General features: G+C 47.3%; 1 protein-coding gene and 1 long non-coding RNA gene across 4 annotated transcripts; one reads left to right on the forward strand and one right to left on the reverse strand.

Annotated features, from left to right (window-relative positions):
- Positions 1–442: 442 nt before the first annotated feature.
- Positions 443–46,462, reverse strand: RAI2 (retinoic acid induced 2). Of its 3 annotated transcripts, none has more exons than XM_054805373.1 (2): positions 46,164–46,418; positions 443–2,628 (listed from the first exon to the last, which is right to left on the reverse strand). In XM_054805373.1, the coding sequence occupies exon 2, from the start codon at positions 2,521–2,523 to the stop codon at positions 847–849; it is 1,677 nt and encodes a 558-aa protein (XP_054661348.1). In that variant the 5' UTR covers positions 2,524–2,628; positions 46,164–46,418; the 3' UTR covers positions 443–846. The 3 variants fall into 3 exon arrangements, 2 of the variants coding, with proteins under 2 accessions (XP_054661348.1, XP_054661339.1); XM_054805364.1 differs by having other exon boundaries at positions 46,221–46,417; XR_008574283.1 differs by lacking the exon at positions 443–2,628 and adding an exon at positions 19,340–20,313 and having other exon boundaries at positions 46,221–46,462.
- A 4,189-nt stretch (positions 46,463–50,651) lies between these two features.
- Positions 50,652–54,566, forward strand: LOC129201786 (uncharacterized). The gene is made up of 3 exons (XR_008575490.1): positions 50,652–50,853; positions 51,102–52,085; positions 54,317–54,566. It is a non-coding gene; the product is annotated as an uncharacterized LOC129201786 (long non-coding RNA).
- Positions 54,567–141,653: the final 87,087 nt, after the last annotated feature.

Below are 141,653 nucleotides of genomic sequence, written 5' to 3' on the forward strand. Positions count from 1 at the left end.
AGAAAACTAACAGTAAACAACTTTTCCATATATCTGTAGTCAGGCTGGGAAAAATTATGTGACTTTTCTTTCCCCTCCCGCCCCGGCAACCAAATTCCCCTGACTTTTAGGCTTTTCTCTTTTAAATGACTGCTAACATTACTTAAAATATTTAAGATGGTTTTCTATGGGTCTCTCGCAGTGAAGCTGATGTTAGGTGTGCACTGGGCTGTACCTCCCACTTCTCCGGAAGCTCGTTTGGGTGCTTTGTTAGCGGCTGTTGCGACGTGCTCTGCGACAGCACTGTGGCACAATATAATTTTTCTTAGCCTGTTATTTTTTCCTTAACATTTTAGGCTCATCGCAAGTCAGTTGTGGCGCTTTACAGTTTACAGACTTTTTGGCAAACCTTCTCCGTACGCTGAAATCAATTCAGAAATGACAAAAAAAATGCCGCAACCAATTAGCACGTACAAACATTTATTTTGAAATTTCCATTCCGACCGTTATGAAGAATTACATCATCAAAGCACTTTATGGCAGTGAAAATAGCTCTTACCCCTCTGGCTCATCCATTACTCCATTAAAGCTGCAAAATGTGCAATCTGCTTGAAAAATAGGTTGCTTTTTATTCAGTTTTCCATGAAAAGTCAAAATTCGATAACAAAAACCCAAAAGGAAAAAAACAAAAAACCAACCAACCCAGCTTATAGGGACTCTACATCCGATCCTCTCCCCCTTCCCCCAAAAATAACTTACAAAGATAGTTTAAAGTTTTAAATGAGTTTAAAACCAAGTGCATCTTTTTAATTATTATTTTTTTCTTTTTCTTCTCATAATAATCTTAAAATTCTAAAAACCCATAATTTACTTTCTTGGAAAAAAGGCAGCGAGCCGTTGCTTCTTGATTGGAAGAATATGTATTTCCGGCGAGTTCATTTTCTTTAGCTTTACGCTCCTGTTTTTGACGGGTTTCCTGAGGGCCTCGGCGCTGTCCCGGGACTCGGGCGGGCTCTTCACATCATAGCACTGCAGCACCGAGTCCTGGGGCAGGTCCCTTTTGAAGGAAAAGTTTTTGGTGGAGACCCCTGACAGGCCCTTGATCTTGCCACAGAAGATGGTGGGCACGGCATCCTTGACGGAGACGATGACTTTGGCTGTCTGCGAGGTGCTGACGATCTCGATGTTGTTGCCGGCCTTGGGCTCGCAGCCCGCCCTGCCCGCCGGCTCCACCAGCCACTTCTGCGGCTGCCGCAGCAGCTCAGCCGGCCCACCGCTCGCCCCCCTGCCCTCTGCCTTGCCCGACGCCTCCTGGGGCTTGCAGGGGGCGAAGGGGGCGGCCGGGCCGGGGAGTTTGTCCGGCGCGGGGTGAACGCCGGCCTCGGTGGCGGCGACGGGGCCGGTGCTGGCCGCCTCCCCGTGGGACCCCCCCGGCTTGCGGCAGGAGGCGAGGGACAGGTCCAGGGCCCCGTCCTCGGGTGGTGGCGGCGGCGGCGGCGGCAGGGCGGCCTCACTGGCCCGGGGCGCGGGCGGCCCTTTCATGGAGAGGTCCAGTGCCTCATTCTCGCCGCCCATCTTGATGACGGTGTGGCGGCTCAGCTGGGGAAACTCCCGCGGGTGGAGGAGGTCAAAGGGCTTTGTCTCCTCCTTCTCCAGGGGGGTCTGGGTGCCCTTGCAGGAGTAGGGGGTGAAGAGCGGTGGCTTGGGTGGGTCGGGGGCCGCCTTGGCCTCGGCGCCGTGGGGCACGGGGATGGGGACGGGGATGGGGATGGGGACGGGGACGGGCAGGGGCACGATGACGGGGTAGGGCACCAGCAGCGTGGCAGGGGGCACCAGCGGGGAGAGGGGTGAGCTGAAGGCCTGGGGCGGGAGAGCGGCATAGTCAGGGGGCGGCTGGCAGGGGGCAGAGCCCAGGCCGCCCTGCGAGGGGAACAGGTCCTGAAGGACGGCGGCGAACCCCGGCGTCTGAAAGACGGGGGGCAGGACGGGCTCCTGGGCTTGGCCGGAGGGCTTGGGGTCCAGGAGCTGGGGCTGCCCGACGGGGGCGGCAGTGCCGGGGAAGAGGCCAGCGTGCAGGGGGCTGGCGGGGCAGGCGGCCCCTGGGGGCAGCACCAGGGGCGAGTTCAGGTGCTGAAAGACGTGCTGCTCCAGGAGGACGGGCAGCGGGATGGGGCCCTGGGTGGTCATGACGTAGGGGGTGGCAGCGTTGGTGGCCGGCATCTGTGGGGCAGCACTGCCAGCGACCTGCAGGTGGATGGGCAGGACAACAGGGCTGTCCCCCAGGCAGATGGGCTGCAGCACGGTGGCCGCCACCTTCAGGGCCACCCCGCTCTGCGACTCGGCCGGCGGTGTCAGGATGGAGGGCGCGGGGACGGTCACTAGCGGGGATAGGGCCTTCTTCATCAGGTCGGCCGAGTTGATGTTCCAGGCCTCCGCTGTGATCAGCTGGGCCACCCCGTTCTCTAGCTTGTTGTTGGCCATCGCCGAGGGCGAGTTGGTGACGTCCATGGGCAGGTTTGGGGCGTCCTTGTACAGCTCCTCCATGCTGCAGGGCTTCTCGGGCTCTGCCGGCGCCGCCTCTACATTGCCGTCAGCGGGACCCGCAGCGGCTCCGGGCTGCCAGGAGCATCGGCACCGACATAATTTGGCCTGCAAACCAGAAACATATTTTAGGCACCGCATAAATCTCCTCCTTAAAATAATATTTGCAATTGACTTTAAAGACCCCATCGCCAAAGAAAAGCCATTAAACATTTCCACGCTCCAGGCTAACGGCTCCGTAATACAGTGTAGTATATATACAGAGACGCTGGATATACATACATCCGTGAGTGTTGTACGAAGAGTTTTGAGGAACTTATATTTAGCCGTAAACACAGATAATTTAAAAGGCCTTCAGGGCTGCCTGCAGCCAAACCCCCCCGCCCCAGTCCGCAGCCTGAAACAAGGACTCGGGCCATCCTGTTCACATTTTTAAACAAAGCTTCACATAATGACAGTGCATGGCAGAGCCGAGCGACAGCGTGCTGCTTTAACTCAACAAAAGCCCCCAAAACAAACATTTCTAAAAATATCGTGGCTAAGAAATGTTCCGCCATGGGTGAAGGGTGCTCGCTTCCCCTAAAATACTCTTCCCTTTTTCATCCCGGTGGGATTTACTAAAGGCAAGCAGGCGAGCACTGCACGCTGTGTACAGCACCTCCGAAACTGCTGTGTGCGGGGTGAGAAAGGAGCAAACCCAAACCAAACCCCACCATTTGCCCTGCTGCAGAGATAGACAGACACAGTTATGTGAATCGGGCACCTGAGTCATAAAAGACATGAAGAATAAAAAAAAAAAAAAATCAAAGCAACTTCAAATTTATTTTGACAGTACAACCCTTTATATTAACCAAGCAAATGGCAATTAGAAAAGGGCAGAGATGGTTTCCATTCATGATCGCGGTGAAATTTGCAGCCTACTTCCTAAAAAGATTAACACCCCCTTCCCCTGAAAAAGAAAAAAAAAGCAGCAAACTAATGGCGCTGCGCATGCATTTATTTAGAAGGAAGAATAATTTCCACCCCGCGAGCTGCTGCCTGCAGACTTTGGCTGGGGGCTGGCCGCTCTGCCTGGCACCGCCCGTGCCTCTCCCAAAGTGAGTGCATCCTGCCGTAGTAATAATCACCATGGAAACTTGTCCGGTTCCAACTCCGTTACCATGGGAAAGCACCAGCGCACCCCAAATTTACATTTTTCACCTGCACGCGGCTGAATCCTGCTCCCTACGAGCAAAGTGTGTGCCATCGCTGCCAGCCGGGCCGGTGGGAGCGAGATGCTTCCCCGCATCCTCAGGCAGGCTGGGGTTGGGATGATAGGGAGGGCAGCACCTCTCCGAAATGGGATGGGTGAGGACTCCCAGTGTGGGGATGAGTCTGCGGCTGAGAGCACTTGGAGAGCTCCGCCGGCTCTGGCGCTTACAGAAATGATTTGCTCGCATAGATGTTTATAGGACCGACACCATAACCTGCAAACTAAAAGGAGACAGGGAAAAGGGGAAAAAAAAAAACCCCCAAACAAACCCCATGAACAAAGGGTAAAAAATAGCCAAGGCAGGGAAGCGGAAAATCTCCCAAGTCTCTCCTGAGACTTGTAAATCCTTGGATTTGGCAGTGAGATGCCACGGCGAGCGCAAGACTACAGAAATGCCAGGAGTTAATAGCGGAGGCTGGTTGGGTAAAATGCTAATAATTTATCGGGCGCATTTGAGTTCTTAAAAAGGATTTTTTAAAAGTAAACAGATGAGTCATTTCTTTTCCCCTCCTGCTGCTGGCTTAAGGAGAGTAATAATTCCGGATTTTTCTCATCTCATGAAATGCTCTGCAGAAAACATTCACAAATGCAGGGTTAAGGGGTTTTTTTTGTTTGTTTGTTTCCTTTTCGAGCCTTGGCTGAGACAGATTACAGGCAGGCAGAGATGCCCAAGCACCAAAAAACAGGAGCAAAAATCAAACCCCTTATTCAAAAAGTGACAAGTATCGGCATCCAAAAAATTGGGTCAGTCTTGTTTTTGGAAAAAAAAAAAAAAAGAAGAAGATCAATCATTTCTAAAAATAAAGACAATGAGGAGAATGCTCGGCAGATTCAGGCTGAAAAAAACCAGACGTCGTTGTTTCTGTTAAGGAATTAAAACCCGATTTTCTACTGCTCTTATATAATCTCTCCCTCCCTCTTTTTAAAATGAGCATTTCAAAGCCCTGCGGTCTCTGCAGCGTACACCAGCATCTTTGCTCCTCCAGTTGCTGCAGCACAACCGAGTATTTTGCACATGACACTGGCTCTTCCCGATGTTTCAGTTTGCTTGAGAAGCGTGAGATCGCCGTGTTTTCACAGGGAATTAATGATCTGGCGGGGACAGGAAATGACCCCCTGTTCCCCTGGCAAACCCATTTAACATTGAGAAATAGAAAAATTAAGATGAAAATTATGCTGCGTAAGAGACTTGAGGGATTAGCATGCTGTACGGACCCATGGGGGGAGAGAGAGAGAGAGAGAGACACAGATCACCGCTGAAGATGAAAGTATAAATATAATAAAATCCCCCCATTGCTGCTTTAAAAAGCAGGGCTGGAGGCAAAGGAAATATCTAGATGAGGGGAAGAAGTGCTCATCTATCACCGTCAGACACCTTGAAGAAATGCCTGGGGGGCTGGCTGGGTTGTTTGGGTTTTTTTAAAACATAGTCAAATATTGTTTTCCACACTGAATCCTGTATATTTCTGGGATCTACAAATATATATTGTTGAGCTCGCGGTCCTACGCTGCCTCTGGGAGGGCCCCACCACGTGAGGGGAAGGAGAAGGAGAGAAAGGTGAGGTGCAGCTCTCAACCCAGGTTTACGGGTTTGGGGTGAGGTTTTTCCCCCGCCTCACCTTTCCTAGGTGGACGCGTGCCTTTCTGTACTTCCAGTGCACCTGCTTCTTGAGCACGCGATCGCTACAGAAAATCAAAGAAATTAAAAAAAAATACATATACACACTTAAAAATATTTCACAGGCGTGCCCGCAGTCTGCAGCTTGGCAGTAGCTGGCTGCTGGGTACAGCGGAGTCCCAGCGCACCTGCCTGCTGCACCCTGTAAAGCAATTTTCGGTTTCACCGCGGGGGCCGGTGGGGGGGAATCCCAGGGCTGCTGAACGCGTATTACGCTAAACACCTATTATCAAGGGCAGTAGGCAGACACAGTGAAAAGGATCCAAGTGCCCAAGTCTCAAAAGAGGAAACATTTGAAGATCTGGGATCAAGAGATAGTTTGAAGTTGTCCAAAGAGGTGTTTTATAGTTCCTGGACTCCTTTTTCATACTATGTACACCGAGTACATGGTACAAAACTGTAAGTCAACGTGGAGATGACTTAAACTAAAGTAACTTTTCAATGTTGGTGTTAGCAGCTATACTATATTTCTCCTTTAATATAAATCACCCTGATGTATGTGCTGGGTTTGGGGGTTGTTTTTTTGTTTCTTTAAGATTGCTGCTTCACTGCACATAAATTATTCAGAGTTACCCTGTTTCTAAAACAAGTTTCATGTACCTAATACACACAAATGAAGGTAATATAATTCAGTGAAATTGCCTTAAGTTTCCTCTGTCTACCACACCTCAGTGCTGGAAAATCAATTAATTTCACTTTCCCTACTTATCTATTTAATATTTAATTTGCTGTTTGTTTTAATTGAAAAGAAGCTTGCAACACTGAAAAGAGCCCTATTGTAAATAACCCAGGCTTTCCCACCGGGGTGCTGATAAGACTTAAGTTCACGGCACTCTGCAATGATGTGTGTTAACTGTACAGGAAATGGTGTGTTAGCTATACAGAAATGCCATGAAAGGGGTTGGTGATAACTCCAGCTTATTTTCTTTATCTCCTGCTGATGGCCGTGCAACAGACTTTTCTCAGGGCTTCCTCTGGGATGGAAGCACTGCGCCGCGCACAGCTATCCCCACGCTCCGCTTGCTCGTCCATACCACGGCTTGTACCTTGCTATCGACACAGAACTCAAGTTACACCCGGAAGGGTTTCAGATGCTCCCTTCATGGGATGCCCTGCTTAGTAACTCCTGGAAAAAACTGGCTTCCTTTCAGTATAAACACAGTTTTGAACACAAAATAAAATTAGAAATCTTAACTTAATGGAACAGCTTGAGGACAAAAATATGGACGGATTTGGACTTCGGTGTTTTGCCAAAACTCTCTGCTTGCTGTCACTGATCCTCCTGCCAGAAGCAACACGTTTGATTTCTGCTCTGCAGAAGCCCATTAACAAGGGCTGTGGTGAGAGCATCCCCGACGGGGACACCCCACCGCCCTTTGGGAGAGCAGCAGACCTGCTGAGCCGAGCACCCCCGGCGGCACGCACCCAACCAGATCGCCACACCAGGTCCTGCACGCCCCGGTCCCCGTGGGGCTGGTCCTGCCACCATGTGGCAGCACGCCCCATCACCCTCGACGCACCACGAAACTACGCACCCAACCTGCGCCCTACTGAGACGTGGGTTTCTGAAGGAGCTCAGGGATGGGCAAGCCTGTCCTCAGCAGTCTCGGCAGCTGAAGCCCAACCTTCTGTCTGCATCCTTCTGCAGGAAATACGCAGGTGGGCAACAAGGACACATACTGACATAGACCAACAAACTATACATCTAAACAAACATCTTCCATCCTGCAGTTTTTGTTTTGGATAGTTCCAGCCATACACAGACAAAGGCTCTACTGTATTGTTAGTGGTGTCTTGTTGCTAGAATAGAAAAAATATATTTGAATATGGCGCTATTAATTCTATGATTCTACGAATACACAAATAATGTCCAGGCTGGCTCTCCCATACATAAGAACTACAGATGATTTCAGCAGTGTTTGCCTCCCACATTTCCCACTGATTCACGTATTCAGGCATATGGGATTGACAATTCTGGCCATCCCGCATACCCTTTCAGTAGTGTAACCCTCAAGCACCAAAGGGCAGAGGAGTAACCGACTCACAGCTAATGGTGCACTAGCCTTCTCCCCTGTGTTTCACCATTCGTGGTGCTGCGTTTGATACCCATCACACACCTCAGCTGGGTGCACCAGGAGGGCTGGTGGGACCTGTCCCCTCTCTGCTTGCAGGAGGGCTGACGGTGACCACCTCCGAGGTATGGGGCAGTCGGAGCAGAGGAGACCCACAGGACATCTGTTCAGGCAACCAGCCCTTCACTCTCCTGCCGGCTCACAGACAGATTCCAAACGCAGTCCCATCACCTCCTGAAAGGGGGCTTGATGTCCCCTTGGTGATCACCAAAGGGGAACTGCTGGGGATGCACGTCTCTGTCCCCTCCGAGGGCACTGAGGAAACATCCCAGTTTAGCCCTGCCCTCTCCCCGCTCAGTCTCTTGACTCAAATACCCAGCAAATCCCTGTTAAGATTTAGGAGGCACCATTCAAAAGTGACTGAGGGCAAGGCGAGAAAGACATTGGAAAGACGGGCAGGATTCACTCTGGTACCAGCCAGAGAGAGGAGGGAGGGCTACCCCGGAGTACCCCCGTCGGTATGAAAGCTACACCCGCAGCCTTTGCTCCCCATCCCTCTGTACAACATCCCCTGCTCACCACGCACCTACCCGCTGCCCCGTGCCACTTCTCACTCTACGGGAGCTAAGTCGTAAGCTGGACGCGGCTGAGGAGCAGTTAAAATAAGAACATCTTGTCAGACAACTTCAGAAGACGCCGGAGGAATAATAAGGCTCCGACGCAGCTCGTGCAACAGGTACTCTTATTTTCTACCGCTGCATTATGGATCCTTCCGGGAGGCGAAGCTATTTGTGTCAAGGCTCCCATCCAGGCTGCTAAGCCCTGGGGGGAACGAGAGGGAAAGGAAATCATTACGGCAGCGCAAAATGGCACGTTATAGATGGGACATTGACAATATGTATACACTGCTTCAGCACACACAGCACGATCGTTCTCAAATGCAGCGGCTTGACTGGCTGATCAGACTTTGGTCTTTTAAATAGTTCATCTGAGAAATACCACCGCGGTCTGCCTACTGCACAGGCTAATCGCCTGCAAAGAGCCACGTTAGGGTCATATATTTGCTAACTATATTGCTGTTGTCAACGGCCTGTAGTTAGCAATCCATTCTGGGGAGGAGAGAACTCACTTTCTTCTCATTTAAAAACAAATCAGGCCAATTGAAAAAAAAATTCTGTCACAGACCTGAAACCAGTGTCTTTAGTCCCAAGGGCAATATATACAAGACAGACAATAAATGCTGTGGAAGGAATAGAGCATTTGCCTGACAAATTTCAACGCGTAGTGAATTTTTATACCCAATTTGAAAGCTTCGCAAAACAACCCCTACATTTGCAGCAGAAACTGTGGCATACCCCACGCGTAAGGGAGACAGCACACGCCGCTGTACTGCCAGATGCCTTTTCCCTTCCTCTGCTCCACTCACAAACTATTCTGCTAACTGGATATACCACTTAACTGAAGGTCTCCTACTTTCAAAAGGACCGCTGCTCGTGCAGTATATAGTATTACATATAAGCAGGCACTATAAAAACAGGACTACTTTGAAATTATTTGAGATTGATCTTGCTATTCCCAAATGCTCATGTTTCTCATCTCCACAGCACATCCCAATTCCTGGGGTCTCTAACAGTCACACTTGGAGGAATCTTGCAGCAAGTTTCCAAAAATAAAACCTTTCAAACAGTGGTTTATTTTTTTTTTTCCCTTGGCACAGTACAGAAACGCCTAAACGGTGGCAGCTTGCTTAGCCGGCAGTAAGCTGAACGCGCACTCTGAGGCAGAGACAGTGCATGGAAATGTGATGTATTAAACCTGACATGTGAAGGACAAATATAAATTTGCCGTCCATAATTACTGCTGAGTCACGTGCCACCCAGTTTGGTGCCACCCCTTCGACCCAGCAGGCTCTTCTGACTTGTTGCAGCTTTTGTGCTCCAAATTTCTGTTCAAACAGGGAAAACAAAGTACTGCTTTTGTGACTGCAGAAGCAGCTGTTTAAATCAGCTTTCCCTCAATGCTGCCGGCAGCGTGCAGGTGTCTCCTCCTGGAGCATGATGCAATCCCTTGGGATGGGGATGTTGGCAGCTGCAAAGGTGTGTTGGGATGGGCGTGTTGCAGACTCATTAATCGCACCCCTGCCCTGAGTGCCTGTGGTGGAGAGGTGCTGCCCGCGTGGCCCTGGGGAAGCATCCTCTCACTGGCAGCTCTCCAACAGCAAAACTCAAGGGATGCTCACTTCTGGGAAAGTCCTGCTGCACTACCATCCCCGTCTATCAGCCCCACCATGCACCTCTGGTGGCTCTGAATCACTGAATCACAGACAGGTTGAAGTTAGAAGAGATCTCTGGAGGTCATCTGGTCCAAGCCCACTGCTCAAGCAGGGCCACCTAGAGCAGGTTGTCCAGGACCATGGCCAGATGGCTTTTGAAGATCTGCACAAACTCTGGGCAGATTGTGCCAGTGCTCAGTCACTCTCAGAGTGGAAGAGCATTTCTTGATGTTCAGAGGGAACGTCCTGTGTCTCAGTTTGTGCCCATTGCCTGTGGTCCTGGCACCGGGCACCACTGAAAAGAGTTTGGCTCCATCCTCCAGGTACTTATATACATCAATGAGATTGCCCCTCTTCTCCAGGCTGAACAGTCCCAGCTCTCTCAGCCTTTCCTCATAGAAGAGATGCTCCAATCCCTTCATTATCTTTGTGGCCCTTCATTGGACTCTCTTCAGTATGTCCATGTCTCTCTTGTACTGGGGAGCCCAGAGATGGACCCAGCACTCCAGGTGTGGCCTCACCAGTGCCAAGGAGAAGGGAAGGATCACCTCCCTCCACCTGTGGCAACATTCCTCCTCATGCAGCCCAGGGCACCATTAGCCACCTTTGCAGCGAAGGCATGTTGCTGGCTCATGGTCAACTTGGTGTCCACCAGGAGATCCCAGGTCCTTTCCTGCCAAGCTGCTTTCCAGCTAAGTGGTCCACAGCACGTACTGGTGCCTGGGGTTGTTCCTCTGCAGGACTTTGCACTTCCCCTTGTTGAACTTCAGGAAGTTTCTGTCCACCCATTTCTCCAGCCTGTGGAGGTTCCTCTGGATGGCAGCATGACCCTCTGGTGTATCAGCCACTCCTGCTGGCCTGACATCATCTGCAAGCTTGCTGATGGTATGTTCTGCACCTTCATCCAGATCATTAATGAAGATGTTAAACAGGATCAGACCCAGTAGTGACCCCTGCGGTACACCATTAGTCACTGGCTTCCAACTAGACTTTGTGCCACTGATCACCATCTTCTGGGACTGGCTGTTCAGCCAGTTTCCAATCCACCTCGCCATCTGCTCATCCAGCCCGTACATCAACAGCTTGTCTGTGAGGATCTTATGGAAGACAGTGTTAAAAGCCTTCCTCAAGTCCAGGTAGACAATATCCACTGCTCTCCTCATCTACCAGGCTTGCTCCTCATACAGTAGGTCAGCTTACCACAGGGAAGGTAAACCAGCAGCAGAGTGAGAGTCTAAGAAGGTCTAAATTAAAATGGTAAGTCCAGGGAAAAACTGGACTTAGTCTAGGGTTCTCTCTTGCATCGGAACTCCTGAGATTTACTGTATCTTGACCTCCTCACACACGCGGTGCACCCACATGTTTACTTTTGGAGTGAGATCGTAGGAAGAATGCAGACTCACGCTAGCAATAAAAGACATCTTAGGCTTGAAAAGTAAAGTGCATGATTTTCCTATGGGAAAAAATATTTTAAACAATTTTTCTTGTCATTAAATATCCCATTTAACTGATTATTTAGTATCATTTTCAATCAAAACATTATATTCGCCAGCAAAGCAAAGAAAAATGAGCTGTTTTGAGAACAGAGCTAAACAAAACAAACAAGAGAGCCTTTACTTTACAGTAAATTTTAAAACCCATGCATTTTGTTTTCCCAGCAAGTGATACACCAATGATAACAAGAGGAAAAGGATACCAATTAAACATAATTGCCAGCTTCCCCCAAAAGCCCGAAACAAAAAGCACTCAGTGTCAGCCTGATAAAATATTTGCTCCTTTCCCAGTCAAGTGCTTTATTAAACAGTTCTTAAAGCATCTCAGTTCTTACAAAGGATTTCCAAGTTTGATGTCAGTGAAACGACTTCAAAGCCTCATTAGTTCCCCAGCAGAGGTTTGTTCTCTGCTCAGAGACACTCGGCTCGCTATTTTGTCCTGACCCTCTCCACCGATCCCAGGCTCGGATATTTTTAGTACATTCATTTGATCTTTTCTGATATCCAGATGAGAACTGGTATTGGTGTGGCAAAGGCCGCCATCCGTTGCCCGTCTCTTCTTGCTTAAGTGAATCTGTCTCACTCCTGGCTACAAAGGATGGGGTCTCCTCATGGACCAGTTATCAAGTCTCTGCCAACAGGTTAGCGAAGTAAAGTTCAAATCTGTTTTTAAGCTGCTATGGCACTTTTGCAGGTGAAACATCTGACTTTGCCCAATTACACCAACACGGTTTTGACCACTTTGGTTGTCTCCCAACTAGCCACACAAGCGAAGTGTGCCGAAGTACTCCTCAAGGGGTAAACTAGCTTCACCAGCTGAAAACCCATGAACAAAGTGAGGTGCCACCAGCACTACACATGCCGTGAAAGCCTCAGCCCCTCAGCCGTGCTGCACTTTCCCATCTGCTCCTTACGGCATGCCAGCTCCAGATAAAAACTGCTTTTTCTTGGTGCAGACAAGGCCAGAATAGGGCTAACCACAGCACTGTAGAGGGGACTCCCCTTAAGCGTGTCTTGCTTCTAGACCTTCTTGAGACAGAAAGGAAGAAGAAGCAGAAATCAATCTGAATGTCTTTTAAAGCCATGGAGGTCAGAACAGCAAATCCCGACACTGCTGTAACTCATCAACTGAAAGCCAAACTTTCACATAACCTCTCAACATCCTAATACACAGTATGGCTTAATTAAATAAATAATCGGAAGAAAAGCAAAACCAAGTAAAAAAATGAACCTTCTATCTTGCAGATCCTTTTTGGTGAGGTACACATGCTCCTATCTAAGACCATAGGTAAGGGCATGTAGGTGATCAACTACACAGACTTGTACCACCCAGTTTGCCACAGTGGGCCAAAAGGGCAAACCTCATCTCTCGCCTGTAACTCTGATGGCTCTCAGTGGCACCAATATTGTCCCAAATGACAAGATTTAGGGATGGGCAAAGACCTGGAGACCTAAAATGGAGTCATCAGCTTCTCTTCTCTTGTGGGACTCACGTGAAAGCACGAGCAGATATGAAGGCGCAGGAGTATTGGGGTGCTGCTTGAGGAGCAAAAGGGTAGAGGAGTCTTCCCAGTGCAGAATGAGGATATTTAATACTTCATCCTTCCCCACCGGCATGAGTAACCAAATGCTCCTTCAGCTTGTCACTTCAAGATCAAGTTTTATATTCATAGCTTCAGATTTATTAGACTGACTCTCCCTCTCCTCCACCCCATCACTTTGATAAACCAAGCCCAACATTTCATCAGCTACATGACAGTGCTAATCCTCAGATTTCAAACCTGCCCTATTCTTGCACCACCCTATCTAAAAATGTGTGGATGGAAAAACTTTCAAGCAAAAATAGCCCCTTATTTTCATCCCTGCAAAATTTGTAAGCAGCTGCAAGGATTTTAAGAGACAGAAGAATGTCTCTTAATCACTCCTGTGATGTGAGGAAAACTGCGGCATTTTTTTCTTTGAATTTCACACCCTTTTACACACTTGCTTTCACCCCAGTGTCTGTGCCATTTCCTGACCTGACTTTGAAAGGCAGAGAAATCACCTCTTCTCTCCATCATCCCATGATGCACAAGATGTCAGCCTTCTGACTGAATTCAAGATAACACCAGTGTGAGATGCAGCATTACAGTGCTGATGAATATAACAAAAAGACCTCACAACTTTTCAACGTGTTTTCACCCGCAAAGACCAATTTAGCACTCCTAGAAGCCTCTGTGCTGAACTATAAAATATAGATGCCTCTGACCACAAATAATACGTAAATAACAAGAAAATACTAAAAAGATCTGTCTTGCTGCGTCTCAGCGCCACTGAGGTTACTGCTATTAACGGTCCAGGTTACCTGTAACACCTACAAATGCCCTGCATGCACATGCATCCATGCAAATACTTCTTCTTTTCCCTCATCCATTTGATCTCGAGGAGTCACATCTTCTGGGCAGAGATCGTTTTTAGCACAAATTATCATTCTCTACAACTACCTCAAAGGAGGTTGCAGTGAGGTGGATGTTGGTCTCTTCTCCCAAGTAACTAGCGAAAGGACAAGAGGAAATGGTCTCAAGTTGCATCAGGGGAGGTTTAGATTGGATATTAGGAAAAATTTCTTCACCAAAAGAGTGGTCAGGCACTGGAACAGGCTGCCCAGAGAGGCGGTGAAGTCACCATCCCTGGAGGTGTTCAAAAAATGTATAGACGTGGCACTTCGGGACATGATTTAGTAGGCATGGTGGTGTTGGGTTGATGGTTGGACTTGATGATCTTCGAGGTCTTTTCCAACCTTAAAGAGTCTATGATTCTATGATTCTATAACACACAGACCTCAGCTTGGATTCCAGTCACCACTGCAATTCAGATTATCCATCACCCATGGGGATGGGTGGGCACAAACACACACACAAACACAGACAGACAGACAGACACACACACACACACTCACTGAGGTGGCACGGGGCTGCCTTCCCTCTCAGTGTAGCTGCTGGCCACTACTTGCGGTTGTGTTGCTCCAACATGCCTTTTCCTCCCATTTCATAATGGTCCACCATGTTTCTCTGCTGCCAGAGCACTTACAGTCTGCCTAAGTGTGAATGCTAATGTCCAAATTTTACTAAGTTGATGCTATATAAACAGAGACTTTCCAGCCAGTTCAAAGGAGTCTTCTCCAACTGGGTATTCCAGCTCCAACTAACACACTGCTTGTACTGCATGGAGGAGAGACTACTCCAAACTGTGCCCAGACTACACAAAAAAGTAATAATGCTCTTTGTCATCAGGGATCCAGACTCCGACCACTCAGAAAAAAAGGGCTGTATTTCAGGAAACGCAGGCAGGGCAACCAGCGCTGTAAAAATAGCACTGCTATTGCAGGTAAAAGTAAATATTATTTTCCCAATACTATGAACCAGTCAACATGAAGATATTTCACAGACACATATTGCGAGAGGAAACAAGGTTGGTCCGGCCCATACTTTTCCATCAAACCGTTGGAGAGCACATACATCATGATGAATGCAGTATACCAAATTTTGTCATTATCACCTCCCCTACCTTAATGATGGCTGCATGGTTCCAGAAGAGGAGTGCACTGCCATAGGATATAGAGCCCCTGACATATTTACTGCAGCATTTTTCACCAGCAATTTCCGCTGCGATGTGTGCTATTACGTGTTCAGAAAAACTTAGGGAAACTGCAGGATGCAGAACGACAATTACATCTTTCCCAGATGAGACTACTACATTAATGGATCGGCGTCATCCATCACCATAGATTGTAAGTCCTCTGGGGAATGTCACCAAGCCACTCCAATAAATCCGACCAGGAGATTTCATATTTGGATGTTCAGCTCAGCCCTAGGAAGCAGTTTAGCAACATGTTCCGCAGCGTGAATACGGCTCAGCTCTCCCGGTGAGGTGACGTTGCTGTACGGCCGTGAAGCTCTGGATGCAGGAGGTCCTGCACGCCGGTGTGGAAGGGCACATAGGGCTGCAGCCGGGCATTAATTCCTCCCATGGTCAGTTCTTCAAAAAAACTGAATTTTGGTATGCAGATTGTAGACTGTGAAGGAAGAAAGCTGACTGCACAGCTTCATTCCTTTACCAACAAGAGCAAAGAAAAGGAAATAAAAAATAAAGAAAGAACAACAGAACTAACAGACAAAAAAAACCCCCACAAAACTGCCAGCAGGCTGGTGCAGCTCTGAAGTAAATTTTTTTGCTGTCAATCTTCTTGATTCTTCAGGCTACCTCAGCAGGTGGAGCAGACTGTCTGCCGTGAAAATGTAAGGTGATGCTCTATTAGGGAAGAACATGCTTCTCACAGGCTCTTCCTTTGGGAAAGCCAAACAAATAACCCACAAATAAAACCTCCATGGCTCTACCATGTCCTGGCTTATCCTTGTAATAACAGGAGAACAGGACCTGAGGCTGTCTCCCCTCGTCTCCCGTGCTAATGCAAATACAGGAGCAGTGTAAGAGCAGGCTGAGGGGAAGGTCAGCCCCATCGAAGCCCTTTTGGGAGGCAGCTCCAAGTGAGGGGGGGGGTCCGAGGGCATTTTTGTCTCTCCCACTTTGTGTATATTCTGTTTCAGGCAACGATATATTTTCCTGACACGCTTCTCGGGGGGGTGGGGATCTGCCATGGCATTGCTGCTCCCAGGCTTAACCGTTTCAAGTCCTCTCTTCTCTTAGGCACCAGCTTTCACCACCCACCCCTGCCCCAATGCCACGGGCGATGCACGAGGTTCTTCCTTCTCACCCCCAGGTACCCAATGCAAGGGCTCTGTTCCCACCAATGCCTGTTCCCACCAGGATAGGGCCACCACCAGGCATGCTCTCCAAAATGAGGACAGGCTCAGGGTGCCACCCATGCCTGTCCAACCCACCCCATGCTCATGCTCCTTAAACTCCTCACCACTGGGGTAGCCAACCCCCTCCCGCTGGCTCCATATGGGTGCACTGGGTTTGGCCAGAGGAGCAGGGATGGAGACTGACAGCTTGAACTACTGCAGCCCCTGTAGCAGCAAGTACCTGACTGTAACCAGAAGGGAGCACAACAGAGCTTGGGAGGCTAGCAAAACAAGGAGGAAGTAGTTTTAACTACGTAAGAACTTCAGGGAATAATAACTGCCTATAGCCTGTATAAGTCGTGAGAAACAGCACATGCTTGTCTTGCCTTAGGCAAATCCATATGTTGGTAGACAAACTCAGCTACAAAAATGATACCCTTTCTTGCAGATAGAAACAGCAAGAGCACCCAAGAAGTACAACATATTCAGTATTTTCTTGGCAGGGTGTAAGAGAAAACAACCATGCTCATTTAAGAGCTTGCGGTTGGCAAAGAGGGAGGGTGGATGCCCCCAGCCCTTGCCTCCTGCAAAAGCTCTCCACCACCCACCCTTCTGGTGGGGCCATCAACATCAGGGCTTCATGCTTGCCCCCTGCTCAGGGGGCTAAGCCGCTGCTGGCTGGAGGGGCTGCTGTACCTTTTGGCTCCTCCTGTGTGCAAGGTGGGTGTCTGCCCCACACCACCCCAAAAAACCCCACAGCGCCAGCTGGGCTGTCCTGGCCAGGCACCCCATGTGCAGGGACGGGTAGTCCGCAAGGTGCCGAAGCAGGATGTGCCGGGCCGCTGGGCTACTGGGGGCCACTGCTGGTCAGTCTTTGCCTGGGATGGCTGGTGGCTGAGGGAAATCCGTGGAGCCTGTAATGCAAGAGGCACAGCAGGAACAAGCCGCACTGCAACAGGGGTTGCAAAACAAGCCCAGAAGAGCTAAGCTGGCAACCAAGAAAACCTCTGGTTTTACCACACGTTGGTGGACACACTCATGTGCCAAACTGTTGGCTGAGCAGGGTAAACATCTGAACAGCACAAATCAAACCAGAGGAGACAGCTGTCCCCTGGGGAGCACAAACCCTTTGCAATCCCAACTGAATCTTCCCCAAAAAAGGTGTTGTGACCCGCAGTTTGAGAAACTGAGTAGACAGCTGCTGGCCACAGCTGCACTAGGAAGGGCAGCCACCAGGGCAGCCGTGAGTGACCACAAACCAGGAGCTGAGCTCTCTGCCAAGATGTGCTTCACACCAAGAGAGTGCTGGAACCACCCAAAACTCAACATCCACAATTTTTGCAATGAGGAGGATGGGCCAGGTTGCAACGACCAACCTGTGTTTCCTTGGCTGCCTCACAGAACTATACGGCCACCTCCACATGGTGCATTTCCCAGAAGACACTTCATGCAGGTTAACTCCAGTAATCTCAAGGGATGGCTCTGTTTGGGCAAAAGCCCTTGGCTGGACCCCACTGGCAAAGTCAGTGCTGGTGCCCTTGGCTTCATAGGGCATGAGGCTGCGGGAAGTGGGGCCCTGGTGCGCACCCATCTTGCTAGCCCCCAGGTGTCCTCCATGTCCACTGGATATACTTCTGCAGCACACCACAAAAGCATGAAAAAATCAATAGACTCCATTGACTTTTTGTCTGAAATTAGCAATTTTATAGCTTAATGCTAACCAGGGTAAGTAGGAGAGCGCACTGCTACCAAAAATTAAAGGCGGGGTGTGGATCACCAAAGATCCCAAAGTCACCCAGTATGATGAACATCTGGTAAACCCTGCCCTGTCCTTACAGTGATTAGGGACAATTTGGCCCCCGCTCTTGGACGAAGCTTTCGCCAGGACCCAGCTTCCAGTGTGGGCTGGCAGAGGCCGAGGGGCGGGGAGGGGAGCAGCCCGGGGCCCACCACCCCCATGGCAGGTGGCACCAAAGCCACCGGCCCAGCAGCAGCAGCAGCGGGCCCAGTGCTGCGGGGCGCCGGCAACAGGGTGCTGGAGGCCGGCTGTTTGGGTTTAGCTGTCTAAACAGGCACTGAGGGATTAGGTCCCTTTGCGTCCTCAGCGCTAATTAAGGGTTGTTTATTATCCGATTGTTCCCAACAGCCTATATGTCTTCTTCGTGTAAACACAGCCGATGCTGATGTCCAAAAAAAATCCGCAAAACCAAAAGGAGTGGAAAGGTCTGCGTTTGAGCGAGGTATGGGGTGTGAGGGATGCCCCGCAGTCCACCCCTCCCTAGCCGGTGGCCACAGGCACGGGCGCTCCTGGCTGCTCGGTGCCAGGCCAAACCATGACTCCGGCTGTTTCTTCCGTGCTGGTCGTGACTTGGGCAGTAGTCACCAGGATGAGAAGTTTTGGCCAAAGCATTCGCTCTCAGAGCAGCAATAGTTAGGTGTAATCAGAGGTTAACGAGGCAGCCGGAGTGAGCACCTTCCGATGGCAGAGTCAAGTCGTTACCTGAGCATCCCGGGCACTGCTTGTACACACAAAGACACACAAAATGTGCACCTGGAGTAATGGGCAGCATCCCCTTAACCACAATTTTTGAGGCCCTAGAAAGGCTTTACCTAGATACAGTTAAACAAGGCTCTTTGGTCTTCATCCTTGATACAGCCAGTGGAGATGGACGGGTGTCTGCTCCAGGCCTTGGCTTTAGGTGGGCCGTGGGCACCAAGTGGGTTTACACCCACAGCCTTTACATTAAAAAGTTGCAAACTCAGGCACTGAGGTGAACAGAAATGCAACCTTCTCCTGGTTGCCTATATGCTCCTGACTGCGTGGCTGTGTTACCATGTGTTCTTAAATGCACCATTATCCCCTGTTCTTCAAAAGGCCTTGTTATGCTGCAAAAGGACATATGCAAAAGTAATTTTTTTCATAGGTTTCTCTGTAACTTTCAAGCATCTAACTCTGAAATAAGTAACACTTTTTTGACACAAATTTGTACATGTAATCTACAAAAATTAAATTGGTCTATGAATCTGCTTTTAATGATGCAATGCTATGTGCTACCCTTGTAAATGTATAGAATTATTTTAGTCTTTCTCTTGCTGCGTCTTACAAAGGCAACATACTGTAGTTTCAGTAGTTGCATTTTTAAACGTGTTTATCTGGGTCACTGCTACTTACAGCATAAGAAGATTTAGTGAAGCCAGTTTAACATCAGTCTACTGCAAAGGAAAAAATTCTTTAATTAAAACCAAAAGAATTACATTGTTTGGTGGGTAAAAATCTCAACCTTATCAAATTAAAGTCTTCAGACTGATTCAAGAAGAAACTAGACCTGTGGGCAATTTTATTCAAAAGGCACTTGGAGTTTTGGGGTGTTTTTTTTTTTGCTTGTCACAAATAATTTCATGTAATTTCAGGTATGGAAAAGATTTTTGGATGGTATTTTCTTAAGTGATGTGATGCTAATCACAAATGACAGAAGAACGTGTTTCCCGATGATCCCGGCGGTCCATCTGACGCACATGGAGCAGCGCTGGTTTGTGTGCCAGCTTGCCCAGAGAGGCCACACCTTGTTGCCATGTAGTGGCCATCACAGAAGATGAGGGAGAAGGCAACTTGTTTTGATGGCACCGCTTCCAGATCCTTCCATTAAGATACAAATACTCTGCAGACCAAAGAAAGCAGAGTGGACACTCAGAAGCCAGGAGAGGCACCTGACTTAGTCTGTGTACATTTCCAATGGTCCTGGTTTGCCTTTCCACTGTCTTGGAAAATGCTAGAAGAAAGGAAGATGTTCAGGAAAGGCGAAGCTGCCACTCACGTGGGAAATGATGTAGGAGGCTGAACAGCCACCGCGAGATGAAAGTCTGAGTGCATCCGTATGATGTGAGAATGACATCCCTCGGCATCACGCTGCCCGTCGGGTGACAGGGAAGTGACTCAGAAGATAAGCACACTTCAAAGGTTCGTGGAATACTGGTTTATTTTAGCTGAAGCCCGTCCACAGCAGAGCAGGGAGGATCGCAAGCAGAAAGCATCCGCTCTGCATCCTGCAGCCGCTGCTGGAGTGGTTCATCCCCCAGGCACAAAAGCCTTCCTCCTCTTCCCTTTCTTCTGGTCGATGATGGAGGAGGACAGGCGGGCAAATAGCTGTCATTGCCGCTGCTGAACTGCCGCCCGTGGAGGCCTGATGCCGCAGAGGAGTGGGATGACATGGTTGGCACCCGCCCTGATGAGCCCCACGGTCTCTACAACAGAAAGCTCAACAATTGTACGTCCATCTGTAGGGTATCAGTGTGACAGAAACATTAGGTTACAGAAGCTGCATCACCACGATCCACACCTAATTGGAGCAACAAGGGGAGGAAAGGGATGAGTCTGTAGTCAGTAGTTTGATCCTGTTATTGATTGGATGCTAACAGATGGGAAAAAATAACTATAAAATACTTCCTGTGTCAGAAACAGGGAGGAAGGTTGATGGATTTTCTTCAGATTATTGGGGGCAAGAAAAGCAAAGTCATAAATTCTCAAAGCCCCAAAGTTTTTACTTAGTTTTTTCAAATATGGCAGATTTTTTCTATTTTTGGGGGGTTTGCTTTTTGGTTTTTTTTTCAGTTCCCTCAATCTATTCCTTGCTGGCACAGCACAACAGCTATCCACTGGGTATGGTGATTCTACAGCTTCAGTCCTTGGGGTTCCCATTTGATTGCAAGAGGGCAGCTCCTGGCGTTCCCAGCCCTGCTGCAGCAGAAGTTGTCTCACAGAGGGGTCAGCTACAGATCATGACACTGAAGGAGGAAAAGGCTCAGTGTCTGGCCCCTTAGTTAGAGAGGACTTATTTTATCATACTGGTTTTAGAGATTTATCACTTCCTTTACCTTCCTCCATACGCACAGTGAAGAAAATCTGTTTTAAACATGTGACAGGCATGGTTTCCATCAAAGAGTAAATTTTGGGGATAAATAAAGAAAAAAGGAGCTATTTTTAAGCCAGAGACGATCACCATGCTGATGAGTGAGCACAAGTGTCTGAACACAAGTGTTGTTCAGCATATTTACAAGATCAGGTTGCCGCATCGTTCTTCAGATGCTCTGAGATCACTGGAACCGCTTTCCTTAGAAATATGGCTATAAGAAGTAATTAAATGTTGGCTTGGGATTTGTGCACATAGGCATGAATGCTTTCTCCTCAAGCGCCTTGGAAGTCTGCTGCTGGTCCTTATGGAAAAATGCATTTAGCCCTAATATTAGGTCCCGCAGGTTGTGAAGCCCTCCATTCAACTTGGGATTTTGGTGCAACAGCTTCAGAGAGCTGCGTTGGATCAATGCCAGCATTGCAGATACCTTTGCAAGCAGCTCGGACACCAATCCTGTGGAGACCAGGAGCATGCCCAAAACAACTGAAGCAAGGGGCAAAAAGAGAGGGAAGAATGGTAGGATGCAGAGCTCTTGACATCTGTATTGCAGGATTTGCAAGGTCCTCTGGATTGTCTCCAGATCAAAGGATCACTTAATAGCAGTCACCAAACGCCTTCTAGCAGAATACCACCATTCATCTCATCCTTCACACATCCTCCCAAGAGAGGCCACTATGTTGACACGCTTCATGATTTATTCCCAGGAGTAGCTGCTTTTTGGAAGGAAGTGGTAGCACATTGAGGCCGGACGCTGGCAGAGAGATTGGGGGATTCAGTTCTGGGGACATACATGGTGCTGGTGCAAAAAGTGGAGATGGTGCAGGGTACAACATAGAGAGCTCTGGGCATTTAAAAAAAAAATCAGAAAAAAAATGTACAACTACTGTAGGGAAGATAAAGAGGGGAATGAAGGAGAAAAACCTAGAGTTGCTGACACAAGGGATAAGATAAATAAAGCTGCAGAGAACACCTGAAGTAGTGGTGGTGGAAAACTGAGTTTGTTAGGGGAGATGCAGAAAACAGTGACAATAAAGAGCTGCTGTGCAGTGCCCTTAGCTTGCAAAAATAAGACTCGTTGAGGGATGTCTACTGTCTTTCTAAAATAGTTGCCAAAGATGGATGAAAAATTCCTCTGACCACAACTGAGGAAGTGATTGATTTCTGTAACTTTGAAAGCTGGAGAAGAATTGGGGTGTCTTGATCACACCACAGAAAGCCAGGTCATGCAAACTGGTTTCCTTTGGCAAACCCATGCTCTCTTTTGCAGACCTCCATGGGCTCCCCACTGTCTGGGTGGGAAGGGCTGATTTAAGATTTGGATTTAAGGCCCAAAGGAAGCAGCCTGCCCAGCAGTGGAGTCCCAGGGCACCTCCACGATATGAGCTCCAAAACTGTTGTCAGCTAAAATTGCAGGAGCTGAGTTTGGGCTGAGTGAAAAATATATTGAGGACAACGTTTAAGGTTCTTGAACCTTAAGGTTCGAGGTTCTAGAAAAGGTTCCATGTTAAGGTTCTAGAAAAATATTCTACTTTCGGTCTGCAGTCACTCCCATGTACAAATCCCCTTGCGCTTTGTCTTCTGTAAGGAAAGAATATCACGCTGAAGCCATTCTTAAGCAATAACATATCTTGAGATGACTGAAAACTAACTTTAAATGCACGTTGTCATTTACTAAGCCATTAAGAAATTTCTTATCATTGCCTTGAACCCACAAATTCCTGTGACCTGCTTAGACCCACTTTGCGCTTCAAATTCTCAAATCAGCACAAGAGCAAAGATGATTAGAAAACGTGTGCTATGCTGCAGCCGGTAAACAACAAGGAGAACATCCCAAGCTTTACAACAAAAGGTTACTGCAATTTAATAGATGGCCTCCAATCCAAGAAATAAAGTAACTAAACTAAATAAAATGGAGTCGGAAAAACAAACAAAATATATTCTCAGGCCAAAACATAAAAGAACCTGAAAGAGCCAAAGAAGAGTCAATACAGATTTTCAATTTTATTACTTTGATTTAATAAAATTCTTTGGATAGTGTTGCTTGCTCAGTACAACCATAGAAATTGGAATGGCAAATACTGTACTGTGATTTATGGATTGAAAGGTTGTCTGATTTCATTATGTTGGTAAATATAACAGCGCAGACACCTTCTCCTGGAAAGCTATTTCTAAATTGCTACATCAATATTCAGATAATCAAAATTGATATTTACCTTCTACAGGAACAGCACGTGTGTGTATGTCCACGTGTGTGCACACACACAAACTTATATTCTTAATATTTCTCCATCGTTCAGATCGCAGGAATACATGCTACAGGAGCTGCTGCTTTATCCCAAACCAAGACCTACGCAGTTGCAAAGTGCCTAGCCCTCACGTAGGACATTTCTGCTAATGGTACCCTCCTCTCTCGCTAAAATAAATCCAAGCAGAAGTACCAACAGAAACTCAGTTCAACCACTTGTTATTCCAGATCTACGAAGGTGTAACTTCACCTTCAGTTTAATAATGACATAATTGATGGATAAATCACTGATGCCCCAAAACGTGCAGTCCAACACTTATGTCCACTCTGTTTACACTTTTCAGTTGGAGTAGAGAATGGTAAATCATTTTTTTAACTAAACCTTGCTTTTCACTCACAGTTTTGCAACAGAAGCACAACGCAGGGCATTCAGGCAGACCTCAGGAACCAGAGCCCACGCGCCGCTACCTACGGCATCCACGGGGCAGGAGGCTGGCAGGGAAGTGAAGGATGCGAGCCGGCACCAGCCAAGGAGAGAGAGGCAGAAGCGAGGAGGCAACGTGGCCAGAGAGGGGCGAGCATGTCCCTCTGCAAGGTGGAGCGTGGCATCCCTGTCGACCGCCCCTTGCATACCTTGCACCATGCATCCCCCAAGTCCTGCCCTTGTCATTTTTCCCTTCTTCCCCACAGCACTGAGGTTAGACTTCAGGATGGCCACCTTAGGGGGCCGAAAGAGCCAAGGTCCCACAGCAGGTGTTTCGCAGGCTCTGCAGCACCAGGGCAGCGGCGAGCAATGGGGACAGCCCTCTGGCATAGGGACCCACAGAGCCGGCGGGCGCTGCAGCCCGGGTGGCCAACAGCACTCCTCCACGGCGCAGGCTTGGCGTCGGGCTGGCCTGCGAGCCATGCCTCTGCACGTCCTCCACAGCCGGCTCACACAGCCTGAGTCCCCTGGCCTTTGCGGCAGCAAGCCTCTGGGGGTTGTCTGAAAAGGGTCGGGAGAGGATTATGGAGACAGCAACAGAAGCTCCAAGGACACGCACCCATCCTCTGCGGCAGGCAGAAGAGTGAGGGCACGTCTAGCCGTGATAAATAAACTGGGCCACATCCCCACTTCTGCTCGCCGCCGCAGGAGCCCACAGGGTGATCCTTTCCCTTGTCCCCCTCGATCACTGTCACCAGGAACAACAACTGGCTCTTATCAGCAGAGACGTCTCTGGGAAGGAGTGACTTCAGGACACAGTGTCCTTCCCCGGTCCCTTGAACCCCCGAGACAATTTACAATGCTGTCACTCGTACATACTCCCTCCTCATCTGCACAGTTCTTGCCTCTAAATTTAATATTTTGATTTCTAAATAAATGTCCTTTAGAGTTCTTTGGAGACCTTGATGATAAGCCCTTTTATCGATATACCAGTTTGCTTTTTCAAAATATTTGCAGATTATAGGATAAATAGTGTTTGCTTTTATCCCTTCTTCGGGAGATAACAGTTCAGTAACTTACATTACCCAGATGAAAATTTATTAGTTAGCATTGGGAAAAGCAGATCCTTTCCAAAATTAGCCTTTGACCCAGTTAGTCTTCCATAAACAAGCAATGATTTAAAAAATCCTCAGCAGATAAGAGATGTTTGCAGTCCCAGCATTGACTTGCACGAATGTTAAAAGGTGTAAGGATAACAAAGCTACATCATCCAGATTTCACAGCACCAAGACCGTGGACGAAAAATTAACAGAAAACTTCCCTAATGAAATGTCAAAGCCAACTAGCTTCACTACAGCTAATCCGCAAATCTTGATGACAGTGCAGATTACCCAGCCTGCTAAACTGGCAAGCGCCCAAGGAAGCTCATCTCCCAGGGATTACGCCCCACTTAGGTTTGCCTTCCTCTAAATTATTTGGAAGAACCCCGGAGGAAACAAGTTTCAGCTCATCTATTTCCTTCTCAGGGCTTTCAGTACACCACCCAGTCTTAAAGCGTCAAGCAACGACAGCACAGATACACACACGGAGAGACAGAGTCCCAAACGTTGGCATTACTGCGCAATAGGCCAGTCACCTGCAGATAACGGGCAGAAAGCTGCTGACAGATGCTGCAGTATAAACCTCCTAAGGACCTTCAGGTCTGGTGAAGAAATCCCCTGTTCTCCATCTATGCTGCCCTGACGCTTGGATCTGAAACACACTCGAAATGAGATTATTTTTTTTTCTCACACTGGCTATCTATAGAAGATCCTTTTTATAAGTCTCTGTTGTGCAGCTCCTGAATGTCAGGCCCAGCAAATCAAAACATTTTATTGTAATTTCATATTGTTTACTTTTGCGAGGCAGGATCTTGGCAGAGATGAGCGTTTCCTCCAGGGACGAGGAGGATGGGGCTGGGAGGGGGGAGGACAGAGGGATGGAAGGAAGCATTTTAATGCAGACTTCCTCATTGTCTGCCTTAATAGGGACCCTGGCTGAAATACAAAGGAAGAGGTAGCCAAGAAGACCTTTGCTACAAATTTAGAGATGCCAGAGAATGGGTGTGAGGAGGCACTTGGGCCAGCCGAGGCAGGCAGTGACAACAGATTTGGGATGCGGCAGGGCAGCAGGAAAAAACCAGCAGCCCTTGCCACCACCCCCAGCCCACCCACCACTGCCTCCTCGGCAGGGCCGGGGAGGATCCCCGGGTCCTCTCTGGGCAGGCATAGACCAAAGGGCCACGGCCAAGGTGCAGGGAAGGACAGCCTCCCTCCCTACTGCTCCCACCACGCTCCCCCGCAGAGCCAGCGTGTCCCCCCATCTGGGGACACTCCTGGCCCCTTCGCCAGACCCTCCTCTCCCTCGCCAGCCTCACACCATGGGCAGGCTGCTCTTTGAGGAAGATGGCACAGCCAGAGCACTTCTTTCCCCTCTGCTTCCCCTGCTCTCCTGGGAAGGAGAAGAGGAGGAGGCTCCTCGCACCCTGCCGGCCAGGGACATGGGAAAGCACCAGTGATCCCATCACAGGTGTCTATTTTTCACTGCATGTTTCCAGGGAGATTTGACTCACGACATTCAAATGTTTGGGTGAGCAATATTTAAGCTGATGAGAGCATTTCAGAGATCTAGGTCGGGGGAATAAGGCATTTGTAACATGTCACATTCACACCCCTCATATGTACGTGGTTTCACTTTGCCTGCTGCTGAAGCCACAGTTCTCCGAGGAGCCTGCGGGAGACAGACGATGCCAGGACAGCAGTATGGCCAAAAGAGATGTTATTGACTTCATTTTGTCCCCAACTGTCTGTATGAGAGACCCAGACCTTCTCACCTTCTTTAATCCTCACTTCCTTGGGCTGCTTCGCACGACACAAAGTCCCAGGGCCAGACACGCGGAAGGGGCATGATGCCTTGAAGTCACGGCTTGCCCCATCTCCGGGACTGCCCGCGGCCACGGGCAGAGGGGCAGAGGCAGGCGACCCCCCCCCCCGCCACGTGCTGCCTGGCAAACCTGGGCAGAGCCCAGCTGCCAGCTCTCTGCCAGGCATAACAAATCTCCCTGTCCTTCGGCATCGTCTCTCTCTCCTTCTCAAGCTTTGTTTGGGTAGAGAAAGTGGTTCACAAAGACCTTTGCACAAACTCACCCCAACGACAACCGCCTTACTACGTAAAATGATTCACTGGTGTTTAAAAATCCCACAAACAGGAGCCCTTGCCGACTTTATGACCGACTTCCCACAAAGGCACCGAGGCCAGCAATCGCTAATGCTCCGTCTGGCATCGACTCCCCACGAATATTTCTCAGCAATAACAACTGATAGCAGAGCTTGGAGCCTACACATCATCCTCCTGTTTGTACATAAATTCCCTTTAAAAGGATTTCGGCATCCTCACGCTGCTTCTTCCCAAGCATTCAGGCTCTTAAAACCAAGTCAGCCAGACAGAATGGTGCCACGCAACTACAAACAACACAGGACAATTTTTTATTACAATACACGGCACAATTATTTCCAAAAGCACTGACAGTAATATGCAGCGTGTAAAAATACACATTCATCATAAAGAGGTTAGATACTAATTCTTGCAGCTTAATTTTTTCTTAAGGGCACCAGCCCATTTTTCAATTAAGGCAGGATAATATTATTAATCATAAAAAACTGCTGATGTGTAAAATTGTTTCCTTTCTAGCTAGCGCTGGCTGAGAAACATCGGACACGCTGCCTCTGAATTAGTCTAACTTAGTGGCAGTATGGAAGCTGTATCATCCTTTATGGTGAGGATTCACGCTGTTCCCTGCCTCGGACGTGGGGAAAGGCGCATCCCTCTCAGGAGCGCACTGACCCACGTCTCCGCTGCGCCAGGTGCAGGCTGGCAGCAAGGAGCCTATGGATATAGGTAGCCCCATGCCAGGAGCGTGTTTTAATGGTCTCTGTTGCCTGAGTGTTTCCAGGGCACCATGTTTCAGCAGCCCCTGAAGAGAGACATGGGGTTTCTGTTCCCTCCCTCAATTTTTATTGCTAAATTTGGCACTATGGGACCCTCTGGTGAGGTCGTCAGTGCTTTCTCTTTAATGCTTTTTTCCCCCTTTCTCTGCTGCTGAATGGGTTTGCCCAGTTCCTGCCAAAATAACTGGGCAACTTGCCTTCAGACTGGGCCACCAAAAGTGGAAGGAAAGAGGAGAATTAAAAAATCAACGCAAACCCTATAAAATAGTACGTTAGGAATAACAAAACCTCTCCTTGCCCTGTAGTAAGCAAGCAATACAGCTGGACCATGACTTGGCAGGACCCAAGAAGATGCTGCAGAGGTGTGGGCACGCGAGCATCCCCCAGAAGGAACAGCAGCTCCCTGCCACGGTACACCCTGCTACCTGGCTCCTCACCCTGCCCAAACTGGGGACCTCTTGGATCACTCCTGGTGCGAGTGCCCAGCTCTACCTCAGGCTAGACGCGTGAAGGCTTCAGGTGAACAGGAGGGGACCGGCGCGTGCCTTGGTGTTGCTCCTGTAGGCAGCTGGCCGTGCCCTCCAGCAGCCCTCCACGGGACACGGGCAGAAGCAGCCAAGCGAGGAGCAGGGCTGCCCCAGGCCCCTCTGCGCTGGGGCCGGGAGTTGACCCTCTGGCAGGTTTGCTGGGGATGACGGAGCTGGAGGGAGGCAACCTGGCTCCTGGCTCCGCAAGTGCCTGACGTGTACTTCAGTGGCACGGATCCAGACAAAATGCCTTGTCTCCAGCCATGTGTCCAACCCTCTTCCCATCTATGGGCGCCTTCCCTCCCACACATCGCTCAGTCATACATCCCCTGACTTCTGTTGAGATTTTGCACTCCCCCGCTTACAGGACCTCCCACGAGCAGCTCACAGCAGTTATCTCCTTTGCAGTTCAACCTTCGCCCATCGCCTGGAAGACTTTCGGCATCGCTCCCAATTTGCGTGCCCCCACCATTCATCTCCTCCCTCTCTGGTCTTGTTTCTCCCCTGTTCTGGAAACCGCATCCTCCGTATTTTTTTCCCCATAGTGACCGACCTCCTCCCAGCTGCAGAATTTCCCTCCTGATTTTCCCCCACACGACCAACTCCTTAACGCTATTCCCGGTTATCTGTAGCCTTGTGCCATTAGTTTTCTGACATCACCAAATACTTTCTTATCTAAAGCTGCCATTATTTATATATACATATATATAAAAAAAAGCAGTCTTCCACCATCTTATTAACTGTTGACCAAGAATAAACCGTGTACAGAGAAAAGGCAGACGTTGGGACCACCTCGGGGGATGCCCCACCCCACGGTTGTTGCCTCTTGGCAAATACTACGAAGAGAAGCACTTCCACTCTGAAGTCTGCAGAGGCAAATCAAATAAATAGAAATTGTGAGGTTCGGCCAAAAAATCCTTTCTGACAAGAGCCGCTCCTATTCATATGGCTAGTCTCCTTAAGATCAGGGAGAACTGGAAAAAGCTGCAGGACGGAGTTTGCGTGTGCCTCCTGGCTGAGATGTTCAGCTGTATTTTTCCTAGCGAAAAGGAAAACTAACCCTGTGCCACCAAAGCAATAAACGTAGCGGGAACACTTGTCGGCAACACGCCGGATACCACTTCCAACGGTGCTATAGATAGTAACTAGTCATTGACAGTAATTGTTACAAACAACTGCTTTACCAGAGCAAGATTTTCATATCATGTATACACATATCTATATAAAAATACCACTTTGTACAAATCCAAAGTATGTGAGGTTAAAGCTAATGGGCTAGCTTTGTTGAGCATCTCAAAAATCAAATTAACTGCAATCAAATTCATGGCACAACTCAGGGTTCATTTCATTACTATCAGAAAATTCAATCTCTGAAATCTTACAATATTAAGCTAAAGCAATGATCTTTCTGTTAAAGTTCTTTCTTTTTTCATTCTAAGGTGAGAAAAAGCTGGCGGGCCCGGGGAAGGTGGGGGTGGGGATTCCCAATGGATACTACTGAAAGCTTGGCAAACATTCAATCAATTACTCTTATATAAGGGAAAGGAAAAAAAAAGCATCCTTTCAAACACATTCTAAAATACATTTCACAGTATAAATTCTACCTCTTGCACCTATTTCTGCATCACGCCTTTTCTTGCAAAGAATAAGTACATGCACACATGCACATATATATGTATATCCATATTTAAATTCAAAATACAAATCCATTAGGGAGCTACTTAAATCTGCACATTGCTGCAATAACTAATCATCTTATCTCTGCGCCGTACTGTACGTGGGAGAGTCAGAAGTTCATTGCAGTAAATGCAGGCATTTTCCTTGTCTTAATGAAGCTGCCTTTTTAGTTTATTTTACAATAAGCACTCTTTAACCTTACTGCGAGACCTAGCTGTAGAATACTCACTGCAATTTCAGCCTCCTTTTTTATCCCTCCTCTTCAAGGTTCCCAGCCAGGTTTCTCTGCGGGAGTCAAGTGTGGTTTTAATAAGGCAGATGAGGCAGGGCTTCTCAACTGCTTTTGATAGAGGTGAGGTGGTCAGCTCTTTATTGACTTTCTGCAGTACTGCAGCTACGGACCGTTCAGACTATCTCGCTTTATGAGCATGCACCAGGCAGGAAATGGGCCTGGAAATTTCCAGCCGGCGGTGTTTGATGCACTGTTTGAAAAGCTGCACGATGTGCATATAAAGGAAATGAAGGAGAGCCTTTTTGTTGTTCTTGTTGCTAACCCATCGGGCTGCAGTCACTACACATACCTAGGAATGTCTGCTCAGGAGCCATTTTAAGAATTAACATGTCTCAGCAAAAGGGAGAAAAATAACGTCGGTTATTTTGCGCACGCGAGAGTGCACTGCGTATCAAAGATCCCTTTATAAACGCTTGGAAAAATCACATGGGAGGTAACTAGCCGCTAAACGATTTTACCGTCCCTTTCTTATGTAAGCTGCCACAGCACATACACGCTGTGTACAGTGCACGGCTGAACCGATATACACACATCCTCACAAGGGGATGTGGCAAAAAGGAAGCAATCACAGGCTGGTATCATGTACTGTTAAGGTTTTATTGATACCAGCATGGAGCAACTGCATCACTAATTAATGGATGCTCACAAGCTACACACATCCTTCCAATCAAGTGCCCATAAAACCAGGTAGCCTTCTTCACCCTCACACATACATTACTTCAGCTATTTACTCTCTTTTTTTTTCTTTGGTCTTCTGCACACACTCCCTCCCTTCCCCACCCCACACTCTCACGTCCCCGCTCACGAGCTTCCCCGTAAGGCAGAGCGAGCCACTCCGAGCCAGGTTTGTAACAGCAGACAGGGTCCAAACTACGCAGACAGGAGGTTTTGAACCCCCCCCCCCCAGATGCCTCCGTATATGCAGACATGAAAATAACTTTTAAAATCAGACCTGACATCTCTCCCTGCCCAAGGGGGACAATATCCTCCCACCCCAGGGGAGCACAGCAACAGTGAGCGGATCAAAGATGGCAGGAAGGTTCAGACACCTCGGTGACGGCAGCCCTACAACAGCTAGAACAGACTTTTAGTTACTACAAAAACGCCACACACGTGTACCCACGGCCGGGTGGTGCTGCCTGCGCTGTGAATGCGAACTCCAGCTCGCACCCGGCTGCAGCAGCAGCATCAGCTGCAGAACCCCTCTTGTCAAGGACCAGCTGAGGAATCCAGGTCCCACCTCCTGCTGAAGCACCGCACCTGAGTAGCCAGAGCTGCATGGTATTTATCACGATTTCACTTCTTTTGGCTAATTGCAAAGCTCTCAGGGACTCTGAAAATAAAGCTATATGCACACACACAGGGGGGTTCAAAAATCTTACAGCTATAGTGTTACTATCTGAGCATATGCCCTTACTGCATGTAAGATTTAATTATATGCTTAAATTCTACCGACTTCAGTGGGACATAAGGATTTGCTTAACTTTCATTACGTGCTTATGCCTTTTCTCAATAGATATGCTTTCCTGCACAAGAACTTTAATGTATACTAGCCATTTGTTTTATAGTTACTTGGATAATATGTCTTGCCTTTCCAAGTCCAGCACTGGGCTGCTTCCACTGTAGGGTACAAATGGAAGAGCAGGTAGAAATTGGGGCAGGATGGATTTTTAGCTAGCCACCTGAAAAACATGGACAACGATGGGCAGATGATATTGCTGCACACCACAATGTCATCTGAGTGCTCCCAAATTTTTGCCCACTAGATAAGCGTCAGTGGATGGCTATAACACAGTCCTTAAAGGAAGGTGAGGAAAGGACAATAACCCATAGCACACAACATTTCCATGCTGTGTTCTGCGTTTAAATTTAAAATGCAGCTACATAGAACAGACATCCTGTGAAATACCAGATGTTAGACTCTCACCGCACATACACTGCTTTTATTCAGATGACCGTGCTGAATTAGGAAGCTAAATACAAGATAAATGTCCACCTCCTCTCCTGAACGCCCGCCTTAGGCAGACCTGGGTTTTGCGGTTGTTTGGCTGATCTTTATTTCCTCCCAGTTCCCCGTCTGCAGTTTCCCAAAGTGTGTTCTTACAGCAGTTTGGCTTGTTTTTCCAAATCAGATGCTGCTTATATCACGGATCTCATGAATTTTCCTTGCTGACAGGAATTAGCGACTGCTTCACTTTAACCCTCTGACTTGGCAGAAGCTGCAGACTGGCTCAGACCCGCTGCCAGTTTGTGCTCTCAGTCTACTCCCAGTAGGCAAATGATGCTCAGGGCTTCTGGAGAGTCATGTGCAATGCATTGATTTCATCAAAAGTACACGCAAGTTTCACTCTTTAAAGCCGGACTTAAACAGTCCAATGATTAATGATTTCTTTAATTCTTAAGGTCTTTTTTCCCCCTGTGTTTAAAATACTCTTAAGAGAAGAAACAGACTGGCACTGCCTTTCGGTCTTTTGCTGGTGGCAAAGCAGATTATTTCTATCATATTCTGCAGGGGTGCTGTCAAATGCTGTTCCAGGCTATGGGCCAAAACCTACCCCCAGTCCATGTGCTCAGCTCCCACTGGCATCAATGATATCTCCACCACGGACTGACAGTAGTAAATGGGCAGAGATGTGCTGGCTGCTCGAATAGCACGATCTATGTGCTGAATAATTCATTTTAAACTGTTGCACAGATGTCAAAATGTTATTGCTGATTTCTAGCCAGCAGAATGGGCATTTCTTCTCCCGATACGAGTGTGTCACTGCCTGTAACACCAGAGAAGATCTGGGGGATGTCTCAGCAAGACAGCAAAGCCCATACATGGCATGCCTGAGAATGTACAATTAAAATGCTCGTTATAGCCCACCTTTCGCTCTCCTTATTAGGATTCTCCTGTGGGTGCACTCACCCATTTCCTCCAAAAAACTTCAGAAAAGCAGGTTAAAACATGCCGCAGTTACATAGGTTTGAGTGTATGGTCTCCAACAATCACTTCAGCCCTTTGGATTTTCTGTAAAGTCCCACAGAAAACCTCTAAGTGCAAACAACTTAAGAGTCACAGCCAAGCTTGGATAACAAAATAAACCCAAAAAACAAACAAAAAACCCCCCCTCTGGTTCTGTAAACAAGAACAAGTAGATCTATCCTAGAGAGTTCGTCAGCCTGGCCATGGCAAGAGCCCTACGGTAGAAGTCAAAGATCTCCCTCCCCTCCAAAAGAAAGGAAGAGAAAAGGAGGTTTCGTGTGTTTCCCCTTTCGCTGAACCTGGAACAGCCAATCCTTTCACCTAGGCTCAGCACCCAGATGATCCAGGACCTGGGTCACCCCCCCAGCCAGGTGGGCTCCAGCTGCTGATGGCCAGCAGCCACCTCCAGGAGCGAGGTGGGACTCCTGCCTGCACGTGGGCTGGTGTGGCATCACCGGGGCTGGCCGAGCGCGACAGGAGAGATGGAAAAAGAATGGGAAAGATGCAGGAAAGCCACAGGTTTTGAATTGAGTCCAGAGACCAGTGATCTCTGACAGAAACCAAAAGAGCGAATGCACCCCGTGCCAGCCCAGGCGCTTCTCTACTAGGGTTGTGTCAGTGAAAAAGTGCGATTTTCCATGCTCATAGATGAGCTTTTTCATGTCAGCTGGTCTGTGTGGAAACAGACTCGGGCTTAATGAGGTCTAATTTGTTTTAAATCCATAGGTTTCTTTTTAATAATTAACAGTCCCCATCGCTCAGCAAAGCCATTCCTTACCCCTGACTACTTGTTATTAGGAATGAATTTACTGTGAAATACTGCTAAAAGGTGGAAAGCAAGTGACATAATTCAAGTTTTAATTAAAAAAAAAATATATCACACAAAGCAAGAGCCATAGAAGGAATCATAACCGAATAAGCAAAAAAAAACCCCATCCCAATCCAGTGCCTACTCTCCTCAATTACCCACTTTATTCTTCTTATGCTATTTGAATTCTTGTAATTGGTTTCTCTTACTCGATGCCCTGTGCCCAGATCATATGTAAGGTTTTCTCTCTGTGATTCCAGGAACTAGAGAACGTGTCGGCATCATTACCGTGAACATTACACACGCTCACACGCGAGGGTCCAGGAACTACAATTAACACATTAAGAAATAATAACTGCCAAGGGAGCAACGAAAGATAAACAGCATGGAGCTGAGGAAGCAAGAATTCTGCTTGGAAAAGGGCTGTCTCTTGGGTAACGGGCAAGGAAGAGAAATCGAAGTGCCGTGCAGCGCTGCCCATTTAGCAAAGAAATCTCCAAAACCGGTTGAACAACTGTTTATACATTAATTTCTTGAAATTTCATTTCACTAAAAGTATTGCTGGCTTTAAACTAGGTTTCAAAGGAATCTGAAGGCTTGTGTTTACAAAGAAATAATGATCATGTCCCGTTGGAAAGTTTAAACTTGAGATGATTTTTGCTGTTTGAAAAATTGTCCTCAAGTGCTGTGGGTTTGTTGCTTTCTTGTTTTGTTTTTTTAATAGAAGCCAGAAATATTTATTTCTTTTATATATATTTTTATATATACATAAAATATTAAAAATACCGAAAGAAAAAGGTTTTTTTGTCCTGCTTGTTGATATCCATTTTGATGATTGCCTTTTTTTTGTTTTCCCTTTTTTTTTTAAATGAAATTGAAAGAATTAAATTATATTCAAAATTTTCCCAAGGATTTTTAATGAAAAAAAATTTCTTTAGATTCCAGAGTCTTTTATTTAAAGCTTCCAGTCTGAAAATACTTTATGTGAGTAGTCCTACAGAAGCTGCCTAACAAAAGCCTGCAAGAGCATGCCCACCATATATTTTCACCTCTGTATTGATCAGAAATCACGGATCACACTGGTCCTTTCGGATACCAGTCTTGACTTTTGCTGTTCCTTTCAGCTGGACCAGCCAAAGGCCTTAATACTTTATTTTTCACTGAGATTAGAAGCCGAAGGAACACGATGGCGCAGGCGAGGCTTATGAAATGCTTTATCTCGCGTCTCTCCCACCTTGGGGCCGCCCAGCCACAGAAAACCCAAGAAAAATATTGCCATTATAACCCCTTTCCTACATTCACTCCAGTCCCTGCGAGTGAGAAGGGAGGCAGAAGAGGCACAGACAGGAAGGCAGGACTAGCAGCCCTGCTCAAACCCACCTTTTTGGGATAGAAGGGCAAGTCCCTCTCAAGCCGGGGCGATGCCTGTTACCCATTTTGGGGGCGGGGGCACGGGGTCCGTGTGACAGGCATGATTCCCCACGCTGCCCCCGAGCATCGCTCATCAGTCAGCTAAGACATTTCAGCAAATCACATGGCACTTTGTAAAAACATAATTGTTTTTATTTTCCAATTTTCCGTGTTTTGTGTAGAGTGCTGCTGTGTTCAAGCGAAGTGAATAAAAGCATAAACAGTAAGCACCATCTGGAGAACATTCTTCCAGCACGCTGAGAAATAGCAGCCGCCTGTGTGCTACCTGCTATAAATAAATGTCATTAAAAAATGTCCAAAAAAATTGTTTGTTCCCATTTGATGGAACTGCAGCCAGAAAAAAATTTTCCTTAACCCTGTCTTCGGGTACCTGCCATCTTCACAACAAAAAAAAAAAAATGTAGATGTTTATTTTTCAGTCCTTTATGTTACTATTGGTATCTCTAACAGAATATCAACCCTACGCATGATTCCAATAACAGCATCAGAGGTTGCAACTTAAGACTATCACATGAATAAGACATTGAAAATGCAAATGCTTTTTAAACTGTACCAAGTTCACAATTTGGTGATATTTCTCAGCCTGCTAGCAAGAGAACGGGTAAAATTATTCTTGCTCTAAACTGACAGTGTATCAGTTTGGAGGAGGGAAAAAAAAAAAAAAAGTAGATAATTTCTATTCAGTCTAGCACAAAGCTGCTCCGATCTCCCTCTCTGCTGACAAAATACAGACCAAGTTGGCTGTGGGGTGGCGATGAGGCTCTGTGAAGGGTCGGCGTTTGCTGTGTTTGTTTAATCACTGCAATTAGAGCTATGCAAATAATGAAATTGTTTGCTATGGTGGCCAAGCTGGGGAAAAAAAAAAATTAAAAAGAAATGTTTGGATTGAGCAATTTAAGAACTATTTTTTCTTTTTTGGTAAAATGAAAAAATGAAACTGTTTTGTTTGTTCCACTCAGAGGGCAGCAAAGCCTTGAAAGAATCTATTCAGTTTGAAAGAAAAAAATACATTTTCACACTGGAACAAAGCATTTGAGCATTTTTCATTTTTCTCTTTTTTTTTTTTTTGTCTTAGATTTTCAGCACTGAGAAAGAGATGCTCAGGAGAGCTTACTGCTTGCTGGGGGGAGGGAAGAAAGGATTTGACCCTCCCCTACCCCAACCTCGGACACATGGCGGGCCTTTGGGTGGGCAGGGGTTGAGCACTGCAGCTTTCTCCCTCGAGGAAGCCACTGCCGGCCCTTGGCTTCCTCGCCGTCATGCTCCACTCTGGGCAGCCCCCCGGCTCGGGGAGCCCAAGGGGGATCTCCCCGCTCTCCCTGCCAGGTAGGGATGGCTACGGGAACAGCAGCATTGCTTTTTCTTGGACACCGACGGCCCAGCCACAGCTTAGACATCTAAATAACCTCACTGACGCTGAGCCAAAGTTGCACCCCACTTACACCCACGCCGTTTTGAACCGGCAGCTAATGAGGGTTGGTATTTGGCCCCTGGTTTTGGGAAGAGACAGTTCTGATCTCAGGAAAGTTACTGAAAAAATTAAAAAGCCAACAAGGATAAAAGGACTAAATCCACAGCAATTAGGCTAGCGAAGCCTCAGGGGAAACGGGACCCCGGGCACCACAAGATGCACGCTCCTCTCTCCGAGGCAGCGCTGCCTCTGTGCCAGGGTTCAGCTGTCTGCACCCAAACGTCTTCCTTTCCCAGTGCTTCAGGGGACACTTCAGCGGAGTTTCACGTGGGATGGAGGCAGGTGCACGGACACCTCAAGGAGGAGGCTGAAACTGCCCGCGGGCCTGGGGAACCAGGTACCCCCACACCAAGCACCCAGGTCTGGATGAAGCGACCGCCTTGAATCTTCCACAGCTGTAACAATTTACAGTTATTTACCAAAAAACCACCAACAACCTAGAGTCACAAGTGACCCTGGCACGGTGCGACTCCTCCCAGGACGGCACAGCCCCTGCGGTCCGCACGAGGTCGGGATGTCCCTCATGGTACAGCACGGCGCTGAGGCAGCTGGAGGCTGATGCAGGAGGCAGCCCGAATCCTCACTGATGAACCCCCAGCCACCAGTGGGAAGAAAAATTTGAAGACATTTTAGGGTTTTTTTTTCTTTTTTATTAAACCTTGGATTAGTAAGTGTCATGAAGCAATGGGAGCGAATCTGCCTGATGAAACAACATCCACAAAACCAGGCTGGGCCCCCTGAAGGAGAGAGAGACTGCGATTCCCGAGGCACGGGGCGCTTCGCTGGCCCAGCTCGTCATCATCATTTCAGGGCAAGAGTGGAAATGATGGACATAAATCAGATTCAGTCCTTCCCTCGAGCTATGCTGCTTTCTCCAAAACCAAAGTCGTTGTACGCCGAGTGGGTCGTCTAAAGCCTTGCTTTCAGCTGGGACCGGCCACCCTTCTCACTGGAAGCAAAGGCATCGTTCCCACTGTATTTTATTTTCTGTTTTCAGAAGGACTCGGTGTGCCAGGAACCACATGAATAGGGATGAGGGTACAGTGCCTTCCCTGATGAAATCATCATCTCAAGCCCAGCAAGGGCAGGAAATGATAACGTGGTTATGGTTCCCATTAGCCATGTTTTCCTAATATAAACATTTTAGCGACTTTTATTTATGGAGTCCACTCACATCAGTTAAATGAGATACTTTGCAAGGGATACTTGAGCTGTCTGAAAATGAAGGCATTGGACTACTGATTTTCTTAGGATGATGATTTACCTAGATGAATAAGGTTTTCCTGGACCAGGTGTGCAGGGAAGGCAGGTGGTGGGAGCGTGTCTGTCTGGCCACGCATGCACATATGCGTGCGTGTCTGTCTGGGGGGGGGGAGGGTTGTTCTTTGTTTTGTTTTTGCCTTTGGTCAAATTCAAACAATGTGCAGTAACAAGAAGTAAATGTCATTTTCCTCCCATCCATCTTAATTTGGCATCCATTCTAAAGCTTACCTTTGACCTTTAAAAATGTTAATACACTTAAGCACATATAAAAACCACAAAGCTCCTGGAAAAATTAATCATAGCCATATCACGATGCTAGTCTAAAAATGTAACATCAGTTGTTTTCCTCTTTAAGAAATGTTTGTCCAATGCAGCAGCAGTAACTATGCTCTACATTAGGCTATTATTTCCTTTTCAAACAAATATCCACGTTAAATTCTATAGCAAAACCCTATCAATCAGCATAGCCAGCACGACCTACTATGAATTTCTTTTGCTGGGTAGCTGCCTAGAACCACAGAAAAGGTCCTGAAAAGGACCTTGAGAAGTTGCCTAACCCATCCCTCTGCCCCAGGCAGAACCAGCTATATCTAAACCATTCCTGACAGGAAACCTTATTTAGTCTTCCTTAAAGTAGCAGCCTTAGATAAAACTGGAAAAAATTGCACAAAGCAAAATATATAATATAAATATGAAAATAATTCAGATATAGATGTGCGCTATGTATACAAACATGAAAACACAAAGAGACAACCCTGACCTAAATGATAACTCTCCCACCTCTGACCACTTCATACCCTTTAACCAGAGTTCAAAACAGGAAACTCTAATAAAAACACCTCCTTCCTTTTCAAAAATAAAAAGCTGCTAGCTTGAGAACCTCAGCTCCTTGGAAATGCAGTGGCACCCCTTCTCAAGAAAAGCAGTTTCAGAAGCACCAGGTTCCAAAATATTTGGGCCTTTATGCTTCAAAGGAAAGAGCTCTTCAGTTCCACTAGAAAGCAAATATGAAGCGAGAGTATTGACCAGCCTCTCCAGTAACCATAGCAAACCTAAGATGTCTGGAGCCTGTTTGTGATCAATGGCATCCATCTCTTCCTTTGACTTAACCGTTTCAGGTGGGAGGCTGTACTAGGTCCCTCCAGGACGGTCACTGCACAGCTCTGTGGTTGCATGCTGTGAAGGTGGGAATCCATGGCACACAGCTATACGCTGCTTCCACTTTCTTCTCTGTGGCACCTGATAGCATTCAGGGCTAGCACCATCGATTTAATAACCCCCTTTAGAAGACAGAAAGCTATGGTGACAGCCAGAATGTATCCTAAAAGACAAGCGAGGGTTTCATGGCTGAACACTTACGGGGAGGACCTACGGCAGGTACCTGAGCATCCCCCCCAAAAAAAACCCCCAAAAATCACCCAAGGACCTAAATGGCAAACCCAAACCAAAGGCAGATGCATTCCCCTGATGAGCGGGAAAAGATAACTCCTTACAACTGCTTTCTTCCACCTACCAACATTACTTCAGTTCCAGCACAACTGGAGCTTGGCCAAGCAGCCTTCTGCACACTGTACAAGGCAAAAGGGTGGGGGGAGACATGAGATACCAAGTTCAGCACCGCCAGTCCCATGAGAGAACAACAACAACGTCCTTTCACGTATCCTGCACACACAAGACACAGGAGAGCTGTAACGCAGAGCCCAGTTTCTTCCATCACGGAAGCCTTGTGAATCCACCCTAACCATACACAGGTCCTCCTGTAGCAAAACGGCAAGAGGTAACACCATCCAGCCCCCAGCTGAACGAACAGCACATCACGGCTACAACAGCAAGGCTCTTCTGTGTGTTCCTTCTTCTGGGATGTGCTTGTGCAAGTACGTGTGCGTTTGCCTGCGCGCGTATATATCTATTTATATCTACACACTACATGCTGTCTCTGGCAGAGGGTATCCTGTGCCAAAGGGACTCTTTGTGGTCACACCAGGAGACCCTCCAGGGCTGCAGACCCAGGCTTCCACCGATCTTCTGGGCGAAGCCCTCTGACCCAACTGCTCTCCCATGGTGTTTGTTAAAAACTCTCCCCCAAGGCCAAACATCTTATACAGCAGGTCCAATGGGCTTGGCACCTGCAATAACTGTCTCTAAGGACCCCAAAGACAGCTGCCCAAGACAGTAACACAGTCAAAATTCTTCCAAACAAGGAATGATCCTTCTCATTTACTTCTCTGGGAAGTACACAATGCTTTGGGGGGGAAAAAAAGTACAGTAACATATATCTGTACATACATTCCCACTTCCTTCTGGCATCCTCTCAGCATCCCATAGCCTGGAGAGCAAGGCTCAGCCAGGTGAGCAGTCCTCTTCCCCCACCTTGCCGTGGGGCGGACCTCCTGGCCAAGAGCTGCCTCCTGATCTCCAGCCCCGTCACGAAGGCCAGAGATGGAGGCACCTATAATTCAAACAGTGATATCTGACTGCTCGGTTAGGAAAATCCTCATTAAAAAACAATGCGTTGCCCTTCCTGTTTGCTTTGCAGTGGCCTTGTGTAGATCCAGCTCTACGGCAAGCGATCCATCACCAACAGCCAGAAAGATGCGTATCATACACACACAAAAATATGTCACATTTTACTTAGTTTTCCATGCCTTTCATTCTTACTGCCCTTCTGCATCATCTTGTTCAATGCTCCTCAGTATCTTTTCTTTACCCAAAAGACCATCTTACTATTTTTTTAAACCAAGGAGCATTTTGTGCAGTATTGTCACAAAAGCTTTTAAAGACAGCCAAATTAAAAAACCCAAAAAACCACAATGAATACACATTTCTCACTTTGCCTGACCCTATATTTTGGGGTTTTTGCTTGCATGCAACAGAACGCATATGTGCCATTGTTATACTGCTTGCGACTGGTTTATTCACCGTCTTCTGATATTCATGGACTATAAGTTAAGTAACACTCCTCTAGCTAATTAGTTGATTCACTAAGCACAGATGAATAACTGATGAGCTACAAAAAGTTGCTATTGTCTGACTCAGCCACCAAGTAACTAACTTGGCCATTCAACCAGGGAGAAGTTTTCTTCTCTGAAAGGTGACAAGTCGCTATGTAATGACTTCTATTATTTTCTCAATAAACTCAGAGAAAATAGGACATCGCAGCTAGAAAAACACAGAAAGAGAAATTAGTTGCTACTGTCATTAAGGATTCAGAAGCTGAAAAAGAACAGTTGGTGCAATGCAGCTGGAGAGGCTTTTCGGAGTAAAGTGATTATTCTCTGGCCATTAATGAATTATTTTTTGCTGGAATGCAAGACCTGCACTCCTCCAAATAACCTGGCTTTGCCATGAGGAGCATGCTGTCTGCTGGGGCAGGCGAGACCCATTGTCCTCTTGGCCCTCCTGGTGGCCATCTCACTTCTCCCACCTCTTTGTTTCCATGCCACAATAGCAGAGAAATAATTACATGGTAGAAGCACATATAGATGTTGGAGGAGAGACTGGTCTTCAGGACTAGCCTGACCAACTGAATTTGGAGCTACAGCCTAGGATGTTCAGGGGGGCACCTGCCGTCAGTGGCCCCACCAAAGCTCAGTGAGGTATCATGACAAACTTCCTTCACCTCTCTTGCCCGTCAGAGCTCACCCCCAATCACTGGCTCAAAGACAACAAGGTAATAAGACATTTATGGATGTGGTCAGGCCTGGGGCTTGTTCTGAGATCTTTGTGCCTGCCATGGAGGAGGTGGGGGGAACCAAAACCCAAGCCCAGCTTGCCCTTCAAGCCAACAGCAGCCGCCTTCCTTCTGCTATAGTGGCTGCTCTCTAGCCACTCTAAGGGTGGTGCCAGCAATACAGGGACCTGGAAACCACTAAGCTGAAGGACACTTTTTTCTGAGGAGGGTGAAGGGAACAGGAGATCTGTCCCAGGCTCTTTGGTTAATTCTTGAGAACATTTAGCCTCACATCCGATGCCTCAAAGAAGCATTTCCAAACAAGTACATACCCTATTAGCTTGCAAAACTAAAAGGGTACTGCAAACAGGTCCAGCTCAGAGGGCTCCAGTCACTCGCACCCAGCACTTGGCGTGGAGCAGCAGCTGCTGCAGGGGTCCCCCAGGACACCCAGCCACCCATGGGACTGCCAAAATCCCACAGACGCAACCCTGTAACCGTCGTCACACCATTGTCGTCCCCCGTTACAGCGCTGCTCTGCACGTTAAAGGATAGCATGGATAGACCTGTTCGGGGGGGGGAAAAAAGGGGAAAGCCAGAACTAACAAGCAATATTAAGTTGCCTGGCAGAGCAGCTCCTCCACAGAGTGGCCTATTTGCAGAGCTGCTCAGTGCCCTGGGAAGGACAGGCAATATTGCAAACCCAGGAATGGAAATTCCCAAGGAGAACCGAGACAGGTTAATGGGGATTCTCTGCAGCCTAGGACCTCTCATACAGCCACCACCTTTTTGAAATCTACCGTCCGCTGGGAGAATTTAGGCCTAGGGCTTTGAACAAAAAATAAGGAAAACTTTTTCTTCCCGAAGACAGTTTATGAAACCCAAGCAATGCTGAAAAGTGTTTTACTGTATTGTTATTCTGTAGATGCCATTTCTGGAGGCGTGACCCAGCAGAGCCTGATCTCAAAACAAAGCCATTCATGGCTAGCACCACACATCGCCAACCAACTCCTTCCGCTCAAAATAAAATAAAAAAGAAAAAAAGGCAAGTACCCCCATAAATCATTCATCCATCCATCCCAGTTTCATAACGAGAATATTTGTCAGCTCCCATTTTGCTTCCCTTTCTCCGGCTGCCTGCTCTACAAAGCCACCATTTCAGCTGCCTGCGCACACAGACCGTCGGGCACACTGCACCGCAACAGCTCCCGCATCCCCATCCTCCTGCCTGCGGAGAGGATGGCCACCCCTCTCCCCCCAGACCCTCACCTGTACTGCCAGAGATTTTTCAGGGGATTTTTTTTTTTTTAAATATATATATATATTTTATCAGTAGCTCTGGGACACCCATCAGATGTACTCAGCTCCTGTAACAATCACGTGATTTATGTAGAAGTAATTGGGGTTAAACTATCTGCCACATCAAACTCTTCACATTTGGCCCCATCTCTAGGACCTAGAAACATCTGAAATAAATAAAGCCATGTGTCATTTAACAGGGTCTGGGCTTAATTAGGATCATTCTGGGTTTTATGGGAGAAATCTTGTACTGCCAGCTTTATGTGGCTAGTCCATCACTTGCAAGGTTATCTGCTTTTTTTTTTTTTTTTACCCCTTTAGTATCTACATAAAAATATTTCTATTTCCACACAGCTCTTCTTTTTTTTTTTTTATTCTCCAACCAGCCGGATGACAACCACTCCTTATCTTTGGCTGTCTTCCATGCTAAAATAAGAATGCTGTTGTTATGCCGAGGGAGCTGCACCCTTCCACCTCCGTTCCCTCCTGACATGCACACAGCTGGCTGCGCAGGAACGCCCGAGGTGCCATTTTCTGGCCATTTTTCTGTGATGTTGTTGCAATTTACCCTCTAGCTATGATTTGGATTTCTGAATCACACCGGGCCTCTCTCGTGCCACGGATTTTACAAACCTCAAGTGACAGACGGTCTCTGTCCTGAAGAGCTGGTGATACTCAGCCCGTCTTCGCTGCCACCGCTTCCCTGCCTTGACGTAGGCTGGCCGACACGACGGCAAGCACGCAGCCAAACACCGCTCGAGCGATGCCGGGCGATTTGATTAGCAGCAGAGAATGACTGGATTAGAAGAGGCATAGGATTAGAGATTGATGAATCGTTGTGAGGCTGCTACGTCTGTATTACTGGCTCCAGCAGCAGCATTTGAATGTCAAGCTGTATCCCCTCGGAGCAGCTAGGTACCACCTATCGCGGGCTTCAGACTGCTGTGTGCAAGGCAGCTGGGGAAGGTAAAGGGTTTGAGTCAGGGTCTGAACCGACAGCCCGCTATAGGCAAGCCCTTGGCGGGTCATGGGCAAAGATGAGGAGAGGGGAGGCAGGGAAACGTTAACTGATTTGTCCAAAGCTACACTGGCAATTTGTGGCAGAGGCAGAAACGGGAGCCAGATTTTCTAAAAAATGAGTTCCTCACGCCGGAGATGAGCCAGCCGCCTTTGTTACATGCAAATGCATTTTTTCCCTGTAATTCACACCGCTGCAGGCTCTGCACAGCAAACGCCAGCTTCCCGAAGTTGTAGCGTGTTCGGCGAGACCTGCTCATCGCACACGTCATGCCCGCTACATGACTGGCTCCGTCCTCGAGCCCGCGCTTGCAATGCGATCCACATGCGTCGCAAAAGCTTATCACTTGCATTTTTGGTAGGAAGCAATGAGGACCCTGCAAAACCCATCACTGGGGTGATTCCCGGTCTGACCCGGATAGCTCTGGCTACTGGAGCGCCTCCAGAATTTAACGTACGCATGGAAACTCAGCATCACTCTCCAGTTAATTTGAGTGGTTATCCCCTCTTCAAATTTGGCTTCAGTCATCTCTCAAGGTAAAAGAGATTTCAGCGTTCCCACGAGAGTCCCACTGGAGCTTCTCACAGAAACGCTACAAAATTCATCAGAGACGCCAAGGACAAAATACTGAGGGTGCATTAATTGAACAGGCTGCACTAGCAGAGCTGGGCAGGAAAACAGCTCTGGAGTAAGTCCTCGCTGTAGGTACATCTCATTAATCAGGGCCACTCTCAGAGTCATGAAAAGGAGGGAAAGGCTTTTTCAAATTTACATATTTAAAAAAAAAAAAAGGAAGTGTGCCAATTTTTCATCCTATATTACTACTATGCCTGAAATATTCCTATCAGTAGCATATTTGTGAGGAAATTTTTACTTTAAATGTTAAGCCAATTTGCTAGTGATAAACGACATGAGAGATTACTTGGAAAAAATAGAATATTTCCCCATCAAGTTTAAACGGAAAATACCTGAAGAATTACTGGGCAATCGGACACTCTTTCCTCTTTAACAATACATCCCCATTAGAAAATATATGTATTTTGAAACCTGCATGTTAAGCATTATTTTGAAAAAAGACTTCTGCTGGAGAACGGCATGCGAGCAAACTAACAACAACAACGCGGACTAAATCACAGCCAAACCAATCTCTTAAAAAAGAGGGGGGGGGGGGGGGGAGAAAAGAGGCAAGGCGAATAACTGCACTGCAAGTGCTGCACAGGGCGCTTGCACCCTGCAGCATCTCCCCTGAGGGATGCAGAACTTCTGGAGCACGACGCGACACTTCACGGAGGCACCCACCGCCACGCACGCCCGAAGCGCGGCGACGCCGGCGCAGATGACCCACGCCCGGCGACAGCCTCATCCAGAAAAAGCCATTAAAGGGGGATGCAGGTGACAGTTCACCCTCCTGACAGCCTTTACCGAGAAGCCGAGCGACGGCGGGAGGAATTTCTGCCCCAACTTCGGGAGGGTAAATCTTCCTCCTCCTCCTCCTCCTCCTCGCTTGTGCCCGGCTACGAGAGGGACCCCAAATCATCCCATTACCGCCCATCTTGAAACACACCCTACATTTTTAATCTCCTTCTTCCAGAGAGCGGACCCGGGCGCTTAAAACCGCTGTCACCCGCCGCGTTTTGTTTCCCGTGGGGCAGGACCCACGAGCCGTGGGGCGCGGGGTGGGGTGGGGGTGGGGGGCGATGCCTCGCCGCCGCACGCGCCGCTCCTCCCCGCGCACCCACGGGCGTGATTTTGGAGAAGTTGCGCAGGCAGGAGGAGGAGGAGAAGGAAGGAGGGTGGTGGGGGGGTGGCTCTGCCCGTGCGGTCACGGTCTCTCCCCGTCCCTCTCCCCGCCTCGGTCCTTCGCGCCACCCCCCCCCCCCCCCCGCCGCAGCCCCACTGCCGGGACAACCCGCACAAAGCCGCCGCCACCGCCGGGGTCTCGCTGCGCCCGCTCGGCGCCACCAGAAACAATAGTCACGGGCCGAAGCGGGGACCGCGGAACCGCCGCCGCCCTCCCTACGGTACCGCAGAGCCCGGCCGCGGGTGGGAAGGGGGGTGGTGGTGAGGGAAGGATTCCCGCAAAACGCCGCCGCCCCGGCCAACCTGTCACCGCTCCGCCCGGTCGGGGTTGTCGGCGCGCAGCCGCCCCGCGGCACCTACCTCCGGTGGAGGGTGCGGCAGCCCCTAACTGGGCTCCATGGAGGAGGCGGGGGGGGCCGCAGCAGCAAAAGCCGCCGCCCGACTCTGTCAACCCCGGCCGCCGCCGCCGGGGACGCGCCGCCCTGCCCTGCCCGGTACCGCGTCCCGCTCCCCCCCGCGCCGGGCGGGGCGGGGCGGGGCGAGAGGCGGGGGCGGGGCTGTCCCAGCATGGGCCACGCCCATCACCGCTGGCCCCGCCCTCCCGCCGGCACGGCCCCCCCCCGCCCCCCCCACGCCTTTCCTCCGCGCCCCCACGGAGCCGGAGGCTCCGTGGGGGCGCGGAGGAAAGGCGTGGGGGGGAAGAGATGCGTGGGGTAGGGACCACTGAGGGTCTCAAATAGCCACCCCGGTCTTATGGGGAACAACCCGGGAGGATGCTGCAGCAGTCAGCGTCATCCTTTTTAATAAATCTCACGGATGTTTTGCTCCCTGCTCGCTTGAAGTTTTGACCTTGTCTCCTCTGCCGCTATCTCAAGTTGACCGCGTTTCTAATTTCCTTTTTTTTCTTTATCCCTCCCCCTTTCATCTCTTTTTAATTTTTTTTTTTTTCCCCTTTTCCACCCATTTTTCTCCCTTGTCCCCATTTTCCCGTAAGGCTCTGGATATCCCAAGCCCCTTGACCGTGGACTCTGGGCTTTAAAATGGTTTTGTGGAGGGCAAAAGAGTTTTTCGTAGGTTTCGAATTGCTATTAGTGTCGCCAGCAGCTTATTGGAAGGTGCGGTGCATTAAACTAAATCCATGGCTAGTATTACATAATATGCCCTCGAATGTACATAAAAGATGATTGTAATTCCATCTGGATTTCTGTTGATATTAGCAAACCGCTCGAGATTTCCTCTTGCGGTTTAATGGGCGTTTCAAAACCTTTGACTGGTGCCGGATCAAACAGATTATGATTTAAGAAAGGGTAAAGCACACGCACTCATGACATCGTAGGAATTAGTGAAAGAAGAAAAAAAAAATACTTAGTAGGTCATCTGCCTAATCCGTCTTCCGAAAGAGAGTAGGAATGTCCCCCATAGCATAATTTATAGGCATTTGTCTAGTTTTCTTTCAAATGCTCCAAATATGTGGCTTCCTCATCCCCCATAGGAATTTAGGTCAAGCTGCCTGCGAGTGAATTTTGTAGCATCTCGGGATTTAACATCCACTACTATTATTCCAATGTGGTTGGGGGTTTTTTTTCCCCCAAACAGCACAACTGTGCAGTTGCAGTTGGTCATTTCTTTCTTGCCCATCAGCATGGAAAGATTTTGGCCGTGACTTTCCCCAGGTTGAAAGCCCAGAGACAGGCACAGCTGGGAAAATGTCAGCTCTGTGCTCGGTGTGGCCAAAAGAGTGAGTTGAATTCAGGACTTGTTAGGAGAGCAATGGAGAGGAAAACAGATTTTACACCGGTCTGTAAATCCGTGGTGCACCTGCATCCTGAATACTGCTGGAGCTCTGGTCTCACCATCTCAAAAAGGGCATGGTAGAGCTGGAAAAGGTTCGGAGGAGGCGAGCAGTGATGATCCATGGTTTGAAATGGCTTTCCAATTAGGTACATGCAGGCTGGCAAGAGGCACCTGAGAGGAGATGTGACAGAGGTTCCTCAGCTCCTGAGTGGCACGGACAGAGGGAGCAGGGACTGCCGGCTGTCATGTCCAGCAGAAGCAGCAGAGGTCATTAAATGAAGGTAGCAGGCGTTTGGTTTGCCTGACCATAAGGAGGTGATTCTTCGCACAAACGCAACTGCGGAGCCCCTTGCCATTTCAATATCTGACAGCGGGCAGTTGATGTTTTTTTGAGGAGAGAATGGATAAACTTACAGAAGAGAAATCCGTGTAGGGCAGTCAACTCACAGCTGGTGCAGAAAAGCCCCTTCACCACAAATGGTTCCCGAGTGGGCTTGCTCTGTGCTTACCCTCTCCCCTCGGTGTCCATTGATAGCCACCATTTACCTGCCAGCAGTGAACACACCTCTCAGGTTTAATGTCACATCTGGGTTAATTTTGTGCTGCCCACAGCTTTCCTAATGCCCATATTGCGTAGAATTGAGTACTAAAAGGGATGAGTGGCTTTCTGGAAGGTATCAGGACAGTAGGGTGGAGGAGTCTTGTGAGCAGACAGAGAGGCAGCTGGGAACACTGGCAACCAAGTGGTCAGGACCGTGAGGAGGATGTGGTCGCTCAAACGTGCAATGGCAAAACTGTCTTTAAAGAGTTGTATTATTTAAGAGTGGGAAAAGGTTCGGAAGAATGGAGCAGCTAGTGTTTCAGGACTGTCAGCTGTCACACAAGTGCTTGGATTACATTACCACCTTTCAGTCAAGAACTGGAGAGGATGTTGTCAAACGTATTCACTGAGGCCTGTGCGGACTATGTGACATCACGTGTGGAATGGAATATGCACAGGTATGAAATCATGAGCCTGTCGTTTTATGCTCTTGGGAAGGAGTGGAGCGGATGACATAAGCTCTTAAGAGTCTAAACCTGTTATTCAAAATTCAGTTCTTGAAGAAGATGTCTGCTCATTTCAGTGGGAGAGTGGCGATGCTGTACCAATGCTTGGCACATCGTGGAGGTTGGAAGCGTCAAAGCCCACTGTAAAAACCATCATTTTGCATTGAGTCACTGAAGAGAGAGAGTCACTGGTTGCAAACAAGTTTCTCTCACCCTTCTAAAATGTGACAGAAATAATCAAATCTAGCTGTGGCCTGGGGACAGTGACCTTAATTTAAAATCAATCAAAAATCCCTCTGTCAATGGCAGCTGATCGCCCCGTTCACATCTCAGACCGATGCTCTCCCAGGCCTGCCATCGTCAGTGCTGTTACACAAGTGGGTAAGCACTATGTGGTCATCTTGTCTCCCCCTCTTCCTCCGTGTCTTTGAAGTTGAGAAAGCACAGCCTTAAACAATTCTCTGTGTTTTTGACAGAGGAATGGTTTCTATGCATTAGTTTATAAAGCCATGCAGGTGTGCCTCAGCACGGCCGCTTTATCCGTGCGGTTTCTCCTGAATTTGCATGCTCAGTAGTTTTTATCTTGATACAATGCCAGGAGAAAAACTTGCTCTGGTGAAGTGGGCTGATACGCAGGAGGCAAACTACAGCAAGAACGCAAACAAAGGAGTCCAAGCTATGTACGTAAGTGACCTCAGTGACTCGTGGACATAATTCTTCATGGGACTGATCCCATTTATTGTTTTCACAGTGTTCGTGCAGGAAAACGTATTCAGGTAGATCAGGATAGTCACTATTTTCCTGTCCACCTCCACATGAATCTCAATGCAAATTCAGGCATGTGGCACTTCTGAACTCCCGTATAAGCTTTGTTCTAAAGTTGGGGGGCTAAGGAAAGGATAGAAATATAGATATATAGAAAGGAATTGCATTATCTTCGTGTATTGCCTGTGCTGATAAGCATACCAATGGGCTATTACTCTTCCCTTTTGCGAAGCATGCGAAACAGTTGGCAGTATCATTCCTCTTGCCCTATTACTTGATCTCGTAGAAACACTTTGATCCTCTGACAACACTATACAGTAGCAAAATTAATGCTGCCAGGTGTGAATATTAGTATAACAATCTATGATGCATTGCAAGCTTTGAATCTGAATCACAAATTCTATATAAGCACCCACACTACGAATGCTGAGTGGGGAGAACTGACAGACGGCTGCATACACACTATCTGTTGCGCACTTTCGTAGCATGGCACGTAAAATGGGGGTTCTGAGCAGATGCAAGATTCATAGTGACAGAAGTAATTTTCCATTTTTCCTCTAATAATACATAGGCAGTAGGAAGCCCGTGGCAAGTCTGAATTGAGTACTAAGCAGCTTTAAAATTGTTTAAGGCATTATCTGTTATAAGGAAGTTTATAAAGCTCCATCTCCATTATTTCAGTTTTCATGAGGTCATAATCCACTTGACCCTCGTGGTTTATTTCATCACTATTGTCCCTCAGAGGAATTATAACCTTTACCATTACCACTTGCTAAATATATCAAGAGGTTTTAGTGACATTATCATAAATCACCAAGCTCAGCTTTGTTGCTTGTAGTGTGACCATAGTAGCTACTGATTTTTGATGTGGTGATTGTCAGCCTGATCTCTTCTCCCAAGTAACAAGCGATAGGACAAGAGGAAATGGCCTCAAGTTGCACCAGGGGAGGTTTAGATTGGATATTAGGAAAAAATTCTTCACCGAAAGGGTTGTCAAGCATTGGACCAGGCTGCCCAGGGAAGTGGTTGAGTCCCCATCCCTGGAGGTATTTAAAAGACGTGTAGATGTGGTGGTGCTTAGGGACATGGTTTAGTGGTGGAGTTGGCAGTGCTAGGTTAACCGTTGGACTTGATGATCTTAAAGGTCTTTTCCAACATAAACAATTCTATGATTCTATTATTCTATCTAGTCATATTTTTTAAATTACTTTATAATAAAAACATATGCTAACGGATATGAACATATTTTGGCTTTTCTTTTACATTTAGAATTACCTTTTTCTGAGGTCATCTGAACTTGAAGTGTTGGCTTTTCAGGCAGTGTTTCTGGGATCAAACATGAAAAATATAAACGCAAGGATGTTGAAATCAAGCACAGTGACTTCAGGTGATGCCATTCTCACAACTGCTTCTCTTTTCAATTAAATGTATGAACGTTCATTAGAAATCATATCGTAATCTGATTATCCCGAAAGCAGTTATTGAGAAGAGCAAAGGTATCACAGGTAAGCCAGGTACATTACTATGTGGGTTTTTAAAGGGATAAGCCATAGGTAAGCTAATGAGAAGTGAGAATTTTGGATAAAAGTAATATGTATAATTCTGTTGCTGTTTACATTTCAATCTGTTTTCCAGCAGGGAAAAAGTGGGTCCCATCTCAGTCCCCCAAGGGATCTTAAAGAGAATTTGCCACATAAAAGATGTGCTGCTGAAGCCAATTTGCAGTCACACTTAAAGATGGGCTAGGATCAGAAGTTGGCCTCAAAACCATTTGACAAGACACACCCTGTACAACAGTAACTGGGATCCAGTCAAGCTGCTTCTGGCTCCAAGAAGGCTTCACCAGTGCCGTAAATCAGCCTTGCTTGCTGAAACTGCTGTGATCCAAAACTACGTGAGATCTTCTTTGTAGCAGCACCTGCAAAATAATTTTATCTGTCTGACATAAAACATAATCCAGGAGTGCAGCACAGGCAGAGATCTACCCAGCTGGGGAGCAGCCCTGTGGAAAGGGGCCTGGGGGTCCTGGTGCACAAGCAGCTCAGTGTGAGCGAGCCGTGTGCTGCTGCAGCAAAGCAAGCCAACAGGATGCTGGGTTGCATCAACAAGGGCATCACCAGCAGAGCTGATGAAGTCATTATCCCCCTCTACTCACCGCTTGTCAGGCCACACCTGGAACAGTGTGTTCAGTTTTGGTCCCCACTATGCAAAAAGATGTGGACAGGGTGGAGAGGGTCCAGAGAAGGGCCACAAAGATGACCAAAGGACAGGGAAGCCTGCCATATGAGGCAAGGCTGAGAGAACTGGCTTTGTTCAGCCTTGAGAAAAGAAGGCTTAGAGGAGACCTTATCACCATGTTCCAGTATTTAAAGGGTGGCTACAAAGAAGAAGGAGACTCCCTTTTTATAAGGCGTCAGATGGAAAAGACGAGGTGTAACGGGTGCAAGTCACTCCTGGGGAGATTCCGACTGGACACAAGGGAAAAATTTTTCACAATGAGAACAATCAGCCATTGGAATAATCTCCCCAGGGAAGTGGTGGATTCCCCAACATTGGACACGTTTAAGATTCAGCTGGACGGGGTGCTGGGCCATCTTGTCTAGACTGTGCTTTTGCCAAGTAAGGTTGGACTACATGGTCACTTCCATCCTGGTATTCTATGATTCTAGGGTTCTAGGATTCTATGATATGATGTTGTGGGGCAGGTCTGAGCATACAATACCATTTCAGCTGATGTACAGCAAAACACCTTGAACCAAAAATATTTAATCTGATGAAAACCTGGAAATCTGTCTCTGGGGAAGAGGAGGAGGAGTTATCTGTTGTTATTCTGCAGACCTTTCCACTGAGGTATAGGGGTGTACTTCAGCATCCCCCACCTCCCCACCAACCCACAGGCTTGCACATCTACGGTGTATTAATTTACATCTCAGCTACTCACTCTTCAACCTTTATGGTCAGCAGAGAGAAACAGGCACTTTTAGGATGCAATTCATTTGACCTTTCATAGACATCTACTTTAGGAAGAGATAAATCACTCCCCCAAGCACCTATGTTTCTCTGTTGACCACAAAAGGACCAGAGGGTGATTAGTTCAGAGGCAGGTATCTATATTGCTGGCTGTCTACATGCAATTAGGACAATCCCAGTTTGGTTTTCTACAATGCTGCTCTCATAATGGCTGTTGAAGTGCATTACAAAGATTTTTTTATTTTATTGTGAGTATATAAAATAACATATTTTTCTCCTTCTTTAACAGTCTTTAGTTTTGAGAAACATTACGTTAGCAAGGTCTGCATGTTGTGTCGGAGTTGATCATGTTGGTGCTCTGTTTAGAATTGTTTTCAGCTACCGACGGAGAAATTGGCAATTTCTGCACTTTTGCACTCTGTGACTTTCGCCAAATACTTGTTTGATTTAATTTAAAGGTGGAGGAAGGATGTATTTTACACCAAGGAAATGAATGTAGCATTAGAAACATCTCTCCATCACTGTATATGACTAGAAAGCAAAGTTGAATGCACACACATTTTTGTTTTTATTTGATCACAGGGCAAGATTTTAAATACTATTAGTAATAAAAAATCTATGGCAGTGAGAGTCACTGTACTGCCAGAAGCCCACTGAGCCTGTGTCAGTACATCTCAGAAAGGGCCCAAGGCTCAGATGTCTATTTCTATGTTCTTGTATTCCCAACAAGCAGTGAATAATGCATTAGTTTTGCTTCAAGCATCCTATTTTGAATATACTTTAGCCAAAATTATTAGCTTTCATTTAGTGTATATTGTTAACGGAGGTCATGCTCTGTGCCCATCTAGTGCTGTCTCCAGAAGTGCCCTGGTACAGCACGCAGAAAGGTTTCACTAGAAATTCTCCTTGTTTGTTCTCATCATGGGGTCCCCCGAGATTTCCATATTACAGGGCCAGATCCAGCTGGAGTCGGTGGAACTGTCCCTGCAAACACCGTGGGTCTTTGGCTCAGCCCAAAATATTTAACAAAGCAGGAGGAGGGAACCTTTTGCAATACACTGATCTGGGAGGACTCCTACTTTTTTTCCTCGTACTGCTTGGTGGAGACCAGCCCTAAGACCATCCGTTCCTTTGCCCAGGCACCCCGACACATGTGTGTTGAGCTGCGTTGAGAACATCTGAGACCGTGTAATAGCAAGTAACTCCCTGGGGCTGTCCTGCAGTCGGCCAAGGTGAGGACAGCCTGAAGAGAGCCTTTCTTAAACCCTTAGGTCTTGACGAGGGCCACCAGGGCCCCAGTATTGATGATGACCCAGTCATCTGCTGGGCGGTCACTGGTTTGAGAAGAGAGCTGCACAGCTGAGTCCCGGAGTGTGACCATGCTCTCGGTGGCTGTAAAGCTGTACAGCTCTCTCCTTTGGCAGCTGTGCTGGCCTAAAAAGAGAATTAGCTTGCAAGGAGTTATTAGGAGAGTATTATTTAAGATAAAAGGTATCATTTGCAAAAGAGTAGGCGTTTACACACACACGTGTACACACACGCGCACGCACACATCCCTTGTTTAAGTTTCCACAGCTACCCTTGGTGCAACGCAGCCAGCTGTTAAATCCAAAATAGCAACGAGTGCACATCATACGCCCTCTGTATTACCATTTGAAAGGGACAGTTCCTTGGGAGGATGGGAATTTGACAGGATATGAATATGTCTGAGACTCTATTAGGCACTAATTCAGACGGACTGGCTGAATGAGATGAAGAAGCAATGAGGAGGGGAGAATCTCTTCAAATTTGAGCTGATTGGTAATTTTGATGAAAGCCCTTTAGTCTCATTCAGTGACTGTTAATTACCTCTGAAAATTAACATTTATTTTTCTCTTCAGGAAATGTTGTTCGCCTGCCAATATGGAAAGATTAATTAAATTCTTCCATAGATGAAGGTGAAAGTAGGGTCCTTGTGGTCAGTGCACATTTTGGATGTGGAGGCAGGGGTAAGTTGATAAATCCCCTTTTGAAAAGGGCAGCCCGGCTCTTTCCTCTCGTGTTTTCAAATGATAAGTGTGTCCTTGTCCTTCTGAGGTGAGGTTGGCCTGTCAGGTTCTTTCAGTGGGGAAGTCTGGGTGTAGGGGAGCTGTGAAAGAGGGGAGGGAAAGGGCAGTGACGACTAGAGTTAAACAGCTTGGAAGTAAATTAGGGGAAGCCTCTTGCTCCAACCAAGGAGAAATAATTAACAATTTGGGACAAAGGTATCTCTGCTTAAATCAAAGGGAAAAACCTTCAGCTTAGACCCGTCTATCCGGAGTATCACAAAAGTTAATTGATTCAAAACCAGTGATAACTTGAACCTTACATTCATAAGCTGTTCATAAACACGACAGCTTCTCCTACCAGTTCTCATTTATTTGATCTTGGCTCAGCCTCAAAAGCTGCTTTTGTCAGCACTAATGATGGCCCTTCCACTGCTCAAGAGTTTATTTCCAATATACACTATTATGCCATTCACTCCTGCTGTGCAGAAGGAAAAAAAGGAAAGAAAGAGAGAGCAATGTCCCAGGGAAACTCCCGTACGTGGTTGGTATGGGCATTTGATTGAGTTCCCGATTTATAGCTGTCAAGTATCTGGGCGTAGTTGCTAAAAATCAGGCAACATCATAAAAGGACCGGAATGCTCTGTTCCTAGGTTGTATTGGTTTTTTTTCTGAAAGGAAGTCCTTGCATTAAGTTTTAATGTTAGATTAAATAGATGGAAAATCACGTGGAAGCCCAACGAGCAGAGAGATTTCAAGCTGCCTCTGTTACGCTCTCAGGGAGGAAATGAGGCAGCTGAGGAGAAGCTCGGTGTCAGGAAGGAGGCAGACAGGTCAAACAGACAGGCTTTCCAGAAGCAACCTACTAGAGAGCAAACAAGCAGAAGAGAAGCCAGCTGCAGTCAATCAAAACCAGCAGTGCAGCCAGCTCCAGAGCTTGCTCCCGGTTTGCGGCGCAAGCCAAACCTCCCCATGGGGAGCCGCTCTCGTGCTCCCATCTTCCATGCGGCACCGGAGCAGCAAGCTGGCATTGCCCGCAGATCTTGCCAGGAGTGTGACAGCTGGATTGGGAGAAGGATGCTGGTCTGCACGCCAAGCCTTCCCTCCTGCAAAAGCTACACACACACACACACACACACGCACACACAGAGAGCCCCCTGCAAGGCTCATCTGGGTGCTGGACTGGGCACCTCAGAAAGGGGCTGTCCAGGAAAACCAAGAACTTGGGGTCTGAACCTGGTCTCAGGCTGGAATATTCTTCCCACATCTGCCAGGATCAGTGACAGGCTGACACAGCAATGACAAATGCAACCCTCGCTGACTTGACTGGCTTTGTTCAGAGGGAATTCTGCCTGACAGAGGCATGGGATACCATCCTGTAGGCTTGGCCGGCAGCAACATTGAAGGGTTGAAGGGTTACACTTTGAAGGCTCTGTTATGGGTGAGAGGCTAGTCCATTTTGGCTCTTCGCTGTTCCCTGTACATAGTGAAGAAGAAATAACACCTTGGCCCATTGGCAAATCTCACACAGGTTACAGATATTACCTCTGGTCTGCTTTACAGTGTGTTTAGAGATCAATATGGGAAAGCACGGCAAGCCACCAGTGTTTGCTATATTTTGCATAAGCTATAATGTAAGATGTTGCTGCCAGGCAATGGCGGCATCTTTTGCTTGCAATAAATTTAGAGATTAGTAACTTAGAATCTGTTCAGCTGAATTCATGCTGGGGAGGAGCGTTGGAAATTATGAAGACAGGCAGCAAGAAGCAGGCAAAAGTGATACAAACAGAGAAGATGGGATGGCAAACAGTAAAAAATTCACATAGGACAAATCTGTTTGGTGGCCAGTCCGGAAAACCAAAGAAAAAGAAGAGATTTTTCTGCAGGGTCTAACCAGCCTAGACCCCCCTTCTGTAGCTTTTAAACAATGTCACACGTGGAACAAATACATCATTTCCACAGAAAAACATGGAAAGTATCAGTGATGTTCTTATGAATGTTTTCTATTTCTTTCCCAGCTAAATCTGTTTACCAAGTTGGACTTGATTCTGCAAGTTGCTTCTTCAAAACTGCATTTTTTGACAAAATCATTATTTGCCAGAAACATTCTCCCAGCTTTAATTAAAAAAAAGAAAAAAGAAAAAAAAACCCCAAACCAAAATTCAATGGACTGGAAAGAGTCCAGTAGGCTTTGGTTCAGGCCTTATAAAGGAGCAAATAAACATTTTCTGCATGCTTTAGGAGAGCATATGACTCCTCAGTCCTCCACAGTCTCTGCATAGAAGAAGGGAGCTAAACACATGGAGAAATACCTAGTTAGATTTATTTCATCTTCAATTAAGAAGGCAAGCTAGATCTCCTTCAGCCTCTGGCACTGACGTCAGGCTGCCACGATTATAGTCACAAAACCTTTTTTCTCTTATATGGCACACAACTCCAACTGTGCCAAAGTACATTAAAAGGTAACTAAATAACTCCATGAACAAAAGAAATGAATGCACATAAGTGAAATAGAGAATACCGAGGCTACCCGAAATAATTCTGTCTTATTTGAACTTGCTTTTAGCTTGTCTGCCTTCAACTAATCATATTACAGCAAATAGGAGCATAGAGGTACTATGATAACAGCTCTCATGGCGAATGTGGTTTTCAGGCTGATGAAACTAAAATGCAGTGTTTGAAGTCTAATGGCGAGCAAGAGAGAAGACACCTTTTAGACATGTTAGATGAGCAGTGCATCCAGTTCCTAAAAAATATTAGCTTGAATGTTGTCTTCTGAGACAGAAAGAAAGATATAGAGATATACACATATGTATATATGTATGTCAATGCTGGCACTGACGAAATGGTTCAGAACTGAGTCAGAGATGCGCATGCACGTGTTTTTATATGTGCTTCTTGCTGCAACTTTCTTTTCACTGTCCAGAAGAGTTCACCATATTATTTGCCCACTACATTTGCAATATTACCTGCTCTTCTTAAAACAGCTGCCATACTGTCTTCCTACAAAGCTCAGAGCGCGTTGGCCCTCTCCAGCTGTTGGGATTTTGTGACAGCTCCTACAAGAGCAGCCAGAGCATGAGTAATACTCAGAGCCTGGCACCTCATGTCATTGTGATTCCACAAGACGTTATTTTATAATGCAAACGCACTCTGACCTCCATAGCATGCAATATATCAAATGTGTAATGTATGCAAAACTGATCCCGATAAAGGAGGAGGTAAATAAATTTGTTATGATTTTAATGATATGCATTTTAAATGTCACTTTTGCTGAGCAATTAGGGTATGAAGAGAGTGACCTTTGCACAGTGCCCAAATCGTCCTGAGGCATGGTACTTCTCCATGCATTTATTACTGCCTTACGTGATAAAGTGTAGCCGGTACGATGTAAGTCTGTCAGTTGTGGTAGGGACCTTTCTGGCCGAGAGACACAATAAAAGCAAGGCTGTGCAAACATTTTGCCCCAGGAACGCTGCGTGAGAAGCAAGGGATATTATTTATTGAAACGCACTGGCCCAATCGAGCAGAGACAAATACGTTGCCACCCAAAAACCGCTCGCAGTTGAAACGCTTTGCTTGTAAGCACGGTGCAGACGTGGGCTGGGGGTCTCTGCCTGGACAGCAGAGGACAAAGGGGAGCAAACCCCCAGGCCGTAGCGTGGCATACTGCCCTTCCCCTTGCTTCCCAGGTGAGCAGCGTGGTATCTAGCCAAGCCAGGGGACATGGGCCATGTCGTCCATCTGGGCATGGGAACACCGTCTTCTCCTTACACCTCCCTGCTGCTGGATTCTACTACAACCCCAACAGCTTCCAGAGCACCACCTATTCTCAGGTGTGCCCACCCTCTGAATCAGGTTTAACATATTTTGTCTACTTAGAGGTTTGAACTGGTGAAATGTGGCCCCACTAGTCTCTCGTTACTGACAACTGTTCCAAAGGCAGTCTGTTGGGCAGAGAAGTGACCCACACGGTAAGGCAGCCCCCCTGCCTGCTGTAGCTGCACCGGCAAAGGGGAAAGCAACGCCACAGGCAGCTGCCTTCCACCTCCTCTGCAGCCGCTGGTGGTGCTGACAGGTCGAGTATGGGAGCTACCTACACCTCGGGTCTGAGGCTATAAAGTATTATCTTTACAGCTGAGCCATTTTAGTATGTGGTAAAATGCAATTGCAAGTAGGAAATATTAAAATACGGGACTCTGTTTTGGCACAGAAGCACATTGCAATAATGTAGTAACGGGCAAGGTCTACCTTCCAACTGCGCCTTTGTAAGTGCTGCCATAAATATTGGACAGTGCGTGGCATCTGTTAGTTCATAAACAATGCAGTGCATCACCAGAAAGAGCAATGGCTTACACAGAGCCATTTTTTCCCCCCTCTTCAATATTTTTCCTTCAATATTTGTAACGAGTTGGTGTTCATAAAAGCTGAGTCTCTGGTGGAGACTGCCGGAGTTGCCTGCAGGTCCGACAGCAGGTGGTAAGGGTGGCTCCGCTTCGACGAGGAAGCCCCTCTCCATACGGGAAGGCCAAGGGAGACTCAGACAACCTCCGTATCTAATCCACTCTTGGTTTGATTGCTAGTAAGGCTATCAAGCATGGGGCAGATGGCTAATATTTTCTTTCACTATCAGTCTCTGTTGGATTCAGACCAATGATGTAAATATAAACAGCTCTGGCTCTCGGTCACCAAAGCCTCCTGCCATCAGCCCTCCCAGAGAGGTTTATTTAAATGAACTAGGGAAGTGGGCATCAGTGAGTAAAACAAATCAATTTGCCACACAAACTGGAGAACTGATCTCTTGAACTGAGTACTCGATTTTGCCGTCGCTAGATCACATCCGAGGGGATTCAGATCCGTCTTTACTATGTGCCTGGTGCTTGGTGGCTTTGCAGGGCGGGAGAGGTGTTGGAGTATTTAGGACAGTGTGTGTTTTAGGCCATCTGGCATGTTTGAGCCACAGATGGAGCTCCTGCAACATTGAAATGTTGAACGATTGAAGCCCAAACCTGGTGGTTAGCCCAAGTCTAGCTGTATTTCCATGGTGTGAGTCCATCTCTGGGGCTGATTCCAGTGAATCCGGGGAAAATTCAAACAATCGATTAACAGCTTAATAGTGCTTTGTGCCACTTCTTTCCAGTGTGCCCATATGTGTGATTTACTGCCACCAGTTCTGCATTGTCCTTGCATTCCCAGGCTCTGATGTATTCAGCACGCTACCGTGGGGGTTAAAGCCTGGCACAGCCCAGGTAAGGGTAAATGTTTAAAGGTGCCTCACGCTGCTTCCTCATGAGGAAGACTCACTCGTGAGACACTGTCATTCATGTCCTGCTTACCTGACCTGCCCGCGCGGTGTTAGGAGGAGAGGGACCGGTCTTACCACTGGTGCAAACTCATCATGGAGCAGCACTCATGACTCCACACCAGCTGAGGAACTGATCCTAGAAGGACCTCAGCTCCTGCCGTGGTCCCGCCCTGGGCACAGCGTATTTTCAGTGCAGTATCCCCCCCTCCTCCTGGTGCCTCGCCTCCCTCATCGCATGCTCCTCCACATCCTCGCGACTGATCTTTCCTGAACAGCAGCATCACCAGTAGCAAGCTTGACCCTTTTTGGTCTGCTCTTGCCGTGGCAATGCATCTACCACTGGGGCCCACAAGACATTGAGAGTATATGTCAGGAATCCCGCTGGTTTTTTTTTTTTCCACTCACAAAGTAGAAAAGGGGAATATAACAGAGTAGATGAGGAATGTTTTAAGTCCAAAAATGGTACTTTCCAGGCTTAACTGTTTAAAACCTCAGCTTCTGGAAAATCTCCCATTCCAGAGTGGAGAGACCCCATGACATCTTCATTCCCAGCTGGGAGGGAGACCTTAAATCAGAGAATTATGTAGCATTAAGAGTAGAAATAGGTCCTCTAATCTCCAGCAGCATGTTCCATCTTAGGAACATTTGCAGGTAATCAGCAGTCGTATATATCCTTGGAGAGGTATTTAGTTTTCATGCCTTTGAAAAGCATTTTTTTCTTGTTTGTTTACAATGTCACATGTCTCAGGCCTCTCCTTTTGGGATGGTTGGTTTGCTATACCAAATGGTAGTGCATAGAGATGGAACGGTGCTGGCATTATTCTAGCTCTTACTACATCTGAAGCCAGTATGTACCTGTTGTAGAGCAAGGGATTCAAACAAGGCAGGGGAAAAAAAAAAAAAAAGAAAGCTTCTACAGATTTTGGGATCGTGCATTAAAATTATTCTGAAATATTATCATGGATTAATTTAATGCTGCCATAGACAGACTGTGTTTCAATGATCACTTTAAAAAAGAAAGGAATAGTTCATAGGGTGTAAACGAACAGGGAGACTGCTAAAAAAGAGAGCATGCAAATTATAGGGTGAGATATTCAATACTCTCATTTAAAATATTGAGTCTAGAAAGGGAGTCTAGTCTGGATGGGGGGGTATATTCTCCTGCAATTCTGCAAGGATACCCATGTTTTACATTTACAGTGTTACGGGGAATATCTGGAATTCAGCCTATGCTGCCTTTCAGAGGTAAAATAAATAGAGGCAAAATAAATAGAGTGAAAACAATTAAACAAGGTTAACTTGTGTCTAGACTTCTGAGAGCCTGGTATTTGCTTCATTTTTTAATCAGAAATTTCTAAAAGCATAGGCTTTTTTAAAAAAAAAAGCCAGACAGAGAATCCTTCTTCCCCCCTCTGGTGATTTTTCTCAACCACTTACGCTTTCGCTGTGCTGCTGGAGTAGCTGGGAGACAATTGGAGGTTATTTTTAGACTGACTTACTCTGTAAAGCTGACATTTGTAGGTTAGGCGTACCAGTTGCTGACTGCTTCTTCTTCTTCATCTTCCTTAAATATTCCCCTTCTAAACAGTCGGACATCCCCCTCCTCCTTCCCCAGTTTTTCCCTATAAGTATCAAAGTAGTAAATCCATGTTGTGTCTGTCAACATTTTCAGTCGAGTTGAGCTAAAAGCATCGTTTAAGAGGCGCAGTCAGCTCAGGTCCTTTCCGGCAGCTGGAAAAACCCAACGCGATGTGGGTTCTTCTGCACCTCAGATCTGCTCCTAATGGAGCACAATGCGCTCAGCATCCCTTTAAAGCACAGAGGAGAACCAGCCCGTGGTGGGATTCACATACCGAGGGTCCCTTTGAGGTCCACACCAGCAGATCTCCTTTTCTGCTTGCTGTCCTCGCTGAGAAAACAGGCAGCGAGAGGAATTTGCCTGACTGCAGCCCGTGCCCTCCTGGAGAAGGGGATGACCAGAAGCGCCGTGCAATGTAGCCCACATTTCTAGGGCTTGCTTTTTGATGTCTTTGTCCACCGAAGGTGGAGAAAATGAGCTACGTTTAAAAGCAAAATTGCTGGTGTGTCCTGCCTCTGGGGAGTTATCTGAGCGCGGGCGTGCAGGCGCTCCTGGTGAGCACCTCTGCAAAAGAGGCAGGAACGTATTGGTACCCCATGGGGGTACTCCTGCGGGGGCTGGGGAGTAAATCGCTGGGATGGATTTGGTCGCTGGCTCAGGGAGCTGGAGAAGTCCTGGTGTATAACAGAGTCCGCACTGCAGTTATTCACTGCTCTTAAGCCTTAGCACTTAGCAGCATGGCAAATTTAAATCACTGAGCTTTCAACTCTGAACTCTGAATCTGCTGGAGTTTATGGAAACACAAAGACCTTCTAAGCCCGAGGAGGAAAGATGGTTGCTAAAATCTGAATTCAACAGCAGATTAGATTACGAAACTGCCATTAACCTACTCTATGCTATAATCTCAAATCCTTCTAATATATTTGGCATGCAGCAATATAAACATTGTTTTCCACTTTAAATTAAGGCTGAGCAGAAATCCTTTTTCCAGTCAGCCTCTTTCTTTTCCTGGTGCTTTTGGGGGACTAATTTTAAAATGAATATCTTCATGCAAATTGCAGCATAAATAAATCCAGGCACATAATCTTTTAGGGCAAAATCCATTTTTTCCAGTAGAGACCACATGTGGGCCCCGTGCCAGGTAAAATCTAGTGTGCAGTCTAGTGAAATCCGTCCTCGGCCACCCCATGAAGACAGAGCTCTGCTGTCCTGCTCAGTGCAATGCTCCCACCAGTGTTTATGAACACAGGGGTGACCGACCACGGACCTCCTCAATGCTCGTGCCGAGTTACCAGGACCATATCACACTTTTCTGCCCTGATAACATGTATTCCCACCACAGTCCATTTAGGACAACACCAAAATCTCCTTCCAAAGAGCTGAGTGGGGGAAGACAAAACATGTTGCTGTTGGTCCCACACCTCCTTCCATGTAGCCCAACTGTATGGGGTGGCTGGGAGACACTTGGCTGATCCCTTACATCGGGATCACCCGTAGGTAACACAGAACGGGATTGCTTTATCAGAAACAAGCGCTATTCTCATCCCACCAAAGAGGGAAGCTGGAGCATGACCCAGGCCAGGGCAGATGGAGGTAGGGCTGCTGGGAGACCAGAACAGCTCAGGCAAGGACACAGCTGAGGTTTAAGTAGTCTTTGGAAGGAGGCATTGCTGAGTGGAGTGACCAAATAGAGGAACACAAAACAACCTAGAGCAAACCAAAAAAACCCCACCAAATTCTTCTTTTCTTAGCTCTGTACCTTCTGCTGGTACAAATGAGGTCAAATGAAAATTTTATTAGACTCCTTCTGTTTTAATGAGATTTCAATTGTCCCAGCAATGTAGTGCTGCTGGTCGACGTAGGAGCACACTGTGCATCACCCAGGTCCGTCGGTGTCTCTTGGTTCATGCTTGTAGAAGCCGAAAGTTGTTGTATCTCTGCCATTTTGGACATATTCCGGCTCAGGAAGCAGCGCTGTGCTGAAGTCCGGGAGCATCTCCTGCTCTTGTGTGCACCTGAGGGGAAACCTGAGCCCAGCGGTGGGAGGTGTGCTGTCTCTGTTCATTTCTCCAGCAGTAAGCAGGATTGTGTCTGTGTTTAATAAATGTACACCTGTTATTTTATTTCCCAGAAGTGTTCGCCGCAGTGCTAGAGACCCCACGAGGGCACAAAAGCATCCTCTCTCTGCAACAGAAAAATAATATCACAAAGGTCATGTTGGTAGGGCCCCTCTCACCCATCTCTAGCTCTGGTTGCCCAGAAACAAACCTCCTGAAAATTCAGATCCTAAAAGCAGCTAAATGAAAATCAGAAGCAGAAATTAAGAAGGAAGAAAATGTGTTAACCAGTTAATTAACTGATTGATGTTACTTTGTTGGTTCTCACCCCATAGTCAGCATCAGTTCAGCAAAATGTGCTTTCAAGAGAAATGATGCTAATTAAATACACGACAGAGCAGCCCAGTTAATAATTAGCAAGGGATAAAGTGACCATTCATTAGGAATTTTTTTTTGTCAGGCCTGCAGCTGATTTGTATTTTTGTTTGCCTGCCTGAACCTTGGGCTACCTAAAAAGATCTTCACTAAATGTAACGTCCAGATCCCCCCAGTTTAAAAAGCAGCAGAAATCCGAGATACAACCAGCATTCATTTTCTATTATGCAAATATAACTTCACAGTATGACACATCTGTAAGGCTTCATTTGGTTCCCCCCTGGCACAGTAAGCATCTGCAGCTTTAATGCCTTTGATATACTGGTTTTGATTAGATTAAAGATGATATTTATAGTAATTTCGGTAATGTCATTAGCTGTCACTGGAGTATCCTCCAATATTTTGTTTCCTCCATATGTTTTGCAGAAGGGATAATGAAATTTGACTGTCCTGCAGCTTGGGTATAATAGCCTTGTTTGGGAGCAGGGTTACATGGGATCAGTCGCTACTCGTCAAGTGAAAATGGTGACGATCTGGCGGGCTCTGTAAGCTGTGCACGACAGACCTGCCCTCTGTGCCGCCGCCGTGCCCTTCCTTCTCCATCCCTCCAGAGACAAGCTTGTCTTCCCTGCAGGTCGGCTGAAAATGCGTTACGTGTCGGTGGGGGCAGGTCAGGAGGGACGGATGGAAGGACGGACAGACGGGAAGGTAAGACTTACGAAGAGCGACTACAGATCACCAGTATCTTTGGCAGAGAGAGGAAAATCCTGGGGAATATGATGACAAGCAATAAATACCTTCAGTTTAACAGTTTAAACAAAGGTGGGGAATTATTTATGGTAGGACAGCGAGTGTTGGCCAAAGGTCAAGGAAAGGAAAACTCCGTTTATACTTTTGGGGGGCAGAGAGTACCTGGTACGTAGCACAGCTGCCAAGACCAGAGCCTGAGGCACATCTCTGCGGCCATGCAAGACGAGAAAGACCCTGGGTTGGGGTTGCATGGTGACAGCCCTGCGAGTGGGAGGGGGAAGCTGGGCACGCTACCAAGAGATTTTTCTCTTCTCTTTCTGATCCCGAGCCTCATCCTGCAGAGCACAGACACTTGCAACTCTCCGAAGGTGCTCCCGCCTGGCTCTGTGTAGTTACTTGTGGGATTAAACACTCCAATTTTGGGATTGTTCTAGCTTCGCTCGCTTAAAGTCCCAAATAGACCATGATACTTGAAAGAGTAAGCGTAGTGCTGGCATTTCTGGCGGGCAGTGGGCACACTGGAGTTAAATTATTATTGCAGAAGTCAATGTGTAAATATTCGCTCCCCAAGAGGTGGGGAGTAAAAGTATATGTGCGAGTGACTTTGTTTAAGTAAAAGAAGATTGCTTGACTTTGCATTAATCTTTCAGATTAATTTTGCAGAAAAAAAAAATTAATTAAAAAACTCCACATATATCCCCCAAGGGCATTTAGAGGGACAAAAAAAAGAGAACATGAAAAATGTATAGATAATTTGCAGTATTGCTCTTAACAGTGCATTCCCAAGTGTGCCTGCTGAAGATCTGACCCACTGATGTCCGTAAGCAGAGTGGGGATCCAGTCCCAGTGGGAGAAGGGCTGGGGGGAAGCAAGGGAGAGAGGTCCCGCCAGCCTCCGGAGCATCCCTGCGCCAGGCGCTGGGAGCAGCAGGGCCATGCACGGCCCGGTCGCCTTCCCCGGCGCGGGGGCTCGAGGTGATGGACACAGACTGACGGCGGGTGCAGGGGATCTGGGCATGGCCCCCTCAGCCTTCCCAGGGCAGTGCTGCCTTGATCAGTTTAGCACCCCAAAAAAAGAGTCATTATCGTTAGGAACTTGCTGTCCCACATGGTTTAAGGCAAGTTTTGCCTGATGAAACCGCTGCTGGTTTAAATGGGCATGGCATGAGCACATCACAAGGCGCTATCAACCACATTTGCGGATCCATCCCTTGAATTCAGCTGCTCTGAGCTAAGAGCAATACCCTGATCATAACAACTTTGGTCTGGTCCTTTTTACCCAAGGAACAGAAGCTTGCCAGGTAACCGTAACACAGGTCCTTCAAGCCAATTGACTTTCTCTGGCTTTATACTAGCTTAAGCTGTGAGCAAATGATCATCTGATCAGTCTAATCACGGCTAGTGAGTCCTTTCAAGCAGCTGTTCCCTTGGGAACGGCATATATTTTGCAATCAAACCGTATTCCACCACTAGATCTTTATACAAAGGTAAAGAGGGCACCCAGCCCCTTTTGGTTTCCAAATGCATTTTGCATTTATGAAAATGAAAAAGTCATTTGAAAATGGAAAATTGAAATCTTGCTTAGACACTGTCAAATACAGTTGTCTACTTTTCTGAAAATTACTCCTTTCTTCCAAATCCTGGTTCAAAAGATATGCAAAATATACTTATATATTTTCATATATAGTCATATACATCTGAAGTATATTCGTATCAGTCTATTTGAAGATATACTCATATTTTGCATGTAGCTATTACATTAACTTTGCGAATACTTTCTTTTATCACCAGAGTTGATTTGTAGGAACTATAGTAATCCCTCTATTTATTTAAGCTGTGTGTGTACACCCGCAGCTCTGTCTCCTTTGCTGCTGCCTTCCCCTTTGCACTTATTCTTTTAACCCCCCCAGCTACTTTCCACCCCTCCTTTTATTCATTTTTACCACTGAAACACCTGTCCCAGGCTCATGCAGGTCTGGTTCGCCCTAGCTCAGAAGTTCATTTCTCTGGCTCCCACAGCGCTGCCCCAAGCAAGGCCCTTCCTTCAGCGGGCTCAGCCGGGGTGGCGCGGGGCGCTCAGCTCGGAAGAGGTGCCCACCTCCGATCAGCCCAGGGCTACCCTGGATCCTCCTGCTTTCCCACCGCACGGCGGTCCCACGAACTCCTCACGCTGAACATTAGGGGTTTGAAAGGGGAAATGTTGATTGTTTTCAGATCCTTCAGTTCTCCGTCCTGATTAACGTCTCATATGGAAGAAGTTTATGTAAAGCTGATGTTCACAGGCTCTGCAATATGCAATATCATTCTCCACCAAACAATTCTTGTCAACACCTATAGTCTGTTTCTTTGTTGGACTCTTGGTGAAAATTGTTGGAGCTCATGTTTTAATGTTCCCTCTTCCATTATTTATAATATACTGAGTTACAAGTGACAACTAACCAAAACATAGCTACGGTTCTCGGTAGACCTTTTAATTTTCTGTATACTTTGAGCATGAAGTTTGCTCTTTTTAAAGCACAGGATGCTTAGCCTAACAATCTCAAAATGTAATTAAAACATAAGAAAGGAAAATTTTATAGCTGTTCTCCAGATGTCCTGAAGATTTCCTCAAAGGAAAAAAGATGTAATCTGTTTCCGATGTCCTCATGGCTTTCTGCAAAGTTCAGTCTTTCGAGCTGCCAGAATTTACTGTCTGCTGAAGGTACATTTTTTGGGGGAGAATATGGAGATGATCCTTTTAACCTTGCTTGTTACGGCCGACAGAGGCTACAAGCCGCTTTCCCGGCCGTACGAGACGTTCCCAGCAGCATCAGCTTTGTCCGCTATCAGCCACCCTCAGCTTCTCACCCCTCATCATGTTCCTCATTAGCTCATGTCACGGGCTTGATTTATGACCGTCCACTTCAGCAAGGATACCCCGCGTCTCTCCGCCCCGTTGGGCAGCCCGCAGCGCGTGAGGAATACCCAGGCTGATCCCTCTGGGAGAGCCCTGTCACCTGCCATCAACTCATCGCCTCTCCCTCAGAGACGTCGCCGTGCCTCCTTCCCGCCCTTTCGAGCGGTGGGGCGTCGCTGGCCGCCCGCCCCCGGCCTTCTCAGCAGACTCGGCGGAAGGCCACGGTTTCAGGGTTACCTTTTACTCCCCCACGACAGGGTGAAACCGAGACTTTTAGGCAGAATCGGTTGCTCAACGCAGCGCGGGGTCTGACGCTCCCACCCCAGCCTGCTCGCTGCAGAAGAAGCTGAAGGCTGCGGCTCCGCTCCCACGGCGCAGCAGAGGACTTTTACAGCCCTTGAGTCGTAACGAGAAAACTAGCCACGACCAACCTCAACCCCCAGCTCGTGCACGCTCCCATCATCTCGCACGTTATCTCCACCAGAGCTGCTCAGGAAACAGGATTTTGTCGTTCGGGAATTTGCAGCGCAGCGGGAGGGAGCAGGACTGAGCCCTCGCAGGGAGCGCCGCGTCCTGCAGTGCCCCAGAAAATCCAGCTCTCCTCCAAAATAAATTGCAGAGCTGCCAAGACGTCATGTTTTGGTGGGTTTAACTTCCTTTTTGTTTTCACTTGCACACCAAAGTGTATTTGCGTATGAAACCGGCAACACTAAAAACATCAAAATGACCTGAGCTGGAATTGAGTTGAGATGGAAGGCTAAAATATTTTTGCATCTGCCAACACTGATATCAACATTGCTCCACAAAATATTTAGCTGAAATTGCATTTTGCCAGAGAATCATTTGATCTAAAGGGTATGTTTTTTCCCCCCAGTCCTTAGCTTAGTATTGTTTTTTTCTCCAAGTCCCAAAGACCATGTATGTGTTTGGGATTATAATAATTTTGGGACGAGCTTCTCACCTGCACGCCACACTGGGCAACAGCTGGCAGATGAGCGACGCAGTTTGCACCTCGTGGTCTACACGTGATGCCGCTGTGACAGGACCAGCGGGATGCTCCACGTGCCTCTGCCACCTCCAAATCCCCCACGCCACAAAAGCTCGGGGGACCTACGGGCTTCCCTGGTAATCTCCCAATCGTTCAAAATCACACTGTGGGGAGGGGGGGTGGGGGGGTGCTTGCAGCAAGCCACTTGTGCCTGCGTGGGCTTTGGCTAATTCTGGAGTTAACCTCTTTGCTCGGGCATCCTCATCTGCAAATTGAGGAATAACAACACACTTCAGAGGGGCGGTAGGGTAAGGATTAACTGCCATGCCGCTTTGAAGCACTATATACATGCCAGATATAATCATCCTAAATGTGAGGCCAGGCTAATCCATGTATTTTTGCAGCCCCAGAATCCTATTTGATTTCATCTGTTTTAATTAACAAATTTAATTTTGCATTATTAGGGAAAACAAGGATAGAAAAAAAATGGAGCCTGCGTATGCTTTATTACAAATTATTGTTATCAGCTGCCCCGCAGGACTCCGGTCGGCACTAAATATGAACAATGGTTAAATTACAGGGGTCAGGGAATGAGCACAATCAAAATGCAAACACTTTTCTTCTACGTGAGATGGGTAGGGGGAAAAAAAAGAGGAAGAATCCTTGGAACCTCCTTGGAGCCAGTAGGACTGCGGAGAAGCGTACCAAGTAAACTGTAAAACTGATTACAGGGCTCAAAAAGGCTAACATGCAATTTGTGTTCTTTTTATGTAGATTAAATGCATTCACTGCAGCTCATAGAGCTTAGATACTCAGCAGGGATTCAGAGGACTGGGTATCAGTCAACCACAGCCAGCCACTAAACCACAGGGCAAAATCTGCTATTGTACATTAGAATAGTCACTTAATCTATCTTAATGGGTGAAAAACCCATGGGACAAATAAATATTAAAATCAGAAAGTTAGTTGTAACATTTAAGGAAAGCTGTAAATATTTTTTTGAGATAACACTGTAAAACATTATTAATGAGTCCGAAATCCTCTTGTACATCTTTACATGTAGCTCTTGAAAATGCAGCTGCCCGGCAGCCCAGGTTTGTTGATCAGGAGGAAACCCAAAGGCATGAGATGCTCACCATAAGGCTGCACCCAGAATAAACCGGGGAGGCATCAAGCAGGATTTCCTTTGGCCGGCCGAAGGAAATGCTGCTGTCTGATGGGCTTCTGTCGAGCACATGAAACGTGCCGAACTTGAAAAGCTGTGGACACAGCTACGAGGATATGGGTGCTGGCAACAACAGTAGAGCTGCTTTTTTGAAAGTTACCCTTATAAAGGTAATTTTTAAAATTTTTTTTTTGTTGTTGTTGTTTTTTGGCAGGGGCTACTGTGAGGCCATTCCCCGTCTGTGGCAGAGCAGGGAAAGCCCAACCTTCTGCCTGCCTTCTTTCCAGGACGCAGGGTTATTGGAAACTGAGAAGCAATAACATGACCTAATCCTCTGCTTGAAAAGACTCTTATTTATTTTGCTTGCATCTGGGCTCTCCTTGGCCTCTTCTAGCTCAGATTCTCCTGACAGAAGGTTTTCTCCCCCCACTACTTATATCCAATTTAGAGCTAATTGGGACTGCCTGCCATCGTGGCTCAGAAATAATTACTTTGCCATAATTAGTCTTAAATCAGGATTTTTACACCTGTGCTGAGGGCAGCTGACCGAAACACCGGCATTCCCACACGTGCACCCCAAAATGGCGCCATAGGCAAGGACCCCAACCTCCGTGCACAGCACATGCGGGTACAGATGGAGGGGGGAGATGCTCTGTCAGCCGTCCATCGACAATATTTTGGAAAAGACTTGGTGAAAAAACAACCCTCCTGAAGCTTATAACATCCATTGCACCTTGACTGGACATAGGCTGGCGTTTTTGTCAGCTGTCCTCGCCGCCTGCTCGCCAGCTCCACATTGGCACTGCTGCAGGAGAGCCCTTTTGGGGCAGAAAACTGCCTTCTGGGTACACCCGGGCTCCAGAAGTGCAATCTGAGTTGGTTGCTCTATGGGCTAGAAGTGACGCTGTGGGGTTGGGGAGGCACATTGGGAACTGGTGTCGTTTCCTGATGCAAGCTGTTAATCAAACATTCACAGTCGTCTCCAAAAAGTGTATTCCCATTGGCAGGAATGCCGATGGCAGTTGCTTGACCACGCAGGAAAAAACTGGGTGATGTTGAAAGCCAGAGTAATAGAAAGCAAATGAAATTCAATAGTACTGAATGCCAGGTCTTGCTCTCAGGGACTGAACAAGCACTGATGACATAAGCTGGAGGCTCCTGTGTCAGAAATTACACATAGTTCTGGTTACACCTACTCAAGAGGAAAGTTCTTTTATCTCTTGGATAACTTCTGCATGATTTCTCCTATGAAATCCACACGCTTTAGATAAGAGCTTGCAGCACAAAAATCTATTCTCTTCACTTACACGCTGTGCATACACGCGAGTGCGCACACACACGCTCTTCAAGGCATGTCTAGGAACTAGGGACCGAAACACCCCAGGCTGCTTGCGCTGTATGGACGAGGGGCATCTTCACGTGGAATTTCAGATGTGTCCCCCGTGGTTCAGGTACCTGACACCGATAAGGCGATGGCCAGGTCAGTCTGCTGGGGCAGGCAGGGCTGACCAGGATGAGTCAAGAGCAGAGCAGATGCCAGCACGGGTCCGGTCAGGACATACATAGCCCTACTGCAAGCAGGGAGGTTGGCTTCTGGTAGCAAAGACAAGTGCTGCCTGCAGCGCTGGCACCTAACCAGATGGGATGGTGGGAAGGAAACGGGGTCTGGCCCGCTGTGTCGGGAGGCGTGCAGGACTGAGTCCCCTTCACGCTCTGCAGCCAAGCAAACACTGTACTTCTGCCGCGTCACCGTGGTTTGCATGGCAGATCGGAGGGACAAATTTCTCCCAGGATGATTTATGCGCTCACACATTATGAAGTGTATTTCATAAGGTAAAGGATTTTTTGGTGCCTCAGCAGTTTTCCTTGTGAGTCTTCCCAAACACAGGATGCCCAGGGAACCTCCTGGCTCCTGCTGGCTGGCCTTATCTTCATCCCCTGGTCATCCTCCAGGACACACAGATGTGACTGAGATCATCAGTCCCTGGGACAATTTTTCTTGTCTCTAAGAGAGGACTAATTTGCCATGCACTTTTCTGCTAAGGCTGGCTTAATTCTGGGTTTTCTTTAGATGAAACACAAATGCAGAGCTGCCATGCTCCTTGTTTTCTGTGATGGTCCGTTGCCTACACACCGTGTGAAAAGCAGGTTTCTGTTTCGATAATTACATATTACCTATATATTGCATGGCAGGGACTACATGTTTCTTTCATTCAGACTACTTCATTTTCAATATAGCCTCCCAATCTTTTTCACCTGTTGGTCTTAACCTTCCACAAACAACGAACAGACCATGAACAGTTGTGAAGTCTGATTTCCTCCCTGCTTCCATAAGGTCACCAAATTGCATACATTGCATATCGACTGCATCTGCTCTGCCATTTAATTTTGTTCAATAGCTATATCACACATGGAGGTAAAGTATGAACATCTGCTTCAGTACAAGAGCTTGAAGACCAGTCAAAATCATTGTTATAATTTAACCTCAGAAACTTGTAAAGTCTGCATCTTCCATTCTACTGGGAAATAGGCATTATTGTAGTTTATGTTTAATAACCCGCTGCTTAACCCATTGCTGCACTCCGATGTGTCATGAAAAATATACTGGGATTCTCAGACTACAATAACTTTTGTCCCTATGATGTTGAAGACAGAAAGATCTGAATCTCATAAAAGCTTAGGTGGTTTTCAAAACCTCAGTCATTTTGCAGGAGGTACTGAGTTTTTAAGTCCATTTTTGGAAATAATAAAACTAGTCTTTCTATTACACCATTCAAGTATTAAATATATTTTAAGTGAGGGATTGTCTTCCACATGTGAAATTTATCTTCCAGACATCCCTTCTTTTGGTACCGTAGCTGGAAGATGAAATGATAAAAGACCCTAAATTACACAGTCTGAGATACTCTGGCTAACGTCTCTATTTTAAAAGCCAATATACACAGCGGTATTTACAACTCTTGCCTGGAGAATGGCTTATCATCATTTTCTTTTATTAAAGATGTTTGAAGCAAATCTCACCCCTTCTCCAAGGACACAGAAGTCCCCGGCGCTAAGGAAATCACATGGCTCCAGTTCTCGTCGGTCTGTACCAGGGAGGACAACTCCAAATACCCATCCTGGTGCCAGCCCAACCTCTGTGACTTCAGGTTGTGGCCATTGTCACGCTGCCACAGGCCTCCCAGCGTCCCAGGCTCCTGCTCGGCGGACTCTGAGCAGCTCGTCGACCTCTCTGCCGAATTACGCTGTATCCCTTGGCTGTGACGGTCAAACGCCTTTTCGGACTATGTTTGTGTGCAATGTGGATAGAACTAATTGACATCAGCTTATGTGCACAGTCACTCGTAAGGGATGATGTCAGCTGCAACAGGTTCGTGCAACACATGATTTGCATTATAGCTCACTGCTGGTGCTTGGGATATTTATTTAAGCGGTGCACACTTAAATTCTATTATGTTTATATATATAGCTACAAATTCACTGCTACTTAATTCTTCATGGTCATTGCTAAATGGTACATTATGGCCTCTGAGACTTTCCGATCCTGAGAGCAGTGGGGTCTAACGCGGGAGGTAAAGGAGAATTAGCTCTTAGCAAGAGAATCAGAAGTACAAAATTGAATCAATTTGACTTCATCCAAGTTGTGCTACGTTAACGTAAATAAAATGTGTATACACCAGATGACGGTGATGTTGCATAGATCAAACATATTAAGGAAAAATGAGCAATGTGGGCTTTGAAACTTAAAAATACTGTGACAGCTTCTGTATCCCTTTGCTGGTAAGGGATACAAAAGGACTTGTCACGAATCCAGTTATCCATGGCCACAGAAAACCATAAAACCCCTCTGAAATGAGCCAAAATTGTGTTTTCAAAAACAAAGGTCTCTCATACTTAAAGTCCTTTCTGGGAGCCCTTCCAGATCTAAATGGAGTGTCACTAGGAAACAGGAAAGCTCTCTTTCTCAGTGCCACGGCCCTTTCATTTCTTTCCCTGAAAGATTAAATTTGAACATTGCACGGTCTGATTCTCCACTTTCCCATCTTGTGCCACGCTTGTGGTGAAAGGCTGCCACGTCCAAACGGCAGGACTTCGCTCCCCATTTGCATTTCTCTGTATGGCTGCAGGATAAAAGCCTTAGGGTCACGGCGATGTTATGTATAAAGAAGCTGCTAACCGGTCCAGGACTACATCTTGCTCATCTCATCCCCTGGCCAGGTTGTGTTCTGTGGAAATTCTTGTGTGGTAGAAGGAAAAAAGCCCTGTAGCAGGTGGCTGGGTTGTGTTTTTTGGTTTTGGGGTTTTTTTTTTTGGTGATGGTGGGTTTTCTGGATTAGTTTTCTGTTTTTAAATGGTGGCTGTTCAGAGGAATGTTGGAGTAAATCCTGAGAGATGGGATAAAAGTCAGAGGGCAGGGGAAGCTGTTGGGGGTGCAATACAAATTCATTTAGCACATTGCTCTGCAATTTATCATGTAGGTCTCACCTCCACATATGTGGTGTGTGCTGCGTATTTAGGGACAGCGATGAGACACAGTGGGAAAATGCCTTCACTCTTCCTCATACCAAATGAGCCAGTTTTATAAACTAGTACACGGTATTTCTGTAAGAGACACCTAAAAGTGTTTTGACCTGTAGAACCTCACTGAAATAGGGGTAGGCAGCAGGAGCTGTGCCTACCTCAGGACGAGATCTGAAAGGGCCAGCCTGAGAAACCGCTTGGGCTTGCTTTAGTGCTCAAATTTTTTGGCTTGTCCATGAAGCACCTAGTGTTGTCCAAACAGCAATCAAAGCACAAAGCGGTGTTTGTGAGCAGCATCAGAGCAACTGGACTTTGCAAAAAGCTGGCAATTTAACTGTTTGGTTGCTGAGAGCTTGCCTGCAGAAGGCAAGGGTGTTATCGCTCAACATGCTTGCACTGGCAAGGACTTGCACTGGCAAGGTCCAGTTCCATAACCGGAGCGACAGAGGAATATGCTGTGCAAATTCCCAGCCGGATCCCTCTTGGTAACTCCAGCCAGAGGAGCTGATAGCTAAGGCTCTCTGCTGAGCATCTTGCAGGTGGGTTGCGGAAAGGAGAGCCCCCTTGCCATGAGATCTGCACGCTAGCAGGGTGCAAGGGGTGGGCAAAATCAGCTTAGAGCCGGGCTGGGAAAGTGGAGGAGCAATAAAAGGAAGAGGGTTTGCAGAAAACCAGAAGTCGCAGCTCGTATTTGCCTAACTAACCCCAGATGGGAGAGATTTGTAGGTATTGTGGCTGAGGAAAATTTTCAAGAGAAATTTAAAGAAAAGGGAAAGACGGGTGCTTTGTGAAAACTGAAGGATTTTCCCATGCATGGGGGGATGTGTGGAAATGGCTGAGGGGGAAACAGGCATGCCAGGAGAAAAAGGCAGACCAAAGAGAGAAAGAAGAAGCTTCAAAAGCTAGAAGACACTGAAGACAAAGGTCCATGCTTTCATATGGGGAATGGCCACAGTCTGCTACGGGCCGCACCTGGCTGCAGCATCGAGGAGGAGCGATGGCTGGCTCGCAGGTGGTCATTGGGGCAGTACCACCACCTTCTTCCCTCCTTCTTCCTTAAATCCCTGCTTTTAATAGAAAACAAACAAACAAACAAACAAAAGCCTGCCCTTCTCTCATCTGTAAAGCTTTGTTAAGATGCTGGCTCAGAATCAGAGGCTTTTATGGAGCAAAACTTTGTCCCGCTGAACTCCATTTCATTTTCATTTCAATGGGAAACATTATCAATTCCTTCACTGAAAATTCAGAATGAACTGCCTTTAGAATATAGCCCATTTTCTGGATTACTGAATGTCCTTTGGTTTGTGGTATTGTGCTTAAATCCATCTGTGGCAATATTTAATACAATTCTTTTTTTTTCAGCTTGCTTGAACTCTGGAAGGGGGAAGGTCAACTGATGCAACCTCATAAAATCCCAGTGCAAATGTAGGGACTGTCAGGAAATTTCATATGTTTAGGATTTCTGGCATTTCAAAAAGAAATATTGATTGTCCTTTTCCCATTTGCCTGGAGCAGGTGAATGAAGAAACTTCTGAAGCAATAATTTATTGTGTCTTTACCGATTCACTGAAGCATTTATGAATATAGCCCAAAGTCTCTTGACATTAGCCGCTTGATATGTTATCACACTATTTCATACAGAAACTCGAAGAGCAGGCTTGGCTTTCTGTTCAAAGTCATAAACACTAGACAGCCCTGTGCACGGTGAAACGGGCTACCAGGCAGTGCATCCAGGGAGGCTTTAAGCTCTTCTTTAACCCTTCTCCGACCCACGCTGCTCCGGTCTGCTGCATCTGTGGGACACGCGTTGGCACCTGCCCTTCCCGAGGGATGCTCCGCTCCATCCTGCAGCAATGGCTGCACGTAAGCGAGCGAGGGGACGGGGACGGGCTGGGCAGAGCATTCTGCATGATGTGAGATGGATGGAGGTGGCAGCGTTCGCAGGGGGCTGGAGGCACACCCCCAGTTTCGCTCTGAAGACGTGTTATGTCATCGGTCAAACCCAGGTTGCAAATTGGGACCTGCAGCCGCCAAGGCCAAGGAGGAAATTCCTTTAGTTACGCTGAGAAAAGCACGATTAAAGGAGGTGAGAGGGGTAGGGGTGCCGGGTGAGGGACAGAGGGAGACTCATTTCTGTCACATCTGAGAGCAATCCTACTGTGACATGGCAGTGGCATGCCTGTAGAACAGCTTGGCTTCTGTGTGGCTTTAATTAAATGAGACAGTTAAGTAATTACAGTATTTAAGTTTTCAAATTTTGGGGAAGGTGATTCTGGGACCTTGAGGCTATAAAGTGCCGAGTATCTCCCGCAACAAAAATCAATGACACTCAAGTCCGTTGGGCGCAGAAGTCGGACGTATGTTGGACGTGACTCTGCTTCTTCCTCCTTGCAGTGACATTCACCTTTGACTACGATGTGGAGATGGAAGTGAAAATACACACAGCCGTTTCTCATTAATGGAACATTTTCATTTATTCATGCTACGGAGGAGCCTAGGAAATTCGGCACTTAGCGGCAGCAGTAAACTTCAGAACTTGCATCCTAAAATCCAGAGCCCACTTGCAATGCTAATGATGCCCATTTCAAAACTAAATTACTTCAATCAGAGCACAGTCAGGTTCGAGACGGCAGCACTGAAAGTGCAGTGATAAATGTCAGGCTGATGATTGGGTAATGTGTTTATGCCCACGTTGAACTGGTGCAAATCACCAGGAAAAGTATGAAGCAAAGGCTGAGCTGGCCCACTGGGTTGTAAATGTTTTGTGCTCCTTCACGCCAAAAAAGTGTTGGAAGAGCCCAGAATGAAACCTAGATCCGTGTCTGATCTTCGGCAGGGAGACCATGCTTTCCCTCAACATAGCATATATGGGTCTGAAATCCTAGCTTGTGGTTACTCGTAATCTGTAACTATTTAAAATCTATAGGCCTAAGTAGCTTGTACCCAAGAGTAACATAAGAACCAGCGGAGAAGTCCCCTGAACTAAACCTTTAAGCCCTGGGAAAATCCCCCAAAGATGGGAGTGGGAGAGGGGAATAAAAAGCAAATGAGAAGAAGACCAGGAGGGCCCTAAAAGCAAGCGCTGGGCCAATGTTTTAGAAAGCCAAGGGAATGATGCAGGAGACACTAAACCAGTTATCTTGGCATTGATCCCAGGCATAGTCGAGGGAAAGGCTGATAGGGGATGCAGTCCATAAAAAATGGAAAGAAGAGAGCATAAGTAATGCCAATCAACATCTCTTTATGGAAAACAGGTGTTGTCAAACATACTTGATAGCATGTTTTTCATGAAATCACAACTACATAGGATACAAAAGACAGCATTGCCATAAAGTACCTACATTTTCATGTTTTGGGAGAAAAGAACACTAAATAAAACCAATGCAGCTCCCATTCAAAGGATGATAAACTACTGAACTGAGAGACTGATAAAAAATTGGAAGTAGGGAAGAGTAATCCCATACAAAGTGGTTGTAGTGGAGTCCGATGGGAGCCTATTCTTGATCTAATGCTATTTAATATAGGTTTTACAACCTGGACAGAAAGACCTGCACCTCTGGTGACGATGGCTGATGTAAACCACATGCATTTTCATGTAGGTGTAGGGGCAGTTACGAATTTGGAAATAAATTGAGCAGATCAGAAGTGTAAGATAGGGAGTTGTATTCTGGAAATCGGTGACCCTAAACCGGGCCTGGGAGTCATTTGAGATAAATTACTGAACATATTGCTTCCAGTATAATGATTTAGCCAGAAGAACAAGCAGCTTTCAAGAGCATCTGAGCAAGTAGAAATAGAGAAATGGTATCATCCCTGCATACAATGAAATTGTCTTTCTGTGAGAGTGTTGCCGTAACACTGTCCACGTCTGGTGCCCCTCAGCGAGGATCAGGAGGAGTTGGAAAGGTCCAGGAACGAGCCGTGAGCTTTCCCAGTGCAGGCTACAGTAGCGTGAGCTGGTTAGTGTACACATGAGAAGTTTAAGATAAGGCTGGGTGACAGCCTTTATGTCCTGTTTAAGAAGAGCTTTCTGATGGCACTGAGCTCCTTAAGATGATAGACAAGCACAAGGAGCTCCAGTGCTTCATCTGTATTAGAGAATTGGATAGACCTGAAAACAGCGGGAAGAAAGTAAGGTGGATAAATGTTTTTTTCTCCGCAGCCATCTTAGGATGAATATGCAAGCGGTTGTGTAAACTCCAGGTAACTCTGAAATGGGCATTTCCCATGATGGAGCCGAAAGACTTGGAAACAGTAAAAAGAGGTGAGTTCTGCCCCTCCATCCTCCCACCCACACATATACATTCAAAGAAGTTAAACAGTGTTTGAGACTGATGGCCACATCTCCATGACTCTCGCTAGATAAGCCATGCTGCCTTGGAAGAAATTCACCATAAAGTGTACTTGTGCTACACAAAATATTTTTATTCGATTTCTAATATGCTGATGTAATACCAGTACACCTGGGGATGTACAAAACCTGCTCTGGACCTGAAGAAACGTGCTCCAAAATTTCTCATGGCACAGCCCAGCAAAACATTGCTAGTGTGGCCTTAATCGGATCCATACCAGAACGGCTCATTCATACCATCAGTGGTTTGCAGAGCTGCTTCTCGAATGACTAGTTAGTTGCTTTTTACAAAATAAAAATTCTTGGTTCTACAAGTTATTGTCTTACACAATGCAATAGAAGAATGGGCAAGAAATATGCTGCAGAAAGTAACAGCAAACAGACGTGGTCCCATGTGAGACACGCAGCTCATTTTAAACATCCTAGTCTTAAAGTGTATCACTTATTTTTAACAATTATTTTGGTGCGCAAAGGATGAAGTCACAAAACTTTGTTTTCTCTGGAAAGAAAAAAATCCTCTGAAAACTCTTGCCGCGAGCCCGGGCCCCTTGCTGAGCAGCCGTGGCCGTGGGGAGGGACACACTGGGCTCGCTGTAGTGAAACAACCAAGGTACCGACCCCAGCAAAGACAGCGGCAGCCCTGCCAGGGGCTGCTGTCCCAAGCACACGTGAACTGATGGGTTACGCTAAGCAGCCAGGATTTTCCCTCCACTGCTAATAAAATAGGGAAATGGTGATTCCTTGGGGTTGAATTCTGTGATTTGAAAGCTGTAGAAACACGTAACACTGGAGTGGACAAAGAGGAGAACAGATATGGTTGCAACCAAAGAGCATCTCCACGCAACCAGTCCCCATCAAACTGGAGCTAACAGCTTCTGTATTTTAAAAACAAACTGGGGTTTTTTTCTGCATATATATTGTGTCAGATGATAATAAAATATAGGTGTAAACAAGCCTGCATTGTCTTATTGTCCATAAATAAATACACATTAAGTTCAAAGTAGGGCTGGATTCATAAAGCAACATTCTGCTAATCTGTATTCGGGTCTCAAGCGTATTATCTGTAATTTACAACCAATTTAAATGGCATTAACAGTCTTCCCCTTATGGGAATTTAAATTTGCATCCTACCATTGAATTAAACACTGATTGCATATTTTCTATAGGGGACGTAATGCTCTTTGAAGCTTGTTTTGAATAATAAAGCATCTATTCATGCACATGGTGCAATGTGTTTCTTTGTCCTGAATGTAATTGAAGTAAAATGTGAGTTAAAGGGATTTTTCCTCTAGCCACAGGTTTGTTGATTACCATCTATTTTCATCTATTCAAGGTTTTAAAAAGGAAAAGAAAAATACAGTAATCTCTTCCTGCATTTGGAACCTCATTTACCACTCAGAGCTTTCCTGAGAGCGTCTGGGATGAACAATCAGGAGGTCAAGTTTCAGCCCATCTTTGGAGGAGGAGAAGAGGAGAAAGGAACAAAACAGTTCCCCACCCTTCTGAAAAGGAAAAAAAAACCCCGAAAACCCCAGACCACCCCCCCCCCCCAAAAAAAAACTCCAAACCCAACATAAACAAAAAGCAGAGGGAAGCAGACAACACCACATCTAACCTCCAGGAGAAAGATCTTGGCTACCTGTCAGGTAGCCGTTCTGCACGCTGCCAGTCATTGCGGGCCAGGGATGCGGCGGCGAGCACGACTTCAACGTTAACGAAGCAAATAGGGTAGAATAACATTGTTAACCTTTTTTGTTTCATTTGTAAAGGCGGAATAACTGAAATTAATAATAGACACCACTTACTCCTTCCTGGATGGGAAAAACAAGCACGACGGCAGCTTGGAGAAAAGGATGCTTGTTCGCGGCCGCGGGGCTTGCAGGCAGCACGGCTGGCTCCTCCGGCCACAGCAACCCTGCTGGGGAAAGGGGTGGCCCGGGAGGACTGTGCCGGAGGTGGGTGACCTGGTGCCAGGGGTAGGTGACCAGCTGCAGCTGGAGCGCTGGAAATGTTCCCCAGCGCGGCCATCCCCGCCACCTTCTCCTGTCCCAGCCCATGCCGTGCCCACGCACCCGGCCCCGGGGCAGCCGGGCGGGATGCAATTCTCTGCTCGCTGATGGTGCTCAGCAAAGCGTGTACAGAAATCAAGTTCTCCGCTAATTCTCCGGTACTAGGGCGCAGCTGCAACCAAGATAGAGAAAAACCTCACCGGCAGATTTTAAGAGATTTTTTTTTTTTCCTTTTCCCCTAAAGGTGACGTTCATTTTCAGATGCAGGCAGGCCTGCGTCTAACAAAGCTGTAGCGACGTTAATAGCTCTGATATTCATGATCCTGGCATTTATCCAGAAATGACAGAGAAGACAAAACATAGTTGATATATTTGGCATTGTGCAGTGATATAAGTAATGGTTTAGAGTGATGTTTTTTATTTTTCAGCATTGTCTGGTTTCTACATTCTTGACAAAGAAGGGGCCACTTCTGCTGGAACCTTCGTTTCCTAAAAAATGAAATTTTTTAGGAAAAAAACTAGTTTTCCTGTGACTTTTAGTATTTTTGGAAGGCTTTAAAAATACAGAAACTACTGGAAAATAGAAGTAAATGATGATTTGTGTCTTTCCCCTTCTTAAAAGGTGATTTTATGGGTCCTTGAGGAGAAAACACTGCTTAAAAACTGCCAACTACATTTTAGGAAGAGGCAGGGAGGATTGCGGACCATGGCCTTGATCCCATTAGGACGAAATGTCAGACAACAACAGTAACCGTATCTCTAGACTTAAACAGTTGCACAAGATTTCTTTACAGGCTATCTTAAATTACTGCAGTTAATATTGTATTGGTGCTATAAAAGCAAGCACTGCCAATGCTGCTGTTGCATGCGTGGCAAACATCAAAGATCTCCGTAGCCACGCTGCCTGGATATAACGAGGAGGCCTAGAGATAGCAAGGGATGTAAATACTCTCTTTTTTTTTTTTTTCTTTCCAAAACAGTTACATATGTCATGTGCACATGAGAGACAGCGGACGGTCCCTGGACGCCTCGCAGGTAATTGCCATGTTGTTCAATTTGCCTCAAACGAAAGGCTCGGGAATGATAAACGCTCTTTCATAATCAGCTGGGTACCGCTGGTAGGTGGTACGGATGGGTGGCATACCCCGGATCGTGACCCTCTGCCAAAAAGCCATCCACAGGGGTGGGGAATCGCGGCGGGGGAAGGAGGTCTATTAGAGGCAGGCACATACGCATCTGCAGGCTGCAGCCCCGAGGGCACCTTGTGTTAGCGCCGTGCCCTCGCCGTTACCTGCTCCGACGGTGCGACACGGAGAGCCACAGCAAGGAAAGATGCTGACGGGAAGGTCTCACGGTTGGGAAGTCTACGCGGTTCAGAAGAAAACCTTGGCAATTCCTAGCACAAAACAAAGCTTGAAGTGAATTAGGATTTCATGACTTCTAAGCCCAGCTCGAGGAGACCATGGGCGACACCGATTGCTCCCATTGGGCTTCACCCTCCTGCTGCTGGAGGCAAACTGCGGCCGGCAGCCACCCCCGAGACGCGTGGCTGCAGCCTGGCTCAGCTGCCCAGCCCAAAACGCGCTGCCGAAAGCCCCTTTCCTCCTGCCTGTAAGGGGAACCGGGGTCCATCCTTCCCTCGAAACGGGACTGGTTTACCATTTTTCAGAGCGCAGGCTCACGCGGTTTTTGGAAGGCCTGGGGTGGGTACGCCATATTCCTTCACTAAAGGTCAAGCTCTGGTTTGCTCCCCTCATCGCACGTGGTGCCCCGGCCCCTGAGGAGGGAGGTGCGTGTGTGCCAGGCACTCGGCACGGCTGAGCAGTTCAGCTGACATTCACCATTTCCCCTTGTTTTCCTCTAGAAATCAAACAAGAGGTCAGGCCTGATTTACTTCACACGTATGGTAAGTCCAAGTCCAAGCTAGGAATGATGGATTAAGTATTGTCCATCCACCAGCGGTCAAGGACAGTGTGCAGAAACTCCACTAGAGATTCACATTTTAAAATAGCTTAAATTCAGCAACCCTAAAAGAGCTGGCTGAGGAGCCTGTGCCTTGTTTCATGTTTGATAGTCTTTGCCATACTGGTGCATACAAGGTGGAAAAAACAAGACGTATCCTCAGGTGCAGGAGTTGCTGCTGGAGCATCTTAGAGATCCACGCACAGACCCTCCCCAGCATCTTCGTTAGTGATGTGGAAATAAATATGAAATCACTGCTGATAAAATACCCAAAGAAAGGCGGGAGGGTAAATAAAGCTGAAAGGCTGAATGAATCACACGGCCAGCTGCACACAGACAAGCAAAACGTGCTTTACTGTGGGGAAGGAAAAGCACGTTCTGGAGGGCAATACCTGGGGACAAGGGAGGGCAGCAGGAGACGTGGTGACCTTGAAACAGTACTGGAGGTTGTGGTGGAGCTGATAAAAATCTCGTAGACTTTTTCTCTTTCTAAACCATGGAGAATTTCTAAAACCTTGGATGAAACTGTGCAGGACGACGATGGACAGATAGTTACGGGTATCTTCTAACTAAGACGGGATGCCTTGCGGTATTTCCCAACCGGGATGTCCGGACTGCTGTACAGGGATAACTCAGTGATATTTGTATGGGAGGCTGGCTTCAGCAGATCTGATGAGCGCTGCTGGCTTTAAACTTTATTCATCGATGAAATTGCCACACTGCTTTATAAACTGTTAGAAATAAACAAACAAGAGACGGGTCTGAGCTCCTGTAGCAAACCCTCTGCCTGCTTTTCAGGCCTCTGCAGCATGAATTTGTGTTTAAAAAAAAAATAGCAGGACAAAGGTGACAAAGCAGACTCAAACATCGCCATTACCATAGCAACAGTGGCATTAGCCTGACACAGCAGCAGAAACCAAAATACACCCTTGCACAGAATATCGTGCAAGTTAGGAAATTGCTAGTCCTATATGGCACACCACGTAAACAACCAAAATATAAATGGCCATGGATTGCTCAATAAAATGACTAACTGCTATTTAAAGATAGGTTTTCTGCAAATAAAGAGTATCTTAATAATCTGTAAAATCAATTTCCCTTGACACTAACAGCAGAAGAAAAAACAATCGCAAGTTGTGTATATACCAAGAGTATGGAATAGCATCTTTGCCTGGAATCTGAAACTATTAAGGCAGCAATATTGTAGGGTTCTCTGACTGCCCTTTCACCACGGCTCCTGCCAGCAGTGCATTCGGTGACGTGACTAACATCTGTCACATGTGGTTTGCTCTTTCTCTCATCTGCTCTCCGGGGAAGAACTACGTGTGCAGGAGAGTATTTTGTATTGAGCTTTTTTTTTTTTTTCCCCTTTTAATGTACATGCCAGGCTGTGTTCAAATGAGGAAAGTTCAGGCCAAGGAAATACACTGTGCGCATGAGAAAAAAAAGATTTCTTAGTCCCCTGTGGGATTTGGTACTGCAGCCTCAGACACAAAAGGAAGGAGGCAAGTCTCTCTCTTGCCCAGATGAGTTCAGAAGAGACAGCTCGCTCGGCTCTGCGGAGTGCATCGTGTTTGACAGCTGTCCTTATCTCGGTGCTTTATGGGTGGGTTGAAACGACGGGTGACAGGAGTGTCCCCCAGCAGCACGGCCGGTGTGGCACTCGGGGCGCAGAGGCGGGTGGCCGAGCCCTGGTGTCTGCACCGTGCTGCAGTGGCTCATCTGCTCGGGCACACCAGGGGACCGACATCGCTGCGTGCAATTCCCACACAGCCGCAGTCATGTTTTGGGTACGCTGGGCCAAGGCACGAGAGATTAGCATGGAGACCTTGAGGCTGAGTGTTTTGTCCCCGGGACGCCGGGACAGGGGGCAGAGGAGAGACTCCGATGGGCTTGCAGCAGGCTGGTCTCTGAGGCGACGCTGAGCTGCAGCCCCCTCTGTCTGGAGATCTTCCTGCATCGCCTCGCCACGTCCAGCTGGAAGCCGGGCCCTCGGAGAGAAAAAAGAATAAAAAACCCCCAACCCAGTGTAAACCAGTGTGAAATAAAATGACTTTCCATCACCTCTTCCGGAGGCTGGAGGCAGACACTGGGGGTTGCTGTAGGACAGTGCACGCCGGTGCGACCCAGCGGCTCCCCGCGCGGAGGCCGAGCACGCGCCAGCAGCGCGGCAGGGTGCTCCCAGGAGGATGTGGTGGGTGTGCTGGGCAGAGAGATGGGTCCCATCTCCCTGTACCATCGAGTGAGCCCAGAGCTGGAGCAGCTAGCCAGTCAAAAAGCAGCATTCCCACCAATAAAACAAAAGGAAAAGTGGCAGTAAAGGTGGATTATTTTTTTTTTTCCCATTTCAAATTATAAATTTGTCAGCCACCTCTAGGTGCTATTAATCACACAGTGCACACCTGAGACGCTTTCAGCTGTGGTGGAATAGCAGTGGCTTGGTCTGCAGCGCAGCCAACCACCCCGCCGGAGCTCCCTGGGGGAAGAGGGCTCTCCTCGTTACTTTAAGGGGATGAATAACGGTTGTGCTGGTCCCGAACTGCTGAAAGCCAGACCCCCCCCCCAGTAAGGCACAGGGTGGGCAACCCCATCACCTTCACTAGGATTATATCCCAGATATTACTGGGATAAATCCAGATGGAAAGAGGAGATATTATCCAGCTGTATCTGCCTGTTATACGTCCTCCTTCACAGGATCCTTTTTTCCCATGTTATGCACGTGCGTATTTAAGTTGGTTACAAACCAACAAATGTTCTTTCATTTTATTTAAGTTCTGCTTCATAACCAGAGATCATTCCGCTTCATGTGCCTGACGGAGGCGGATCAAACGGGATTCAGCCCGCACAGACAGGGATTTATGCTGCCAGAAAGCGACGCTGAGAACAAGCCTGGCAGTGTTTGATGGAGGTAGTGCACACAACTTCTGCAAAAGGACAATAAATTCATAACATATAAATACCAAAGACATTTTCCTGAGATAGCTATAGCTTCCATATACAGATAGGATTATTTTTTTTTTTAAAGCGTTGCCTTGACATGTATTTTTATTGTAATGTGATTGCAACATATCACTTTCATTTGCAGTGGTCAGACGTTCTCAGAAGCCAGCTGTAAAATGGAGAAAAGCAGGTTGAGAAAGTTGACTTGTAATATTCGCAGTAAGCTCCCATCGGTCACCAAAACAGTATCTTCAATACTTTAAAAAATTTCCATAATCGATTAATTCTGTGAAATGACTTTTTTTTTTTTAAAAAAAAGTAGATGAACCAGAGGCATCGTCTTTCAGGGGACAGAAATTCTTTCAAAGACTCAGCCCTGCTCAGGGGCTTACTGCAGAGTGCTGCCTGCCCAGGGAGACAAATACCATGTCCTCTTCAAAGTTACATGAAAATAATTTCGGCTCTCGGTCAGGGAATTAGGAATCAGCCGATCATAGATGTTTAAGCTGCTTCCATCTCCTTTAAGAAACACCTGTTTCTCAAGCAGATTACCACAGCTGGTAGAAATGCTGTTTTATTTTAATCATCTAGAATAAAAAAGGAACATGAGCTGCCGGGGAAGGGAAGACGGTTGCTCTTCCCCTCCTCTGCGTGGAGCACAGAAACGCCTGGAAGGGCCGGTCGGGAGAAGGCAGCCAGCCTTTCCTGGAGGAGAGAGATCTGCTCCACAGGGATGCGGCTGCAGCACAAGCTGCCCTGTCAGCCAGGGATGTTCCCAGGAAAGACTTCCAAATGGAGATTTATTTAAATCCCTTACAATTGACTATTTCTTCCTTTTTTCTCCTCTGTCACGTCAGACCTTATGCTCATCTGAATTGCCCTTTAATAGCCGCAGAGAGCACCAGGGCTGGTGCTGCAGGCAGGCAGACGGGGAAGGAGCCAGCGTAATGCCTGCCTGGAGAAGCAGACAATTTCCACCAGCAGCTGGTTAATGCCGAGAACCTCCTTGGGTCCCACAAGCCGAGGTCGCTTTTGTTCCACTTGGCAATACAGCCACGGATGTAGGACCTTTTGCATCACCTTTCCAATTTTCCAGGCCAGAAAAGTGACCAGAAAACCAAGGTTTAATTGACTGCCCTTTTTGCGGATCGGCGGGTTGGCCGGTCTAACAGACCCGATGCTACCATGGGAGTTTTGGGGCCGTGGGTTTGAGTGCTCCAGGCTGTGAGGATGGAGCTGTGTGCAAGGAGGGAGTGGATGAGAAATGTCACATTTTCGTATTGCTGTGGCTGTTTCCAATGGAGCCTGTGAAAACCAGAGCCCACATTGAGGTCCTTCGGTCAGGGCAGCGAAGGGGAGCGGTGGCGGGAGCACCTCCCAGCCCTGCTGCCCTGGGATGCCTTTGGGGGCCCTGAGCATCACTGGGGTGGAGGAAAAATGCTCATTTCCCATACAAGCCTTGGGAAACACTTTCCCCAGACATCTCAAATCTAAAGCAAACCAGTACCTCGCTTGAAAACTGGGAGCACAAGGCAAGCCAGGCTCTTCACCTTCGTACTTCTGATACAGGAGTACAAAATCACCTCTGATGTGAGAGTTTAGATTAGGATGCAGAAATCCACATAAAAGGCTTTCTTCAGGTGTTTACATTGTGCTCCCTACCCTAGGAATAGTTTATTCAGTAGTAAAATCAGCTTTCTTTACTGATAAGGGGAACGAAAGGTATTTCTTGAGCTCCAGACAGCCAAACGCGGGGATTTGACACACTAGATATACAGCAGTAGTGTAGTACCCAGCCTGCCCTGCAAAGAAATAGGTGGAGAATTTTCTAAATATTCCTGTTTCCTCATGCCTCTGCCAGAAATTATTAAAAAAAGAAGCAGATACATAATTTATCCTTTATATACCTTTCCTTGGGGTTTCCCTTAGTTTAATATTTTTGAACACTTTTGCATTAATGTGCTCAGAACGTGGGGAGAATTTGCCACAGAGTTTATTTTCCAATTATTTTCTCCCATTTTGTGGTTATTCACGGCTTTTTAAACATACAGCACATTGAAAGTGTGCATAGCCTTGTGGAAAGGTGGCTGGGAAAGCAAGGGACAAGAGGACATTCCCTCTTACCCACAAGCTACCACTATGGGCTGAAACACTTTTCCTTTCCACTCTGCTCCTTTACGGAGAAAAGAGGCAGGAGAGCGTTTTCTCCTGCTTTTCCCCACAGCCCTCCCTGCGGATGATCATTTTTGGTGGCATGACAGCAAAGAACCCGGCAGGGCTCAGCCGTTCCCCGCGCCACGGCAGCACCTCCCCATCCCCAGCTTGGGGTGCACAGAGGCAGGGACGGAACAGACGCTGAGAGATGAGCGGCACCCGACCCCTCACTGCCCTTACCACCCTGAAACTGCACCAAGTGACCCGCCTGGTGCCTGGATCCCAGTTAAACCCAGTGTTTCATTTCTCACAGGGTCATGGGATAATTATTCAGACTGGCAGGGACCTTGGGAGGTCTCTACCCCAAAGCCAGACCAGTTCTGGGGTCAGACCAGGCTGCTCAGGGCTTGGTCTTCAAAACCTCCAAGGACGGAGCCAGCACAACCTCGCAGGACAACCTGCTCCATCGCCTGGCTGTCCTCATGGGGAAACGCTTCTCCGTACACCCAGCCTGACCCTCCTGTTTCAACTCTTGCCCTCCTACCGTGCACCACCACAGAGAGCCCGGCTCCATCCTGATGACCTTCCTGTGGGTTCTGGGGGGCTGTTAAGTCCTCCTGAAGCCACCTCTTCTCCAGGCTGAACGAGCCCAGCTCCCTCAGCCTTCACTTAAAACAATGCAGGGATGCAAAATACCAGCAAAGCCAGAATCCAGCCTATTTACAGAAACGCAATGATTATGCTCTGGCATCTCCATCAGCGTTTTTCTAAACTGTCACAGTTACAGGTATAGCTAAACAAGTACTTCTCAACCTTCCTCAACCCAAAATCCTATACTCCATCATTGGATCTGTACCACCCACCTCCAACTTTCCCAGCCAGCTAAGAACCACCTGCCTTTGAGGTTGTACAGCGAAGGGACCACGCTCCCAACTCCGTCGCCTGCCAGACCCACAGGTTAAGAAATGCGGAGGAGATCATAGAATAGAACACCTTAACAATTTTACATTTTTCATTGAGAAAAAGTGTCTCAAAACTCAGTTTTAGCCTGGAAATTACCAAGGCAGCCTTAAAGGGTTGGCTTTTTGAACACATGAAATGACAATCACTCTGTTCTCAACCTGGTCGTTAAAATCTCATAGAGATAAGGAGGATAACACACATAAGGAGGATGGAGTAAAGAAAAAATTGGAAAAAATCTTTAATTAAAAAAAAAAAATAACCAACACAAACTGAAGTCATGTCACGTGAACCTCTGGAAATGTATGCAAATAGATGAAAGAAGGAAAATGAGACATAGCGCTGGTAAGTGAACGAAGGGAAGTCTTTAAATGGCTTAATAATAGGAACACGTTGGGAAGCAGTGAGGTTAATACAGAAATGACATAAAGCAGCGGGGGGTCTTGGACTAGATTTATTGTGCATACTAATTGGAGGACACTGAATACCAGATAATAGCTGAAGGATGGGGCTGCGGCTCTGTCAACATCCTCTTGTTCACAAAGGATGAGCCGGCAGAATTTAATAGCTTCACAATATTGCGGAGAGTGACACTTTAATAGGTAACAAAACACTGTATTTCAGCACCGTGCAGGGGGAAACCACAAGAAAGAGAGAGTGGAAGGGGATGTCACCGGAGGCTTAGCTGACAGCCTCCAGATCTGAAACCAGCACAACTTCCCCAGCCTTTCTCAGCCTAAAAAAAGAGCCCAAGTGTTTATCTGAAGCGATATTAAAGCAAGCTTTAAAATAACAGTACCAACAACTGAGACCACAAATGTCTTGTAAGTCTTTTAATCCTCATAACCTTGCGCTGACTGAGCTCAGGCACTAGGTCATTAAAACCTGGAAGTTAATTGGAGTAGGAAAAGCAAGCAGCTCTTACCGGTCCTTACTGCTCAAGCTGAGGTAAATGCAGAAATTACCCAGACAGCAAATAGATTTGCTTTTTCTGTGGTAGGGCTTTATTAACAGTTCACCAAAAATAAAAAAAATAATCACATTGCAGTCAGCGATGCAGAAGTCACGGTGTGCGAGTGTAAGCCTCAGCTTTGCAATACTCGATCTCTGAGTTACAAGGCAGACTGCTGAGTAAGGAAACCATTTGCTAGAAAAGGCACTTCATTAATATCTTTTTGTGTAGCTTATAACATGCCAATACTGTTTATAGAGGTCAGGCAGCAGTCTCCGAGCAGAAGCTTGAGAGTCTTATGAAATCTTGTTCCCTAAAATCAAAGTGTGGCGGCTGAGGCACGGTTTGCAGAGCTGAGGTCGGGCACGGGAGAGAGGAGGCAGGGTGTGCGGAGGTGCCACTGGGGACGCTCCGTGGGCTCTGCGGGGCTGGCAGCTGTGCCACAGTGCCTGGGGAGAGCGGTGCCCACGAGGACCCGGCGGGACATCCCGCTGCAGCTCTGACCGCTCCAGGTGCCTGCAGACAGGCAGCAGGCCATCAGTGACCCAGAGGCTTGTGCAGAAACACCCACATTTTATCGGCCGAACACACCGCTGGGCTCCACGGTGGTATTCACCAGATGTACGCTGGCTGCCACAGGAGCTTAAACTCCAGGCTCACTCGTAGCAACTTCTGGATGTCTAAGCGGGAAACCAAATCCCATCTTACCCTCCTCTCCTTTGCACTTTTGTTACACTGGCACTGCATTAATGCAACAGATACTCTTCCTGTCACAGCTCCCACTTCAGCGTCAAAGAACAAGGTATACTGTTCTCCGTGGGGTGTTTATTTTTTTAAGATGCAATGCAGGGAGGCATCAGAGCACGTGTGCCTGTTGGCCTGACCTCAGCAGAGCTCGGAGGTGTGCAGGGTGAGGTGTCGTGCAAGTTACCATAAATAAAAAGAAGGCACCAGCCAGCACCTGTCTGAAAAGGCCAGGTGCCTAAGAGGGAAAATCATCTTTGAAGTGATTTTTTCCAAGCAGTCACACATGGCAGGTCAAAAGGAGGAAGGCAACTCGGGTGGCTCGGCACTGCGAGCCCCTGGACCCTCGCTCATGCTGTCTCCTCTGCGCAGCATCGCCCTTGAATGTCTGTTACCCACTGATTTTTAGGCATCTCTTGTTCAACGGGTACACAGTGTTTTACTCTTGGGGGACATCAGTGAAACAGACGCGCTCAGGGCAGCAAAGAGGAACACTAACAAAAAGTAAATTTACTGGCGAAGTATGTGTCAGGATCATGTAAAACACACTTGGTAAGATACTTTGCCATGCAACTAGAAACCGTCCAGCTAAAGAAGATCAGATATTTATCTGCCAAGGCACATTATTAGGATAAGCTGAGCATGTAATCTAAGCAGATGACCCCACACGGTACTTGTTTAACCAGCTCCAATTGTGTGAAAGCGCCAGAGTCAGATAATGAAAGAAATGTTTCCTCTCAGCTGGGATACAATTCCCTTGACATTCAGAGCACATCCCCCAAACACTTTTCCTCTCAAGTTTCTGACTGAGCATCGACTTTGCTTAGGTAACCGTGGCTGTGCCCAGACCTGCGAACACAAGCGGGGAGAACACGATGGGCCAGGGAAGAATTTTTTTCAAGGACACGGAAGGAACAAAACAAACAGTAGAGGAGCAGACCAAAGGAAAACCCAAGCCCCAGCAGCACCCCGCAGCCCGAGGCTGGTTCAGCTGGGAGCATCGCTTGGTGCGTGTAGTGCCCGGGCAGCCCCACGCCCCCGGGGGACTTGAGGTAAGTGGGCACTGGGTGCCCTCTGCCAGTGACACAGCTTTTGCTCCTCAGGTCTGAGCTCTGTGGCCTCACCAGGATTTTCGGGTTTGATGTAATTTTTCGGGGTGCAGTAGCTGACTGGACTGGATGATTTAACAGTTCCTTCAAGCCTCACACCCCACGTGACTGGAAAACATCCCACAAAGTCCTTATCGCAGGCTTGTCGTGAGCTGGAGCATTTATTGCTTATTATGGAAGTGGCAGTGCTGATAAAATGCACTAGCTCTGGCATCTGAAGCTGTCTTCTATCAGTGGCAAGATCTCATATACAGTTTCTGGAGCTGGGATCCATCCCAAGGGCTAAGCCCTGGGAGCCAAGAGCAATAGAGAGAGGGAACTGTGCCCAAAGTTTGGCTTTTCTCCCCCGATCCAGTACACTGACACACTGTGCCTTTTGCAAGGTGCCCGACCTTCCCATGTCTCAGCCAGCCCAGCTGCCAAACTGTGTAGCAGCAGGATCTAACTGAGCGCCGTATGTTGCTGCTGGGCTGTTTTGGGGAAAATTAAATTAAATCAATCCACAACAGTTGTTTTAATGCCATTTCTTGTTTGCTTGAAGTCTTGGTCCCCAGTTGCCATTACACCATGGGAAGGTACGAGCCTGTGGTTTCCAGTAACTTGAGGGACGTGCCGGACACTCAGGAACCACTGCCAATGGGCAACATGGACTCCCAGCCCTGGGAGAGCTCTTGAGAGGGTAACTGCAACAAGGCAAAAAAATTCAGGAAGAACAGCAGCTTTGCTTGCTTCAAAATTCAATTAAAAGCAAAAATTGCAATGCACTACGTTACGGTAGACCTTCTCTTTCTCCAGAAAAACACCTTCAATCCAGTGATTACCTTCATTCCACAGATTTTTTGCTCCTTCCCTCCCACTCCCAACCTTTCTCTGCACGTGTGGTTCTCACGATAAGGGAATATTCAATCTACAAGACTAAGCCTCACCCTCAAAAATCCTAATGCACAGATTATCACTGCTGTAGGACACAGAGAGCTGTCACATTAGGGATCGAATTGAAAGCACAGACCAAAATTCCCGTGGAGGAACTGTTTTCTCTTCATAAGAAGAAAGCAGGCAGAGCTCTGGGGGGTTTGTCAGTCTGAGCAACGGTGTGGACGAGGCGCCCGAAGTGCCCTGCACCGCCACTGCCAGCAGCCCCGACCCCCCGATCCCACGCTTGGCACAGGCGAGGGGGTCTTGGCACGCTCAGTGCTTTGTGGAGTTAAGGTTCGAGAGCAACTAATATACCAAAATGTGTTTAAGGCAAAAGGAGAAAAAACGTGTTTGCTTTTTTTATGGAGACTGTGAGAAATAGGCTTTTATTTCCCAATAAATTTTGGGAATCTAGAGAGTACAAAGCTCTTGCTAGGCTGGATAAGAGACCTTCAACTTTAAGAACAAACCCCAATATCAAAGTGCTGCCTCACAAACATACACATTTTCCTCCCTTGTCTTTACACTGAATAATCAAGAGCGATGACGGGAAGAATCTTACGGCACACACAGAAGCAGCTAATATATCCAGAGTGATGCTTTCCTCTAATGCTGTTTTATGTACAACATCAGTCGTTTGTTTGCAGCCGTTAGTGTTAAGATCTCATTAGTACGACACTGTTTTATCTCCTCCCTTTTATTAGCACTGAAGCTGGATTTCCAAGTGAAAGCATGCTCCCCTCTCATTATTCTTGCAAGGCCCAATAATAATGATGATTTATGTGGTGGCGGAGGCATGGGGCTCCAGCAGCAGCCGTGCGGGTCCCATGCGGAGCGGAGCAGAGCTGACAGTGCCCCAGACAAAACCCTTCTGCCCCAGAGGTGACCTAAATCTGCTCGGGTGGGTGTGCTGATCTGCAGACACTCATCCCGAGATGCCGTGGGACGTAAGCGTGGGAAGAGCCCGTGGCAGCCTGAACCTCCTTGGTGCAACGGAGGACAGTGGGCACGTCTCCAGCACGTCTCAGGGATGCTGACGGGGCTCGTCGCCTCCCTCCTGGCAGGCTGCAGGCTGGGAGTGCTGGGGCTCCAAGGAGGTCCTGCTGCACTCCCCTCTCGGGTTGCCCCCAGGTGAAGAGATGGTGCTTATGCTTGGGTCATGTTTTGTCAGCATCTGGGAAGGTTAGAAAAGTAATTCTTTTTTTTTTTTTTTTTTTCCTTTATTCCATCCAAGATTTCATCCCCACCACAAGCTCGAGGCCAGGGAGGAGACACCTCTAGGAGCACGTCTAGTTCCGAGGCCCTTCACCTCAGAGCTGCTTTCTCAACAGCGCTCCGTCAAGGGCAGCCTTTGTCCGGCCTGGGATAAAGGCACCTCCCTAATTAAGTTAGCTTAACCACCACTTGGGAAATACAATGTTCGCTAAACTCATCCACAGCCAGGCAGTGACGAGGATCGCAGCTATTCTGTGGGAATGGAGCACATGTCAATTATCCCAGAATTTCAAAGCTGCAAAAACCAAGAGTTTCCTTGGCAAAATCTGCCAGGCATGACATGACTGCTACTTGCGCTCTGCACATTTCCTAATGCAAAGGATTGGACAACCTCAAATACCATTTCCAAGAATAGCAAGGGCAAATGAACTGCAAATTACTAAATTCCTTTTATTGCTGGGAGCTACAAAGTAATTTAAATTAGTTTCAGTCTAAAGTGAACTGTGGGGCAAGCTGGGAAAATAAAATAAGCGGTGACATTTTAGGGACAACTTTTACGATCATTTAAAGAAAATATTTCATTTCACACCAATGTATTTAGTAGTCTTAGGAAAGACACATTTGTAAAAGATTGCCGCTTTGTGTATGTGCACACACAGAGCACATTTAAATGCACATGTGTACACATAAGTATGAATTAACATATAATATAAACTGAATACGTTTCATTCACTTAGCACCTAGCCTTTGCGGAGAAAGGGATAGTAACTGAACCTGCACGAGCATATGTTTTTATGGAAAACCGCTGTTAACATTAGGTTTTGGTTATGTAATCCTTTTTCCTCTTTCCTAAATTCTCATCTGTAGGTGGGTTTACTGAGCACGTAGGTAAAATAATGATCTTGTACACTCTTCGAGCAGTTTCCTGCTCCAGGAACTACTTTTGGATCCCCGCTGTGGTTTTGATTAATGTCCTACCTGTGACTTCTGCAGATCTGAGCTGGTTTGCTTCTGCGGGCAAAGGAAAGAGAGGGGAATAAGCTACAGCACCTGGCACCGTGTCGTTGTGGCTGGAGCGGAGAAGTCATAAAAGGCTCTGCCTTTTAATGAAATAGGATAGAGGGACCCTCTTCCAGCATCACTCTGAAAATAACTCGGTCACGCCGAGTGGTGTTAGCTGCACAAGCTTTGCATGTCACAGCTACAGCAGATGGATAACAACAACAACAATGACAGTCATAACAATAAAAAAAAAAAAAAGAAGAAAATGGTTGGAAATCTTTCATACCATCATGTTTTCTTTCAGTGAACGGAGGTTAAATCTTCAGCCAGCCGAAAAGCTAAAGATGGGATTTGTCCCCTTTACAAATAATGGATCAGCTGCCGCAAACACTGGATGCAACATGCAGTTGCAGAAAGCTTTCAGTCAAGTGGAGATAATTTCTTCATGGTACAAAGCACTTTCTGTGACCTCTATGTCCTAAATGTAAAGCAATACAGTGCTAGTGTCAGAAATCAGACTGCTGCAGAGTGAACAGGTGAAGGGAGCGAAGGTGTCATTTCAAAGGGAAACATTTGGGGTGATGAAGGTGGACAGGACCAGACATGCTTTGTTGGCAGGTTTTGTATATTTGTGTGTGGTTCATTCGTTTTGCTGTTCCTGGAGTTTTAAACTGTAATTTCTGTGCTGCTTCTCCTGTTCAACTCACACGTTGCCCCTCTCTGGTAGCTGGACTGCAGGCAGGTGAAGATGGAGGTGGGTGGGAGGAGGTGGGCCAGTGCCTCCAGGGACTCCTCCTGGGAGGGGAACGAGCACAATATCCTGCTCTGGAAGCAAACTTGAAATGAGAAGAGGTGATACCAGGAGGTAAATGTTAGCATCTGGGTAAGGCACAGGATGACCTCCGTGGCTGTCCAGGAGGAGATGGTGGGGGTGCGAGGCAGGTTGTCCTAGGCCATCTCTTCTGTGAGGTTATACAGAGCCCTGGATCATGACATTAGGGGACATCCTAGCAGAGAGGGCCACAGCTTTGGCCCCTGCCTCACCCTGTGGCTGCTGAGCATTCAGAGGAACTACTGACAGGGAGCTTCTTTCCAGCTAGTCCTTAAAGCCCAAGGGGACCAAAGCAAGCCCTGCAGATCTCGATGGCCTAGGAGGAGGGTTTGGAGCTCTGAAAAACCATCTTCCCATTGCAGGTACATTCCTGACGGATGGATGTGCAAAGGGAGAACAGCGGGATGTGCACCAGCCCAACCACATCCCCTTCACCTGACCTCCCGTGGATTGTTCTCCCTCCCCAACACAGCACCGAGTCTTGCACCCCTGCCTCCTTTCTGACTGTGTCAGATGGTTGGAAGATTATTTATTGCTTCATGTGCCTCTAGAAGGTTTTTCTATTAGCCTACAAGCATATCAGCAGTGCTTCAGATGGGCAGGCCATGGTTGGAAAATGAACAGAGTCAGGAACTGGGAATCATAAAATATACATCTGGAGAGCACAGAGTCATGGCATCCCCCCCTCCAGCTGAGGAGCGTGCTGGGAGTATTAAGGGGGCACAATGACCCCTCAGGCAGGGTGTTTTTCCTCTAACACCTCCAGGTGCGACTGACTCTACAAACGCAGCAGCTATGCAACCAACTGAGGAGTAATCCAGGCCAACCAGAGCAGTGAGAAATGTCCCTTAGCTGCTTCCCAAGATGAGAACCAGAAGACCAACCACCTCAAGTATATGTATACCAATGCATGCAGCCTGGGGAACAAACAGGAGGAACTGGAGCTCCACGCCCAGAGAAAGTTATGATATCATAGAAATAACTGAAATGTGGTGGGACAACTCACATGACTGGAGGCTCGTGATGGATGGCTATAGGCTGTTTAATAAAAACAGGCTGGGAAGAAGAGGAGAAGAAGTCACGCTCTATATTAAGGAGAACCTTGAATGTACAGAAGTCAACTACGGTGATTGTGGAAACCCTATTGAATGCCTCTGGGTCAAGATCAGGGGGGTCATCTCCAAGGGAGATCTTATAGTAAGCATCTGCTACTGACCTCCAAACCAAGATGATAAGGACAGCAAAGCAATATTTGGGTCGCTTAAACAAGCTTCGGATCAACAGAACCTGGTTCTTGCGGGTGACTTCAACTATCCAGACTTTTGTTGGAATTACGGGCCCATCAGTCTTACTTCAGTCCCTGGGAAAGTCATGGAAGAAACCCTCCTGGGGACTATCACAAGTTAAATTAAGCATATGATTGTGAAAAGCCAGCACAGATTCACCAAGGGCAAATCGAGCTTGACAAACTTGATCGCTTTCTACAACAAAGTAACCTGCTCGGTTGATGTGGGGTGAGCAGTGAACACTGTCTACCTGGATTTCTCCAAGGCTTTCGATATGGTTCCCCACAGCCTCCTCCCAGAGAAACTGATATGTTGTGGTCTAGACAAGTGGTCCGTGTGGTGGGTGAGGAACTGGCTGACAGACCATGGTAGTAAATAGCTCTTTTTCAAACTGGCAACCTGACACGACTAGGGTTCCCCAGGGCTCTACACTGGGGCCAAAGCTGTTTAATATCTTCACAAGTGATCTGGATGATGGGATCAAGTGCACCCTGATGATACCAAACTGAGTGGGAAAGTGGACACTTCAGAAGGGAGACCCACCCTGCAGGAAGACCTGGACAGGCTGGAAGAGTGGGCTAACAAGAGCCTTAAGAAGCTCAGCAAAGACAAATGTAAGGCCTTGCACCTGGGAAAACATAATCCAGGAGTGCAGCACAGGCAGAGATCTACCCAGCTGGGGAGCAGCCCTGTGGAAAGGGGCCTGGGGGTCCTGGTGCACAAGCAGCTCAGTGTGAGCGAGCCGTGTGCTGCTGCAGCAAAGCAAGCCAACAGGATGCTGGGTTGCATCAACAAGGGCATCACCAGCAGAGCTGATGAAGTCATTATCCCCCTCTACTCACCGCTTGTCAGGCCACACCTGGAACAGTGTGTTCAGTTTTGGTCCCCACTATGCAAAAAGATGTGGACAGGGTGGAGAGGGTCCAGAGAAGGGCCACAAAGATGACCAAAGGACAGGGAAGCCTGCCATGTGAGGCAAGGCTGAGAGAACTGGGTTTGTTCAGCCTTGAGAAAAGAAGGCTTAGAGGAGACCTTATCATCATGTTCCAGTATTTAAAGAAGTTCCAGTATACAAAGAAGAAGGAGACTCCCTTTTTATAAGGTGTCAGATGGAAAAGACGAGGTGTAACGGGTGCAAGTTACTCCTGGGGAGATTCTGACTGGACACAGGAGGAAAATTTTTCACAATGAGAACAATCAGCCATTGGAATAATCTCCCCAGGGAAGTGGTGGATTCCCCAACATTGGACACATTTAAGATTTGGCTGGACGGGGTGCTGGGCCATCTTGTGCTTTTGCCAAGAAAGGTTGGACCAGATGATAGCTGAGGTTTCTTCCAACCTGGTATTCTATGATTCTATGGTTCATTGATGGCTACAGAGAGACCACGAGGGAGAGCTCCTGTGTTTCCTCTGCTTTCCTCGGTTAGTGCTCGGTGACAGGCCATGTGTTGTCAAAATGGGACATTTCAGGAAGAGGTGAGACTAGAAGAGCACAGGCTGTGTAGTGACCTTCTGGCCAGGCACGAGTTTGCTTTCCTGTAATACCATACGTTGCATGGGGCACACTGGATATTTTTAGCTGTGAGCTACAAGCCCCGCTCTGCACGGCTCCTCTCTTCACCCTCCTCACTTTGGGCATGGGGACAGGAACACCAGCAGATGTTGCAATGACAAAGCCTGGCCAAAAGCTTAAGAAATTGTGAGGAGCAACAAACCCAGAAGCTTTCCGAGTTAAGGCCAAACAAAAGAAGACGGCAGAGAGCAACATGCTCTGGACCCATCATCAGGAGGCAGAGAGGGCCTTGGTTCATCATGTTATTATGTTTCTTCATAATAATAATAGCAATACACAGAAGGTCAGACCCACAACTTTTGCCCTGGCGTGTGTCTTGAGTGAGAAGCTGATGAAGAAGCTCAGTGCAAAAGATGAAAGAGCTATGGGACAGGCGAATGGGGAGACTGGGAGAAAGGTATGAAGAAGCAGGAAGCCTATGTGAAAAGGAAGATTCACAGGGATTAATTTTAGGAAAAGGAGCCTAATTTTATTTTAGATAGAAAGGAAAATAGGGGATACTTGGATAGGAGTACAATTTTTTTCAAGTATGCATCTGTCTTGTGCACCAACTGCTATAGATCTGGGGGGAGAGGGATAGAAAAAAATATAAAAGAGACTTTTTTCCTTCTCTGCAAATGGGCCTAGTGCACATGCAGAACATCATCTGAGCTACCTGTACTATAAGGGGTAATATTAACCTAGCTGAGTTACAGGTAGTCCTTTCACTTCTGAAATACAGCAGGCAGCTGTTGTGGCAAGAGATAAGCAAGAAAAACAGAAAAGAAATGTATTGGGATGTCCTCAGGGCACAGAACACGTCCTAAATGTGCCCTAACCTCCACCCTGACTCCAGAGTCACTGTGCCCGATGCTGAACTTGCAGGCGATACTCTGCTTGTGGATTTGCAAAGCAGCAGGTTTATTTTGCTCATTTAAGGCTGACAGGGAGACAGGAAGGAGAGAAAAAGATTATGTGTATTTTATCTCAAAAATATTACTGATAGATTGTGTAGACCAAAGTCCTTCTGATTTCTTACAGGACGAGTGGAGACACCAAATTCTTTATGTTTTTCTGCCAGCCCTGGCCAGACACACAGAGCCTTTGAACTCCCCCAGAACCGACTGCCCAGACAATCTGGCCTCTAAAGGAGTGAAATTGCACCTTACTAAAGCTTTGACTGAGCTCAACAACCGATGAAAAATTGGGCTGATGAGAGAGAGCTATTTCATAGAGCAGCTGGTTTTCGCTAACTGCAAGTCGAATTTGTGGTAGTGATGGCAGAGCTGGAAAATGCCACATTGCAACTTCGATGTCGAGATCCGTCTCTCTGCTGCACATTAGATGATTTGAATTTAGGCAGCTGTTCTCCTTTTAAAACCTGAGGGTACAAGTCTGCTTTGGGAGTTTCTGCGTACAATGCCCCTAATATAAATTCTAGTACCAAAAGTTGGTCAAGGGATATGGTGGTGTCATGGTTTAACCTGTCAGGCAGCTAAAGCAACCCCACAGCCGTTCGCTCAACCCCCCGCAGTGGGATGGGGGAGAGAATCGGAATAAAGAAAGGTAAGATTCATGATTTGAGATAAAGACAGTTTAATACGACAGAAGAGGAAGATGATGATGGTAATGGTAATAATAATAATAATGATAATAATAAAGAATATACAAAAGAAGTGATGCACAGCACAGTTGCTGAGCACCACCCGCAGACCACCAATGCCCAGCTAGTTCCCAAGCCGCAGTCCAAACCCCCGGACAGCTTCCCCAAGTTATATACTGAGCATATGGTGTGGAATATCCCTTTGGCCAGGTGGGGTCAACTGTCCTGGCCGTGCCCCCTCCCAGCTTCTTGTGCACCCCCAGCCTTTTCATCAGCAGGCCAGTATGAGAAGCTGGAAAGTCCTTGACTTGGTATAAACATTGCCTGGCAACAACCAAAACATCAGTGTGTTATCAGCATTATTCTCATCCTAAATCCAAAACACAGCACCCCACCTGCTGCTAGGAAGAAGATTAACCCTATCCCAGCTGAAACCAGGACAGGTAGAATGACGGTGTGTTTAGTACTGCAGAAAATTATTCTGCAGAGGGTAAATCCAGCTGCACCTCAGGAGAGGATGCAATCAGAGAGCACCACTTCCAGCTGAAACAGACCCTTCGGAGCTGAGAAGTGTGGGTGACTGACAATGAATAATTTGGCTGATGGATTGACTCTCCCGTGACTACCTGTGGATAGTAAGAGAGTGGACTGCAGTTCCTTCAAATATGCTTGATTATCTGAATGACATTGCAAATCTCAAATTCAGATGCATGACTGATTCCAAACACTGTTCTGCAGGTGCTCAATATTTGAAAGCTGCAAGCTGCTCACGCTTAGGCAGAGATCACAGGACACTGTTTCTGATCCCCTGATTCCTGCCATGTTGATATTTCACTGGGAATTGCCATTCCTGCAAATGTAAGACTAATTTTTCACTGCTCCTCAGGCACATTTTTTAAATTCAGTTTCCACAAATGTCCATGCCAAAAAACCCCTGCTGTATGAATATGCAACAGGGCAAACACATGAGAAGCCATGACTTCTGTGATTCTGTCTGAAGCATGCAGGGTGTCATTCCTAGAAATTCTTTTCATAGTGTGTACAACATTTCACATTAAAACAGTTTGATTTTATTTGCACACTGTTACGCTGTGTTACAGCTGTGTAGTAATGCTTATGAACTGAGCGCAGGTAATTTTAGAAGCAGGACAATAAGGGAAAGTCAAATAGCCTGGAAAGAGCTAATGAGTTAATAAGAGATTCTGTTATTGCTATTGTGCTCGATAGAAATGCTGCTTGCTTGCTTCCCGTAACCGTTGCGGTGCACTCGTACCTGTTTGGGTTATTGCACCTGCAGGCCAGGTAGAGGCAGGTATTTGTAGGTTTGGTGAGGGGATCAGTGGCCCAGACCCATTTGGGAGGCTGAGCCTTCTGCCAACCGCCCCTTTTGATAAAATCCTGTTCTTCCTATTCAGGATTTTAACGTCACGCCCATTCTGCCCCCGTGGAGAACGCAGATCAGTGCGGGGAGCCCTCGTGCCAGTTCCCGCGGCGGGGAGGGATGGTGGGGAGGGAGCTGATCGGCCGGCCAGGCTGGGCTGGGGTGCCCAGCGCGGGGGGCAAAGCCGTGGTCTGGTCAGGCGGCTGCGTGTGCCTTGGTGGGGTTAGTTCATATTAGACAAAACCAAGAGGTATCCGCGAAAGGGCAGTCTCAAAAGGTTGCAAACGGAGGTGTCTCAGTCAGTGGTGCCCTCCTGAGCTCCGGTGCTCTGCTTCAGAATTTGAATGCCATGATAAGATAAAAGCAAAAGCGGGTTTGTATTAGGCTGAGCAAACAAAAAGAGAGCAGGACTTTTCCATTTAAAATCCCAGCCAATGCAAAGTGTCTAATTTCCCCTACCCTTTTCAGGCTGCAGCACAAACCAAGCTATCTCAGCACGGTTGTTGACACCTACTGAAATAAAAATGCATGAAGTAATCTTTGTGAAGGTCACAGTGACCTCAGTGCTTAGCACAAAACTCTCACTTAAGCCGGGGGGTTTCTGGCACATCCTTGTTTGTAGCTAGGGAACCAGGCATTTTGCTTGATGGAGACATGATCTTCCGTTGGCTTTGCTCATTCCCAGCCTGACTTGGCTGCGCCAGAAGTACAGTTGGGCTGAAAAATGGCTGCTGATCAGACAAAGTGAATTCAAGGACACGGCTCAACGCAAACGCTGAGAAACTGCTGCATCACTTTCGAACGAGGGGAACCAACTCGCGCTTTCCTCCTTGCCAAATTAAATAAGGAGCAGTTGCAAAGAAATGAATGAAACACATTTTTGCTGGAGTGAAGAAAGTGGGACAACAAATAAAGGGTGATTTCTAAAAGAGTCTGGAGATTTTGAATCTCAGCGAGACTCCGGGAACCTAACCTCACTGCAGGTCGTTTCAAAAACTTTGTTGTAATATGTTCCTCCAACTGTGGTAGAAGTGGGAACAGCTACAAAATTTGACAACTCAAAACTTGGCTTCAGCACGAATTTTCCTTTAAAAATAAAGATTCATTTTTGAATGGAGTGCAATAACTCTAATATTAGCGTTACCAGTACACTTAGGGCTCGTCTGAAATGTGAAGTATTACGTGATGAGGATTGAAGTGGGTCTCTCCACCGACATGTTTTTCCACTCTTCTGAATATCGTGCTGTCATTAATGCTAAGACCCAACACTACCGAAAAAGCTCCAAACTTACTTTGCAGCACTGCAAAAAGACCGTGGTTTAAGGCAACAGGGAAAGGGGCCCATGCTCAAGCGTGTGTGTTATGAGACTGCCCTTTGCTGCCTCGCACCCACAGCCCTGCCCTCGGTTGCCCAAACGTGGGGTGCTCAGGGACAAGGGCTCAAGGAAGGTAAAAGACGTGTGCGGCCTTTCCCGCATCCCAAACAAGAGGACCTGAGAGGGCTTTTCTGTTGGATTTTAACCCTTTAAAAGTAGATTAAGTATTATGAAAAATGCGTGCAACACCCTCTTCAAACTAATTTTATATTTTAACTTCTTTTAGAAAAAATATGTGGAAATTAGAAACAAATACAGAAAAAAAATCTCCAACTCTTGATATATGCTCTGAATAATGAGCCTTGGGTCATGTCTGCAGCTCTTCACCTTAGAAAGAAAGAGTTTAAGAAAGTCACATACAAAATATAGTTTATTCTGTGGTGTTAGTGATAAAATCGCATTACAGTGGCGAGCCAATATGATGTAACGGGAGGGTGTACAGTTATTTAACACAGCCAAATGACGCCGAAGCAAAAAGCAAAACAGGCTCACAAAGGGGACACAACGAATGAACACAAACAACGCACGCAGCGATGACAGCCGCACACGGACCTTCATGCAATGGCGTCTCTTGCGCCGTGTGCAGCGCAGCGTGGAGGGGACAGAAACGCCGTGCAGCAGCAGCAGCAAGTCCAGAGCCACCGCAGAGACCGGGCAGACCTCCCGAGGGGCAGAGCCAGCCGCGGCTGCCCTGCCTCTGCTGGGGCCCTGCGTCGAGGCAGGAGGACCACGTCCGGGGACCTGGCCAAAACATTGATTCCGCTAATCAAAATGTTACTTTCCAAATCAGCAGCGTCAGTGGAGAGAGGGCTGCAGCCCATGGGTGCAAATACCACCTGATAGCACCTCGGGATCATCTTCATCAGGGTAAAACAAATATCTTCTCAGACCCAGCGAGGTTTCTCCGTGGAGTTTGAGGAGCTCCTGTTAAGAGATCAACACCCAGGGGAAAAAAAAATGATGCATAGACTAAGTAGAAGGAGTGGCTAAGAAACAAAACCCCAGTCGTTTTCAGAATGCATCACCTGGTGCTGAAGTGCTCAGAAAACCTGACTTTTTTTCAGTGCGTGAATTATTTCATCAGACTCATGGTTGATGCAATTCATTGACCAAAGCCATTGCTTCTGGTGAACATAGAGCCATACCACTGAGGTAAATTAAACTGTTAAGATGACATTATTTTCACAGAAAAAGGAGACTTTCCACAATTACGGCCAAAACCTATATTGGAAGGGAGCTGAGGTACCTTGTCAGCAAAATTCTCATTTTTTGGTTAAAAAAAAAAATCTTACCAGCTACACTAATTAACATGCAATGAAGCTCGAAAGGCTGCCAAAGCATCTACAGTAGCACAGTGAACAGTCAGAAAACTCAGACAAGAACTTAGTGTTCCTGCCCCGTCATGCTTCTTTCCTCCACGTAGGTGGACAGGCTGAAATGGGCTGCGTGACCTCCTTCTGTCAGAAACTATTATTCATGTTATGCCACTAATGCCCCTGGCTAGCTCATCTGCCAAATCTTACATTAAAAAAAAAAAAAATAAAGTCATCGGGTCCCTTTCATCTCTCAGGACTGGCCGCTGCCACGGACCCTGCCGAGGCTGAGATAAACCCCGTGCTCGGTGATGGGCCGGCAGGGCCAGCCCTGAGGTCCTGCTGGGGCTTGCGGTGGGAATTGCAAAGGGAATCACAGTGGGAACTGCACTGGGAATTGCACTGGCAATTGCAATGGGAATTGCACTGGGAATTGCAAAGTGAATTGCCGTGGGAATCACAGTGGGAATTGCTCTGGGAATTACAGTGGGAATTGCAGTGGAAATTGCACACGCTGGGAATTGCAAAGGGAATCACAATGGGAATTGCAGTGGAAATTGCACTGGGAATTGCAATGAGAACTGCACTGGGAATTGCACTGGGAATCACAGTGGGAATTGCCCAGCTGCAGCAGGGGTGCAGAGGTCCCACCAAAACAGCAGCTGTAGTTGGGGCAACAGGGGTGGGCAGGCACAGATGCACCCCTGCATCCCCTCTGGACACCTCCACACCGCCCCTTTCCACCAGCGTGTTTCCCACCTTGTGTCTCACGCTGCCAGTGCGGTGCTGTCTCTTCTAGCACACCTACAGTAAGTCAGGGCCGTCAGGTATGGAGAGAGAGGCCCTCGGGGGGGTATTTTGGCTGGATGGTGAGCTGAGGGTCTTGTGTGATTTAATCCTTCTTCAGGAACCTCTGGGGAGCCCATAAAGTTCGTTAGCATGGCTCTGAGCCTTTGCCTCCTGGGGCAAGGAGGTAGCATATGACTTATTGCAGCATCTTTGGTCCTGAGCTGGTGAAATCGGAGCATAGCAGGCACTGCAATGAGCATCCATCATTGCCAGGGCCGGCAGGGCAGCGGGGTGGCTTCGTACAGCACCAGGGAAGCCCTCTGAGCAGGGACCCCGCAGGAGCCGTAGGGCAGGCGGTGCTGCCCCATGGCCGGGCCACCCCGGGGAGGTGGGGGAACCCCCCTGCACGGGAGCTGGCAGCCCTCGCCGGGACGATACTTGTGGCCAGCCCTGCATGCGTGACCCCACTTTAGCTACTGTCTGATCATCTGCGTGAGCAATAATAAATCACGTAAAATTCAGGCCGCCCATTAAGCACCGTATGTGTTGGAAGCTGGGTCAGGGCGGCCTTTTAAAAGGTGGTTGGGCTGGTTATGGTACTCTGTGGTGAAGGGACATAGTCTGAGCAGGAGTTAAAAGCAGACTTTGCTCAATGGCGAGGAAGTTTATGGTCTGCTATGGCATTTTGTGAAATGAAATAGAGGCCTACATGCTTGGAAGAGATAACTTCAGGTGTCGCAGCCATCTAGGCTAGCAGAGGACTCCCACCTTGAGAGGTTAGCTCGCTCCCAGTGTTCCCAGTAAGGACACGTTTATCTTGTTTTCATTTGGGCTCTGAGTCAGGAAGGTAATAAAAAAATAACTCTTCTGAGTGTTCTTGCACTTTGTGTGTGTTTTTACAGGAATTTACAGACACCTGAAAAGGATATTTGCAAAATGACCTATGATCCTTAACCTGCGGTACACACAATAAATCTGCCACCCTAACCATTGCCAGCCTTTTTGAATGAATGGCTGCATTATAACAGCACATGTGTATGGCTACAGGGCTGTATATCTTATTGGACCTCATACTCCAATCAACATTTAAAAATAAAAGAAAAACCTATATACAACTATGTACACATAAATTCTCTCGCAGTGATTTGGCTCTCCCTTCTCCTTTGCCCCTTTCCACCCTGACTGATGGCTTTATTATGCAAAGGACAGTAATAAACATCCCAGCTAAGCCAATGAACTTCTTCTCTCACACGTAAATACCTCCTTGGAGGATACTAGGTATGGCCAACAGAGGAGTAATGCCTTTTGTCCCCCAGTTATTCAGTGTTAATGAAATAACTGGTTATCAAAATGTAGTCTTGGATGTGACAGACTCACAGTTTGTGTCTGGACAGCAAACCAGACTTTCAGCGGGAGAAGAAACCAGTTAGCATCTTTAAAGGGAAAGATGTTGCCCACCACTTTGGGCTTAGGGTAGTGCTGTATGAGTAACTGCCTTTTGGTTCATCAGATGACCTGAAGAAGAATCTAAACATAGGGTCAGATCCACCTAAAATAATTTTTACTTGTTTTCCCTTGCCAAAGTAAAAGCAAGAAAAGGTAATTTTTTATTTCAGTCAAGCCACCTAAAATGTAATGTGCTGATTTTTGTTCATATCGTAAAAGCAGGTTGGATTCACAAAACTGCCTGCATAAAAGCAGGTTGGATTCACAAAACTGCCTGCAAAATTTCCTTGTGCCCAGTCCAGCTCAGGGAGCAGCCAATATATACTAGAAAGTCAGCCTCACGTCCACCTTCTGCTTGAGAGGATTCAACCCAGCTCTTAGGACCACAATCCAACCACGGGGCCCCGGGGTGCTCCAGGATGAGCTCAGCCTTTTCTGCTAAAGTTGGTTTTCATTGGTGACATACATAATCATTAATCCAGAAAATAAAGAACTTTCTAACTCATTGGTTAGGCCCCTCTGAGAAGGAGAAGACCTTAGTAGGTCTATTTGCTGATGAGACCGTTAGTGACTTTCACCGTCTTACTCAATACGTTTATTTCTTCCAATTATTCAACAAAATGAGCAATACAGCGTGCCTGTGTTTCCCTTGTCTGCGCTCAGGTCCCTTTCACAAACTCTCATTTCCTAAATTTGGCTATATATCTGATGAGATAATACACACACAGAGCTATGCCCATACTCTTCTCACACGTACGCAATGATGCGCTGGATGCCCTGAAATCAAATGCTATAAAACTACCGTGAAGAACATAAATAGCCAAAGAGAAGCCCCCCCACCATCTGATTTTGCTTGACCTCACTGGGCTGTTATGCTGACATTTTTTATTGAAGCCATTTTTGACATAACATTTTAATTTTAAAAACTAATAAACATTGTCAATAGCCTATAGAATTTTTTGAAACATTCAAACCATTTTCCTTGGAGACCACTGATGATTTTGTTTTGACTATCTACATGTTTTGCATATTTTAGTATTAAAAATAATCACCTTGTAAGGGGAGGCTTTAGCATGGTGAAAGGACTGACGATTGACCACAAACGGTCACCGTTTCTCAAAAGACAATGTCTCAACATTTCCCTGTCAAAAAACTTGGTGGCAATAGTCAATGTTTCCTACGAAACAGTCTGCTTTAGACAAAATCTGCATGTTGTGCCAAGAAACCACACAACCAAATTTTTCAGCCAGCTGTCAAGGTCAGGCAGACTATTTCCCAGCAAAGTATGCGAAGGAAGAAATTAAAAACCCAAGCATACAAACAAACGCTGCCCGTACTGAGCTGTACCTTCAGAAGGTTTGGCCATAGGACTGAAGAGACATCCTTATGCTCTGCCTGCGCTTCTGGTACAGCAAAGGGCTCGCTGGCCCACCGGCACACGCTGAAAAACGTTCAGGTGGTTTGTGTAATTTCTGCCGTCATACGGAGGTGGAAGCTGGCGGCTGCCCTGCCCAGCTTCAGGGCGCTGCCTCGGGTCCCTGTGCAGAGGAGCTCCCAGGGGAACAACGCACCCACCTCACTCCCAGCCTTTGCCACCCGGCGCGTCGCTCATGCCCCAGCGTTTGCCGTCATAGCGCACAAGTGCGTAAAAGGGTGGGCACAGTGCAAAAACCCCTCAGTCCCGAATATGAGATATACACCTCGAGATGGAACAGCTTTTGTCCCAGCCTTCCTTCCACACAGGGTCGTGAGGGGATCTCCTTTTCCAGCGCAGATCAGAAATAAAACTCCATTTTTAAGACAACTTCTCGGACCTTTAGGGGGGTGAGGAAGGAAAGAGCAGGGGAAGGGGACGGGTGGTTCTGCAGCACTCGCTGCGGGGACGCAGCGCGGGGGCCGGGCTGAGCGCAGGGATGCTCCCAGCCTTCCACGGCGCTTTGTTAAGAGAAGGGAAGCGGCTGAGGAAATGCTTGCTGGAAAATAAGATGGAGGAAGAGATTTCCAATCTCCTTTTGGCTTCCCTGCAGGGTGAGACTCTGAACACTGGGCCGGCAAGGCCAAGCAGCGTGTGGGGGGCTGCGTGTGTGCAACCCCTGGGGAGGGAGCGCTTCTGGGCTGGGTTTCCCAGCATGCGCTGCCCAGATGTGCTGCATCGGGCACGTCAGGATGGGGCTGATTTACTGCATCTGTACAGGCCATCTGTAGGGTAAGAGAGCGCTTGTGTGATAAACATCCCGGCCACGCCGGGCTCACTGCACGTGCACCACAGAGAGGATTTATCTGCGGGCTGTGGCCCTTTGTTCAGCATTTCTGGATGTCCGGCAGAGACGTAACGCCAGTTGGGCTGCTGGAAAAATATCCAAAATCCTCAATCCTATCTATGCGGCATTTCCAGGCAGAAAAATAGCCGTATGCGTGAACAGCCACTGCAGTACTGCTGACACCTTCATTCCGAGGGTGTATTGCCAGGGCCCGCTCTGGCAGCTCCTGCTTGCATAAATGGCTTGCCAAAACCACCGAGGGACCTCGCTGGAGTCCCTGACTGCCGGATTTACATCCCATGTGTTTTTTCTTTCCCGGCTCAAGGCACGCATAACTCACTAGCGAACACCGCTTGACAACAGCAGAGAGAAGAAACAGCTATCAGCCAGCTGCTATTCGGCAGGGCCTCCGCTTCCCTCCCTAATTGGGATGAGGCAACACCCCAAGGTAACGAAGCAATCCGGGGGAGCTGCAGCAGGCGGCCGTACAGATCTCTCATCCCGCCCACAGCACTGAAAGGCTTTTTAAAGCAAGTGTTGTAAAATGCTGCGGGGTCCTGGCTCTGAGTGGCCGAGGATGTATTGCTATTTATAATCGTTGGGCGGATGATTCACGGCTTCGCACTTACACCATTAAAGGTAGCATTAGCACCCAGACCCTTTATGCAGCAACATTAGCGAAGGCTGAAAAACACTCCTCTGGAAAGGGCTTTGTCACCTTCCCTTGATCGTGAAACGGTCTCTTACACCAACCCTGTACATTTCAATTACCATACGCCGGTGTTTCTACCCCTTTTCCCGACTCGTAAAAATCACAGCCAATAAACACAAATCACCACCTGAAGGAGTCAGTGCTTTCCTCCCGCTTTAATATACTTGCCCATACTTCAAAGAAACCCGGGGAGATTCTCATATCGGCAGTGCCCAGGCTGCCTAGTCCTAGGCAAGGATTAGCCACGTGCGCGCTTGGAACAATCTGCTCTTAGTTTGCTTTAACATGGTTTTTATCCCTCTAAATCACGCTCAGCCATTTGACCTGACAGCAGGCTAATACATGACCTGTTTTGGGGGTGGGGGGGTGCAGAAGGGCAGGAGATTTTGCTCTTTTATTGTTCAAAACAGAAAAACCCTGCCTGCATCTTGGAGGGTGAGGTCTTTTTTTTTTTTTTTTTTTGTGGGGAAATTTTCTTTGTGTTTGCTCGGTTCTTTCCCAATGGTAGCTATATTTTGAGACGCCAAGATAATGGCAATGACCTAAGGCTCCATAACGAGAAGCTTTAGAGGGAGCTATCGGGGGAGAGACAGCCACCGCTGAAAACACATGTAACCCTGCAAAACAGAGGGAAGGTAACTAGCAGGCACTAGTAACAGGAGAAGGAATGTAAATATCTTGGTGCCAGACCTATCTTCAGCCTGCCCCTGTTTGGTTTTTTTTTGGGGGGAGCCTCCGGCAAGGCTTCCTGGGCATTGATGCAGCATCGATTTCACCTGCCTGCCGTGCTGGCAGGTGGGGAGAGCTGGCAGGCAGGAGGCAGGGGCACCCGGCAGCAGCGCCGGCTCTGCGGAGGGGGTTTTCCCCCCATCCCTGCGCGTTCCCGCTGGAGGGCCGGGGTTTGGACAATGCCAGCGCTGTGGAGCAGGAAAACAAAAGTAGCTTTTCATTCGGGGCTCTTGCGCAAAGCGGTGACACTTTAAAACTTTCCAAGTGTTGCATGGGAGTTTAGCATGTGACTCCCATTAAAGTCAATATGAGTCATGTGGCAAACAACCCCCCGAACACTTTGAAGATATACTGCGATTTATGTTTTTCTGATCTCCGCTTAAAAAAAAAAAAAATAATAAAAAGAAAACTATTGTAGACCGGGACTTCAAGGACAGCTTTTCAAGAGCAGTTCTCTTTCCTTGTTTGCTCCTAGACATAAATCACGGCGGGAGGGAGCGCAATCAGTTAGGCTGTTAGTCAGTGATGGCACGGCAATGACTGGGCAAGGGGGGAAGAAAAAGTGCTGGTGAAAACTATATATTGATTACTTAAGGCTTGTACAAAAGTACCGACCACAAAGAAACCCAGGTTGATTTCAGTGTGATGTAAAAGCTTTCCATGGAAAAGCTGAAGTGTTTAACAGAAACTGGGGGGGGGGGGGCGGAAGCCGTGCTGCCGGGTCTGCGTCAGTGCCAAACCGAGCCGGGGAGCCGGGCGGTCAGGGGAGCCGGAGGCATGTGGGTCTCGCTGCCCCCTTCCCTGGGTGGGCTGATCTAGCAGGGCCACTTACCTTCGGTGCCATGTTTGGGACTGGTGGTACCCGCCGCGCGTGCATCCCCCCAGTGAGGATGAAACCCAGCCTGGCCGGTATGGCTAACCGAGAGCTCCTCTCTCCAGAAGTACAGGCTTGAGGTTCGACTTGAAATCAGCAGGAATTTCCCTCCACCCGCCCCCCACTCCCCCTTTGCAAGGAACAGCCCAAATGTCATTTTCCTCCCCCAGACTTGTGTCCAAAACCCACCAGTGATGACAGCAACCAAAAGACAAAGCCTCATGAAGCTGCGGTTTAGGTCTCCAGCTGCTTTTCCCAGGGATCCAGACTTTTAAGTGACCAGCTGTAATGCTTACCAAAACAGAGCTTTCTCTATTACAGGAAACGTCAGTGTTCCAGCACAGACCATATTTCTGAAAATTTTCTGCAACCGAAAGAACCTAACAAAACATTCCCTTCCTTTCAGCAACATGGGCGTCCAGCTGCTTACAGGTCCCCAGTCCAGCGCCAGGTGGACTGGGACAGCAGAAGCTCTGTGACGCTTGGCCCAGCATCCTCAGCCCCTTATCTGAAAATGAGGTCCAGGATCTTTCACAGCCCTGCTGTTGGGTTGTACAGGGCTCCTGAAACCTTTCTCAAATAAAATGGTCCAGATCCAGTCATTTCCTTGAAAGCTGAAGTAAAAATAAAACAGTATCTTCCAGCAGGAATAAAACATGATCAGAAGTTGCTCTGGTTTTTAGGTATGGTCATTGAAACAGTCCCACAAGCTCTCACTCTGACCGTGAAAATCCTTTCAAGGACGAGCTCTTCACCACAAACTTTCCCTGCCTGCCTCTGGTTTCCCAGCGTTTCAATGCTCCTGACAGCCACTGAGAGCCACGTTTTCCAAGGGAGACCTTTCAGCGCCATGCTGTACAACCTGTGCCATAGCAAACAGGATACGGGACCGGAGCATCCTGAAAATCAAGCCTGGTCATATCCACGCATCAGATTTGCAGAGTCTCAAACCGGGATCACCTGTACCCCTGCTTTGTGGCTGTCACTCACGGTCCCCTTGGGCTGTTCCTCCCGGCTCCCTGCTGTCACCAGTGACCCCAGGGATGATGCCACAGCCGGGAGAGTGCCTGGGACATCACCTCCACATGTCCCACTCTGCAAAGCCCTCCCCAGTGCCATAAATCCTGTCCCCCAGCCCGCCGTTACAGGGTGCCGGGAGAGGCAGGCAGCTGATGCTGCCGGTCCCCCCCAGTGACGCTGTGCCAAGGTCACTGCTACTGACTAGCGCTCCCACGTGAACATCACCTAAGTGACCTCACCCTCCACACCTTGGCAGCCCTCAATAAGTTCACCTCTTAGTGCTCCTAAAAAAAAAAATTTAAAAAAAATAGTTTTTGCATCTCTCTCGCCCCTAAGGAGCCGCCATAAAAGGGGATGAAAGATTTATCACTGCAGCGGTAGAACGGCAGCTCAGTGAGTATTAAATAACTACAATAGAAGTAGACAGGATTTGTTTTGATGAATAGTAAGTAGAACAAATGAAAAATTCAGTTTCCAGTGAGAACTATGCACTGACTGGAGTTAGATTAAATGGATAAATGGAGAAAAATGGAGAAGTGAGAAGTTTTTGATATTTCCTTGATATTTTGTTTTGACAGTTTCAGAATAAATTGTTTCAATGCATTATTTTGAGAGAATGTTTTTATTCTAAAATTCACCTGAATTGAGAAATACTGAAACAACACATCATGTATTATCCTGAACCAAAGTGTGGTTTGTTGTATTTGGTTTTGTTGTGGGTTTTTTTTTTTTAATTTAGTTACTGATCTATTGAAAAAATAATCCTTCCAGGTAATGCTGAGCAAAATCAAGGTTGATAAGAGGCCTGATAATGCGATTGCCATCCACTTATGTCCCTGCCTGGCATATAAAATCTTTTCAGGAAATTAAAACCTCCATAATAGCGTAAATGGAATATGCTTCTCTGCACTCACCTCCTCTAACATTTATTCTTCATTTTATCTTGATGTGTCCTTGTCTCACTTTTCATCTTGTGTGGGATTTTTTATAAAATATATTTTATTCCCAGGACAGAAAGCACAGGACTTTAATGATCAGCAGGTGAGAGATGACATCCAAGAGAAAATGCAGTGCCGCACTACAGTGGATTCACGGGGATGCCTGGGATTAGGTTGGATGTGGTTTTCTTGGCTAGTCAAATGCATCTATCCAGAAAGTAAACGCATCTCCCTTGGGTTTTGGTGTAGCCTGTACCTTTATCTCCAGATTAGAAAATTCCAAGAGGCAAAATCAAGAGGAGCCCACTTGTATTTTCCCATCCCAGTTACGTACCTTCGCACATCGAACTTCCCAACTATTTCCATGACAACAGATTATAGACTGACACTTTTTTCCTCCATTGGCAGTGAATTTATAAACCAGGGATTTATGAAGTATCATTGTTAAGAGATGCATCAGGATCAGACAGACATGCCACGCGTTTCTGAAATAACTCATGCCTGGCTGTCGGGAGGGTTGGGGCGCTTTGTGAAACACCGTGCTTAGCATTCACACCGCCGCCGTGTCACTAAATATCACCCGCTCGCGCTGGAGCCCCGGTAAGTGGCGAACAGATACGGCGCATCGTAAATCACTCGCTGTATCCTCGCTTTTATGCTTCTGTAGTTTTATTGCTTTGCTTTAGCTGCTAGCTGTTATAACCGAATCAATTAAAAGTTTACTTATCGCGTATCACCCTCGGGTAGGGAATGTGTGGGCGCTCCCCTGCATCCCTGGTGCCGCAAGATGGGGCCGGCTGTGGGGGCCATCTCCTGGCCCCATCCCAGCAGTGGGGCTGATGGCATCCTCACCCACGGCTCTCCCACCAAGGTGCCGGGCTGGCATGTGGGGTCCTTGGGGCTACTCTGTGCCCCAAATACAGCCTGGAGCCCCTTTCTAGCTCCTGCCACCAAAAGCAAGCAGGAGGCAAAGCACAGCAAGCAAAAAAGGAGCAGTACCCAGAAACTGGCCCCAAAGAGCTCTGGCAAGTGGGGTGTCCTGGTTTCAGCTGAGAGGGTTAATTTTCTTCATAGTAGCTAGTATGGGGCTATGTTTTGGATTTGTGCTGGAAGCTGTGTTGATAGTACAGGGATGTTTTTGTTCTGTGGACCTATTGTTGAGCAGCGCTCACACAGAGCCAAGGCCTTTGCTGCTGCTCGCGCTGCCCTGCCAGCGGGACGGCTGGGGGTGCACAAGGAGTTGGGAGGGGACACAGCCGGGACAGCTGGCCCCAAGTGACTAAAGGGATATTCCATGCCATATGATGTCATGCTCAGTTTATAAGGAGCTTGGGGGAAGAGGAAGTGGGGGGGGGGGGGGGGGGGCGGCATTCGGAGTGATGGCATTTGTCTTCCCAAGTCCCCATTAGGCGTGACAGAGCCCTGCTTTCCTGGGGATGGCTGAACCCCTGCCTGCCCATGGGAAGTGCTGAATGAATTCCTTGTCTTGCTTTGCTTGTGTGTGTGGCTTTTGCTTTACCTATTAAACTGTCTTTATCTCAAACCCATGAGTTTTCTCACTTTAACTTTTCCAATTCTCTCCCCCCTCCCGATGGGGGGGAGTGAGCGAGCGGCTGCGTGGTGCTCAGCTGCCGGCTGGGGTTAAACCATGACACAGGGTCACAGCCCTGATAGCAAAGCCCCATCGTGGCGGGGGTGACCCCCAGGACACGGGGGGGAGCCCAGGGACGGAAGAACTAAAGTGCCCGTAGCCTGGCGCTTCTTCACAAGTCACCTTGGGCCCAGCTCGGCTACGCACAGAAACAAAAGCAGGAAGGGAGGGTTCAACAGACATCGGGAAGAGAAGGGCCTCCTTTAAAAGCCCCGGTTTGATTTGTAGTTCAGCAAGTTCACAAGAATGATTGCTCGGAGCAGAAGGAAAGGTTAACGTGCGAACGCTTCACCCTTGAAAACCTGGGTACCACTCCTGATTATGTCACAAGTAAAAAATAAGATTTTTTCCAATACGCAGAAAAATTAATAAGACCTTTAATGAGTCCATAAAAACATTAGGAGAGCTTTAGTCACTTTCTTTTTAGTAACTATTAGGCTTGTACATTTTCTTAATGGAAGTGCAGAGCAAGAAAAGTGCTTCCTCATGAAGAAAAACGAGGAAATGGCCACTAAATGTGGAATAGTCAAGGATGTGGAAATGTTGCTGGCTCCTCCATCCATGTGAAGAAATGGGAGGGAGAGTCAGGGGAGAGTGAACTGCCAGGCAAAGGAGACTTCAACAGCGAGGACATAGTTGAAACACATACAGGACACTTTGGGGGGATTACTGGATGTTTCTGTATTACAATTTTTCCTTTGAAGACCAGCAAGACCTAGCTAATGTAAGGAAAAGCCATTTTTGTAGGGTTTTCTCTTACTGGCCACCAAATAGTTACTAGCTTTGCTAGGTTTATTTCTGTCTGGTTGCATTAATGTTAGTAATGTAGATTCTCTTCAGAATGAATTGAGAGATGGAGGTAACAATCTTACTGCTAAAATCAAAGGGTATTTTTAATACCGTAACAGCCTCCCTTGGACAGAGTGCCTTAAGTCCAGAAATATCACACTAAGGGAGATCCTTTAAACTGCTTTCTGCATATTTTTTTTTTCTCCTCCCTTTTATATTCATTTTAAAGTACTTTTCAACAACACTGACTAATGAGTTAGATGCAATTCCTAGCGTTGGCACTGCACTCATCTGTACGGCTGTTGAGTCTTATTTGCTTGCCACCCTCTGCCTCCTGCTTTCCTTGTTACCTGCTAACTTGTTCAGCAGCAAGTCTCTGAGAAGTCTTTCCAGCCCCGTTGTGGGCATCTCAACCCCCTCCTGAGTCTTATCCGCTCTGCAGCGGAGCAGCCCTTGCAACCCACTCCCCGTGCGATGAGGGGCACTGGCGAGCCAGGGCTGGTGACCAGCAGAGCCGCGGGCAAAGCATCACTCCTGGGATGTTTCGGGTGGCAGCAGGGGGTACCCAGGCTGTCCGGCTCCCCTGGATGTCTGGCTGGGAGGCCGACAGAAGGAGCGACGTGATCTAGGGGCAAACCACCAGCTTCACTAGCAGTTCAGCAACATGGGAGGAGGAAACATCATTGGATCTCTTCCTTCCTCACGCCTTAGGAAAGGTGCTGACAGCGTTTCACAATGCTCTGGAGAGATGGTGACATTTTCAGGTCTGCTGCTCAATTGTCACCTGAGCATCCCAGGTGCCCTCTGGAGCGTTTCCACAGTGTCCCTTTTCCACAGGGTCCCAGGAGCTTTTGCTGGGCACTGCTGTCAGGTCTGAACTACACATCCATAGCGGAGGCACCTGCCACTTCCCAGAGCATTTTGCTAGCCCAAAGCCTCCGGGTGGTGGCCCAGCCAGGCAAGGGGAGCTGCACAGCACCTGGGGAGCACAGCACCTCCCCTGAGAGACACGCCAGGGCTATGGTCTCCATGGTCAGGGCTGGAGGGCTGTCCATGGGAGGTGAGGAGAGATCAGGAACTCTTAGGAAAGCAAGAAAAAAAGGAGAGGCAGAAGTAGTCAGGGCCACCCAGGCAAGACAGACACAGCTGTAGGGCTGAATGGTCCCTGCTACCCTCAGCCCAACCACCCCAGTTCAGCCGCCCCCAGTCCAGTCATGGGTCCCAGCAGCCTCTGGTTCAGCCCACCAGAGGGGCAGGAGCGGGGCCAGCCGGGGCCCTGGGCACATGTGGTGTGAGAGAAGCGACTGTGCCCAGGGCAAAAGAAGGGGGTCGCTTTTGGGGCACTGTTGAGGGACATTAGTTGTTTAACATAAATGAGTTTTAATTAGAATAAATAACTTAGGATTATAATATGCTGTGATTTGTGCTGTTTGCTTAGCTTTACTTAGCATGGGTAGCTAGATGTGCTGAAGCCTTTAGGCTGTGATAGAGTTATTTTTCTTAGTAATTTTCTTAGCAGCTGGTACAGTGCTGTGTTTAGTCTTTTAGCATGGGAAAGTGTTTTGATACCACCCTGATGTTTTGCTAGTGTTTTTCCCAAGTCTGGGACTCTTCAGTTCTCCATGTTCTGCCAGCGAGGGCAGGTGCCCAAGGAGTGTAAACCAGAAGATAAGGAGGCTCCAACCCTCAGCTGAAACTGCAAATCTACAAGATAAGAGGCCTGCCTGCCTGGACACAGAAGAAGAATCCAATTAGATGTTAGAAGACCCCAAACCAAAAAATCACCATTGGACTAAAGGACGCGTGGACAGCATGTGAAGGGCGTGTGAGGGGCGGCTGTATGGGACCCAAGGGTGTCATTGCCCCAGGATTTCTTTGTTCTGGGCCCCTTTCTTTGGAGGCACCCAGCATGGGCTGATCCTGCTGCTGCGCCTCTCAAATTCAGTATTTTATAAAATCCGACACCTGAGACTCTGCTGTGGGAAACCTCGGGTTGAGCCTGAAGAAGCAGGAAGTGCACCCAAGAATAAGAGTGTGTGAGTGCGTGTGTGCATGCGACACCATGAATGGTGTGTGAATGCTCGGGCAGCAGCTCCTTCTTTAACAGGCACGAGATGAAACGTCTCCCCTGAGCGCATGGGCACTTTCTGGGGTCAGCCACACCAGGCACGCGTGCGTGTGCTGGCGTGCCCTGCGGTGTTGGGCACTAATGGTGGCAGCCGGCTCCCCAGTCCCGGGTGCAGGACCCAGCAGCACAGTCGCAGCAAGGGCACCTCACGCGCCTGCAGAGCTCTCACCCCATGTGCCCATCGCCTAGAGAAGGCTCCAGCTTCACTGGCGAGGCTGACCAGCCTCTACCTCCAAATTATTCACCGTTTCCATCCATTACAGGAGTTATTTAAGCAGCAGGAGCCATAGAGCAGACATTCAGCCCCGCACAACGCCCCAGCAGAGCCTGCAGTGCTACATGTGGCCCAGCATACCATGGGAGCTGAGTTCCTGCATTAAACCTCATTTTCTCCACATATTCAGGAATAAGGGATATGACATTCCTGTGTGCATTTACAGGGGACCCCCTTCCTCACACCCAGTCCCTGGGAATTATCAACGTGGGCTGTCTAAAGAGCAGGGTACAAGTTCACCGTTGCTTTATCCCATAGCTTACACCTCCAGAGCTTGCTGACTGCGTCCCATCCAGTCCAACAGAAGTGGGTGGTGGAAGGGTGACCAGGAAGGTGCATCAGCAAACACCCAGTTCCACCAGCACTTTGCTGGGGTCCCGCCTTTACAGATATGGCAAAGCCTGGTACTGCCAGCAGCGCTCGGTTCGGACGTGCCACTGAACCCACCCGTGCTTCTTCACACGTGCCTTGCAGAGGTCACGTTAGCCCATAAGGCCCTGCCGCATCCAAGATCCCAGACATCAGAGCCCGCCTCCCCATGCAGCATCCTTTATTCCCTGAAGACAAGCAGCCCACCGCCACCGCCCCGCGCTGAGGACGCTGGGCAGCAAGACGCTTGGGCCTTGCAAAGCACAGCACTTGCAAATCTTTTAAACTTTGGCCCCGGGTCCTTGCACTCCCGCAGAGAGGTGGGATAAGCTCAGCATGCCGCAAACAATTACAGGGAGGCGGAGGAGAGACAAGCACCGCTCGGCTCTGTGGCAGTCAGCAAGCAGATGGCTCTCTCAGCTTGCTTCGAAACTGAGCTCCAAGGCGTGGAGGAAGGCCAAAACCCATCCGCTTTCCTGGGGGCTGGGCTTTTAAAACCTGCACTTTATGCACTACTGTAGTATAAATCTTAGACTTGCTCACTTTCCCGCTTCCAGGCCAAGACCCCCAAGCCGAGCTGAGCCAAGCCGAGCCGAGCCGAGCCGATGTGAGGCAGCCCCCTGCAACCCCTGGTACGCAGATCCCAACTAACACATCCCATCTGCCGCAGTGAATCAGCAAAATCCATCAGTATTTCCCGGCAGGATTTTGGCACCTGCTACAGAGTGAGTCGACAGCCGAACCTGTTATTCCCCGCTGCAAGAATAATAAGCTTGCATTTTCACAATGCTTTTCAGTGGAAAGTTTCCCAAAGCATTTCACAAACAGCACGAAGCATAGAAAAAGGGGCTGTTCCTGCCAAAACCTGAAGCACAGCCGTTATGTTCTGGAAAACAGCAACTGCTAAATAATGAAGAGAAACAACACAGAGCTTTTTAGGGAGCAAAAACAAATGGCTGGAGGAGTGTGGAAAGACATCCTGGAAACTTAGCTAGAATTAATTTAAAAAAAAAAAAAAAAGATAAAAAGCTGTGGATATGTAACTGTCTTGGCTTTAATTTTCATTTCAAAAGGCTTCCTTTTGTTATTTGTGTGCCAGGCTCCTGCTTCTTTGGAAGACAATCAGGGAGGCAATTTCTGCCTTTATTGAAAAAAACAATGCTGAAGAGCGTTTAGATCACTTAGATGTCCTCCAGTCAGCAGAGCAGCAGGGTCTGATGAGTGCTGCTTGAGGTACAGAAGGGAGTTGCTAGGGTAATCTCAGAAGCGATAGTAATTATCTTTGAGTGCTCATACAGGAAAAGGGAAATTTTGGAGGCACAGCTGGGATTCAGGTCCAGGTTAAGGTCTCTGACAGTATGTCTCCATGTCAGAACTGGGTGCCTGAGTTTCCATTTTCAGCAGTGGAGACCCAGTCAATGGAGGGTGAGGAGCAATATGCCTCATCCCAGAGCAGACACCGATGGGCAGCTCAGCTGAATTCCTTTCCAGATTATACACTAGCATCTAAACTTGGGTACCTTGGGCCATTTGGGACTCCTTGGGGTGTCCCGCGTGTTCATATGGGGCTGATGTATGAGATATAGCCAAGGGTGCCTTTCTGGAGTGGCAGCTGGAAGTCAAGGGTGGACCTCAGGCACCTCAGGGGGCACAGGAGAGCTGTGTTTGCCAATCTCCCTCCCAGCCTGGATCCCCCACGTCTGCGGTGGGAGTGCAGAAACCTCATCGCCCAAGCAGACACCAAGGTGTGCACACCTACAGCTCACTGCCTTCGGCTCGAACTGCGTTCTGTCCCTCAGCACTGTTAAAGCTAGAGACAGAAGGACTCCAGAGGACTTTAAATGAAAGGCCCTACTGTCAGGAAAGGGCGAGGAATATCTGAACTTCAAATGCTCATGTGTGCTTGCTGGCTTGAGCTCCAGGTAGGTAGTTGCAATGGTCTGACACTTACACACTTGGTGCCTAGGGAATAGAGGCACCGATGAGACACGATGGAAGAGTGATTACTGAAAATATTGCTGGGTTTGCAAGCAGTGCCTTCAATTCCAGTAGAAAGTATTCAATCATTCTGTCATTATATATTTTCCAGTGAATTTGGTGTCAATGATCTCTCATTGCACCTTGTAGGAGTTTTAGATTTTTTTTAATTTTTTTTTTTTTTTTTAGGAAGACTGCTGCTCCTGCATCTGTAACACTCTAGGAACTGTCATGTGAGAACACATATTGAATGCATTTTTGCATTTCCTAGAGATTATCAGATTATGGTTGTGAAATCGCAGGTTATGATTTAATTACCTTTCATTATCTGAGCTGTGGAGTTCTTGAAACTGAGAAACCCACTCCTTCAAAAACTAAACAAAAATCAATTGTTAAAAAATAGTATCTTTTGTAACCATTTCTATAAACCCTTCTGGAAAAATCCCCTGCACATCCCCAAGGCTACAAAAGAAATGAGTTTTACTGTTGAAGAAAAAACAACATATCTTTCTGAAATAAAATTCTGAGTTCCATTCTGAGGCAGGAGCTTTATCCTGAAATGCAGTGGCTTTCCATACTCCTGTGTAAATTTTTCTTATTTCAACAAGACCTCGCCTTTAATACTGCAGTAGATAAAGTACCTGGGAAAAGCTGTTTAATAACTGACAAAATGTCAAAGTACGTTTCTGCAAAACAAAGAGATTTATAACGAAATGTGTGTTCTAGCTTTTATTTCAAATTCTTTATTAACATGTTCAAATATTTAAATTAATCCCAGGGAAGAAGGGGAACAGAGATTAGATGCCAAATTAATTGATTGGCTTAAAACAAAGACTACCCTGAAAAAAAATCCCCATCACATGCCGCTTTGTATGTCTGGTTAACTTGTGTAAATAATTGCAGATGCAACTAATTAGTCTAAAATATTACCAACCAATAGCAACAGTGGAACAGCAAGCATCCTCAGAGATGCTGGTTTGAGATGACATCTCTTTTGGAAACTGCCTGGTTTTGATTTTGTAGAATCATACAAACGTAGGCTTAGCTTAAACCTCAGGAGGTCGGTTGATTTTAATCCATCCTCCTGTCCTCAGGCAGGAGTGAACATCCATTACTGAGAGATGTGTGGCTTGTTTAGCCCTAAAACACTCTGCAGTCTCAGTAGCCCATGCCAATTCTTAACAATCATTACATTTAACCTAAATCTCTCATGTTGCAATTTAAGCTGATAATTTCTTGTCTTGCCTTCGGTCATGATGAAGAAATGAGCAAAATGTTACTTGTAGCAAGTTTATACACATTTTAAGACACTCTTGAGATCCCTGTCTTCTCTTCAGTATTCCCTTTCAGGAAACAAATAACTCAATCCCTCCCTCATTCCCTCCCTCTCTCATTCCCTCCCTCCTTTCCATCCATCCACCCAGCCACCCATGCTGTATTTCCCAGATGTCTCACAACTTTCTTTTTTTCTCCTTTGTGTTCTCTATGATGTATCTTTATTTTTCTTTACCTGAAGCTCCCATCCCTGGAGACAGATTTAAAATTTGCTAGCCAGATATGTATCCTGTTTCCAAGGGCACCATTTAGCCCACGTCTCCCCAGTATTCTTACAAGTGTAGATCCTCCCACACTTAGGGCTTTTGGCTGTTCTGGATGGGACACTCTCTGCTGTTTTCCTTCAGAGGCAGATGGTCTGATCCAGCATGTGCACCTAACCCCACGCCAACAGGAAGGTCAGGGCTGAGCAAGGCACAGCGTAGTCACCCATCTCCCCTGTCTGAGATGACACATGTGCAGGCTGGAGGAAACAATTTTGTCTTTGTGTTCAGTGCATGTCTGGCTGCCCGCTCCATAGCTCTGCAGTGTTTCTCTTTAGGATCCTTTGCTCACCATTCCCCTTGCAGAAAGAGTCCAGTAACTGGTTTGTGGCTGAAGGATGCCATCAGGTGCCCACCAGTTAGTATCTAGATGCAAGACTCTGCAAAGCACAAACACTTTCTTGACAGTCTTGTGGGACCCACTTCAAATGCTTGAAGAAATTAGTGCTGGAAATAGCATGAAAAACTTAACCAGGAGGCATGGGAATACAATGACTCCTTCCTTGGCCAAGATTCACACAAGCACATCTGGGGAAAGACAGAGTCCTGGGCAAGATCAATAGCAGTGTATTGTGTTATTGCGTACCTATCATCATTTCTAATCGTTTACAATGTTTTGACTCAGGTAGATTTTTCTTAGAGATGGGTTTAAAAAATGATTCCTGAGGAGAGCCTGCTGGGTTATCTAGGCCAGGTTCTGCTGAGTTAGGAAACCTTGGACCTTATGAGAATATAAAAAACTGGGTATATGTGATCTGAGATGGGAGCTACAGTGAACATCAGGAAGTGGGTTTACATCTTTTGGGAAGCGCAGAAGTGACAACTTGAGTCTTTAGTGCAAGTGTCTCAGGAAAAGTGTAATTCCTTTATCACCTTCTTAAGGTCAGCGTCATCCGCAGAGTGTTCAGCTTGACCCATTTAATTTCAGATTAATCTTTCTTTGTTTTGGATTATAAAATCCACTGTTTTTGGAAGAAGACATTCACTGAGTACTCAAAACCAGAGGCAAGCTCTGAAGTACAGTTTTGTATCGCAGTCTTGTAGGACTCAAATCTGTCTCCTATTAAAGTCAAGCGAGTGGTAAGTTTAATGAGAATTGAATCCTGATCATCCAAAATACGGCCTATGAAGTGAGGGCTGTTCAGTGTTGCCGAGCAGTTTGGCTTTAGCAGGCTCAAGGGCAGCCTTCGCTTGCACGGCGGTGGTGAGGCATTAGATGGAAAAGCTGCAGGCTTGCTGCTATAGCAGGGCAGGGAATTAGCTTACCCAGCCCATTAGATATGATACGTCTGTTTCAAATGAACTTTCCCATCACCTGCCTTCTTCCCCTCCCCTGAAACAGATCGCCATTTAAGCATAAAAAATAATGTAAGGGAGAGAGAAACATTATGATTTAACCGCTGGAGGCACTTATCTTCCATATGGTATAAAGTGCCTTGACAGTCACTTACACTAGACACCCACTAAAATCGGGCGACATGAATCCTATCCTTTGTGCTTTCTTTCACATTTCCAATTAAAAACCTGATGGAATTCCAGAGCCTGATAAATTTTAATGGATCCTTTCCACTGACTCCAGAGGCTCAAGACAGGTTGACCCATGCCACTGAGATGGCACACAACACTTTGGGCTGGAGCCACCGGAGAGCTGTTCACCGCAGAAGTGGCCGGCGGGGTTTAGGATCATACCCCTGAGTGCTAGAGGTGACTTCCCTCTCCAGAGAGCCTGCAGAAGCAACGATGTGAGAGCGTGGGTAGTGCTGGGGACAAGGGAGCCCAAAGTTCAGGGCCTCGCTTCACTTGATTCAAACAAGAGGCTTGAAACAAAGGACACATCTATGCTGCGCTGTGAAAAGCGGGGCGGAAAGCCCCAGCCCAACAGGATCTACCTTGCTGCCAGAACGGGCGAGTTTTACAGCTGTGTCAATAGAAAGCTGCACCCAAACTGCTGGCCCCGCTGGGCGGCGGGGCTTGCCAAGAGAGACACATCAAACGGGCTTGTGTTTGAGAGGAAGGTGTGCCCACTGAGGGGGTCTAACTTTGAACGTCCTCATCAAAGTGTCCAAAACTCAGCAAAAGGCTCCACTCTTATCTAAATATGATTGTTTATTATCAGCTGAGATGCCATAGGGACAGCAGGACCCCAGCTGGTGGTCCAGAAGGGCGCAGGGTACCCACAGATGTGTTGCCACATCTGCCAGTCTCACACGGATGTCTCAGACAACCTATGATATCGCAAATGGCTTCAGACACCCCATGGTTAAGCAACCCTGGATCGCCATTGATTACAAATGGGAGCTTAAACATCCATCTCACATAGGTCTATGTGACAATTTCAAACCAAATCACACCTGCTGTCTCTACAGGTACTCTGGATTAGCTGGTTTAAGTTGGCTTTGGTACAGTCTGTAGCTCACTCCATTGCATCAGCTAGAAATTACCTTAATCTCACAGGCCACTGACCCTCCATGGTTTGGGCAGAAATTCCATCCCAGAAGTGGCAGATTTCACCTCCAGATCTTTTGTTTCAGTGAAGCAACATTTTCTAACAAAAATTTCTATGTTGGAAAACTACTATCTGGATTTCCTTGGAGATGCTCGAGAATGGCACTGATCTTTTAATGCAAACACTATTTTAGCTGCTGCTTTTTTAATTTTGGGGATAGAGGCTTGGGTTTTTTATAGCTTTCAGAGGTTACTGCCCATGTTGAGATTGCCATGAGTGTTCCATCCCTGAATTGCTCCCTTCACCACATTGTTTCAGAGGGACACAGGAGCTGGCCACGGACCTGGGTCTAATCTTTTCAGCAGCCCCTCAGCATCCTCCGTGGGGGTAGGGGTGGGGGAGAAGAGGCAGAAGCACTGGTTGCTTCAGTGAGCAGGGGCCTCCTGGAGGACTTGGCGTGGGGGGGCTTGGGCAGAGGACGCAGCCAAGGGACTTGTTTGAACAAGAGCTGCTCAGAAGGAAGGACTCTTATACTTACTGAAACACCCAAGGAGTTTGCTTTATCCTTTCAGCTGTAACCTGAGTGTTAAGGTTGTTGTCTGCTAATGAACTGTATCTCTTTTTATCTTGCAGATGCCCAGAGATGTAAAGTTGCTCCTTAAACTGCTCCCGGATGAATAGATTGGTAAGTGGTTACTTCCTTAGCACTTTACATTCCTCGGAAACCAATTATTTTTATTTCAGAAGCTGTGAATCGTAGAAAGCCTGTTCCTATCTCAGAAATGTAGCTGAAAGCATCAGTACTCTAAATTAGGAGCATGATCTAATTGATTAGTTTTACAAAAATATGAGTTCCAAATTGAAGCAAGGTGGAAGCTTTCATTGCCTTGGCTGCTTTAAAGCATGAATGTTTCCTTTTTAACATTGCTTCTCAATAAATATTCTTTTTAATGAATTCCAGTGATGTCTTGTGCATTGCTAGAATTTTATCAGACTATTCTAAGACATTTTTGGTTTTCTGCTTGAGACGCTTGCATGGGTATTCAAGGTACTCGATCTCCAGGAAGGGTGATTTGGGAGGCCATCTGATCTAATGGGCTGGGCACTAGACTGGGACTGTAAAGACCCGGGTGCTAATCTCCATTCTGTGACCTTGGGCAAATCATTTCATCTTCTTGCATTTCTCTCCTACCTTTTATCTTTCTTTAACACTCTTAATTAAGCTGGAGTGCTACAGATAATACAGATAATAACCAATTCTTCCCTTTCATGAATTAGACATGCTCCTCTTAAAATGCCACAGAGGTTGGACTGTGGTGAATGTGTGCAATTACTTTTAGTAAAGACAGTGGTTGTTGCACACAACCTCCCTGGATTCGTATGAGCATCTGGATTAATTATATCCTGTCTTCGGTAATCCTCTGGAGAATGAAAATAATGAAGGGTAAATACCTTTTATTAATACAATTATGGAGTGTAATATGAAAAAAGCTGAATGCACCATACATTTCAGTAACTACTTAATGGAACAGGAGGACACAACTAGAATAAACGCCCTGTCCTCAGACACGCTCCCCGCTGGGTTTCTACCGATGGGCCTTCTTACAGGGAGGCAGAGCTGCCAAGCTTCCCAGGCCACCAGCAGCACATCACCAAACCCCACAGGTTTTGATGTGGAGACACGACCGGGTAGCAATCAGAGGGCCCTGTGATACTGAGGATGTGCAGCAAGCAGCTCCAGCTGCCAAGAGAGGTTGTCCCTCGCCTGGCAGGATGCTTCAGACGGGAGGAGGACTGGGGTCTGCAGGCATCCCAGAGGACCGTGAAGTCTCCATGAGCAGCCACGGCCGGCTGCATATTTCAGATGCAACTGCCGAGCTGCTGAGCCACTATTCAGTGGCTGAGGATGTGTCTGTGAAAGTCACTCAGCCATGATTAGGAAAGTAAAACTTTCAGCAGAAAATAATATCCCAGTTAAGCACTCTTAGTGCCTAAAGTAAACAGTGACATCTTTGTATTGAAAAAAAATCAGTGGGAGAAATCTAACCTGCGAAAGCCATCTGGATGCACACAGTGGAAAATGGATCACGACAGTCTGAGTGCAAGAGGACGTGATGAAAGGTATATTTTGCGTTCAAATAGATAAGGTAGATGAAATGTAAAAAATCCATAGCCCTCCTAATGCAGAGCCAGCACGTTTAGTTTAAGATCACAGCAGTCGGGCATTCGAGCACTCTGAGCGCCCCCAGCAATGTAAATGCAGAGCCACACCACCAGTGGTCAGGGTGGTCTTTCCTTAATGCCGGCTCTCAGGCAGGCACCGTACAATGCACAGCTATGACTTGAAGATAACTGTAGTAGCATCTTAAGGAGCCAGTTATGTAGAACATTGTTATCTGGGAAAGAACTGAAAATCAGAGGCAGTGCCTATATAAAAAGACCCTGGAGCAGAGAGACAGTTCTGCCCCCTGTCTTCAGTGCAGCGCTGCTCTGCTCTTTCATTCACTGAATATGATTTGCTGCGTACAGTTCACTAGGAATAGGTAAGGTTTACAGTATTTTAAGGAATGGCTAGAATTTCACTCTCAGAGGAATCTTTAGGACATAATAAGTTTTTCAGATTACAAAATGGTCTCTGTCTACTTTTTATCCTTCTGGTATAGAGAGAGAAAAATTAATGTATTTTGCAAATTGAAGGGGGGTGTCTTTCTTTTCTCCCTCTCAGCTTGTGTGTGTATCGCTAGAGCTTACAGCCCTGTAAGGTGAGAAATACACACCTAGTATGAAAAAAGCCATTTGAACAAGAGGGTTGGGCTACACAATCTCCGGAGGTGCTGTCTAACCTCAACTATTGTATGATCTTGTGAGGAAGTGCAGAGTCTTGCTGCCAAATGAGTCCTACAGCTTTGCTGTCCAAATGCCACTACTCCCATGTCAGCGAAGCACATCAGACCCCTTGTCCAGTCATCTCTGGGGAAAAATATGGTGCATCTCTACCACAGAACCTATTGTGCTGTTCTTTGCTTATTTTTTTGCTTCCTATTATCTGAGAAGCGATTAAGGGAAAAGGAATTAGCTTCAAGCCAGAATTGGCTTAAATACTTTATAAGGGAATCAAACAGACCTTCAAAGTCACGCTGACTTGTCTAGCTCCAGCCATTGCAATGTGTGCCAATATTTTACACCCTGAGTACTGGATGTAGCAATGGGACTGCTGGCTTTTATTTGTTAAGAAGCACATGTTCCCCCCCTGCCCCCAATCTCTGCATTGATATAAAACCTCCATGTCCATGTAATTTTTGTTTTCTGCTCAGTTAAGTAAAACGTAGTCCCCAGTGAAATATTCAGGGTGTTTGGACTGATAACTCCTTACAGAGGCAGTAACAGCCTTCTGAAGACAGGGGAGGAGGGGTATCCCCACGCGTTCTTCACCCCCTCTGCAGCAGATAGGTCTGCCTAGTGCTAGTCCTCAGCTGCCTGCTTCCCAGCCCACGTCCAGGCATCCAGCCCCTTCCAGTTATCCCTCCTGGTCTCTGTAGCCCTCCAATGCGAAATTTCCAGGTACCTCACTCTCTAAATGCCTAACGCCGACATGACCCTCAGGGGCAAGTCATTTCCCTGCCGGGAGGGTAATGCATGTTCACACACTATCATTTTCTTCCTTAGCTTGGGCTGCTATCCTCGTCAAACATACACACGTGCGTGCGTACACAGACGCACACGAAGCTTTTAAAAGCAAAGTCAAGAATGAACCCTGCATTCACATCAAAGAACATAAGGTTTAAAAAGCTATCAAAATTAGCATTAAACTGAATTGAATACGTGTCAAGGAACAGCTAAGGTACCCAAATAATCCTAATTCTTATCCTGCTGAGAAGCCAGCCATCTGCCATCTCTGATTTTGTGGGCAGACTGCTGAAAATGCACACCACAAAACACTAGGTCTGTTTTTGTTTACATATAAGCATATATATATGCATATATATATATGTCTAGTCTACAGTACTAAATGTAGTGCTTTGTCATCATTCCAACCTTTGTACTTTTCATGTAAGTACTATAATTTGGGGCCCATGAGATCAGTATATAGGAGACCAGAGCTGGTGATGCATCTAATGGCTCTGGGTAATTCCCAGGAACAGACCAGGTGCTTGACAGCCTGGAAAAGCAGAGGAGGAGGAGAAGGAGAAAGCAGTACCTATCTCCTGAGGATGGGTAAGGCTTTAAGCCACTGGCTGGCCTCATGGAGAATAAATGCCATGGGTCCATGCTCCCTTGTAATGTTTCTGAATTCTTCAATAACCTCTACCTTTCCGATCAGACCAACCTGAGCACTGCAAGCCGCACATACAGTTTCAATGAAGCTGTCTGAAATGTTTTTCAGAGTCGAGGCAACAGTGGCAGAGAGAAAAGATCCAGAATGACAGACAGAAGAGGTAAAGAAAAGGAATCTGAAGGGCAAGGATGAGGCAACAGCGTATCAGAGACTCGGGTTCAAACCCTTGTCCTCCATATGGGTGAGGTGACATGTCTGCAGACAAAAAGCACCTGTGCCTGAGAGCTGTGCCCGAGGCCAAGTGCACCTCCCATCTTCATTGCTAACCTCCACGAAGACTTTTTGGCCTTGGCCTCAGCCTCTGGTGAGGAAGCCCTGCTGCACAGGTGCTGCAGTGTATAAGAGGCCATGTCCTTGGACCCCCATGTTGTAAAGACCTTCTACCGTGTCGTGGTTTAGGCCCAGCCGGTAGCTGGGTGCCACGCGGCCGCTCACTCACCCCTCCCCCAGCGGGACGGGAAGGAGAAGTCTAACAAAAGGCTTGGGTCGAGATAAGGACAGGGAGAGATCACTCGCTAATTACCGTCACGAGCAAAACAGACTGAATGTAGAGAGGAGATTCATCTAATTTATTACTAGGCAAAACAGAGTAGAGCAATGAGAAAATACAATCAAGTCTTAAAACACCTCCCCCCAACCCTCCCATCTTCTCGGGCTCAACTTCACTCCCGGCTTCAACCTCCTCCCCCCTCAGCGGCACAAGGGGGCAGGGAATGGGGGTTGCGGTCAGTTCAGCACACATTGTCTCTGCCGCTTCTTTGTCCTCAGGGGGAGGACTCCTCTCAACATTCCCCTGCTCCAACATGGAGTCTCTCCCACAGGCTACAGTCCTTCACGAACCGCTCCAGTGTAGTCTCCCCCACAGGGTGCAGACCTTCAGGAGCAGACTGCTCCAGCGTGGGGTCCCTCCCACAAGTCCTGCCAGCAAACCTGCCCTGGCGTGGGCTCCCCTCTTCATGGGTCTACCGGTCCGGCCCGGACTTGCTCCAGCGTGGGCTTCCCACGGGCCACAGCCTCCTTCAGGTGCCTCCACCTGCTCCAACATGGGGTCCTCCACGGGCTGCAGGTGGAATCTCTACACCCCCTCATCCTTCCTCCATGGGCTGCAGGGGACAGCCTGCCTCACCATGGTTTTCACCATGGGCTGCAGGGGAATCTTTGCTCTGGTGTCTGGAGCATCTCCTCCCCCTCCTTCCTCACTGACCTTAGTGTCTGCAGAGTTTCTCACATCTTCTCACTCCTCTCTCCGGTTGCAAAAGCTTCCCTTAACTCTTTTGTTTTCCTTCTTAAATATGTTATCACAGAGGCGCTGATTGACTTGGCCTTGGCCAGAGGCGGATCCATCTTAGAGCTGGCTGGCATTGGCTCTATCAGACACAGGGGGAGCTTCTAGCAGCTTCTCACAGAAGCCACCTCTGTAGCCCCTCCCGCTACCAAAACCTTGCCACACAAAACCCAACACATACCGGTACACAGCAGGTGTGACACCAGGTACACCTCACTGCCTGTGCGACCTCACATAGCTGATGTGAGAGCACACAGAGAAACTTCATACTGATGGCACACGAAGAGCGGACTCGCCGCACGTCCCAGGGAAGGCGCTCTGTGCATTGCAGCAGCGCAAGGGGGCCTCCGCCACTTGTCAGAAAGCCCCGAGCAGGCACACACCAACGACGGCACGGGCAGGCTCTGGGCTCTGTGGTGACCGTTTCTTACCCAGGTTTGCCCTGCTGAAGAAAGACAGGAACAAATAAATATGCGGTGCTGAGCCTCTTGTTTGTCCCCCAGATTTCAGTCCGCTCTGCATCATATTGCTTTTGCTGAGCAGACTCTGGACCACCTGAGGCCAATATGGGCAGCCCCCATGGAGGAAAAGAGCCAGAAAAAGGCACCTAAATATGTGGCCAAATGCAGATGCTGACATCTATGGTCAGTAAATCATTTCCATCCAGACCCTGGAGGCCTGAAGACACCCAACACAGCAAATGTGGAAGCCGCTCTCTCGCTCAGTGAAATTCATGTCCACTGGAAAAGGAGGCCTCAGCAGGCAGCATAAATCGCAGCAGCCCGCGCGGCCTGCGTCAGCTCACACCAGGGAACAGGACCGAAGCATCTTGGCGTAAATCTTCCCCGAGATAAGCTCCATTGCTTTTTGCTTTCCAACAAGGACGAGGGCACAGCCGTTTTGTTACCTGTCATTATCTGTTTTCGTGTTCTCACAAACAAATGGGTAATATTCCCCCAGCAGGTAGCACTCTCCAAGGCGGGCCCCCGGGAACAGATGAATGCATTCATTGCAGGGACCTTTGCATTGAAACTGAACCCGGCTGCTCTCTGCGGCGCTGGGCTGCAAAGACAGGCTAATGAACACAAAAGGGGTCAGTGATGTTACGCCAAACATACGCTCTGTAATTGATTTCCAGATTTGGTTCACTATCTGTATTACCAAAGAACAAAGGGGGAGAAAGACTTAAAATATGATGCAAGACATAAATATTTCTCAGTGGGATGTTTTTAAAAGTTTTCTGTAAGGCATATTTTGCTCTTTAAGCCTTGACTATGATTCCATTTTCAGAATTTATAGCACAAATAATAACCACATTTTCTTTCTTTTAGAAATACCCATGCAGGTTCGCAAATAGTTGGCTATCAATCTGAGGAATGAACATCTTAGAGATGGCTCTCCCAGCCAAGGCCTCAAGAGATAAGAGGATAATAACAGTACGCATTAGCCCTAAGCATTCCTGAAAGCCACGGTTCCCCCGCAGACCCAGTTACTTCCCAGCACAGGGTTAGTTCCTTGGTAGCTGGCAAAGTTCGCTCCCGCAACTTGCGCAGCATTTCCTGCCGTCCCTTTCCCACTTTCTCAAGAAAACCGGGATGGAACAAAATAGCTTTTGAGGCCAGAGTCGATTGCCATCCCCAGATGCTTTGCATCCAACATGCCATCTGTGTTTTGTTTTCTTGTTAATAGGGTTTTGTAACAGTTTTTATTATCTACTGTAACTAGAAACAACAGCAGGAAATCGCCTAGTGCAAAGCAAGTATAGCGAGTGATTTGGCTTCACAATCACCAGCCATCAATCCTCCACTTGAAATCTCTCCGTTTTGAGCCTTTCCCATCCTCGCTTGCATGTGTATTTGTGAAAGAGAGAGAGCGCAAGTGTGGGGCAAAAGCACACATGTGGCAGAAAGGCAGTAGATGGGTAAGAAGATCCCCCAAAAAACTAAAGCACTGCAGGGTTTAATGCTGTTGCAAACAGACATCATTTGCACATAGCATGCAAACTAGTTAACTCATTGCTCATTTTTCTGAGGAGGACACAAACTTTTCTGCATCTTTGGTCAGCCCAAGAGATTATCTGACTGTCCAATTTACTCGGTCCTGTGCTCTCAGCAATTTGATTAACAGCTTCACTGATTAATAGTGATTAGTTTAACCAAAGGAGTTAACCTCAGAATTAATGTGTGGCCAGTAATTTAAGTGACTTGTAAAAAAAATCATCCTGATTGCTGTCTTGCAGCCCATTTCCCATTAAATCTTTCTTTTCATTTGTAACAGCCTGCTTTCTGTACAAACCCACCGTCTCACACAAACTCCAGTTTCGGTGTTTGTGCTCCTCTGTATACACTAAGTGGAGGAAAAAGGAGGAAGCAACATGGATTACGATATCCTAGTATAGGGTTATTGTAAAATTGCACTCGCTGCATACCAGGCAATAGGAAACTTCATTTTCAAGGGCTCCCTGGGGGGCTGAGATAAACTACTAAAGTCACAACTTGTCATAATTAAACACTCATGCCCATTATACACAAAGGAAATTATGCACATTTATCTAGGTCATTGAAACATTCATATGGCAATACTATACATGAACGGCCATTAATATCCTGTAAGAATTTAGTGGAAGTGTTCTCCCAGAAGCGATGCAAGGCTGTCTCGGCTGAAGGTGCTGTAATAGCGTGGAGGAGAGAGAGGGGGAGGGATGGGAATGGTTAATGTATTTCCAGCAGGAATGCAGAAGTGCTTAGATGGGTATACCCACCATTCCCTCTCTGCCAAGTAAAGCATAAATATGTTAATTGGATAAGCTTTTCATATCATTATTCTATATGGTTATCAAGCAACAGTAATGGGAGCGGTTTAAAAACTGATAAACAGCAAGCGTTGTGCCATTTGAAAGTCAGCTTGGTTTGTCTAATGAAATTTGCTTTATTGGAAGTCAGTAGCTCTGAAAATATCTCCCACCTCTTCTCTCAGATTTGTATTTTGAGTATCTACTTGCTGTGGGAATGCATGTGGGCGCTGACAAATAAGAAAATATTTTCCTATAGACACCACTGTAATCCATATTCCTTTTATTCTTGTCATCTCCTAGATGTTAAACTGCACTAATCTCGCCTGCCCTCTGGTACTTTCCAAAAGTCAAAAAATATATTTCCCCCCATTAAAAAAGCAGCAAGGATTGTTAGAAACAGCCGTGATGCGTTTGGCACTAGCATCTCCTGGGGAATTCATGGCCAGGTGTTGCTAATGGCTCTCAGCTTTGCGTCAACACTCCAAGTCACTCCTAATCCCCAGGACAGGCTCTGCTCCTTATTGCTTAATTAGAACCCAAACAGCTCTACGAAAATAACACTGATGGTCTGACTCAAACCCACAAAAGAAGATAAAATGCAGGCATTAAGGGTTAAAAAAAATAAAATAAAATCCCAGAAGGACTAGCACACAGCCATCTGTGTAAGTAGGTTTTGGTTTACAGCAAACACTGTTAATAGAAATGACTGAAAATATATTTTTTCAGAATCTAATCTGTAGATGTTTTGCAGCTAAAAGACCTGCATTCAGTTGCTTTTATTCCTCGATTATGTTTTATGCTGTTTGGACCACTGCCAGGTATGTGACAACCCTTGTGTGGGAAAGTGGCATGAATTTTAAGAATGAATGAGTAGTCCTCCAAGTGTTTGTGCCAAAAGCACCTCATTCACTAGCGGTGTTTGTTTTTTTCTTATATAAGATGTTTTATCCATCCAATGAAAAAAGAAAACAACTTACCATATGACCTTTGTGCAACACAAGCAGTCATCAGGTAGAAGAACCCACAATTTTGATATTCCATCAAAATATTGGGTAAAACTCTTAGCCAATAATCATGATCACAGGAAGTCAGCAGTAAGCCATGAACCATTTTTTAATCCAAAAGGAAGGGAGTTTGTGATAGCATTTGAAGCAAGTCCACTTTCTTTTGCTTTCAAAATGCTTTTCAAGCTCCGACATGTACAATAGTTCAGTGTTTGAAGAAGCGTCCCATCCCCAGCTCTAAAGGTAGAAAGGTCTGCCTAAAGAAGGGGTCTCGGAGAAAGCCGGGTCAAATTAGCCATGAGAGTATTCTTCTACATTCAAACTTTATTGTCGGAATGATCCAAGGGTCATGTTTGTGAATATCTGTAAATTTTTCTATATGGACAAAGCAATCCAAATTAAGCCCAGTGCTCTGTTTAAAATACAGGGCTTGCAATGTATGTTTGAATATAGGAGAAATTTCCAGACCTGTACTAGTAAGAGCCATGTCTGGATGTAGATTCAAACACATGATTTTGCTTAAGACACTTTGTTCCAGCTGCCAAAGAAAGAATTTTTATTCTTTAGCTATTTGTGAATCTGGATATACACCAGATATAGTCCTATAGTAAGTAGGAACATGACCTTTAGACTTTTATAGAAAACCAGTGCTAAAACACAATTCAAATGACTGTTTTACAATGCATTAAAACAACCTTTCTCTCCCAAATTAGCAGATAACTCTACACTAAGTTAAATTTCCTTCAAGAAGATGTTAGTGAAAATGAAGTATTATTTTTTAGGTTTTCATTGGTGTTTGTCACTTGAAAAAAAAAAAAAGAAAGAAAAAGAGATGCAGCCATCAGTATTTTGAATGCATTTGGAAGGTGTGCCATACCTATTAGCAGTACTATTATCCCTGTCGGCACCGCTGCTGTGCTTCTGCTAAGCTGCCTCGGAAGGCTCACATACATACAATGCATCCTGTTTCCTCTAAAAAAAAATCACTTAAGCTGACTTGCGCTAATCCCCCTGGCCACACAGAGTGGGCTCAGTCAGGCCGGGGAGCAGAGCCAACTTATAATGTGAGCTATAGTACCTCTTGCAAGATAGAAATTCAGCAAGATAGAAATTTGGAAAGCGAGAGAGGGGGAGAGAAAGTCGGAAGGTTTTCACAGCTATCCTGGTAACAAAGTCTATGTGAGCTCCGCACTGGCAAAGATAGTAATAACACAGAGCACCTACTGAGCAGTGTTAGTTACTCTGCTTTTTGTGTCTATGTGTAGCAAACTAGAAACACAAGTTTTATCAATTCATATGTATTAAAGACTAATGACTTTGTATATGCAGGTTCAGAACTTTTAAAAGATGTGTTGCTTCTTTTCTTCCAGACAGTTTTTGCTTTATCCTTTTTTTAGCCTGAGATATGCATTTTATATACTGTAAAGTACACCACAGGCTTGCACTATCAGTTTTTTCCCTAGAGTTTCCCTAATGTAGAAGGGTTGCTTTTAACGAGAGACCTATCCAAATGCCACGTGCATTTATCAGTTGAGTGTTTAATTAATTGGAAATTCTTAATAGCCACATCAGACCTGAAGCTTTTGTCCATTTTAGCCTGCTTGGCTACATTTCATATATTGGCAATTTCATATTTTGCACAAGTGGTACTGCTGTTCTAATAGTCAAGTGAGGGGAAAAAAAATCAGTGCCCTCATTTCACGCACTGTATTGTCACCTTTTGCTAAGCATGATGTGTTAGGTGTTGATCTCGCAGTATGTCTCCACGGCAAAATGAAGTTATGAATGTAGCATGGCTGGGCATATCTATGCCTCATTGAATCTGCTTAGCCTGGGTAACAAGAGTGAGAGGATGGTGTATGGGAATCAGAATGGCTCAGCAGCCCAATTGCCCTCCCGAGACTTGTCAGCGAGGCCTGAAGCCTGTTCCACTGCATCTTTGCTGCTTTTGTACATCTTTATCAGCACACCTTCATCTTGTTATGGAGACAAACCCCTGGAAAGGGAGACAAGGCATGATTTGTTTCTCTTCTAAGAGATTAGGAAACACCACCCCCTTCTTCGCCTTTCTTTGAAATTGATATATATATGGATTGGATACCCTGGAGGCAATGTGACAGAAGGAAGTCTTCAGGAAGGCAGGCATCAAAATAGGTAAGTAGCAAGAGCATGGTAGCTTTCCTCGGGAAAGCTCCACCACACCTTAAGGGTCATGGACAGCGGTGCAGGGGTGACACCCAGGCAGCTAAGTTGGGATGTGATGGCGGGGTGGAGGCCACGGGTGGGCAACAGAACTCAGAATTATAGCATGTGCAAAAGAGCTGTGCAGCGCTTCAAAAGCGAGTATAAGGCAACTCCAGCTGAGAGGAGTCAAGAGAGGATGGTGAGGGCTGAGATAACAATAATGAAGGACAAGCTTTGCTGCAGCACGTTTCCCAGGCTGGAAGGGGCAGCATGAGCAGCAGGGCCAGTCAGCGCTGGGACTGGGTCAGCCCAGGGATGAGTCTGCAGGTCTCGAGCACGGATCTGCAGGTTGCCGAAGAAGTGATTCCCATCCCACTGGGTGTCTGTTTTCCAATAGTGTTCCCTGAAAGTTAACGTGTAGTTGTAACACATACACTTACACACTTTAATATAGCATCATTTGTTTAAGTTACATCTGCATAAAATGAGTGTTCAAAATACTAAGCGGCTGTGTAACCAAGAGCTGAGCATACCTAAACACTTCATGAAATGCCAACAAAATAGCTGTAAATCTCAAGCTTAAAATGCCCTGCTCCAAAATGAGCACAATATTTAATCCTACTTTTTCTTCAGGACACACATCATTAACTGCTAATCAACTCAAGCTTCAGAAATCCCTGAGCAGTCTTCTCAGTTTTTAAAAATGCAGTCAAGAAACAAAGTACTTTTTATCCCACCCTCGGCAACGGTAACGGGTCCCAGAGGTGTCCAGGTGCAGACGACATCACTGCGCTGCGCACTGAACCACGCTGCGCTGGATATACTTTGCCTGTGTTTTATAGGACTTGCACAAAGCCCTCCAGGTTGACAAACATAACTGCCCTGTGGCACATGGCGTTACATGCACCTTGGCTGTCAGCGGGGCAGGGCCTGGGAAGCTGAGCCAAGAAGGAGCTCGCCTGCTCCCATGAAGTCTGGGCAGGCAGATGAGGGCTTGGGATACAGGCTCGGTGGGGGCAGCACGCCGTGCAGCTGCTCCGGCTGGATGGGAGGCAGAGGAGGGCTTCCTTTGCCGAGCGAGCTGAGCTGTGGCATCAGGCACAGAGCAGATCCCTGTTGCTGGAAGTTTTTATTTCCCTGTTGGAATCCGACCTGGGAACGGTTGCCCTTTGTGTGCAGGGGCTGAGCTCATGCACACCCACTGCAGCGCCCTGATTTGTAAGGGAGGGGTTGCTATTTAATTAGCCCGGCGGGATGTGCTGTGCGTTTCCACAGAGTGAAAGAATGCTGCTTTGTTAAAAGGTATGCTCGCAGGTGCCAACAGGAGTAATTGGTGGATTCCCCCCAGCATAACATTTCTGCAGGGGAATTTCTGCCCCGGATCCTGGAGCCTCTCACATCCCTGAATAAGTGCACTGTACGTGCCCCTGCAGCCTTGATTCTGCAGGCTCTTGCTCCCATCTCCCTGATTTGTTGGGCATGAACACAGTCCAGAAAGCAGGCTGCCTTCCCTGGAGTTCATGTTGTGTGCCAGAGACCTTGGCCACTTCCTTCCACCTCATCTTCCTCCTCCTGCCATTTCTCTCCCTCCTTTTCATTCCACAACTGTTATTGCAAGAGGCTGCTGATAAAGGTGGAGGCTTGGGAGTCAAAACATGGCAGTCTACTCCACCAGGTGCAAGGAGCCCCAATCTGTCTGTGTGGGAGATACAGGCAGGATTAGATATGCAGGAGGGGCACATACAGGGGTGCTGATGCTGGACTGCCCCAGCTCCATAATCAAGCTTGGAGGAATTGCCTTCCCACCGCGCCCATGTTAATAAATCCTGCCTAGTGTGCTCAGCTGCCTAGGCAGCATGTGGGACTGAGCTGGCAAACGTGTGCTTCACCGTATGGATGGACTAGCTCAGGTCTCCATCTCCATGACCTCAGACATCTCTGTACCAGGCTAACACACGGAGTAGATGTGCCTCCCTGCCCTCTGCCCATCATTCTGCTCTTGGAGGGGTCTCTAATGCCTGGGGTCCCACCTGGTATATCCTCTCTCCAAATCCATATTGAGGGTGATGCTGCACTGCTAAGGGCACCTGCCCTGCCAGTGGCCCCTGGCCTCCAGGCTAAGCGTGATGCAGCATCTTCTACCCACACTGCTCCAGGTTGGCTCTGTCTGCCGCAAAATGGCTGAATCCACACTATGCACCGGCCTGTTCATCATCATTACCATTAGCACTGCTGGGGAGGTGGGGGGCCTGTGGGAAGGTGTAAGGTGCCAGGCCTGCTGGCATAGCACCGGAGGGCTGCGCAGCAGGGACAGACCTGTTACGGTCTGGTCCACACAGCCCCTATGACCCTTACCCCAGCTTGTTACCCAAGTTTTGTCCCAGAAAGTTTGGGGCTGGCTCACTCCAAATGAGTGTAGCAGGAACCCCACGACGTCCTGGGCACCTGGCTGTGGGTTCAGAGGTAGGAGCCAGGCTATTGAGCCAGCCATCTCTGCACCGCATGCTTCCCTAGCAATGGCGGCTGTGTTGCTCAGTGCAGAGCGGGGGAGCAGGTTTTGAGGTGAATTGGACCCAAAAAATTAATGACCTGGATGATTAGTACCAGGTACTTGAACTGAACTCTCATCTGAAGAAGGAGCTAGTGGAGGGCTCTGGAGGGCTGTGCTAGTTCTGCTGGAGAGAGCTGTCTGGTGTGTAGCTTATTTCTGTGTTGGTCCATGCCTCCCAGCTGCAGGCTAGAGGGCATTACCGTAGCTGGCTTTTATTCTTCCGCTCTAGAGGGACCTTTTAATGAGGAGGCTTTGCCTCACAGACGTCCCCTCCTCTGTTCCTGAGTTGGTCTGGTGTAAGAGAAATAAGGATATGGCCCACAGGGACTAATCATATAAATAAGATTTTAGGATCTGACTCTAAAGTAATAAATGAAAGACTAGCAATTTCGTATTATGAAACCCCAGCTGCACGAACTCTCAACTTCAGCCTAGTGCCTCTGCCAGCTTCCAGCTGGCTATCAGAAATCATTTCCACTTCAGTAAGACCAATGTTAAAACGTCCCCTTAATCCTTTTCCAAACCATGCCCACACAATTCAAGCTGTATTTATTTTTACTACAATTCAAGCAGAAAAGGTGGCCTGACATCACTCTAGGAAAAGCACAGCGTTCCTTCGAACACTGCAGCCTGACGTCCACCCTCCTCGCCACTCCGTGAGGCTCTGCCCAGCCCTGCCACAGCCCTGTCCTCGCAGCCCCGACCCACGCTGGCATGCTTGCCAAAAGCAAGAACAAAAATAAAAACAGAATAGAAAAACAAAACAAAACAAAACAACCCACCAACCAGCCTATTTCACAGGTTTTACCACCCATTTTGCTGAGGTTTGCGAGATATGGATATGGCTGGGCCTTCTCACCTTTTGAGTGTGTTGCAGCTCATTCATCAGGGGACGATGGCGGGTGGCCAGGGGTGTGCTGGCTCATGTTCACTAGCTGGCCTGTGCTTTCCGGAGAGGGGGAACAAAATTCTCCACCATCCCCGTCCTGTGATCCCTGATCAGCGACATTTCAGCTCTCCAGCTGAGCGGGGCTTGCTGGCGAAGAAGAGGGTACAGGCTGGCTGTGCAGGCACCCTGCTGCAGCTCCGTACCCCGGGCAAGTGCCACTGGAAACAGCTTTCTGCAGAAATTTCTGGGTGACAGCAGCTGCAGGACAGCTGCTCCAGAGGTGGCTGTATTTCAATGTGCAGGGCAACCATATCTACATAGAGGTGTGGGGAGAGAAGCCTTGGAGAAACGCTTTGGAGTAGCTGTCAGGGCAGCTCCTATGGCCACCACAGGTGGCTGCCACTGCACCAGGGTCCAGACCGAGGTGGGCTTGGTGGGCACCGGGGTGGGAAGGACACCGCCGCCCCGCAGGTGCTGCAGAGGCCCATCGACCCAGCCTGCTGGTGGGCCAAGGCTGCCCAGAGAGGAGCGTGGCTGCTTGTGGGGTGCCTGCGGCTCCTTGGGGCACTCTGGGCATGCAGCTCTCTGCAGGCCTGGCTCATTTCAGTCACTGGGAACTGAGGCACCTGAAATCATTACTCACTTTGGAGAAGTCTGGCCATCATGCGTGGTCACAAATGAGTGTCAGCATATCCTCAAGTGCCTGTCCTTTGCTTCCCTAAAATCTAGATCACAAACAGTTGGGTTTTTCAGCTTGTTTTAGTTGGTCCACATTTTCCTTCTTTTTCTTTCTTTTGTTCTTTTTCTTTTGCATGTTTTTTTCCTTCCTTCCTTCCTTCCTTCCTTCCTTCCTTCCTTCCTTCCTTCCTTCCTTCCTTCCTTCCTTCCTTCCTTCCTCTTTCTTTCTGATTTTCCTCCTAGCTTCCCTTCTTTCCTTCTTTCTTTTCCTCCCTTCCTTTATTTCTCTTTCTCTCTCTCTCTTCATTTCATTTCCTTTTCTTTGTCAAAATAAGCAGGCTTCCCTTCAGGGGCTGTGCAGAACTGTGCAGGGGCTATTTGCAAGCCAGAAGTGTGATACACTGCCAAAGTCGCCTGTGGAAAATAATAAACCATGGACTCTCTTATCACTTCTGGTCTTTCAATGACTATAAAAAATCCTTCGGATAGGTACAGCTTTCTAATAAACCAACAACTCACTCCCAAAACAACCTGAAAATAATCGAGCCTCTTACTTCTGACAAGCTATCACTGCTGTGCACAGAAAACCAAACATTTGCTGCTTGCGAAGGCGTGGGGATGGCGGCCGAGCGGCAACGGCTGCACGGCCATGCCACCTGCGGGGGTTTCTGTATTGCATCTCAGGTTGGCCTAACTTTGTGGCAGAGCTGCCAGCAAGCTCTCCTGCCAGCTGCAGCGCAGCCCGGTCCCAAAGCTGTGCGGCAGCTCGCCTTTGAGCACCGAGACAGCTTCCCCCAAAGTCTATCAAAGGGTCGATGGCGTTTTAGGAACGGTATTGTTTCTGCTGAGGGGAGCGGTCGGCTATTTCCCAGCACTCAGAACAGGTTCTCCTTCACCACCCTCATTATCCATGACACCATTAGCTACAAAGCAGAGTCTCGCTAATAACTGGCTTTTGCTTATTACTATGAAATTATTCTTCTGTGCCATATGCCATCTATATTCCTCTTCCAAAAACGTGCTAGGGACTCCATTAGTGGCGTTCGCTGTTTATTGGGATCACAGCAAGCTGATAACGCTTGAAATGTTCCTATTCACACGGGCATATCATGTTTGAATTCAGAATAAACTTCAAAACAGACAAAGAAACAACAGAGGGGAAAGAATGCTCCCTTTGTGCTTTAATATTCATATTTATTGACAAATGCAAATTCATCCATGGTGAGCTGCCCTGAGGAGGCGCGGCCACCAGACCAAGGACACTAACACCAAACAGGAATTTACCCTACGCTTATTTGGCTGTGACTAAGCCCTGCTAAAATGTTTAAAGAGCCATAACCAAAAGCAAAGCCGTAACCATTGTGGTGCTGTAAGAGTCAATATCTACTGGGCAATAAGGAGCACAAAGACATTAAAGTGATTCGATGCTGGGAAGTTTAAAGGGTCACTACTTGAAAATTGTGCCTTGAAGAAAAAGCTTCTGCTCTGATGCTCAACAACCAGCAAGGGAATAGTGAAACCCGGGAATGTTCTTCCTCCTGCAGAGGAGATTGGGAGCCAGACTGATTTACACCACAGCCCCCTCTTAAAAACAAAGAAACAGATTAATTCCACTGCAACATGGTATGGACAGAGCTGTTGTCCGCCTTATTTTTTGCTGGCAGATCTCCAGGAGGAAATTGTTGTGGGGATCTTTGATGCTATCTGGCATCTATACACGCTCATGCATGTGGAGAAAGCAAAAGGAGTGCAACCATTAAAGTGGGAACAAAAGCAGGATGAGTCCTGAATAAACCAGGTGGGAGACTGGGAGGAGGATTTGGGTGGCAGACTTCAGTAGCATACGCACTCGTTTTTAAGACGTGCTCACAAGCAGACAGTCATAAACACACATGTATGAAAAAGGCACACTGAAAGAACTTTAGCTATAAGCTAATGAAGGTTAGGAGGATATGCCACTCACACACCCCCTCCCTGACATGAGAGTTCCTGTACTCTAGGCCCTGATGGGGTGGATGCACACTTCCTGAGCGTGTCTCATGCTCCCCACGCTTGGCACACACATGTAGACACCATGCTTCTTTGCAAACTTCTGCCTTGCCAGAGGCAAGTATGGCCTTCTGATGGACAAGCGAAGGAGACAGCTAGTCTTTGGGCGTCTCCCAACTCTTTCTGCGC

Source organism: Grus americana, chromosome 1 (assembly GCF_028858705.1).
Source record: "Grus americana isolate bGruAme1 chromosome 1, bGruAme1.mat, whole genome shotgun sequence".
NCBI lineage: Eukaryota > Metazoa > Chordata > Aves > Gruiformes > Gruidae > Grus > Grus americana.

Excerpts from the sequence above, each read along its gene's own strand:
- RAI2 (XM_054805373.1), bottom strand. The coding sequence starts at position 2,523 with ATGGAGGAGCTGTACAAGGACGCCCCAAACCTGCCCATGGACGTCACC.